Consider the following 132,422-nt stretch of genomic DNA (forward strand, 5'->3'; position numbering starts at 1 on the left):
GAGAGGCGAGCCACCCTACCCTGGCTTTCTCTCTTTTCGTGGTCCCCACTCGCCAACGTCCTAAAATGTCTTAAGTTGCATTAGCCGAGAGGATTTTGCTCATTTTTTCCAAAACATTTCACTTCTGGGCAGTAGCCAACCATGGAAAGTTTTAAGCACGTTTGTGAGAGGGATGGGGCTGGTCGGGGCTGCCTGGGCAGGACCGATGCCCTCAGAAGGGCGGACACATGCCCCCTCCCGCCCCATCCCTGGCCGGGGGGCGAGCAGGAGGCGCGGACCCGGGGACCCGCCGCCGCCCGGCCTCGCTCCAGCCCGGGGCGGCTCGCACTCGAGCGCTCCGGCGTCCTCGGGAGCTCGGGGACGCGCACCCCGCCCCCGCCGGGAGCGCACCTGCCCGGTGAATGGCCAGACTCCGGAACGGCGGTGCTCGCCCCGCGTGGCCTCCGGCGGCCCGAGGGGAGGGGGGCCTCGCCGGCGGCGGCGGCGGCGGCGGCGGCGGCGGCCACACACGTCAGGCGCCCTTCTCCCCGCCCTCCCGGACCCCTTGCGGGACTGCGCACGGGCGCCGAGGCGAACTTGACAGGTGCCCTCGCCAATCCGGAGCAAGGTCGGCAGGCTGAGCCAATGGCAGGGCGCGCAGGGGGCGGGGCGTCCCGCCCCCCCGGGCTGGTGAGCGCGGAATGTCTCCAGCCCTCCCCTGCGCGTCCGTCTCAGTGCGGAGCTCGCGGCGGCCGGAGTAGCGTCGGCGGCGGCGGCGAAGACCGGCAGGCTCGGCGGCGGTGATAGCGGCGACAGCGGCGGCGGCGGCGCGGGGCCACACCCCGCCGTGGACCCTTTCTCTTCTCCGCCCTCCCTCCGAGCCCGTGCCGGGCGGCGCGCGGCCGCCCACGCCCGGAGCATCCTCTACTGACCAGCGGGCGCCGGCGGCATGATGCGGCTGCGAGGCTCGGCGATGCTGCGCGAGCTGCTCCTGCGGCCGCCCGCCGCCGCCGCCGCCGCCCTGGTCGTCGGAGCCGCCCTGCGGCGCGCGCAGCCCCTCGGCACGCTGTGCCGGCGGCCCCGGGGCGGGAGCCGGCCGGCCCCGGGCCTGGTGGCCGCCGCGCGACTCCACCCGTGGTGGGGCGGGGGCGGCCGCGCCAAGGGCCCCGGCGCCGGCGGCCTGTCCAGCTCGCCCTCGGAGATCCTGCAGGAGCTGGGCAAGGGAGGCGCGCCGTCGCCGCCGCCCCAGCAGCAGCAGCAGCAACAGCAGCCGCAGCCCGGGGCGTCGCCGCCCGCAGCCTCGCCAGCCCCGGGCCCCAAGGACAGCCCGGGGGAGACGGACGCGTTCGGCAACAGCGAGGGCAAGGAGATGGTGACCGCGGGCGACAAGTGAGTGGCTGGCGGGGGGGAGCCGGGGGAGCGGGTCCCGGGGCGGGGGGCGGTGGCGGGGCTGGTACGGCAGCCCGGGGTTCGCGGAAGAGAAAGAAAACGATGCCTGGCGGCCTGCGACGGCCGCGCCATGTGATCAGGCCCGCCCGGCCCCGCCCGCGCCCCTCCGCCTGCTCCCACTTCCCCTTCGGCGCCCGCCCGCACGGCCTCCCGCGCGGGTCGCCCCGGGACGACCGGCGAGCGCCCAGCGGGGCTGGCCTGTTGGCAGCAGCCCCGGCCTGCCCCCCACCCCGGCCCGCCTCCCGGGCTCCGCGAGGGGGATGCCGCACGAGCATCCCATCTCCAGCCGGTGACATTGAGGAGTCGGGCGTAGAGGGGAGCCTCTACCCTCCCGACGCACCTTTTTTTTTCCAGGCCGTCTTCCCCCCCCTCCCCGGCCTGCCTCCTCTCTAAGCCTCTGCCACACCATCCCGCTGGATGCCAGATGTGGCCGAGGGCTCTTAATCCTTCTGAGGTGGATCGTTTTGGCGTGCGTCGAGCCATCTGGGCCACCGGAAATAATGCTTCAGAAATGAGATTAGGCGGAATAGGGACATGTGGCCTAGAGGATGAGGCACGCAGCACGGACCACCTGTTCCTACGGGGACCAGCAGTACCTTGTCGGATGTCCTCTGTGAGGTGGACGGCCCTTTTTTTTTTTTTAAAGAAAAAAACAAAACAAAACAAAAAAGCAAAAATGAAGTGTGACCTAAGCATGCAAAAATCTTAAGTAGTTTGGGGGACTTAATTGTGATCGGATGTTGACTCATTGTGTATATAGTGTGGGAATTTAGCCTGAACAAAATTGAGTTTTCTTCAATATGACACCGTCCTGAATGCTTTTCTATACTATAAATAGGTTTAGTTTTCCCCACTAGGTAAAACGTTGACTCAGGCTTTTCCTGTATCCTATTTTTCTGACTTTATACTGACCTGGTGTGCCTTGTTGTTGCATTTTATCCTCTTTCCAGCTCTGCACAGTGGCTTAAGTCAAACTGAAAGTGCGAATTTTATAACCTCAAGCTCAGGCCTGTTTCATGTTTCCTGTAATTCATGTGGGGACCTTCCTACAACATTCCTGGTTATTTTCCCAGAGTGAAAAGTGTTATTTCAAACCAAAACAAACAAACAAAAAAAGCACTTAATGATGAACAAAGTTTGTGGTATTCTGTGATAATGGTTTTGTGCCACACACTAGCTCGATGACCATTATTGAAATGTGTTGTATTAGATAACTCCAATCCCTTTTAGTGTTTTGCTTTTTAAACCTAGACCTTGGTTAGATTACACCTCTAATGTTTTAGAAAGTAGAATGTGTATTATGCATGTTTAATCACATATAGGACTCACCTTACCGTCTGGCTTACCAGGCTTGAGGCACAAAGCACATGTTCACATTTAACAGAATTGCAAAGTGCATTTACTACCGTTTAATAGTTAATTTCACAGGTTGCAGAATAGGAGATGCTTTCTGTTAAAAGTATGTCTGGTTCTGTGACACCCCCACCCCTACCCTCACCCCCCGTGATGGCTCCAGTGCCCTTTTTCAAAAGTCAGATAGGAAAATGAACTTTCATGTTTGGTTTCCCCAAAAGTTTCTGGTTTCACTGCCCTATTAATAATATTAATAAATCATCTCAAAGCTGTAACTTAGGAATGCTATTTTGGCTTATGTACCATTCTGTCCCCCCTCATCTTGCCCAGCAGAAGCAGCCAGTTTAGGGAGGGAATTCCCCAAGGTTTGCTCAGATTCCTGGAGAGTGTTAAGTGCCAATAAGATAACCTTGTTGACTTTAGTTAAGGGACTAGACTAGTGGTGTGTGTGTGTGTGTGTGTGTGTGTGTGTGTGTGTGTGTGTTTGTGTGTTTGCACCAAAATTTAGGTAACTAAACAGGTTCAGAACCAATTCAAAGAGGATGAGAGTCATGAGAGATCCTTTTATCAAGGTTCAAACCACCCTGTCATGAAATTATGTAAAGGCAAGATAGACAGTATTATAAATTGATTGAAGTTTCTATTTTATCTGTTTTCCAAAAGTAAAGTTGTCCTCTCTTGAACACTTCATTTTCCATGTGAGAAGCATTTCTCTCACTCTAGGGGGTCAGCTCCGATTTGACCTTTCTAGATGCTTTTTATCCCTTCTAAGTGCTCAGGCTCCAGAGCACAGGCCTTCCCCAGTCAGCAGTCGGTCTGTGTTGCCAGCACTCTTAGGTCTGCCAGGTTTTATAGTGTTACTAAGAAATAGCCATGTGAAAATTAAGAGTTGATATTTTATACAAGGCTTAGAACAATGTTGGACATGTGTTAAAATTACACAGCTTTATTCACTAAATAAGCATTTCTTCTTTTACTTTAAAAACCTGTTGTAGGTGTTGATATTTGAATTTCAGACTCATGTGACAATTTTTATTTTTAGTTCCCAGAGAAAGTTTGTCTTGACAGAAACATGTCTTACATGAGACGATGTGCAGTTTACATTTTTAAACTTTGTTGGGAAATAAGGTCAGAGCAAACTTAATGCTTAACCACGGCACTCCCATTAGTTCATATTGCTTGTCTTTCCTTGGTTCGGACCTTACATTTTATTAACCTTATCTTAAATTGTAGGTGTTGGAATATAACCAAGTTGTCTACTTACTTTTTTTCCCAAAAGCTAGTAAAACTCTTTGAACCATATCACCTGTAGGCGAAGTTTGTCCACAGACCTTCAGTCTGAGGTTGTTACATGACATTGTTCATTTTAATAGCTTATAGATAAGCATAACGATCTTTGCTCAAGCCGTCTCTGTAGTGGTCTGAATTTTGTTCTCCCCATCCATTCCATCATTAGAAACCAGACAGCTGGTCTTGCTTCTTTCCATTTTAAAGGAGTTGTTAGGTCTGCTTTCCTGGCCACTTCCTTCCTCACTGAAATCTTCATTCCTTTCCCGCTCTACCTTCTCCACAGGACTTCATTCCTTTAGCTTTGATACTGATCTTTGTGTGGATAATACCTTAGTTCTTAAGCCAGCCTCTGCCTTTCCATTTATATTTGACATGACTTGAAATTTAAAATTTGTGTTGCCAAATTCATCATTTCCCCCTAATTGTCTGTTTTGTACACTGAAATTGAATTTAATATCTTAATGTAGGGTATCACTTTCAGAAAACAACATGGACTGGGATGAACATTATCAGTTACAAATGTGTTGTGGCATTAAGAGCTTTGGTTATATTAAATTACCTTTGGTTTGGACATTTTACTAGGAAAAAGGATTAGGTAGATGAAATGCTAGTATGTACTTTTCACCAAACCTAATTTTTATAGGGTAAATTATTAAAAACATTCTGTTAAAGTAGGCATGAGACCATTTGCCATCATTTTGGCAGGTGTTAAGTGTGATGACCCAAAGTGTTAGGAAGGAGGATCTCTTGCAGTGCTGGTGTGAATGTATAAATTTGTTCAGTTTTGGAGAGCAGTTTAGTAGTTGCTAAAAAACTATATGCCCCTTATGCAGTAAAAATGTCTGCGTGTCTCCAGGAAGTCTGGAATTTAAAAAATAGGCTTTTAATTACACAAAAATATTTAAATTTAAAAATAAAGTGCACACAAAAGTAATTTCACCTAGCTTCAAAAGGTATGGTATGGCATATTTTCATAGTTCCTACTTTTAGTAAATAGAATGTGAGGAGCACAAAAATTATTGTCTTTTGTGGAAATTGAATTTCAAAGTAAGATTTAATAATATGTCCCTCAAACAGTACTGAAAATGAAATTTAGTATTTGGTAGATGTAGATAATGTATTTTGGTATTGGATAATAAAAACAGAAATAGGTGGCAGATACTTTCATGATCCTCCTCAATTTCATCTACTTTGAATTTCTAAAGGTTGACATTTACGATTCAGGGATGGAGAGGTGACTCAGTGGTTAAGAGTGCCTTCTGCTCTTCCAGAGGACCAGAGTTCAGAGCCCAGCATCATCATGTCCAGCCCTGTAACTCCAGGAGACCCAACACCCACTCCTGACCTCTGCAGGCACCTGCATATGTGTGAGCACATACACTCACATAGACAAACTCAACTTAAAATAATAGTCTTTTGAAAATATTTACCATTCTCTTAGAGTTAAGGTAGAAAGAATATCTAATTTTTTCTTTTGTGCTTCTTAGTTATCTCTCGTTTGTGATTTCCCTAGGAGTAGACTAAGTCAACGCTTTCTCCTGTCTGTTTGTTGCACCGCAGAGGATTAAGCCTAGATGTTGCACATACTTGCACGTTATACTACTAAACTACCTTTCAACCCTGTAGTTTTAATGGGAAGAGAAGAAAGTGCCAGTAACCCTGTCATACTTTTGAAGCCTAATATTTACATTAAACCATGCATCTAGTAGTCATTGATAAATCTGTATATGATCTGCAAGTAACTGCATAATATTAGTCTAAACAAATTTACATAATTCACGGAACACAGAAATTTGAGTCCTGAAATTTTAGCTTCTTGCTTGCAGCTTTGTTGTGTTGAGAAGTCTTCCGCCCACAGAATTTGGGGAGCTACCAAATAGAATTTCACCTTTTTTAAAAGATTGTTATTTTTCAATGCATTTTGCCTGCATGCATGTGTGTACACCATATGCATGCCTAGTTGCTCTTATAAGTCAGAAGAGGGCTTTGGAACTGGGGTTATGGATTGCTCTAAGCCACCCTGTGGATGCTGGGAATTGAACCTGTGTCCTCTGCAAGAGCAGCAAGTGCTCTTTACCACTGAGCTATCGTCGCTCCAGCCTCAATTTCATCTATTTTTTTTTTTTTTTAATGAGGCAATGATACCTAGCCCAAAAGGGGGAAGGTTATTGTTTTCCTCTGAGAAGTAAATGTTACCTTCAAGAGCAAGTTTGTGAAGATACCTCAGTTTTTAAGACATTTGAAATCAATAATAAAAAAAAAAACTTACTATATTCTTGTAATATTTGAGATGAAAAAACGTTCTTTAAATATCACATCCCTTATAAATAAAGGGCATATTTTATAGTTATGTGGACATTTTCACCTAAGTTACCTACTGTAAGAGAAACGCTTAAAGCTGAGAGAACAAACACACTTTTAAAGTTTGTGATTATTGGTGTCTGTCAGTGTTGTGCACGGTTGCACATAGAGACATTTACTCCCATTGATTGGGTTATGAAATAGTACGTAGGAATAGTGTCTGAACTCGATGTTTTCTAACGACAAAGTTGGAGTGAACGGTCTCGTTTGGGAGGTGCCCATTCTCTGGTATGTGGCATTTAGTATTCTTTACTGATTTCTAAAGAAAAGTATTACTTTGAAAGCATAGAGCTTGTTGTTTTGATATAATGAATACCAATTTGATGATGTCAGGATTTGGGAATGTATTTTCATCTACTCATTTCTGGTACAGTTTTAAAGATTTTAAACTTCTCTTGATAGTTTGACAAACTAGATTTTTTTTTTTTTTTGATAGGAGTTATTAAAGCAATACAGACTTTTTGGAGAATTTTTTTTTAACTTAGGAACTCATAAATTATTATTTTGGTAATCTAGGCTAACAAAATAAACTGAAGTAATAGAAAAATTTATCCCCAATATTTTTAGTATGGTATCTTACATATTGGAGCAAGATGCTTTATTTATAGAAAGGAATGACCCCTTCTGTAGTTTGTTTATTCCTGTGCTAAAATGCAGTTAGCTGTATTGGGTTCCCATGCTCAGCATCAATGGGGTAGTTAAGTAAATTAACCACTTCTTAAAGTTGTAAGGAAATGGAGTGCTAAGGTTGTTAGAATACAAAATTTTCTGTGAACTGTATGATCTTAAGTTTTAAAGAAAGCTTAGGAAGAGTAATAGATGGACAGAACAAAAATGGCGGTATTAGCTGTCGGTGTGGACACGGTTTTCTACCTCTCAACTGTTGCTTCTCAGTGAAAACATCTTAAAAAATGGAAGACCCCTTTCAGTTAAATTTTGATAACCTGTTGCTACTGCTATCCTGATACCTCATTTCTGGTTGTATAAGAATAATAAGTAGGTATTGCACCAAGAAAATTGTGACATTAAGTACCACCCATAGTTTTTACGTTAAGAATGTACTTGTAAAATAAGGATATGTAAATACTGAGTAAAATTATGATTTTATTAGTTTATAACATTATTTTAAGCAATTCATTAACACTTGGAATTGGAAAATGACTTCGAAGATCATTTAATTCTACCTCATTTTGTGTATTTCACAAAATACCCCGGAAGAGTATATTACCTAACCAAGTTCATAGTACTCCCCCCAACTGCTGTTGACAGTTCTGTGAAACACTTTATTGAATTAATTGGTCTTTTTTAGGTTTAGGTTTGAGAGAGACCTTAAAAATTCATCTCTCCACCTGCTGCCCCCTCCTTCTGTTATGTTCTGTAAAGGTTGTTTGTTCCTTCTATTTAAATACTCTGACTACAAGAGTTCACACCTGAAAAGGGCCACTCGTTATATTTTCAGAGCTATTTCATTTTCCCATACTTATAACTGAAGTCTGTTTTTTATTAACTTCTCCCTATAATGTAGTTCTGAATAAGTCAACTATAATGGTACCAAAGTACTATTTGTTTAAAATAATCTCCTTGCTTTGTAAAAGATTGTTTTAACAATTCTTAGTTTGGTTCTGTTGCTGTGAAATACACATTTCTTAGTTCAGGTTTCTAATGTGATAAAACACCATGACCAAAAGCTACTTGGGAGGACAGGATTTGTTTTGCTACTTCCATATCACAGATCATCATCAAGGGACGTCAGGGCAGGAACTGATCAGAGGCCCTGGAGGAGGACTACTATGGATTGCTCCTCATGGTGTGCTCGGACTGCTTCCTTACACCATCCAAGACCACCTGCCTAAGTGGATGGCACCACCTCTGGTGGTCTAGGCCCTCCCAGCCAATCTGATGGGCATTTTCTCAGTTGAGGTCTCTGACTCCCAGTGACTACAGCTTGTGTCAAGTTGGCATGTAACTAGCCAGCATAGCACCTTAACCAAAAGTAAATTGGGCAGGAAATATAAAGGATTTATTTCATTTTACAGATTAAGGCCAGAGCTTAGAGCAGAAACCACAGAGGAAGACTACTGTCTTGCTCGGGTGCCTTTTTGAGAAGGTACAGGTCCACTTGCCCAGGGATGGATAGGTTGGAACCTTCTACTTCAACTAGCAATTAAGAAAATGTCTCATAGACATGACCATAGGCCAATCTGATCTGCTCTTTAGTTGAGGATCCCTCGTCCCAGGTGACTAGATTTGTGTCAAGTTGACAGCTGAAGCTATGATAAGGCAGGAAAAAATAGCCATCTAACATAATAGTGTTTAGCTTTTCAATTTTAATAGTAAAATACATGGTTATGACACCATAAAGGTAATAATTTAGAAAAGAGAAATAAGTATAAGGCAAGAACGCTCTTTGGTGTGTGTTTGGTGCAAGCTATAGTAATTTCTGTGGGGTTTCTTTGTGGGGACAGGGAACAGAGACTTTAGTTGCTCTGTAGCCCTGGCTGGCCTTGAATTTTGAATCCTGGTGTCTCTGGCCTCCTGAGTGCAGGGATTACAGGTACGAGCTGCCATTTCAGTCTTTACAGTTTTATGATCATGTATCGTAGGCATGGTTTACATTTTTTTTCTGTGGATACAAATTAGTTTCTTCTCTTTTAAGCAAGTAAATATTTACTCAGTTTGCTAGCTATGATAATAAAGAACCATTTTAATTTTTTTCACTATGTACCATAAGTGAAAGAAGTGTATATTTAGTGTTATTTACATAGCTTTTAGGCAAAGTAAATACCATTTACTGGTGTGATAAATATGTAGAAAGCTTATTCTGCAGTTTTTAAAGTAATAAACTGCCATTATCTAAAGTTTTATCTGAGAAACCATTTTCTGTAAATAATTGGTATGTTATTATTCACTGATTTTGACAGCTGGTTTAATTTTTATTTAAATATTGGGTCATCAGTATTATTGAACTCTTGTTTAAAGCTATTAGATCAGGATAAAACCTAGAAAACATGCTTGTGCCTTGGAAAAGTAGCAACTATGTCAGAGTAGTGCAGTAGTAAATTTGAATCCCACATTCAGAGAAACACACATTCAAAATTCATTTCTGCTGTTGTGCAACCTTGGGAAGGTTCTTATCCTCTCTGAGTTAGTATCTTTCTCCCTCTGTGGATAGAGATAGTGTTACTCATTTTTGTCAGCAAGTAAATTTGTTTAGTACCAGAAATTATGCAATATTTTTGTAAGACTTGTATTTCTGTCACTAGATCATTAATTAGGATAGATTAAATAAGAGTGTTCATAAAACAGCACAGTATGTAAGTGATTTTCTGTTATTAAAATATTGTAGGTGCTTTTTAAAAAAAAGTTGTGTAAGGTCAAAATTATGAGAGGATATGTCATTAGCACTTTATAAAGGTTAGTTTTTAAAACATGCTAGTATTGATAAATTGATATACTTTTAGAGGTGATAGCCCAGCTAATTAAAGCATTGCCACCCAAGCTGAGAAACCTGAGTAGGATCATTGGAAACCCCATAAAGGAAAGAGAACTGACTCTGCAAAGTTGTTTTCAGACTTCCTTCATGACATGCCTACTTGCACTCAACACACATTAATACAAAAATTTAAAAGCCTTTAAGTTTGGTACAACAGTGTTTTGAAAATAAATATAAATGATATTGATGCCAATATTGATGTTTCTTTTAGCTATTATCTTTTCAAAGAGGGGTGTTTGTGTGTGTATCACTCTATATATATCATACTAGGAGATGAGAAGTAATTTCATTAGGAAATAATGAAATACTAGTAGACCTGTTAAAGTTCAGAACTGTTACATAATCTTTAAATCCAGGAATCATTTAGACATGTAGAAAAGCTCTTTTCAACAACACAGAAACAGTTATAGACAGACATGATCTGTTAGTTTTTTTAAATGAGCAATGTACATAAAATTTACCCATGAAAGTTGCTGTTATACTTATGACTAGTCTAGAATTGATGACATTTAAGAATTAGTATTTTATTTCTTTCTTTTTTTTTTTTTTTGGCTTTCTGAAGTAGAGTTATATATATATTTCTTCCACGTGTGTGTGTATGAATCATGGTAGGTAGGCGATGGATTGGTCTGCCTTAGAGCTGCCATTCTTTTCTGTTCAGAGATGGTCTCAACTGAAACACATACTGGCCTAGAGTTCCCTCTAATCAGGCTGGCTTTGAACTCTGAGAGATCTTCCTATCTGAGCCTCCCAGTGCTGGGCTTGCAGGTGTTAGTTATGCCTTGCTGAGACCTGCAGTTGTCACCATTATAATATTTATGACAGTGATTGATAATTGGAATAATGGAATATGTTTTGAGTTTTGAAACCTTTCCACCCAGAATACATTAAATTAGTGTGTGACAGTTTGTTTACTTAAAGACTGTTCAGTAGATAGGAAAGATTACTTTCCCGTTTAGAAGTTTGGTTACTCTTAACATAGTTTTGTTAAATTAGTTATTAAGTTTTACTATTGCTGATAACACTGTGAAGTTTCATTGTTGGTGGTTTTTTGTTTGTTATTAATGTAAGTGTACACTGCTTTAGAAATAACTACAAGAGATGGAGAGATGACCCAGTGGTTAAAAGCACTTGGTGTTATTCCAGAGGACCCAAGTTGGGTTCCCAGTATGCAAGTCAGGAAGCTCACAACTGATCTAACTCCAGATTCATCATATCTGCTGCCCTCTTCTGGCCTCTGCAGGCACTTGCACACATACATGCACATGGAGAAAAGAAAAAGCACTACAGTTCTATCATTCTGTCAGGAGTTCATGCTTAGAGTCATTCAGAATCAGCACAACCACGGCTTTTATCCAGGAAGTGTAACTGTGTTGATACCCATCGGGTGGATAAAGCAAATGTCCCGTGTATATATGTGGCATTTTATTGAACTGTAAAATACAGCGAAGTCATATTTACAGGGAATTGCATGTCACTGGAAATCATCATAATGAGTGAAATAACCCAGACTTTGGAAGGAGACATACTGCTTGTCTTCTTTCATAAACAGAACCTAGATTTAAAATTATATATGTATGTAATAATAAAAATGACCTGGTATTGAAAACTATTAAATTTTTTTTTCCAGTGTGATTTCTAATGGTACTGACTTGATTCTGGTGAATCAGTGTTTATTACGGCTATAGTATTTATGAATGTATCATCTCAACTATAGTTTGGTACATGGTTATTTAATAATGGACTTGATTTTCATCCATTAGACTATACACACAAGGATTAATTTTGTATTATTTTCTTTCTCCTTAGTAAAGTAAAACAGGGTCTGTTACCTAGCTTGGAAGATTTGCTGTTCTATACCATTGCAGAAGGACAAGAAAAGATACCTGTTCACAAGTTTATTACAGTAAGTTTTTAATATTTTTCTCTCAATGTTCAAAGAAGTAATACTAAGTCAGTTACATACTATTGCTGAAATGTAGTCTTAAAAGTTTATCTGACTTGTAGGTTCTGACAGTGTTTCTCTTGCTTTCAAATTTTTACCATGTTCACTTCAAGGTAATCAATGAAAGAAAAAGAAACAGTGAGAAACGTGTCCAGAAAGTGGACAATAGTGACATAATCACCACATACGTGATCAAGCGTTGCGTAGAAACTTTATTATACAGAAATGAAACTTAGAGTTGGAATAAGCATATACATTACCTACGCTGTATATTTACAAACTCTTATTTTTTTAAAAACAGGCACTCAAATCTACAGGATTGCGAACGTCTGATCCCAGGTTGAAAGAGTGTATGGATATGTTAAGATTAACTCTTCAGACAACGTCAGATGGTGTCATGCTAGACAAAGATCTTTTTAAAAAGTAAACATTTCTGCCAAACCTTTAATGGTGACTTGCTGTGCTGTGTGCTGATTTTGCTTTTAAAACACGATTTTACATTTTAAAGACCAGTGCTGTAGTGTTACTTACTGAGAAAAGGGATCTGCAAATATTATATCTTTGAAAAACAGTTATGGCATATATTAAAGTTCTGTTATATACTGGGTTTAAATCGGTTGTAATGAAAGTTTGCTATCAATGTTGTTTGTGCCCAGGTGTTGTGTCTGGGTGTTCCACTGTGTGCAGTATTGCTGACTTTCTCAGTTGAGTCTGTTAAGTTTATTTCTATGTGGTAATGTAGATGATGAACATAAGGGACTTCAGACAGCTTTGTAGTCCTTATATTTATGTATTTGCATGACCTCATTCTCTTTTTCAAATGTATTAATGAATGGGTTTTGGGTTGTTGTCTTTTTTTTGCAAAACAGTTGAGAACTTAAGACAACTTTGAAGATTAAAACCTTGATTTGATTGAATGAGAACACTTTAACATTGCTGAATTTGCATATCTGTTTCTTAATCTTCTTTACTGTATTTGTATTAGCTTTAATAGAGAACATGTTTATAATTGATCCTAAAGAGTCAAATAATAATTTATTAATAGTTAATGGAAAGCAGCATAAAATTATAAACAACTGTAAGACTGTTTTTGTTTTTGTTTTTTTTTCCTAAGCTACAGACTTAAGTTGAGATGGATCCAAGTAATTTCTACATTTAATTTAAAAGTTTATTTTATGTGTGTGTGTGTGTGTGTGTGTGTGTGTGTGTGTGTGTTTAATTACCTTTCTTTTCGTTGGTGGATTGAATGATTTGTTGTAGATCTCTCCTGGTATCCCAGAGTCCCTGGGAGGGATAAGTTTTTAAGTAAGGTTCTCTGAAGTTTCTGGCATGCTTGTGACACTTGTGCCAATTCTGAATTCTCACCAGAAGGCTCTTGGTTCTCCTTAATGCAGCCAACTTTAATGTGTAGCTGGTAAGCTTACTTTGCAGTTGGTGTTGGGAAGTTGAGTCTGTTGACCTGTTCATTTTGTGAAAGGCCTGAATTCATTTCTAGATTGGTTTGAGCCTTTGGGGTAGGATTTGTCTTAGGAACTAAGTACTTGTGCAAAGTACTCTTTCTTGATTATGGTGCCTTCTGGAAAGTTACTTTAGTTTATCTGTGAGTATAGTTAATTGATGATAGGTTGGATTGTGAATAATTGATATAGGGAACTGGCTTTGGAATTTTTAAGGGAAAACACCAAATTGCACATTTAAACCACCTTTAAAATGTGCTTTATGAACATTGTTTCATTATGAAATTAAAAACAATTTAAATATTCTCTCAGTTATGAACCCAAAGACCCACAATCATAAAATTTTGTTTGTAATTGAATTAATACATAATGATTACCACAACTTTAAACACAAACTCAAGTTTTAAAAAAAGTCTATGATTGTACTATAGGCAATACCCAACCTGACATGAAAACACAGTGGTCTCTAGTGAGTCATTGTCAAAAGATTTTTTATTTTGTTTCTAGAATGAGTAACTCAAAATCTGACTATGAGCATTTTTGGGTCACTTAGAAAGGTGATTTACTCCAGAGACATTCCTTCTATGATCTCAAGTATATGAAGTTACCTACTTGAGGTTGTCAAAAATAAACCATCCCATCTTCATGCTGCTGGAAAGGAATTGTTAAAACATGAAATTCCTTTCTTCTGAGAGAAGTAGTTATAAAGGTAGATAATTGAGGTTTGAGTGAAAGTGTTGATACTTAACCTAAAATATATCTGGCAGAGGCCAGAAGAGGGCATTGTATCTCTTGAAATTGGTGTAATAGAATATGATGGCTATAAGCCATTTTGTGGGTGCTGGGAATTGAATCAGAGTCCTCTGAAAAGTAATCAGTGCTGTTAATAACTGAGTCATCTCTCCAGCCTTCTGATTAGTTTTAAACACTTAAAATGACAGTGTGGAGAAATAGTAGTGGGTTGATAATTTGAATTTGCTTGTTATTTCCATGTTTTATTTGTAATCTCTTTAAAATGAAGTATATTTGGTTTTTTTTTTTCAATTTTCTAGTTTTTTGTTGTTTTGTTTTTCTAGATCTCATTACAGATGGTTGTGAGCCACCATGTGGGTGCTGGGAATTAAACTCAGGACCTCTTGAAGAGCAATCGGTGCTCTTAACCTCTGAGCCATCTCTCCAGCCCATATATTTGGTTTAAAAATAAGTAGTAATTTAATTTTAGAAATTACCTTAAGCTTTTTCATTTGAGAAAGGTATGCTAGTTATATTTCCCTTGCAACTTTGATTATTTTTGGAAGTTGAATTTTAGAAGCTATTTGAGATGTTTAAAAATTAAATGTTTAATCAATGATAATATTTATTGGTGTATTACTCAGCCTCTTAATTTCATTTGCTTACCTGTGAAGGGGGGAACTCTTAAGAAAGTATTGATATTTTTAAGGTTAAACACAATCATTAGTAATGCCCATTGTTTTTCTCTTTCCTCAAAGCATGCTAATTTAGTATTATATCATTTGTCTGTGAGGAATCCAGTTACATAAATATTGTCTCATAATAATGGTCTGACTTCATTATTTTCTGTCTATCTGTCTGTCTTTCCATCTTTCCTTCCTTCCTTTTCCCTCCCTTCCTTTTCTCCTTCCCTCCTTCCTTTCTTTCTTTGTTCCTTGTTTTTGGTGTTTTTTGAGACAGGGTTTCTCTATGTAGCCCTGGCTGTTCTGGAACTCGCTGTGTAGACCAGGCTGGCCTCAAACAAGAGGTCCACCTGCCTCTCCCTCCCAAGCGCTAGGATTAAAAGCATACTCCAACACCACCCAGTAATTTTTTAAAAATCATATTATGGGCCTTGCCTTAAAGTATTTATTATAGTTCGTGTTGTATCTTGTTCATGTGTGTAGCAAGTTGTCTTTGTCAGTTAAATACTCTGTGACTGAGTTACTGATACTGAGAAATCTTAAGACTATCTTCAGCTCAGAGTTTAAAAAGTACTACAGCACTCAAAGTTCTTCAAGGTTACATTAACATGTTTTTTGGCTTAATCCTTTTCAGAAGAAAGCAGAGTATTGCTTAAAATCATCAGAGCGTTTATTGTGTCTTTGAAATGGTTTTTAACAGTGAAACATTTTTTTATTCTGTAATGTGTTACATTTACATGTAGCTTGCTTTTGGTTTTGGTAATATAAAATTTATGATGGTACTTCATAAGAAATTAACTATAAAGGATGCATTACTTTTATAAACATCTCAACATGTTTTTCACTTACACAAATTGTGTGTGACCAAACCAAATTGGTTTTATCTTAACAAAGCTTTCAAAGTGTTATTCATGGAAAATATATGCAATTATTTTAACTTTTTGTGCAATACTACTCAGTAGTTATACAGGAGCTAAGAAAGATATGTTGGAGATTACTTAAAATTGAAAAATATTCATAATCTCATTTGTGGTGGGTTTTTTTGTTTGTTTTTGTTTTTCGAGACAGGGTTTCTCTGTGTAGCTTTGGAGCCTGTCTTGGAACTCACTCTGTAACCAGGCTGGCCTCAAACTCACAGAGATCCACCTGGCTCTGTTGGGATTAAAGGCGTGCACCACCTCCACCCGGCAAAGATGTATTTATTTGTTTTATGTATGAGTGCTCTTTCTGCACATACACCTTTATGCCAGAAGAGGGTGCCAGATCTTATTACAGATGGTTGTGAGTGAACATGTGAGTGCTGGGAATTGAACCCAGGTCCTTTGGAAGAACAGCCAGTGCTCTTAACCGCTGAGCCATCTCTGTAGCCACTCATTTGCGATGTTTTTTTGTTTTTTTTGTTTTTTCGAGACAGGATTTCTCTGTGTAGCTTTGCACTTTTCCTGGAACTCGCTTTGGAGACCAGGCTGGCCTCGAACTCACAGAGATCCACCTGCCTCTGCCTCCCGAGTGCTGGGATTAAAGGCGTGCGCCACCACCGCCCGGCCTCATTTGCGGTGTTTTAAAGACTGATTTTTGTTAACCAGATCTCATGTTGAGTATTTATCAATTCTCGTAGGGTCCAAAACTTGTTCTAGTCTTAAACCCCAAAGAATGCACTGCTGTTTTAGTATCTGACACAGTTCTGGACACATCTAATTTATGTCTATCTGTTCAGGATAAGCTGGACGGAAAGAAAGCAACCCGGGGAGAGTGGGTGTTAAAGTGGACTGTGTAACTCACCTCCTCTACAGTAGTGTTACCGTTCCTGTTAGTGCTGCTAGCAGGTGCTGACAGTGGAAAGATGCTCACTGTGTTTTCCTGTCGCGTTTCTTCACAGGTGTGTTCAAAGCAACATTGTCTTGTTAACACAAGCCTTTAGAAGAAAGTTTGTCATTCCTGACTTTATGTCTTTTACCTCACACATTGATGAGTTATATGAAAGCGCTAAAAAGCAGTCTGGAGGAAAGGTAAGGTTTGGATACACGTATTTTCCAAATATAAACATTTAATATAAAGAGAATAAACCTGGGTGCTTTGTTTACAAATTAAGCAACTCGGTGGTTCATGCCATTAGATTTGGTGCTTTTTAAACTATTTTAAATACTTAACTCTTTTTGTTATTCTGCCTAGACTGAAACCGAGTTTAAAAAAATTAATTTGGAAATTAACTGAAGTGGCTTTACATTTTTTAATTAATAAAAGTTACTTTTGACATTTCTACAGATCTGATATCCATTAATATAAAGTAAAATATTTCTAGTTTTTAAAATTATCCAGAGACATTAAAGCATGGTGGTTCCTACCTATATTCCCAGCATGTAGGAGGTAGAGAAAGGAGGATCAGGAATTCAGAGGAAGCCTCTCTGTCTAAGCAGGTTTGAGCCCAGTCTGTTAGCCTGTGCTGCAGAAGAACCTGTAACACCTTCACCCCAACAAATAAGGCACCTATTAGTCCTTCCAACCAAGTACCCAGAGTAGTAGCTGAGACTACTTTATATAATCTCAGTGGTATAAGGTTGTAAGCTTTTTGTTTTTTGTTTTTTCCTTTAAAAAAAGTCTTTAAGTTCTTGTTTTTAAGTCTCTGCATTTTTAGAAAGAAAGATTGCATTGGAAATTAGAGAGTGGTAGAAAAATCACCTAGTGCCATGCTGGTACTCAGGTTTATGTATTAGTGTTCTTAGTTTTTACAAGTATCATTAAAAGACAGACTGATGCTCCTGAGTACTGTAAACAACTAGTCATCGGTGCGAGAAAACACTGCCTATCTTGTGTCTCTTAATGTCTTTCCACTATTTTGGATAGGTTGCTGATTATATTCCTCAGCTGGCCAAATTCAGTCCTGATTTGTGGGGTGTATCTGTCTGTACAGTAGATGGGCAAAGGTAAGTTTATTTAAAAATCTATGGAGAACAACTTTAACCCTTAAATCACAGTCTTTCCAGAAATACATAAAAACCAGATTTGAGAAGTGCTTGTATTTTAAGCAAGCTGCTGACAAATGAGGATCCTTGCAGAATTATCGGAAAGTGTTATGTTGGGGAGAACTATAAAGAGTGATTTGATTTTAAACATCTAGATTAAGAGAAACCTTTGGAAAAGTGCTAACCTGTGGGAATGTTTTTTCAAGAACTGTTTTTGGCAGGGAAGGGGCTTGAGAGATGATGGCGTGGTGGATAAAGTATTTGGATGCCAGTGGGAAGGCCAGAGTTGGTCTCAGGCACAAAATCTTGGGCAAATGTAGTGGCTTCTTGTAATCCCAACAGTTGGAAGGGAGGCAGAGAGATCCTGGATGCAAACGGGCTAACAAAACCAGGGAATAGGCAGGCTCCATGTCCAGGGGAGACTGCTTTGGAAACACGGAGAGGGTGCAGGGCTTGATGGCGGACTGCCTCACATGTGCACATATGTCCACCTACTCAATGCAAATGTACACACAACTCAAGACAAAAAAATACTTCACTTTGCTAGAAGTCAGACATTAAGCGTCATTGTCAAGTTCTAATTTGGATGTCAGAACAATTATGGCATACATCTCGGTGTTTTTCCCACTAAAAAACTTAGCTTAGAAATATAATCCTTCCTTAAAATTACTTTTTAAAATGAAAATACAACTTAACATAAAAATGTGTACAACTTGTAAGTATTGTTCATACAGCTTTTTTATATGCGTGATAAAATTTTACTCTTTGTTTTTATTTTTTGTTTTCAATTTTGAGTGACAGTTTCTTTATGTAGCTGGGCTGGCCTAGAACCTACTCTGTATCCTAGGCTATCCTCAGGCTTTGAGTCTTCATGCCTCTGCTTCTGATTTGATGATAGGCATGTGCCGCCATGCTTGGCAATGCCCTAAAGTTTAAGACTACAAGTCAGGTAAACGTAGAATATTTAGGTTTTTCTTTTTAAGGTAAAGTTGAAAATTTCTTCATCTGTTTGTGATCTTAGTTATCTAATCTGAAATATCCTTAAGTTATGATAAAAAGCAGAAGTTTTTTTATTATAATTTTACATGTTAATTTTTCTAAGACATAATTTTTAAAGGCCTACCTTACTCTGAATACAGATAGTAGTAAGAAAAACATTACTCATTTAACATCTGATAAAACTTACTTTGTTCTCTCTGTGAGTTTGAGCCTGGTCTACAGAGTGAGATCCAGGACAGGCACCAAAACTACACAGAGAAACCCTGTCTCAAAACCTCCCATTGTTCCCTCTCAAATTTCTAGCCTCTTCTTCCTAAATTGGTGATGTTGCCTATTTTTACATAATACGTAAATAAAATCTGCTTAGATTAAAAAAACAAAACAAAACAAAAAAAACCCAAAAAACAAACTTATTTGTTGACTGCTTTAGGCTTTTGCCGTTTACTTTGCAGTATCCCTCTTAGATGTACTCTTTTTAATGTTCATATTCACGCACACGCACACATCCTTGATAAGCTGCAGGAGTCTGTTCTCTATCGTGTGGGTCCCAGCGATTAAACTCTGGTGTCAGGCCTGGTGGTGAGCACCTTTAATACAGCGTCATCCAGCCAACTCTTAAACATCTTTAATGTTGAAGTCAACATTCATTGTTGAATTAGAAGTAATTATGAATTAGAATTTGTAATGTAAAAAGCAAGTCCAAACATGCAACTTTCTAGTTGATGCTAATTTCTTTTAATCTACTTTAATAGGCATTCTATTGGAGATACCAAAGTTCCCTTTTGTCTTCAGTCCTGTGTAAAACCCCTGAAATACGCCATTGCTGTGAACGATTTGGGAACTGAGTATGTGCATCGCTATGTTGGGAAAGAGCCAAGTGGATTGAGATTTAACAAACTGTTTTTGAATGAAGATGGTAAGGAGTACCTACAAGTTGGTTGGAGAAATAGTTCATTTTTCTGTTTAAATCTCAGTAATTTGAATCTGCTTTTGAAGAAACCTTTTCCTATTTTTAAAAGTTTGCCATAGAGTTTCACGTACTTTTCAAAATGGTTATTTTAGGTTATCTTGCACCATTAGCAAGAAAAGTAGAGAGATAAAGGCAAGGAATACATTCCATGACTGGGCACAGTGCACGCTTGTAATCCTGGCAAATAGAAGATGGGATGAGGTGAACCAGGACCTTAAGGACATTCTCAGCTGCATAACGGATTTGAGGGCAACCTTGGCTAAGTGAGACCCTGTCCATTAATAAATAAGTTACATTATGGTCGCTTATCAGGGATTCTGCTAGCATTTGAAAATACCTAGAATTTACTTCAGAACAGTTCAGTGGGAGCAGCTCTTAGTTCTGGGGTAATCATAATTATTATCAGTGTGTTGCTAATTATTTCAGTTAAAAGCCTGTTTGCAAAGGTGAATCAGCTAGATTCAGTTTCTTTACCAGTTTCATTGCTAGAGTTCTGGCCCTCATTTGTCCATAAAATGTGTGAACCACTCTTAAATAAATGTCCTGTACTATAAAAGGACAAGCAGAAATGAAATAGCAGGCTTTATCTCCCGGAGCAAGTTCCAGTAGAGAGTAGTGTTTCTCTTTCCATAGTCACATAATGTATGTGTGTTCATATATTACTTTCATACTTGAGGAAAGCTCTAGACTGGGCTGGGGCTAAAAATTTGAGGGCATATTGTGTTCCTATACTGTGGTTTTAGTGGTAGATAAATAGATTTGTTTCTCTGTGACTTTGGTCTTTCTACTTCATAACATTTGCTGTTTGGAAGAAATACATCAGATAATTGGGTTGCTTAACAAGTCTTTCCTGGAGTCCCAGCCTTCAGAGAGGAAGGAAGACAAAGTAGACAGTACTTCAGACTCAGGTTTAGATCTGAGCCGCATGTAGTTGGACTTCGTTCCTGTAGGTTGCCGTCTGTGTTGATCCTGCAGGTATGTGAAGATTGCTAATTATTGGATGATTTAAGGTGTAGAATTCAAGGAAGCAAGTGAAGTTGGGAAAAATTGTAAAAGGTGAACTTCAGTATTTTCTTTCTGCCAAATTAAAATACAATGAAATGTCTCACTCATTAGTATTTTATTAGTTTTTCAAATAGAGTCATAACTGCTATCGTCTATGTTTTTCTTTCTATGATTTTTAGAGCAGCTACATTTTTTTCTGTATTTTACCATAATCTTTGTGCTGGTTTTTTTACCATAATTTTATGCTAATGTACATTAGCATATATTGGCAGCTTCATTGAGGATATCATTCTGAAATATTTATTAGGCCTATTGACATCCATTTTTAATGAAAGAATTCATTCTGTTACTTGTGGAAGATTAGACATTTTATAATATACTCAGTACTTTCCTTTGGAAGGCAAGGGGAGTAATCTAAGTCATTCTGGCAGATACACTGATTTGGAGGAAGGTATTCAAAGATCTAAAAGCAGATGTAGGAATTCGAATGTTAGAAATCTTTTTGAGAGGCTGGGGATTAAGAGCTCTGGCTTTTCTTTGAGAGAACAAGGTTTGTTTCCTAGCACCACATGGTAGATTAACAACTAACTATGCAGCTTCGTTCCAGGGGATCTGATGGCCTCCTCTGGCCGCCTCCACCACCAGGCACACACATTGTGCAGAGACATACATGCATCCAGGGGAAACACCCATACATGTAAAATAAAATATCTTAGGAAAATTTGAAAAATCCTCTTGGGGAGTAAAAGGATTGGGGTAAATGAATTTAACATTATTAATAAAATTTTTGACATGTTCATGAATTGTTTTAAAATGATTTTATTGGTGGTATGGTCTACAAAAACAATTGTGATGAGAGGTTAAGATTTTAGTACTAGTTTTCATAAGAACTGAAATATGAAACTTAATAAAAGGTCTTGTCTGCCAGCAATCTTGAAAGGAATGGTAGGAAGACTTCAGTTCCCCACTTGTTCTTAGTTCTTAAGGAGTGCTGTGTTACTGAGTCATGGTTTATACCAGTCCTAACACAACAGTTTGACGATCTTTTTCTCATTTAAAATCACTAGTAGATTGTAGTGAAGCTTTGTAGACAGATGTGTTTGTGCCTCTATTCATTTCAGCATGGTTATAAATATCACTCTTGCTCTGCAAGATGATGATAATAAAGATTAATGTAAATATGATGACTCATAAGCAACAGTGGTGGTTACTCTATCAGCATGTGTAGTAATTTAAAGTGTTTGAAGTGTAAATAGTTTTGTTCTGAGATGGAGTTGGCTGATACTTTCTACCATCCTAAGTGAGGAAACACGTTTATGGAGATGGCAATTTTGGGAAATACCTTTAGGAAAGGTTTCTTTTAAAATAATAAATAATAATAATAAAATAATTTGGTTTATTATTATGGTGTGTTGTGGGGTGAGAAGGTATGTGCATAGCACAATGGACAACTTTGTGGAGTCGAGTCTCCTACTTTTACATTGGCTCCAGTGATTGACTCAGGGCCTCAGGCTTGCCCTGCAGCCATTCCCATCCGCCAAGCCGTCCTGCTGCCCCATCCTTATCTACCCTCTACCTAGTATTCATATAGCCTTCTTGTTGAGTGATCAGCTCAGGAGGCTGCAAAGGATTTGGTTCTTGGAGTGACGTATTTAGCTAATCCTGAAAGATGTAGAAAATAATGCATCTGATACATGGTCATAGAAGACAGAGTTAAGCTTTTCATAATTATTACCTCTGATGGAAAGTTTTAGAAGACAAATTTAGGTTTTACATATTGTTAATGATCTTAGATAAACAAAGCCAAAATATGTTATGTATACCGGATTTGGGAAAGAAGAGTTGAGTTGGTTTACGTAAGGTGACAGAGCTGAACTACTGAGAAAGAATGGAGCTTAGATGACTGGGGAAAACACAGGTGAGCACTGGGAAATTGAGCTGTGTGTAGAATGTATTGAAAACATGTCCTTATGGGATAATCGGGTTTCTTTAATTTTTATACAGTACTATAAATTTTAGTATAATACCTAAAATATGAAGATCCAGATTAAACCAGGTACCTTTCAAAAATGCTTTTTGGTTCTTTAAAATATGTATTAACAAACTTTAATATGCACTCAGTTATGAACCAGATCTTTATGAAGTTCTTATTCAGAGCAGTTTGAAAAGTAAAAAGGTATGAAAGAATTCCATGCATAGTTTATTGCCAAGTGCAAATAGATCTTTGTTAAAATGGGAAATATGTCCATAAATTACAAATGTTTCTCATGTCCATTTTTTGGTGTGCCAAGCTCTGTTGTTAAAGTACTTAAATGGTAGCACAGTTGATATTTATTGCAATGAACGTTGAGGAATTTTAGATTGGTCCTTTCACTTCTGCCTTGCTCACCTCCTAGCAGGAAACAAGCAGGTTTCCTGCTCCTGAGTCTCACTTAGGCTGCTGTTACATTGCAGTGATGCTGGTGTTCTCCACCAGTTTCTGGTTTAGGTGCTTGGCTTTGAACCAAAGGCGTAGAGTACGCAGTAGATTACATGCCAGGAAATAGCTTATTGTTCTTTGAAAAAGTCTTGAATGCAATTTATGTAGCATTTGCTCAATATTTATCATGCCCAGATATTTTTATCAAACACTTTGCGTACATATGAATAGACACACATTGGATGCCTTCTAGTCCTGAGATTTAAACCTGATACTGTAAAACAAGAAACCTGAAGTGACAGATTACAAACTTTGAAGTACATATATACCATAATCTAACAAGTTCTTCTGTGTTCTGCTTTCCCTTTGCTTGAGATTTTTCTTTCAGGTCTATAATATTTGTAAGTATTTTGCTTTCTTGGTTCCCTCTGGACATACATACATACACACACACAGTATAGTCTTCTGAAAAAGCAAGTGATATCATTTTATATATGTTTGGGGAAAGCATATTTCTCTTGGTCAGCATTATTTGGAGAAGGTAAAACCTTAATGGCATTGCAGTGTTCAGATTTTAACAACAGGCTTTTAGCTTTAGAACTAGTCTTTATAAGTAGCTTAGGATGTAATTTTTTTTTATTTTTAATAATAAGCATTGATGGGGTACAACATGTGCTTTGCACCATAAAAAGATGAATTAAACTGCCATGAAATTGCCTCACAGACTTTATTTGTAGTGTGAACTCAAAATGTTTCTTTAGCAATTTTGAAGTATATAATACATTATTATTAACTGTTGTCATATTATTTATCTAGTAGATAATTTTGCTCTCACCTAGTTACAATTTTTTTTCTTAATATTTCCCCATTTCTCTCCTACCCCCACAGCCCTGGTAGAAAACTATTATTTTCTGTTTCTATGAGTTCACATTTTTAGATCTGCATTAAAGAAGGTCATGTAGCATTTGTTTTTCTGTACCTGGTTTTACTATTTGTAATATCCTCTGGGTTTATCTGTGTTACTGTAAATATTTTCTTAATTTTTTAAGTCCGAGTAATAGTCCTTTATTATATATACTATATTTCTTTATCCATTCATCTACATTGTCAGTCTCATATCTGAACTCTGGTGAATAAATGTTACAATGAACACAGAAGAATTATATCTCCAGTATAAAGTTATAATTTCCTTTGCATAAATGTGCTCGGAATGGATTGCTGAATCCAAAATGTGCAATTTTAAAGGATTATTTCTGAATTATTGACTCCATTGAAGGAAATAGACCTTATTGTACACAATCCCTTATCCTCTCTTGATCTTTTTTAAACGAAAAATATCTAAAGCCATGTGCTCTCTCGTTTTTTACTCAGAATCTACTTTCAGAATATGTATGAGATGTCAGTAGAAGGGAAGGGGGAAAGGAAAGAACAGGAGAGGAGGGTGCATGTGAACAGGGTACAGTACGTGCGTGTGAAGACACCAAAATGAAATCTATCACTTTGCTGATTTAAATTTTTTCAGATGATAGAAAAAAGCTGGAAATTTTTATCTTTAATGATACAAATCATAAATCGCACAGTTTATTCATTGAAAGTGTGCAGGTTTGAAGCTGGGCTTAGGAATGTGCATCTCTGTACATGAGAGAGTCAAGAGTTTGAGGACAGTCTGGGTTACTTAACACTGTTTCAAAATAAAAACAGGAACAAAAGTGTGCAATTCAGTAGCTTTTACTATATTTGTAGGGTTTTGAAGTCATCACTCAGTCAAATTGGAACCCTTTGACCACCTCCAAAACAAATGCCATATTCCCTGGCTATTCCCTGTTTCTTTTTAGCTCTGGAGCTAGTAGTCTGCTTCTGTCTATATAGACTCATTTATTTGAGAAACCTAAGATAAATGGAATCACTTAGTATTTGTTCCCTTATGACTAGTTTTTCTCAGCTTGCTATGTTTAAGGTTCTTATAGTTTTGTCCCTTTCTATAACACTTCATCATGAATAATGGCGTTTGTTTATCTACCTTTCCGCTGATGGGACACTGGACTTCGTTCTCTTGGATATATAGCTAAGCAGAAGGGCTGGGTCCCTTGGGAACTCTGTGTTTATTATTTTGAGGAACCGCTTAACTGCTTTTTCTGTGCTCACAGGTGTAGCTAGAGGCTTGTCTTACAGAATGTAACTTGCTAAATTCAAGGAAACCATTAGTGTCGTACAGTGTAAAGTGTGTGCTGGGGTTGTCAGCCTCGATAAGCTTATTTTTGAGGAAATGAGTCATTACCACGGAAGTAGAGATTTGTTTTGGTAGTTTGAGGCAGGAGCTCATATAACCCAGACTAACCTTGAACTCCTGATTCGGAGTGCTGGGAATCGGAAAATGCACTGCCATACCTTGCTAGAAATATGTTTTCAAGTGGATATTTTTAATGCACTCAAGAGTTTCATGTTCATAATTTGCTGTGCAGTGAATGCTAATGTAATAACTTAAGCTTTTAAAAATTGATTTAAGAATTAGAAAAAGGTAGGATTATGGATTAACTTAAAAGTTAAATTTTATTTTAAAAAAGAGGCTGAAAAGATGAGCTAGTGATTAAGAGCACATTCTGCTCTTACAGAGGACCCAGGTTCAGTTTCCAGCACCCACATGGCAGCTCATAACAGTCTGAAACTCTTGTTCCAGGGGATCTGACAGGCTCCTGGCCTCTTCAGTCACCAAGCATACATGGGGTGTACATATACACATGCAGGCAAACACACACACAATAAAAATATTTCAAAAACTGTATAGGGCCGGGCGGTGGCGGCGCACGCCTTTAATCCCAGCACTCGGGAGGCAGAGGCAGGAGGATCTCGGTGAGTTCGAGGCCAGCCTGGTCTACAAAGTGAGTTCCAGGAAAGGCACAAAGCTACATAGAGAAACCCTGTCTCGAAAAACAAAACAAAACCAAAAAAACTGTATAGGAAATGTATCCTTTACTGCCAGGAAGTGTTGAAGGTACAGAGAATATATGTAAACTGAGTGTAATCTTACTTAGGCATATCACTAGTGTTTGTATTGTGTTCTTCAGTAGATACACACACACATATATACACATACATTTGCATAAGTACAAGAACTTTTTTAAAAAGTAAAATTGGGATCACATCAGATGGGCCTTTTCAAGATTATTTTTACTATAATATCATTTAAGTACTTAGTAGATGTTAGCTACATGTATACATTTTGTGAGCTTTAATCATAGTAACGGAGATATATTAAACCATAACTCTGAATGGAGGAAGATTGAGAGTGAGATGGCAGTGTTACAACCTTTCGATGTGCTTTTAACATCGCTTCTTACAGACTTGGGTGAATTCTTTTTTTAACTGTATGATTATCACAGTCCTCAGTGTGAATAGCTGGTTTGATACGTACCTTACTCCAAACAATTCTCCCTGCAGGAAAGTACATATGCATCCAAAGAAGTGGTTCCAAGTATCTGGAACAATGCTCTTGCTTTTATGTTTTTCAGATAAACCACATAATCCTATGGTAAATGCTGGAGCAATTGTTGTGACTTCACTAATAAAGGTAAAATGTTGACATTTCCTTTTAACCTAGTAAATTTTTTAATACCTAAGGATAAATCTGTTTTTTGGATTATTTATGTAGGACTACGATACATTCATTTCCTCTTGGAATTAAGAAAATAGTCTTGTTATATTGGGTTAGAATTTTTATTTATTCCCCCCCCAATGATGTCATTTCAAGGACAAAATGAAAAATATATGACTCACCATAAATCCCAACCATTAGTTAACTTCTGGATGTAGAGCTTTGGCACAAACTTAAGAACTTTGCAGATCAGTAGGAGTTGAGGTGTTTCTTTTTAAGGTTAATATTTTTTTCTCTTTGCTTCTAGAAAGAACAAGCTTTTTTCTAGAAAGAAGAATTTTTATGTAATATTTTTATTAGTAAATATAGGAACAAATGTTCTAATTTGTGTTTAAGACAAAATGTATTTATTATATTAAAAACAGTAAATTGTTTTTATCCTCATAAGCCGCTATCACAATTCTCATTTAAATTTGTTTCATTTGTTTTACTTATATCATGTCATAAGTTAAAAAAGTAAGGCTTCTTCCAATTATTACATTACTTACATTTCTGTGTTGGCATTGTATGTTGACTAATTTATGTTAGTGTTTGTATTGCCTTAATAATTGGAAGCTGATGTTTTGAAATAAGTATTTCAAAATGGTTCTGTTGTGTGATAGACTTTTATATCACGCAATTTCAGATCCCCCCCCCTTTCATTTTAAATTTCTACTTGTGTTAATTATTAAAATGAATTTTGTGCTTGGGACACATATATATTCCTCAGTAAATTTGTGCCTGTCTATTTCAGGTTAGAATAAAATATAACTCATGGACTTGTACATGGATAACTATAGAGGGGTACTCTGGATACAGACAGAATGCTGAAGGGTAAATTACAGGCTTAGCCCAGTTCACAAAACTCATGTAATGCTATAGTAGAAGTCCTACATTAACTGTCAATGAGTTTTAAAGCAGAAAACTGCTATCTTAAAAATACATGCTTATTTTAGGGCAATGATTTATAAACATTGACCCACTAAATTTTATAGCTAAATATCTGTTAATGTAGCTAGTTTTAGTAAGTTTATACTATCTAGTTATCCCAAGGTGAAAAATTATTGTAGAAAGGAGCAGTGCAGCTATATACAAGCACAGCTTTGTGTTTAGGTATCCATAAGTATGAAATATACATAGATAAAGGGGCCTTTATCACCACATCACTCATTAACGATTCAGGGTTGCACAAGCAACGAATTAGAGCTAAGGAAAGTTAATCTACGATCTCTGTTAATGCTTAAGCTTTTAAAACACTAGGGTAGCTCTAAACCATTTTTGTCCAGATTCCATGACTTTACATATATTTTAGTGGGTTCACTGACCTCCTTGAAGATGGTTCATGTGTTCAGTCTTAAAAACTACTGCAGTGGAGGGGCTGTCGGAGTTCAAGGTTCCTCAGTTTTACATAGTGACTTCGAGGTAGACTGGGGGATTGAGATGAGACCTTGCTATAGGAAGTAAGACCCTGTCACAAAGTGGGGGTGCTCGCATTGGAGAAAATGAACACGGCACACCAATAGGCGTCTCCAGAGGGCGTATGTAACTGGTTTACAAAACGCCGCCTTAACTGCATGCAGTTAAAAATCCTTTCGTGTGATGATTGCGAACTCGGTCAAGTACACTGACATGCTGCATGTGGGATTGCATGTCTGGTCATACCACACCATCATTTCACTAGTTTCACTTACCATGGTGAGTCATATGTCATAAACCACATTGATCCACATTAGTGTGAGCCGTTAGGAACAGTAAAGAAACACACAGACAACATAAATGCAGTTCAGGGTCCAAGAGTAAAGAAAAGTCATCTTGTATTTATGAATTTGATCAGTTTTAAATTTGTAAAATTTAAATTTACCAGCACAGTTGGCAGTTCATATTTAAACTCATTGTCTTAGAGTCTTTGTTTTCAGACTATGTTTCACAAGTATTTTTTTAACTGATCATAATGTAAATCTTAAAAGGTAGAAGCTTGATACAGCTGTAAAACTGCCCTGAAAAGGAAGACATTCCTTAGGTTAAAGAAAGAATTTAGTTTCGTTAGGTATTGGTATGCAGTCTCTATATGATTATGTATTTATAAATTGGTAATGTTTTGAAGTTGAGTTAATAAAACCTAGCCAAACAGCCCAGTCGTCTTATTTATAGGAAATGGACGCTGGATGGGTTGTATCATCAGTAGAATCTGGTATTCATTATTTGTTAGAATTTACTGTGCCATATTTAATGTGGGCATTGCCGTTTCATTTAATGACATCTTTGACATAGCAGTTATGAAAGCAGAAATACTGTGTTATTTTAACTTGTACAAAAACTGCATCTAGTGTTTAAATGGGTATAGGAGTCATCATTTAGACACTAGTTGGTACCTGCTCTCTGAATGCAAACAGGCTCCTTTCCAGGAGCTTGAGCTCAAGTGTCTGAAGCAGGTCTCATCCCATGGCTGCCAGATGCAACCATGCTTTTAGCTCTTTACTTGACCTTAGGACTGTTTTGTTTTTCCATTCAAAGTTCAGGCTTTGTTATGGTGCCATTGCAACAAATCTCATGTTAGACCCCTCCAAAAAAAAGTAGAGTCTTTAGTAAGACTCTTTATTTCATAATTTTGTAGTATTGATATTTTTTCCTTGTAGGATTGGTGGTGATCCTCAGGAAATGGGGGAAGAGGCAGAGCAAATGTTCAAAAGGATTAGCAGATTGTGGAAAAAGGAGGATTTGGACAGAAGGAACCTGTTGCATTAATTCTTAACCACTAAGCTTATAGGAAAACTCCAATATTTAAAATTTTAAACAAAGCTATATAGGTAAATACCTTTTTAAAAACAAATGTAATTTTACACTTAAAATGCACATAATTAAAAAGACATAAGGGTTACTCTTACTCGCTTTTCTCCTCTAGTAGCTACTAACTTTAAGGGAATACTTGGTTACAGTCTGTTTTAATCTCATGATGATAATGTGTGAATGTGTGGTTGAAAGGAAAGAATATGAGGGATAGTTATGTTTAGATGAAAAGACAATATTTCACATGTTTTTATTTTTCAGTTATAAAAACGACCTAGTTTTACCTTAAAAGTTAAAGTCTGATGCCTTGAGTATTGGGGTAGAAACTGAGGGCAACAAATTACAAAATGATTGTCACTATTGCATTTTCATTTTAGAAATACGATAAACTATGTGGTTTTCTATATTTATGTCTATTCTAGTGATCATTTCTAAGTTTTATTACTTGAAAAAGTTTGCTTGTGTGTGGGGGTCCCCCCTCCCCCGTTTTAGGAAGCAGTCATATTTTTTAATTAAAACATTGAAGATTTTAAAGTGTTGCTCTGTAAAAACTCAAGACAAGTTTAATTCATCGATACGGTATTTTCCATTTTTCACATTAGCCATAATCTGGCAGATTTCTTAGTACAGCCCACATCTCAGATGGTCTGTCACTTTTAGTAGTAATGCACGATGCCCTGGGCTTGGTACCTTTGGAACACAGGAGTTTAGTGGTTTATTTACTTGAGTTTACATTAGTAGACACGTTTGAGAAGTTTTTTTTCTTTTTCTTTTTTTTTTTTAATGAAAGGCAGATTTTTTTTTCCAACTGAGTTAATTGTTCTGTTCCTTTATTTTTAGAGATAATCTGTAAAAATACTAGATCAGCAGGGCACAGTGGCACATGTCTTTATCCCAGTGCTCTGAAGCAGAGGCAGGTGGATCTCTGTAAGTTTGATGTCAGTTGTGTGTGTATCATAAGTTCTAGACCAGCCAGAAGTAATAGTAGGGCCCTGTCTCCAAAAAGCCCTAGAAGAATGTAATTTTTTCATTTTTAATACTAATTGGTAGTTTAGTAATGTTTAGTTTCAGAAGATTCTTCTGTGGCAAGATGAAACCAAGACTTTTATAAAATCATTTCCATCGCCTCTCTTTGCTTCTTTCTTTCTTCTGTGGTCTTTAATATTTAATTGGCTTGCATGTCCACTCTTTATGACTATGTTTCATAATAATTGATTAGCTATTGGCTATTTAATGAAACATTTTTTAGTGTTGCCAAGTATATTTGTTGTTGCAGAGTTATATGAATTCATTAACAAATATGTTGTAAAATCAGATAAAAAATACTCCCAACATAGTTACATTAATTCTTTGAATTTAGTTTTTGTGATGCTGGGTATCAAAAATAGGGTGTGGGTCTAGGTGAACTTTGTACCATGAGCTGCCTCCCGAGCACTTACATTGATGGTTTTAATAGACAGAGGTAGGGCTGGAGAGATGGCTCAGCGGTTAAGAGCACTGACTGTTCTTCTAGAGGACCTGAGTTCAGTTCCCAGCAACCACATGATGACTCACAACCATCTGTAATGGGATCTGATGCCCTCATCTGGCCTGCAGTCATACATGCAGGCAGAACACTGTCTACATAATAAATAAATAAATCTTAAAAAAAAAAAATAGACCGAGGTAAAGCTCCGTCACCTTTGTTAAATTCTCACCTACACTTTCCTTAAAGAGATACAAATTCTATAGTTTAATAGACACTTTTATACAAGATATATTTTTATAATTTCTAGCAGTAGTCTTTTTACTCTTCTCAAACAGACCACATGGTTTGCTTTTAAAAATCATTTAGTGAATAGATTAGAATTTTAAAATATATTTTTCCCAGTTTTAATTTCTTAGAAATTCTTCCAGTTATATTTACTACAAATCTCTGTGAATGTGTCCGGGATGAAAACAACACAGTATGTTACAGTGCTTGTACTGTGAGCTATTCATTCTGGAACACATGGATCCCTGGTACATGAAGGGTTAAGGACAAGGAGCATTGGTAGTTTAAGAACGTTACTTTCCATGTATGCTTCCAATGTGCCCTTCTGAAAATAGTTTGATTTTGGCTTAGGAAGTTCCCATTTTCCAGAAGAAAGGCCATCTCATGTGGTCCAAATTTTATTACAGTTCACTGCTCTGTGGTAAAAGTCTTGGTTGCTGATGAGACAACGCTTTAAAGTCCTAAAGCTGGTGGTATTGAGCCTGTAAATTAAAGTAAAGCCTTATAAGAATTGTTGCTGCCAATAACAGTACCCTAGGGTGTTTCCCTTTGTTTAGTTTAACAAAATTGAAATGAGCTTAAGCGGGCTGAGCTTAAGTACGATTTTGATTACAAGTGATAAGGTCCAGGTATGAAAGGACTAAATAATATTATTGTAACAAAACCTTGTTCCATGTCAGTCTGCTCATTGATTATGAGAAAGGTTTTTTAATGTCTGTATAAACTGTAGTGTGAGAATTCTTACCATGTTCTGTCAGTAGAAACTATCAATTTGCATATGAACTAAAAATCAGTTATGATTTTGAAGACCAAAGAAAATGCTCTAAAAGATAATAATACAAGTTGATGTGCAAGATGATTAGCAAATCGACATCTTCTTTCAAACATTTTACTGTGAAATTCAGTCGTGAACAGACAGAATAGAATGATCAGCCCCATTTACCCACTCCCTGGTTCTGTTATTACAATGTCTGTTCCTTCACCCATCTTAACTTACTATGCCATAGCAAATTGATTTCTTTTTTTTTTTTCAGTTTTTCTTTTTTTTGGGCAGAGCACATTTACTCTGTTTTGTATGTGTAAATATGTTTTTCTCCTAAGAGTTTTGCACAAAAGGTTTTTACTTAACATTTTAATATTACAATTAGGTCCCATCTATCCGATCTTTTCATCTGTTACATGAAAGAAAAATCTTTCTGTTACATTTCCAAGAGATATGGGGGCAACTAAAGATTTAAATTAAACACCATTTCCAGGGTAGATATAAGAACAAACATTAATCAAATGCCTTTACATTTAAAGGGGAAGGTGATACTCTTTAGTCCATGTGATTATTCAGTATTTTATTTTTCCTACTTACATAAATCTATGTAGGGCATTTCAGATGCCTATTAAAATATTATTTAATAATAGAATCTGAATGCAATAAATAATACAATAAAAACAGGGTTTTTTTCTTCTTCTTTTTTTTTTGGATTTTCAAGACAGGGTTTCTCTGTGTGTATTTCTGACTGTCCTGGAACTCCCTCTGTAGCCCAGACTGGCCTCGAACTCACAGAGATCTACCTGCCTCTGCCTCCTAAGTGTTGGAATTAAAGGCATGCTAGGTTGTTTCTTTTTAAAAGCAAAATTCAATTTTTGTAAGCCATAAAATAGGCCACGTATGTGACCATGTCACATAGAGCAGAAATTTTTTTATATTAAACTTTATAATTCAATGAAAAAAAACTTGTATTAATTTCACAGGGAACAGCTTAGGTCAGAGAATGAAAGTTCATGTAACTTGTTTATTTTATACTGATTAGTTGTGTAACCAGTGATTATCCATGTGACAACACAGTTGTGCTTTTTTTTTTTTTGTGCTTTTTCTAAGGTTAAAAGGTTTTCGTGGCTTAAATGTTGTTACATATTTTACAGCATTAGGATCTATGGAATATTTTGACAACTGCAACAGTTCAATGAAGTTGGTAATTTCTTCTTTTAATTATTTTTCATTGAACAGCTTTGGAGTTACATGTCTACATTTTTAATTCTGGTATATTATAAGAAAGCTTTAAAAATGTCAGGATGCTTTAGAGAAAATATATAACCCCTTTTGTAACATAGAGGTTATAATCTAGCTGTCATTAAGTTGTTTTGACATTATTTAAGTTTTGTTAATGTCTAATTTTGATGACATACTCTGGTGTTTCTTCCCGCTGCTGATTATGTATGTGTGGTTTTAGTTTATAAATAGCTTGATTTGTTGGGTTTCATATATTTATCAGTCATAACTTGAGTTCGCGTAGGGAGAATGGACCTGCTTTTATTCAGTAGATGACACTCTGGAACAATCTCCCTGTAACAACATTCCAAATTATAATGCTTTGGAACTTGGAGGGTAGATTCTTAACAAAATTGCTTTTTAAAATGGTTGTCAAATTATTTTATTTGAATCCTGTTTTAGAAATTAGAGATGTATTGTTTCTATTGGGTGCATATCACCAATTAATACGTTTGATTTCAGATCTACAGCTTACTGCTTTGTAAACTTCGTCGAGGTAAAATTGAAACCATTTGGCTACTTGAACTGATCTACATTACACAGGCGTTTTCCTAATAACATTTGTGGTAGATAACATGTCATGACTGGAAGTAATGAAACAATACATCTTCCACACTCTGAATTGGCATAATGTTAACTATAATTGAAGTTAATTTTTTAGAACTATGAAGTAATTTTTTAGCTCAAATAGTGTTACAAGTGAGAGTTACTGAGAGAGGGTAGAGCTCTCTTCATGATAGTGTAATGTAGCCAGCACTTGCATATGTTAGACTTAGGATTAGAAAAGATCAGTCAGTTTTGCAACAACTCAGTTTTCTAACTCAATACGGGTTTAAAGACTTTGCTTTTTAAAAATACATTGTTCTTAATTGAAAATCATTCTTTATATATTATTTATTAATTAAGTTTTAAGGGCAAACTTTTAAAAGTTTTGAAACTGTGGAATTAACATTTTAGCAAACCATGTGCTGTTAGGAAAGATAAGGGGCTCCGGGGTAATTTGTATTCTGTAACTCTGAGATTAGTAAATACATTCTTAAATATATATTCCCTTTGTAATTCTTTATTTTTTTCAACATATGGGTGTTGACATGTACAAAAGTTTAAATATTAAGTTACTTTAGAAGGATTTCCTAGATGTAAAAGTACTGTGCAGTGCATTGAATACAGTGGTAGCAATTTGAAGTTTGTATTGTATTAGCTTTGTACTTAACCTCAGTCCTGTCTGTGTTAACATATTTACCTTTCATTTCTTTACAGCAAGGAGTAAATAATGCTGAGAAGTTTGACTATGTAAGTACAACACAGAGTCATGCTTTCATACTACATTCCTCAAGCATTTAATTTTGGTTACTGATACTCTTAATTTGGTTTGTAGGTGATGCAATTTTTGAATAAGATGGCTGGTAATGAATATGTTGGATTCAGTAATGCAACGTGAGTCTAATTTGTTACTTGGGCTTTTCTAGTTGGTCAAACTTCTTTTAATTCACCTGGTAATCAGACTATAGAATTTTGTTTTCAATACTGTTTTACTTCTTACATATAAACATATTCAAGCACACACATGCATGTACATAGGTATGTGCACACAGTCTTCTTAGGACCCTAGAATTTGCTTCAGTGAATAGTTCATTACTTAGAATTTGGTCATCAAAGGGAAATTAGTCGGGTCTGAATTACCTGAAAGAAACATTTAAAAGAAGCAAAAACCCACAGCCACAACTTAGGCAGACCCTGGAGAACCCTGTGAAAGAGGGGAGGATCATGGGAGGTGGATGGGGTTAAGGGTACCATAAGAAAACCACAGAATCAACTAACCTGGGCTCCTAGGGTCTTATAGAGAGAGACTGAACCGCCAACCAAGAGAGCTTGCATGGAACTGACCTAGGTCACACCTGTTACAGTTGTGTATCTTGGTCTTCTTGTGGGTCTCCTAACAGTGGGAGCAGGAGCTGTTTCTGACTCTGTTATCTGCTCTTGAGACCCTTCCCTCCTTCTTGGTTGCCTCTTCCAGACTCAATAGGAGAGGAAGTGCCTAGTCTTACTGCAACTTGATATACCGTGGCTGGCTGATCCTTTTGTGAAGAGAAAGGAGGGAAAGTGTATGTGTGGCGGGGGGTCCTTAGGGAAGGGACTGGGGTTCCAGGCAGCATGCACCGCCATACATGGGTTTTCAGTTGGTTCTGGAAATCTGATCTCCAATCTCTGTGCTTAGATGGCAGCACTTTACCAAATGAGCCATCTCCGTAGCCTGTTCTTCTTTAGATAGATAGATAGATAGATAGATAGATAGATAGATAGATAGATAGATAGATAGATAGATATAGATAGCCTGTTCTTTAGATAGGTAGATGATAGATAGATAGATAGATAGATAGATAGATAGATAGATAGATAGATAGCCTGTTCTTCTTTAGATAGGTAGATGATAGATAGATAGATAGATAGATAGATAGATAGATAGATAGATAGCCTGTTCTTCTTTAGATAGGTAGATGATAGATAGATAGATAGATAGATAGATAGATAGATAGATAGATAGCCTGTTCTTCTTTAGATAGGTAGATGATAGATAGATAGATAGATAGATAGATAGATAGATAGATAGATAGCCTGTTCTTCTTTAGATAGGTAGATGATAGATGGATAGATAGATAGATAGATAGATAGATAGATAGATAGCCTGTTCTTCTTTAGATAGGTAGATGATAGATAGATAGATAGATAGATAGCCTGTTCTTCTTTAGATAGGTAGATGATAGATAGATAGATAGATATAGATAGATAGATAGATAGATAGATAGGTAGGTAGGTAGATAGATAGTCTGTTCTTCTTTAGATAGATAAATACATAGATAAATAGATAGATACATAGAAGTGTGTGTGTGTATACATTTTTAAAGATGTGTATGTCTGTCTGTGTTAAGGTGCTTATGGTAGCCAGAAGATCCCCTAGAACTGGAGATAAGGCCCTGTGAGGCACCTAAGGAAGCCAAGCTCTGGTCCCTGTAAGAGTAGCAAATGCTCTTAATCACTGTGCTGTCTCTCCAGCCCCCTGTTACCTACGTAATCACATTACTACTAATAAATTCAAGAACAGAACATGAATGATTATCTTCAGCTCTCATTCCAGTAGTCTACTGTATCTCAACCCTTTTTCTTTCCCTTTTCCCAACTGGTATCAGTTATACTTTCAAAATACGATCTGATAAGGAAACTTGGTTAAATGCCTTCCAGCTTGTGTTTTATGTGCATTTTTGATATTTAATACCCCTAAAAACGTGGTTGTAGATGTAACCAACAGTCTTATTAAATAAGAAACACAGAGCCAATTCAGAGAAGAAAGCCAAGAGGTCAGAGCTAAGAGCCTCACCCTTCCTGATTCAGGGATTCTCTTCAGCCAAGAGAGCTCTCCGAAAGGGACCTACTTCCTGTGTATATGTCTTTATATACTCTAGCTGTTCTGTCTTCTCATTGGTTGTAAACCCAAACATGTGACTGCCTCGTCACTGCCTGTATGTACCGCCCTCCAGGTCCTTAAAGGCGTGCGCCACCGCCGCCACGCACTTGCTATGGCTCTAATAGCTCTGACCCCCAGGCAACTTTATTTATTAACATACAATTAAAATCACATTTCAGTACAAGTAAAATACCACCACACGTGGTCCTTGGGGTTGGAGAGATGAGATGGTTCATGGGTAAGATCTATGGCTACTCTTCCAGGGGACCTGGGTTCAATTCCCAACACCCACATGGCAGCTGACAACCATCTGCAACTAGTTCCAGGGGACCTGATGACTGACCTCCGTGGAGACCAAGCACACAGCGGTGCACAGACATATGCAGGCAGACACACACCATTATGGAATATCTGACAGCCAGGCTGCGGTGCGCCTTTAATCCCAGCTCTTAGGAGGCAGAGTAAGGCGATCTCTTGAGTTCAAGAGCAGCCTGGTCTACAAAGCAACGTCCAGAACTGCCAGGGCTACACAGAGAAACCTTATCTCCAGTCTTCCCCCCCCCCCCCCCCCCCCCCAAACACACACACAGCTGTCCTGGGTTCTCGGAGTTGGATGGTCCTCCAGTCTTCTCCATGGACCATTTCCCAGAGGCATCAGGTGTCTGCCATTTTTCCTGCTTCTGTAGTTGTTCTGCCCTGCGGGGTTGGCCACTGTTGATCTGATGTGTCACTGCCCCACACTTCCCATCGGGTCCCTCAGCGTAGTCTGCTTTCGTGATTCTGTAGGACAGTTTGACAAGCTTTCCGTTGATTTTAGTTCCTTTGTTCAGAGTAAGTGGAGTTTAGAAAGGGTCTGAGTGCATGTCCTTTCAACCAGTAAGGAAAGACTTACGCCCTGTTCTGTTGAGATAAAGAGACAAAATCAGCAGTCCTGACCAAGTGTCAGGTCCCCAAGATGCTGTGCTTTGCTACACCATTCAAGAACAATCATAAAGTTCAGTAATTTTTTTTCTTTCAGGTTTCAGTCTGAACGAGAAAGTGGAGACCGAAATTTTGCAATAGGATATTACTTAAAAGAAAAGAAGGTTTTTAAATTTTTGTTTCTATTCAAAGTTATTTTTGTTTACTGAAGTGATATCTAAGAACTCAATAGCCTTTAATTATTTAAAGTGAAAAGTTTTTACAAAGCACTCAAGTGTTAACAAATTACTAATGTTAATATTAAATTGATTTTATGTATCTGGTAGTATTAGAATGTTTGACGATGTTAGTGTAAGTTCTGGTTGAAGTTAGTTGCATTTTTTTGAAGTTCAGTGTCTGACTAGTGTTGATAAACTTTTTTTTCCTTTGAAGAACTTTAAGAGACTGGTTCAATATGATGATAAATTACAAATTACTTAATCTTTGTCTCTTAAAATAGAATTTAGGAATTTATATGATATAACTTTTCTTTATTTTACATTTTCAGTGTTTATGGACTACACACTGTTTTGATATGCAGTGAAACATTTTATACATCTCAAACTTAACACTGATGTGTTTTATGTGCTTTTTGGTTGTTTGCCTGAGTTTTCATTGCTTTTTTTTTTAATTTGGATTTTGCTTGTTTTCAGTGTTTTCCAGAAGGCACAGACATGGTTGGGATACTAGATTTTTATTTCCAGGTAATTTTTGCTCATGATTGTATAATGTATCTTCATAAATAGATGTATCACATTTTACAAAATTCTTATGTCTTGGATACTCTCTAGGCCATGAGAAAATAAATTTCCATTGGCTTTGAAAAGATGTCATGAAAGGCTCCTAAAAATCCACACATCAGAATGGAACAAGGAAAACAATGTAGAAATACATTTAGATAAAAATGGCAGTTCTCGAAACTGGTTTTTCCTACTCTGTTTTCTTAGTTTTTTTATTTTGCCTACAAATAACTTTGGTTTTCAGAGAGCTTCTATCAGCATTTTAAAACGTCATTCTTTGGTACTGTCTGGCTGTCTTCCCTCACTGTATCTTTGATCCTGATTTAATTGGTGCTGAGAATTGTTCAGCACATGCCTTCAGTGTTACATAGTATGTGTGTTCCTCTAAGCTAAGAGATCTTCATATTTGTGTTACGTTGAGGAGCATCCCACACACATCATTTCCTGTGGTGCAGATACCAGTTTGGTACAGCTTTCTTTGAAACCCGTCCCTTCCTCATGTATTTTACCTAATCAAGTTGTAATAGGAGTATGCATAGACCACATTTTTAAATTTCTGCTTTACTTTGTGTTTGTCTTGGCTTATGAAGGCGCTTTGATTTTAACCTTCTAGTATCCTTACAAGGTGATTATGGGAGGTTGGTAATGATGTTTGATGGAAGTACAGGTCCTAGATACCATTTACTCAGTGTGAAAGCTGTATTGGGAATCCGGTCTATCCATATAAAATTCAATTCAATAATGACCTGTTTGGTTCTGAGCCCTGTTTCGTTCCCCAGCAAGTACAGCACTGAACAGCACAAAATGTGTAGAACTCCTTGGAACCGTCTCTGGAAATCAGTATCAGTTTTACTCTAGCCAATAAAACACTTACTTAGTTTTGGCTATTGTAGTTTAAATAACACTACTTAAATACATTGTGAAATTTCGATTCTTTAGTACAGGAATCAAGACAGCCATAGAAGTGCTCTCTCTATGGAGAAGTGAATTTAAGTGAGCATCAAGCTATCAGGAAATGGTTCTTAAGTTGGTATTTGTCCAGTTAGGAGATGATTACTTTATGACAGGCAAAATTTGATTAATTCTAAGTATGAACTAGGAAATGATTAAAGGAATTTAAATTTTGTTTTTCTAAGCATTTCCCTATAGGCAATGATAATGGGAATCTCCTTCCTCTCTGTTTTGAGATGGGGTCTGGCTAGCCTGGAACTCACAGTGTAGACAAGGCTAGCCTCCAACTAACAGCTCAGTGCTGGGATTAAAGGTGTCTACAAACATACCTGGCTAAGTCTTCTTTTAGAAAGCATTTTCCTACTCTGCTCTGTGGGCCAGTGTAGCAACTGATGTAGTTAGAGAAGCCAGTCTTCTCTCCTTCCATCCTGTTTTGGTTGCTGGTAATTAAAAGTAAAATGTAGAGGAATATTACTTTAGGTTAATGGATAAATTTGGGTTTGTGAAATAAAGTGTTAATGCTGTTGATGTTATGTTTCAGTGCTGGAGTCAAACTCAGGGCTTTGTTAATAGGGAAGGCGAGTGTTCTGCTGCTGAGTACACCCTTGGCTTTCATTTCTGTTATTTTGATGGCATTTACATTCAAAAATTTCATTTTATCTAGGCTCTGTCTTTTTGTTTGTTGTGGTATATCTAGTGTCCACAGTAAACAGCAAATGACAACTGGTAGGGGCTTTAAACTCTAGCATTGTATAGGTTCATGGAGCACTCAGGCTGTCTTAAATATTTTTCTGTTTGTCCTTGGTTTGTTGCTCTGTAAATTGGAATGCTAAGTTCTATTATAGGTAAAATGTTTTATCATCATCAACCCCCCCCCAGGCATGCATTTAGTGATCATTTTTCATGCTGATGAAGGTTGCTTTATCTTAAAAGATATTATGGCTTATTTCTCACTATTACAATAATGTATGATGGATAGAAAACATTAATATTTAAACAAATTTGAATACTGTATAGAGCAGTAAAAAAAACTTAGTGTTTAGGGTATTTGGCTCTTTTTCACCTAATTTCAGTCACCAAAATATTATAAATTTGGACAACTGTGAATAAATCTTAAAATGACTAGCGCTTGGTCAGTTGAAATCTTAGAAATGTCATCAAGTTCAGAGTGAAATCATCCCTTTCCAAGCCATATTTCAGATGTGTAGGTGATATAAGATAAAATAGGTTGTGATAGAAGGCAGGTGAGACAAAACACCACGAGCCTAGATTTTCATAATTCAGTTTTGTTCTTTGTTTTAGCTGTGCTCCATTGAAGTGACGTGCGAGTCCGCCAGTGTGATGGCTGCGACACTGGCTAATGGAGGCTTCTGCCCAATCACGGGCGAGAGAGTCCTCAGTCCTGAGGCAGTGCGGAATACACTGAGTTTGATGCATTCCTGTGGCATGTATGACTTCTCAGGGCAGTTTGCGTTCCATGTAAGTAATGCTGATTAATTTTCTCTTGCAAGGAACTAGTCTAGACTGGTACTTTTAAATATGCAGTTTGAACTTTGCTTCTGAAGCTGTTTTATTTTTGGAGAGACACTTGTTTTCAAGGTTAATTGGTTACAAATGAGTAAGGAGTACAGTTACATAGTATGCGAGATGTCCTTTAAGAATTCAGTCACTCTTCATGTATAAAAGGTAACCACTCTTGTTCTGAAGGCATTTCATGATACAAGGTTAGTCGCTGTGGTTTTCATTGCTGATGCTTGGCATTATGGTAGATTGTACCTCAAGAAGTCCTTAAACTCAGAAAATGCACACACGAGGCCTGAGTCTTTGATTAGAAGTAAAGTATATACTAATAAAACTTGAAAAAAAAATTTTTTTTCTGAGACCAGTTTCTCTGTGTTTAAAAATGTTCTTTAAGCTTTGTGTATTTGGCACTTGTGAAATATGAAGGTATTTGATCTTATTATGTTAATACATCATAATGCCCTTCCAAAAATTGTTTTTGTAACTTCTATTTATTTATTTATTTAAAGAAATTTGTCTTCATATATTTGTGTGTGTGTTGTGGTTCCAAGGATTGAACTCAGGCCATCGTACGTAGTGACTAGCTCCTTCACCATACTGAGCCATTCTGCAGACCCTGCAGTTTTCATATGTAGTACAATAGAGAAATTGATTTCATATTATTCATCATTCACCTTTGTTAATTATGAATACATGACCAATCTTGTTTCATGTGTGTGCATACTTTTTTTAATCTTGTTATACTCCAGTATGTAATTGTAAATACATAACACAGCATTGTAGTACCACAAAAACTTAACTATTGCATATAAAACTGTTAATGTTATCATTTAACATTACCACTAAATTTAATAGAAAAATACTTAATCATTGAAATTACTTGTAAAGTACTATAAATTGTGGTTATGTAGTTCTACATTTTGTTTGACTTGGAAAGTAAATAAGGCTCATAATAGTTTTGGGGTTTTTTTTTTCTTTTCACGATCTCTTTTTAACTTGTTGTTTTTACCTGAAAACATTGAGTCATTTATTTCTATATATTTTCTCAGAACTCTGTACTTGTTCTGTATTCCCTTGTATTTCTTATAAATCCCCAGGTCTGATCTCATGGTTTCGTTTGCTTGTTTTGTTTAGTTTCTGCATGATTGCTGCAGTGGTACATTTCTGTCAAGCACTTGATACCTGAATCTTAGTAATCTACTAATGACTGTTTCTCTGGCAATGCTAGTTTTTATTATAATTATTCCACCATTATACAGTGATAACCATCTTGCATGTTTTTTGAAGGAGATTAATTTGTATTAACATTTCTCTATTCCTTGGTTATTTCTCTGACTATACTTCAGAAAATCTTAAGAAAATGTAATTCCTCAGTTTTTATTTATGAAATATTTTTTAGAAAAGACTTATGTTTAGAATCAGTGTGTGTTTTTAGGATTACAGCTCTGTAAAATAACATTCATAGCTCCAGAGTTCATTCAAGTGCATTAAGTTACAAAATGTCTTTGAATTTTTTTCCTGTGTTCTATCTACTGTATTCCAATCACTTTTGAACCTCATTTTCTGTATTATGAATATATTGATACATATCTATACAGTAGTTTTAATGGAGAACTTACCTTACCCTGTGGAGGTCTGAGGAAAACCTGGGGGTCAGTCCTTTTCTCCTCCACGTAGACCTCAGGGATTGAACTCAGGTTGTCAAGGTTGGCCTTACATGCGCCCTAATTGTGAAACTGTTCTCAAATGTAATGTTTTTATTTATTAAAATAGTTATATGAATGCCCCTTTTATTAAATTATTTTCAGGTTGGTCTACCTGCCAAATCCGGAGTTGCTGGGGGTATTCTTTTAGTTGTCCCCAACGTCATGGGCATGATGTGCTGGTCTCCTCCTCTTGACAAGATGGGCAACAGTGTTAAGGGAATTCACTTCTGTCACGTAAGCAAATTTTCTTAGTTAAAAAGGGTTGGGGGAGGGGATACAAGCTGCTGTCCAGTGTCCAGGAATTTCCTCTTTGACCTATTTTGTGCAGGGTTTTTATCCCCTTGGTACTTTTCCTGTCTGTGAACTAGTTCACTAGATTGTGTTGGAGGTGGTTGAACAGAAGCTTCAAATTGCCTCTAAAAACAGGTCCCATTTAATTTTCTTTCAGAAAAATTCTCTTTATTTTATGTTTACTTTATTAAAAATTGAATGTGTATAGGTGTTTTGCCTACATGTATATGTTCTGTAATTGGTATCCTTGGAGGCTAGAAGAAGGTGTCGTATCCCTGCAACTGAAGTTACAGATAGTTGTAAGCTGCCATGTGGGAGCTGGGAATCAAACCTGGGTTCTCTGGAAGAGCAGCCAGTACTCTTAACTGCTGAGTGTTTTAATTTCCCAGATTATAAATAATTTACTTTCAGTTTTTAAGAGCTCAGCAATAGAGAATTAAAATTCAAATCTCTTTTAATAATTGAGTTATCAAAGCAATTTATACTGCAAATAAAAACAAAGACAAGTTTTAAAAATTATGTGCTTTTTGTTTTTAGTTTAGTAGTTTGTTACCAACTAATTCTTGCTAATGTTTCAGCTTTGTGTTTATTTTCATTTATTACTTCCCAGAGCACCTGTTGAGTGCTGCACATTTGTGGGCTTCCCAATTAAAATTCAGATTACTGTTCAAACTTAAATATTTTACAAATCTAGAGAATGGTATTGTATTTTGGACAAGTGATTTTTAAGAGAAATTTTATGGTATTTTTATAGTTTATGGTATTTTACATAAGTTGCCCTTCATGTGACCTATTAAAAATGGCAGTTTGAGTGACTGAGCCTTACTGTTGAGTTCTTACCCTGGGGTCCTTCCTCTTCCTGACTGTTGGGCTGTTTGATTAGCTGGCGGTGTGGTTGCTAGGAGACACTAGTGAGGCTGCATAGTAATGTTTATGTGAATGAACATAACCCGTGAAAAGCTGATTTCTTAAGTGGACTCTGTGTCACTCTTTACAGGATCTCGTTTCTCTGTGCAACTTCCATAACTATGATAATCTGAGACACTTTGCAAAAAAGCTTGATCCTCGGAGAGAAGGTGGTGATCAGAGGGTAAGCCAGTCCTTTCTGGATTCTTCTCCATGTCTTTCTCTAAGACGGGGAAGTAGCCTCGCCTGCCTAGATCACACTTCAGTTTGTTAGCAGTCTCATGTATGCCAATTTCAAATAAATAAGATGTTGACATTTTTATTTTCAGGCACTAGTACATAGGTATATTAAAATCATTTTTTGATATTTAAACTGGAAATGGTTAACTTAGCAGCAGTGCCGACTTCTGCTGCTTTATGTAATTGTTTTATAATTGATTGCATTAAAATAAGATAGTGGAAGATTTTATGTACTGTAAATCTAATTTTTAAAGCCTTGTTTTTACTCTTAATATTTGTCAGTTAGTGTTTAGAATTAAGTATTCTCATTGTCTACTTTGTGAATGGATAGGTAAACGGAAAGGTACATTTAAACTTCCTAAGAAAAAGGCCACGGAAGACAAAACACTTTTTCCAGAACACGTTTCCTGACACAGTGTTGATAGAAGCAGTGGGAGAGCACTAGTACTCCTGCTGAGCACGCTGAAGGTCTTGTTTGTTACAGTTTGTGGCCGCATGCATAAGCATTTCTTTTTTAGAGCTACTGTTACGATCAGGACTGAATTTTCTTTTTCATTGGACCAAAGGACTTGATGTTGAATTTTAATAACATTCCTTTGTATTCTACATGAAGAATAAAATTACTTAGTACATTAGAAAAGTGCTTAAAAGTAGTAATTTTAATACATACTGAGTGCATTTTTGTAAGTGCCAGCTTAAATGTGTTAGTTCCGGTCAGAGTAACCTTTGATTAATACCTGAGAACTTTGGAAAGCTGACAGTGTAAAACTTTCCTACCAATCAACATGAGTAACATGTAACAAGATGTCAGATGGTGGTGGGTGAATATATTGATGGCTCTTAATAACTTTCATTGAAAAATACCATTTTATAGCTTGGACCTTTCATCACTCAAGTGCACTAATAAATTGTGTATGTTGCTTGAACAACTAGCATTCCTTTGGACCATTGGACTATGAGAGTCTCCAGCAAGAACTTGCTTTAAAAGACACAGTGTGGAAAAAAGTGTCACCAGAGTCGAGTGAGGACACCTCTACAACTGTAGTGTATAGAATGGAGAGTCTGGGGGAGAGGAGCTAGAGGCGGGCTCTAGCTGCAAATGTTTCTTCTTTTAACCTTGGAAACAGCTTTAGGCCTTTTTTTCCCTCCAAACTAAGTATTTATTCAAGTTTTTCATTTGCTATCAACCTTGGGTACTGGAGCCATAAAAACTTTAAAAAAAAATTTTTTTTTTTTGCTTGTAATCTTTGTATAAAGAAATAAAAAGATTTGTTAATTTTTAGAAGAGCATTTACAGATAAAGCAAATTTGCTTTATTTTTTAGAACTACAAAAATGCAATTTCTTTAATTACATTAAAATTTAACTATATAGTCAGATAACCGCGTTGTCCTTAGTTCTATAACCTGCATATTAAATTGAAAGTATTATTGGATTTCTTTTCCAGTTCTACGTCCTGTCCTATGCCTGATAGGATATTGGTAGTGACAATAAAGAGCACTTCCATGCTAAGTAAAAAACTAATAAGGCAGAGTAATCCAAATGATTTCATTTAAAAGAGCCGTAGATTATGAAATTAGCTTTGGTTTACACATGTGCCAGTTAAGAGTGGTAGTTTGGCTCTAAGTACTTCAATTTAGTTAAAATTTGTAAGAGACGTTAAAATATATCTGGGTTTTTGTTTTGTTTTGCAACTCCTCTGTTCTGTCAGATCACGATGTAATCAGAGTGTTTCACACTCACTGAACCAGTGCAGCCAAAGAATTGCAGATGTGTGAGAATGACGTGTTCTCTTGTTCAAAAGCTATAATGGTTAGTTGCTCAGAAAAAGAGACAGTGAATATCTTCAAAATGGATTGTATTTTCATATTATTCATGTAATTTTTTGTTGTATTTAAGTATGAATTGTAAATTTTGGGTTTTTTTTAGCTCTCAGTAATATTATGTTTCATAAGTGCTAATGATAAATTTTGTGATAAATTATGACATCTCATAAATTTTGTTCTTTTTGAACTTTCATTAGAATACTTATGAAATGAATTTAGTCTGAAGGTATTAAGTATGCAACTAAAATATTTGTTAAATTGAATGCTTCTGTGTGTTTTAAAAATGCAATATTGAGAATCAAAACTTGTTTTCACGAGAACCATAGGTTCCATTTAATCCGATTGAGAGCAATTATACATATTATTTTTAAAATCTTGGCAAAGTGATGCTAAAGTTCTGTAGGATTTATTTACATTTCTTCCTTCATCCATGTATCTTGTTTTTCTCACAAGTTCAAGTTTATTTTTCAAACTCATTTTTAAACTTGCAAATTTTAGGCAAGTGGTTGAGAATAAAAGCCTTATAGCTTTTTAGAATTATGGCGTATGTACAGTGGGGCAGACTCTGTCAATGTAAATACAGTGCAGGAAAAAATACTTCACTGACAGACAGTAACAAGGTATAGAAAAATCCTGATGCTCTGTTTTGAGGTTGGAAGCTATGATATTAAGAAAAGTTTCTTCCCAGAAGTGCTACCTAAAAACCTTGGACTAACTTAAGTATTAAATTTTGTATTTAAATAATTACATGGTGAGTTTTAGAAAAGGCTTTTCTGTTGCTCTGGTGTTCAGATGCATTTCCTAACTGGATGCTTCATAAGTCTTCACCACTGCTCCTCCTATGGACATTGAGCATTTCTTTTAGTTATACCCAGGGCCACTTGTGATTCAGGTCATTGAACACCTTAATTGGAAGAAAAGATTTTAGTTTTTTTCCTCCGTTCTTTATACTTAAAATTTGCTGTTTTAGTCAAAGTTGGCTCTACTTTATAAAATAACTACTTGAAGGAATTTTCATATGGTGTGCATATTTGTGTAAATTGCAAAATTAGTTTGTGGCATTTCCTATATATAATTCTGGTAATGCTCGAATGCGCACTTAAATATGAAGTGGATCAAGCAATCAGAAGTGTCTGTAGGAAGATGTTAGTGTAAGAAGAAGTAAGGTATTGTGAGTATGAGTGCAGACTTTGACGGAAAAGGAAAGGAACGCTTTGCCAGTTTGCAGTGTAGCTCAACCCTCAGTATTCTCAATCTCTTTTCAAATAAAGTTCTTTGAGAAGTACCCAATATTGTTGGGTTTAATTTTTCCAGCCATTATTGATTCTTGATATTCAAGCATTTACATGATAGCGTATTTTTTCTTTTCTTTTTCCTGTTTTTTTTTTGCCATCATTAACATTTCATTTGAAATGCATATTCTTCCTAAAATATTTTGTTTTTAGCATAAATGTTGTGCATTTTATCTTAGTGTTTGGATGAAAACATTTGTGTTGTTGAGCTTTCTTCATTTGCTTTGTATATTTAATGTACCTTTATTTTCCAGTATGCCTACTTTTTGTATTGTACAATAAATTTATTTTAAGCTGATTTTATTGTTTTTTTTTTTATATATATAAACACTGGTGACATTTAAAATAACAAAAAAAATTTGGGGTTTTAACTTAGAAAAAATCTTTTGTGAAGATATTGACTGTTCTGAAGATTGCCTAGAAAGGAAACTAAAAATACCAGAAAGTCATTTGAGTCTTTATTTTTAATGAAGTAGTGTAGGGAGGAATTTTCCCATTGGTTGTACTTGAATTATTTAAATAAAGACTTCACACACACACACACACACACACACACTCACTTTTAAAAAGACAAAAACACTTCATTCTATTTGCAGGCTGCTTCTGCTTCTGATGAAGAATGCAACTAATTTAATTTGTTGTTTAAATAATAGGGGGAAAACCATTGCCAAACCAATAAAGTGTATCATAGTGTCTGCTTAGAAGAAAGTTGTCGTCCTCAGTAGAATAGAATAGAATTTGTAGAGTGGGCTAACTGTGATACAGAAGTCTGCCTTTAGGAGCTTTTGTTTATATTCACAATTTGCTTCAAAGTATCATCCAAATCACGTATACTGTGTGCATTCATTGTTGGTACATGTTGGCTAGATCTGCTGTTCACATTTTAGAAAGATTCCCTGAAAATATTTTAAAATTTTTGAAAAGGAAAGTACTTTTGTTTGCATTAATTAGCATTAATATGTGGTGTTTTAAACTAACTTTCAGTACTAGTTAACAACTTTCGGTATGGTACATGTGATATGAGTAATAGTTTATGTTTATTTAAGCTAAAGATACATTTTTTTTTAACCCATTGAAAGCAAGGTGGAAGGAGAATCTGGACAGTGTAGTAGTTCGTAGGAACACATGCATGAGTAGAAAGAACTGCTGACATAGACTGAGTGTGTGCATCTCCTAGGTTCACCTATTTAAATTACCAACTCTGAAAATGACCAGCTGTTCTTTCTGTAGTCTTTTAGATATGATTTATTGAGTCACTGTATTCTTACTCCAGGATTTGCCATAGAGAACTCAAATTAACAAAATCTGTTACTGTTCATAGTGACTAAAGATTTGTGGTTTGTCTTGTTCCTGTTCCTAGTCTTTCCCAGTGCTGTCAGCCAAGGGAGTAAGTAGCCATGTTGGGGAAGTCCAGGGCCAGGAAAGCAGGAGTGTTTGAGTGCCTGTGGGTTCGTTGACTTGAAGCACTTTCCAGCATTTATTATAAAGAAGGATTATTCAGTTTAAAGTAAGCAATGCTACTACCAGCTTGAACAGTTCACTTTATAGATTGGTTTTATTTAGTTCACTGTAAATATTAGGAGCATTTGCTTTATGAATATTAAATAATAATAAATCTTTTTAAAAAAGATTTATGATTAGTTTACTTACATGTGACTCCCCCCCCTTTAATTCTCCCCCACTTTCTGTTAATCTTACATGTGCATTGTGCAATGAGGCCAAAGCCCCCTGAAGACACAGTGTAAAAGCTGATTACCAAACCTCATGAAGTCTAGAGTTTAGTTTAGGTTGACTTAGAACAGATGGACTTCAGTTAGTCCATTCTCTGACATGTCAGGTCTCTGATAAGGGTGTGGCACGAATCTTAGAAGGTCTTAATAAAATTAAACCAAGGGCCAGGTATTAGGGTGAATGCTGGAACATCGGAGAAACAGAACAAGCCACAGCTTCCTCACCTTGCCAGTTCCTCAGCTGATCCTGTTTCCTCAGACTGGAAGCCTCTGAGTCCTCATCCAAATGGATCTCAGCTGAAATGCTGTTAAAAGCCTAAGCACTTAACCAACCTAGTTCCTGGTTTTCACACCTTGTATACCTTTCTGCTTCTGCCATTACTTCCTGGGATTAAAGGCTCTAGTTACCATGCCTGGCTGTTTCCAGCGTGGCCTTGAACTCACAGAGATCCAGATAGATCTCTGCCTCTGGAATGCTAGGATTAAAGGCGTGTGTTACACCATTTTCTGGCCTCTGTATCTAGTGGCTGTTCTGTTCTCTGACCCCAGATAAGTTTATTAGGGTGCACAACATTTTGAGGAACACAGTATCACCACGTAAGTGCAATTATGTATGAACATATATTTAAAAATATTCATGTTTCATTTAAAATGGCAGTACAGTTTCAAAGATTATTTTTTATATTTCTTAGAAATGGAAGAAATTTAAATGTATTATGGAAGGTTCTTTTTTTCTCTCCAGATTCAATAGTTTACTACTGTGAATACTGTAAAATGTCGCACTTGAAGAAATATCAGAAACTACTATTGAATGTAAAATAGAGCTGACAAAATTTGATGTTTCTTAGATTTCTTAATAGGAAAATGCTTTTAGAACAAAAATGATTGATCGTAGATATTTGAAGTAATTGTATTGCTGCATTTTAAGTATTGATCTTTTCTGAAATGCTTTCAATTCCAATACCACAGGTGATTAAAATTACATATTTTGAAAGACTTAGCCTTTGAAAGGAAAAATTTTTACCTGAAATAATCTTAGCTTTTATATCACATTTCTGGTGATTTTTGTTTGTATAATGAAACTTCTCTGCCCTGCAATAATACTTTATACTCTGGAGTTATATAATAATTATATTTGTATTCTATAAACAGCTAATGGGGTTTCTTTCTTTGTGTTTAAAAAAAAGAAAAGAAAATCAGTTGAGTCTGAGTCTTTGACATCCTATGACTTACTCCGATCTTGTGTGCTGTTTGACCTGTTTAGAATCACTAGATGGTCTTGAATGTAATTGTGAAGGCTCCCACCCAGCTTTTCTCCCAGCACCCTGCTTGCCCTGTTTACAGTTGTTTGTGATGGTGGTCTGTTGGATAGTGGCATATTTTGTTTGCACAGACTTATTAAGGAGGAACATAATTAGCAATGATTCGACTGCATGTTACTAGGCAGGTTGTTTGTATCATCGACATTTATTAAAACTGCTTAATTGCAGGGTGCCGATGGAGCACACCTTTAATCCCAGCACTTGGGAGGCAGAGGGAGGTGGATCTCTGAGTTCAAGGCTAGCCTGGTCTGCAGAGCTAGCAAGTTCCAGGAGAACTAGGGCTGTTACACAGAGAAACCCTGTCTCAAAAACCCAAAATAAATAAATAAAAATAAAACTGCTTAATTGTATTCTTTGTTAAGTAATAGTGCAGTTAATAAAAACCAGTCAGGTTAGGAATGAATGTTATAATTATACCCTAGTTCTAAAAATAAAAATATTACCCTGAAACCTAAAAAAAAAGTAAGTGTAACAGAAATGTGACTCTAAAAATAAATGTTGTACCACTGGTTTAGAAATAAATTTCTTTGGAGTTAAGTATGAATAAGATTGTAAAATGCACAAAAATTATTGAAATTCAATGTAGTGTTGGCTGAAGCAACCAGTTGTGTTTCTTTGGGTTTTGGCATTCCCCGGGAACATAGAAAATAACAAGCTACTGCTCATTTTATTTGTGTCTGAATGGCTGCAACCAAATTCCTGATGTGTTTGTCTCTAGTGCATATTTCAGTTTTTCACTTGGTGGTTTCAGGAATTTTAATTTTTTTATCGAGGAAAAATGTTATGCATTTGTTTTCTAAAGATTTTATTGACTTGTAAAATGTGAGACTTAGTTAACCATCCAAAAAGTGTTGTTCTTGTGGATGTATAGCCCGGGGTCAAGTGTGTGCTCATCCTAGGTTTAGTCCTAGCACCAAGAAGTTTGTGGGGGGGAGGGTGTGTGTGTGTGTGTGTGTGTGTGTGTGTGTGTGTGTGTGTGTGTGTGTGTGTGTGTGTGTGCAGGGATACTGGTTTTGTTTCTAAGTCTTAACTGAAACTTGCCTAGTTCACTCTTCTCCCTACAAATGTACAGATACACGAACCTCAGCTTTGAAGATTAAGCTTTACTCCTAAATCCTGCTTGCCTACATACCAAAATTAGGAAGCTGGAATATTAATATCAATATTCATGTATAAATAATCGTGGTGGAACTATTCCATTGTGAAATTAAAATCTCAATCTGTAGTTTGCAGTTAAGTCTTCAGTGTTCTGTATGTACCTGTTCACAGATCATTACTGTGCGGTGTGTACGGGACAGCATACAATCTAAGTCTTAAGCTTTCTTTCTTAAGTGAGATTAGTAATGTGTAAAAAACCATGGCATACGTTAGTTAATTGAATTCTATGGCCAGCCTGCTGTTCTTTCTTCTTATTACTCAAATTAAAAATACTGACTGAAAAGTCCAACATGGATTACTTCTAAGTATTCCTGTTTATTTTTAGTCTTTTCATATCATACTTTGCTTCTGGCAGAATATGAAATGTTTCTTAAATTTTATCATGGTTATCCCTGAAGGGGTTTTCATTGTTAAATTACCATGTTGCTCATATGCTTTCTTTCTACTTCTCTCCATTTTCTTTTTAATCTTTTAAGAAAACATACATGAAATATAAAGCCCAAACTTCTTTTATTCAGCATAGTATAATTTAGTCTTTATTATTTTACATATTCAGTATATGCATCTTGGGTTCATGTCTGTGCACATAAATTACAGTTTAAATAAAAATGAATTAAATTGTTTGAGATGACTGTTGGAACTGAGGTCACCTGGTGTGTGTTTGGGGGCCCAGAGTAGAGGACTTTTTTCTGTAATATTTGCTTTGCAAAGTTTTGCCAGCCACCACTGTTACAGATGGGCTAAGCATTTGGATCTTCTCCAGAATGCTTGCAATTGCTAGGTAGTTTTAGTGTTTGCGTGGGCTGTCCAGGATGATCCACCACAGGCATGTTTTGTTTTCTTTAAAAATACCTTAATATTTCATTCTGCTCCACAACCACTATTTTAATATTTTTTGAAACGTGTTTACTAGTTCTGTGACTGAAGTTTTCTTATCCCAGTCAGAGTAAGGCTGGTTTCATGAAGAGATACCATATTTTATTTCTCATTTCTAAAATTTTTTCATTTTTACTTTTAAAATATTAGGGGCTGGATATATATACACATGAATGCAGGAGCCTGATGTTTTAAGATTTCCCCTGGAGCAGAGTCACAGGCAGTTGGGAGCCATCTGATGTAGGTGCTGCGAACTCCCTTAACCTGAGCTCACTCCAGCCTCACGTGTAGTCTAATTAAAGTTTGAAATGACCACGTGTACCTAAATTTGGTACAATTTAAAATGGGGAGAAATGCCTTATCCATGTCTGTGTGCAGTGCTCAAGACCTCCATCACAAGAGCCGTAGTTGTACAGATAGGAGCTAATTTTCCTGGAATTAGTCCTCGAAAGGTTTGGGCCTGAACACGTGTAGCCCAGGTTTATTCAGGCAGTCTATTTTGCTAGCTTAAATGATCACGTTTTCTGTACATTGTGTCTTTGTTTTTTTTTTTTTTATGTTGACAATTAAATTAACTCTAGCATTAAGGCATATGTGAAACACTAGCAGAGACTGTGTTTACATTCACTTCTAGGATCATTGTGATAGCTAACATATGTTGTGCTTACTGTGGGGTCACCCACCAGTGAATGGCATGTGCTGAGAACTATTCTTACCCTCATGGAAACCTTGAGGCAGGTACATAACATGAGGTATTTTATTATCTGTAGATTCTTAAACTGCCTAGGTTCACACCGCTCTAGGAGTGTAGCATCAGGAAAGCAGCTCATTCTTGACCACTAACCATGCTTTGTCCTCTTGTGGTTCATAAATCACCATGAACATGAGAATATTCCCTGAGAATCAAAGGGCTGATACTTTCAGAACGCCTTTGTAGACCAAGAATTTAAAGAAACTTTATGGTTTTCTGTAAGTTAATTTTACTACAGCTTAATCATGTAAGAGGCACTTACAAGCCATGTTTCCAGGATTCTGTGATTTTTATTTATTTATATATATATATATAATGCATTCACTCAAAAAAAAAAAAAAACAAAACATGCAAACTCCAAAGATCCTCTTACCTAAGTGTGATGGGAAGCTTTGGAAAGTTTTCGACATCATGAGACATGACCTGGAACTATCAGGTGTCTGTTCCAAAGCAGAACACTCCTATTCAAAATGGATGATGAAGCCCCAGGCTGCTACTTAAATCATTCTTTAGGCTGTAGATGTGCATGTTTCCCATTGCTTGGATACGTGTTTGTGTTCACTACAGCAAGTGTTAACACTAAAAGTTGTTTATTTCTGAACAAAGTATTTTAGAAAGTTTTTAAAATTCGTCTGCCTCTGAACTGTCTTCTCAGTCTAATGTAATTTATTTAAAATTTTCACCAACTCTGATCTCTTAGGGCTCAAAGTAGAATTCGCGTCTGTTCTGGATATGATTCCGAGAGTAAGCTTAGCTTCTGCACTGAATCAAAACTACGATGAATCAGTGACAGGTGAAATTTCCCTCTTCACCAACATCCATTCTAGTTGTCCTTGTGCAATTGCTTGATTTGACTGTACAGGGTGGGGTGGGTGGTTAGGAGCAAGATCACACCGGAATGCACTGTCCTGGAGTCTGATGGAGTACTACATTTAGGGGATATCCTGGGAGAATTGGCCCTGGTTGCCATTTGTCAAGTTCCTGTCAGTGTGCCCGCTATAACTTGCTCTGTTTCTGGTGTTGCCTTTGTGGTAGATAAATGTAGTTCCAGAGTGGTTAAGTAGTTAGGTCCTCTTAGGAATTTTTTTCCTGCTTGTGTGATTATAAGAAATGTGGTTTTCTGGGTCTCCATTTCAGGGTTCTCAGTCTGTATTTTACATAGCTTCCAAAAGGTTTTAGTCCTTGCTCAGTAACAGGAATCTTACTTGTTTTGTGTTTCCTCCTCTTCACTTCTGGTAGTGCAAATACATGCATGCATATATACATATAATATACATACATATAATACATATACATAATCTATATGTATTTTCCCCTGCTGATGTCCAAAATTATGTCCCCTATATATAATGAACATGCATAGCCTTTTAAAGCTTTTCTATGAAGAACTAAAGGGAAAAGGTTATTATCACTCAGCATTTTACTATTTTTTATTTATTTTCACTTTTTTTGTTTTTTTTTTATTTTTATTTATTTATTATGTATACAGTATTGTGCCTGCATGGGTCCCTGCAAGCCAGAAGAGGGCACCAGATCTCATTATAGGTGGTTGTGAGCCACCATGTGGTTGCTGGGAATTGAACTCAGGTACTCTGGAAGACCTAAGTCAGTGTTCTTAACCGCTGAGCCATCTCTCCAGCCCTATTTTCACTTTTTTATAGCACATGTTTAGTTAAATCTTTTTGGCTATTTGAATTTGATGGAATAGTTTCAGTCTGTATAAATTAACCTTGGCATTATTGTGTTACCTACCCATTTACTGACTTCATCCAGCCAGTATATTTTTTTATTTTAAAAAACATTTAGTTTTTTGTGTGTATGAATATTTTGTTGCATCTCTGTGTGCACCACATGTGTGCCTGTTGTTAGCAGAGGTCAGAAGAGGGCATTGGATTCCTCAAACTGAAATATGGACAGTTGTAAGCCACCGTGTCCTCTGCAAGAACAAGAAGTGCTTTGAGCCAGCTCTCCAGTCCCCAGGATTTATTTTCTCACCTGTCTTATATATGGTTGATTGAGCATGGAAAACAAAAACATGTCTTTGTGTGTCTGGTTTATTTTACATAACATGATCTACAGTTCCACCCATTTTTCCACAAATGGTGTGATTTATGACTGCATAAATACTCTGTATATTCCATATTTTTCTTATCTGTTTATCAGTAGGAACCTAGGTAGGTTTCCTATTTTTCCTCTTGTAAACAGTGCTGCAGTAAAGAATGTAAAATTTTACTTTGCACTCCAGATCTTCTACCACAGATATTTCTCAGGATAGTTTGGGAAACATTTATGCAGGGTCTTACAGGCCACCTTAAGGACCTAAGGATAGTGTTCTTGAGATACATGTGAGAATAAGCTTAGCATCCAGTGAGTGAGAAGAGTGTGACTTCAAGGTCATTGCCATGTCTAGGATGAGCAATGGGAATACAGCTGATGCCCTTCCTAAGAACACCACAGAAGCACATCTTGGGAGAGGGGAAGAAATAAGCTCAACTCGTACTCTTAAAGAGTTAAGTCTGACTGAAAGTGGCCAGGGTTGTTTTCTACAATAACAAGTGTAAAAGCCACTCTAGGACTCGCACTCAGCAATCTTAGATCTTGTGCCTGTCACCTTATACTCACAAGCTGGCTGCTCTGCCTGAGCTGCATTGGCAAAGTGGGGCGAGAAAAGAGGCACCTCAATCAGGAAGAAGCTTTCTCAGAAACCCACCTGGTGCTCTTCACTCCAGTGATGGGACTGGATCTAAGGAAGTAATTCTACTTGAGCACATTGCTACCCCTAACAGACGGTGTTACTGCACCTGGTGCATATGGATACAGACTTGATAGTGAGCAGTGTTTGAGCCGTGGGGTGTATACTCTGAAGGTGCAGCTGTAACCATTAGAACATTTAGGACAGGGCAGTAGGAGAGGTCTAATGTTGCTGCTTAAGGAGACCTCAGGTGGAGCCCTAAGAGACTCCTAAGTAGGATGGGGCAGAAGGGACCGTCACTAGGGAAAAGTAGCCAGTAGAGAAAACACAAGGGCTGTCAGGAGTCTAGAAGAGTCATGTCTGGCAGTTGGGAATATTGAACTCTATAATAGAGAGTTAAGATAAAGGCTTTGTGCTTGTGTGTCTTCCCCAACCCCCTCATGGTGTTAAGATGTCATTTCACTTAAAAAATGATGGAGTAGATGCTGTGGACATTCTTTATTGTTGCTGAGTAACCTAGCTCTGCCTCTTGCTCTCAAAGAACTGTGGCTTTACCTTTGAAATGTAAAGGTCCTAGAACTCTTCACTGCTGGTAAAAAATGACCCTAGCAAGAATTAGAGAGGTCTGGATGAGGGAAAGCAACTCCGTTAAAACAAGACAGGGAAAGGCAGAGGCAGATTTGTAGACATGGTTGGGTTTGGAAGCTCTGTTAGCTCTCTTCCTGGAGAGCATGGGGAGGGTGCTTTCTGTTGAAAATAAATCATGAGCTTAGAAGTAAACTGCAAGGTTTCAGGTGTAGAAGAGGAAGAACCAGGAGACTTGGCAATGTCCTTCAAATACTGCTGGGGTGGTAGCCATGGAAGTCTGCCATGTTTACTATCTTGGGAGTGGACCTTGAATTTGGATTTAAGCAGATAGCAACCGCAAAAGATTGGGAAACAAAGGGTTTTACAGTGGTTTTTAGCAGGCTTCAGAACCACTTCAGATTCCACACAGAAGACATGCTTGACATGCTTTAGATTGTCACCCTGCCCCCTTCTAGAGTGGGGTTCTACTTAATGACTTTGCACTGATGCATTACATACTCGGAAGTGGACCACTTATAAAGTAAGTCCTGTGCCGTGCATGACCTCCTTACTTTCAGAGTAAAAATATTCTTAGAAGAATACAGATGCTAAGCCAAACATGGGGCAGTTACATAATCACAGTACTCAGAAGGAAAAAAACATTGTAAATGCTAAAATAAGAATAGTTGCTAAGCAATGATAAAGTCTTATGAAAGATGTTGGAAAATGTGTATGCACACATTAATCAGACTTCAAACTTTATTTTTGAAGATAGTAAAAATCCTTTATGCAGGAGCTTTCTATATATGTTAGAAGTACTTGTAATGTAAATAATGGTCAGATTAGAGTGGCTATGAAAATGCCCTGCAAAAACACTATGGAAACACACTGTCAAATCTCTGTATACGACCCATAAAGTACACATTGGCCTTTTCCCAGAATTGTGAAATGGTATGGTTCACTACAGACGAGTGAGAATTAGGGTTTCCCCCTAGTGTCAAGGCAGTTGGTGTGTTGGGATGGCAGTATCCAGAAGACGCATGACCACTTGTCGGTGTCGTGGCGTTCTAAGGGGTGGCCATGCAATGCTGAATTAAAGCCACAACTGACCGTAGCATTGCCATGACTGTTTCTCAGAAGAAATAGGGCCTGCCCCCTTTTCAGGACCTTGTTTGTGTTTATTTTCATAGTTTACCCAAGTCTTTGTAGCCGTCCTTGGGTTTCAAGGGCCCTGATGGTTTGGTTTTGTTTTTTCCTGAGGTAACATGTAAGTATTTGGTAACCGGTTCTCTTTTTTTACCTTGGCTCTTGGGGTTTTGTTTGTTTGTTTTTTGTCTCTCCAGAGGTTTGATGGGCTCGTTTTTTCTGGTTATAATACAAAGTGTAAGCGGATGTAGCACTTTGGCCGTCCCACACGTGTGGTGCCTTGTCCTCTGTAACACCTGTATTGCCCAGCTTGATGAAGCCTTACAGTCGCGTGTGGAGAAGTCCCAGAGAGTGAGTGAAAACTTGTCACAGCAGTGCAGGTTCTCTTTGGTCCACATGGAAAGTGCAGTTTTACCGTTTGGAGGAGTAGGCTGCCTTTGCTCTTAACAATGTCTGCTTTTCTGTTTTGCTGCCCCTTTGCTAAAAGTGTGGTACCCCAAAGCACACAAAGTTAGCCTGCTGGCTGCTTACATAACCCAGCATAAGGAGAATGCTTCTGAGTGCACTGCATCTCCAGGCCAGTCATTGGCATTAGCAGGGTCATACGATCCACCAAGATAAGAAGCTGTTTGTTGCCAGTGTTTCTTACTCTCATTAACCCAAAACTCAGATTTCACTTTTTAGAGAATTAAATACGGAGAACAAAGATACACTCACATCTTTGCATTTGCTATCAAACTGAATTCTTCCCTTGTTTTCACATCATTGAAAAAATTTTGATTGACACTGTAATAAAAATTAGGATCTCTGACTTCCTATCAAAGCATGTTTTCATCTTGGCATGAAAATTTTTGCTTGGAGATCTCTTGGCCTGATAGAGGTCCCTGGCGTCAGGCAGACTCCTGGGCCATGTGCCTCTCTGATACCCAGCCCAGCCTGTCACCTACTACTTAAAGCCTTTGATTCAGCCAAGGAGAGGAAGTGCTTTTTTTTTTTTTAATGACATAATCTTAATTTTGTTTGTTTGTTTAATGGGAAGTCTTTTTTTAGCAAAACTTCTTAGATTACACATTATTGAGAAATTTTAACTAGTTTGCTTAACAGTTTGTTTCTGAGTTAAATGAACAGTAGAATGCAGTTTGGAGCTGCCATTTTTAGCCTTGTATTTTAAAAGTGAAGTTTCTATAGAGTGGGAATTCGTCTCAGCATAAAGATGACTATTTGACTTCTCCATTGAAATTTCCATAGGAGAACTTCCTGTGTTTGTGGCAGGGAAAACGGAACTATGACCATGAAATGGCTGCATCACATCCTCTAAAGGATTGTGTCTAATCCCCTGATCTGACCGAGCAGGTCAGTCTGCATTAGCTCTGTCTGTATATAGCACATGAATAGCTTTGTCCCAGTCAGTCACGGGACAGCTTAGGAGCAGGTAGCCTCCCGCTCAGCCCACCTAACGGTCCGAGCGCTGTAAAGCCCTTCTCTGCCTCCTTGCCAATAGTCAGGTGGTTCAGGAGGAGGAGCTGTGTCTGCTCATGAACACTGCACGGGTTGATTTCCACACTGGTTGGCACAGCATTTGGTTTCCATGGATTGGCAACTTAAAACTGTTCCTTTAGCTACACTGTAACAGATGTGTGTTTTCATCTGAATGGAAGAAAGGTTTGGATGACAGAAGCCCAGGAACTTACTTTCATTTAATGCTCTGAGCCTTTGACTCAGCCAAGGAGAGGAGGTGCTTTGTGATTTATTTTTATAATGACAGAATTTCAACTTCTTGTTGATTTGTTTTATCTGGTAGCCATTTTTAAGGAAGACATCTTGATTACATGTTACTGAGAAAGTTCTGAGTGAGACTTTTAAAACAAAATAGGACCTGCAGTTGTGGTTTATTTAACAGGTGAAGTATCCATTCCATGCAACCGATACTGCAGGGAGCAGAAATGGAGAGCATGTTTTGGTCAGACAGGACAGCCTTTCAGTCACCTACTTAAGCTTTTCATTAGAACATTCTAACAGAGCTGGGTAAGAGTTATGTGGAGACAAACCAAGGAAGGAAAATCAAGGAACTGCAGTTTCCAGCTGGTGACAGAGCTGGAAACTGCAGCTGGGGTAAGAGTAAAACCAGTGGCCAGTCTTCCCCAACTCTCTCAGCTTCCTCCCTTCCAGTGTTTAGCAAAGGTCCTTCAGGAATTAGAACTAAGTTGTTCAGTTCCCTTCTCATCTTTGGCCAAGAATATAAGGTCTCTCAAGGACTCGTATCTTGGTCAAGTGCAGAATTGAGAATGCAGATGCCTAAGTTCTGGACCTGAACCCTGATTGCGTCATGTCACCTCAAGCCAAGGCTCTTAGTCTCAGTAGCATTTAATAGATAAAACATAGCCACCTGCATATTTTAATCTGGCCTGTCAGGGATTTAAAATAACGGTAAATGTTGAATTTCTCTTAATTTACCCACTACATAAACTCAACATATACATAATTCTACAACACAATTGAACTACTAAAATTCAAAAGAAGTTGAAGATGGTGGGATGTTAGGGTTTCTGTCATATTTTAGAATAGTAAACTTAATACACACACACACACACACATTCACACAGCTGTTGCAGAAAAGGTGAGGTGTGGGCACGCCAGGTATGCAGAGTCGGGTGAACTCGAGTGAACACACACACACACACACACAGCTGTTGCAGAAAAGGTGAGGTGTGGGCACGCCAGGTATGCAGAGTCGGTGAACTCAATTGACCTGTAACATTTTTGCTCCATTGTTGCCATGACTTTGTACAAATAAACCAAGATAAATGTGTCTGGTTCTGGCAAGTTCTGACAAAGATTTGATAAGGAAAATAGTACCGGGAAATGTGCGAGACAAGGGCACTTAGCACTTAATTTGTGAACCTTTTGACTACATGTCCCAAAGGAGGTTTGCACTGTGGGGAGGTATAGGTTAGAGCTCTCCATTCACAGAGGCTCCTGTCCCTGCCGGGTTTGGTCTGTGATCAATGTTACTGAGGAATCAGTCTTGTTAACCCGCTGTTTTCTGGACCTCTAGTGTCAGAGGAAGGGTAGGGAAGAGCCTCTGTAACCCTGAGCATGCCCGTGCTGTCAGGGTTGGCCTGGCCGTGGATTAGAACTGTGCGGTGCCCCTTCAGCAGGACTTCCAGTTTAACTGAACAGAGCAGGGAAAGACTACCCCTGAGAAAATGTGAGACTCCTCTTGTCTCGAAGCTGTTCGATTCATTTTCTTCCTTGATGCTCTACCCAAAGCTCATATGATTTATATATAAACTGATTTTAGGTGGTATAGGATGTAGATGGCACATCTCTGTAATCCCAGGAGCCCACTGGCTAAATGGGAGGATAGGAGTTCAAAGCCAGCCAGGGCTTCAAATAGGGACTCTAAAACAGGAAATGTGTCTGAAATCAAGAGGCATTTGTGATACTGTTAAGTGGTACCCAGGCATGTGATACCTTCTAGTGCCTTCTGTCTTGGAGAGAGAGACTTTGTGATCAAGCTTTTTCTACTGATTTGGACCAAATTTGGGCCTTTGTTTTAATGAGAATAATAAACTTCCATGGTTAGTTACCCATTAGTTTTGTTAAGGCAAGCTCCTGTTTATCACAAAGTCGCTGTGTGTACTCACTGCTTTCTTACTTAATTTCATGTAGCTTGAGTTTTCCTGCCTGGCCTACAGTCAGGATAAATCTATCTCACCTGCCAGTCCCACAGCCACTCAGACCCGACCAAGTAAACACAGAGACTTATATTGGTTACAAACTGTGTGGCCGTGGCAGGCTTCTTGCTAACTGTTCTTATAGCTTAAATTAATCCATTTCTATAAATCTATACCTTGCCACGTGGCTCGTGGCTTACCAGCATCTTCACATGCTGTTTGTCATCCTGGCGGCTGGCAGTGTCTCTCTGACTCAGCCTTCCACTTCCCAGCTTTATTCTCCTCCTTGTCCCGCCTACACTTCCTGCCTAGCCAATGGCCAATCAGTGTTTTATTTATTGACTAATTAGCAACACATTTGCCATACAGAACATCCCACAGCACTTCCCCCCCCCCCTTTTTTTTTTCAAAAAGGAAGGTTTTAACCTTAACAAAGTAAAATTACATATAATTTGGGAATTTGGGCGTAGCTTCTCTTACTACTTCCTGCTGGAGGGGGGCGCTGTATCTTATGGGGAAACAAAGAAAATTTTAGGATTATGGAATAGTCCATGAGGCTGTATCGTCTGAGCCAGTTGCCTTGAAAACATTCTGGATGTTGGATCATCTGGGCCATGGTGTCATTGGAGACCTTTCAGGGGGTCTTGGCTGGTCAAACCTGATGTATCTTAATCTTGAACAAATCCATAGCCTCTGGCTTTCTGTGGAAACAAAAGCAGAGACTCTTTTCCAAAGCAACACATCCTTACATCCAAATTTTGAAGTCAAGGTATCTTTAAAATATACATACTGGTTTAACTCAACATCTTTTATGATCAAATGTTTTTCTGCAGTTAAAAATCCCAAAAACAACACAATCCAGATTTTCTGTGTAATATCCATTTTTACGTGGCTTATTTTTTATACTACCTTTACTGTCTCTTTAAAGACTTTATTTTTTAAAACTATGTATTTGTTTCTATAACTCTATATATCACCTCTTTTGTCTCTTTCAAGCCTACGTATCTTTTACACACATTGTAAACTATTACATCTGAATCTGTCTTATTGTGAATCTATTGCCTTAAACTGCAGCAGCTGTGGCTGCTGGCTCTGCCCACCTCAGCTTCCCAGCATGGCGGTGTTACCTTTTCCACCAGCTCTGGGAGCTATCATGGGTCTATGCTTTTATCCAAGCAGCTTGTAGCCCAGAAACCTTTTTTTTTTTTTTGTTTTGTACTAGAAAAGGCTAAATCCACCATGCAGCTTAATGTGCCACTTGCAGAGGATTCATTCCCGCCATACTGCAGGTTGAGCATGCACACTAGGAACCCACAAGTAGCTCAAACCGGCAGTTGCCACTCATTAGAGAGAGACAGTTAGGAAGCTGTTTTTTTTTTTTTGTTTTTTTGTTTTTTTGGTTTTTTCGAGACAGGGTTTCTCTGTGTAGCTTTGCGCCTTTCCTGGAACTCACTTGGTAGTCCAGGCTGGCCTCGAACTCACAGAGATCCGCCTGGCTCTGCCTCCCGAGTGCTGGGATTAAAGGCATGCGCCACCACCGCCCGGCAGGAAGGTGTTTTTAGCTCCGTTTTAGAATCTTTTTTCTCAGTTTTTAGGTGGAAACTCTTGCCACCACGTTGGACGCCATTTGTAGCTTGAGTTTTCCTGCCTGGCCTACAGTCAGGATAAATCTCTCTCACCTGCCAGTCCCACAGCCACTCAGACCCGACCAAGTAAACACAGAGACTTATATTGGTTACAAACTGTGTGGCCGTGGCAGGCTTCTTGCTAACTGTTCTTATAGCTTAAATTAATCCATTTCTATAAATCTATACCTTGCCACGTGGCTCGTGGCTTACCGGCATCTTCACATGCTGTTTGTCATCGTGGCAGCTGGTAGTGTCTCTCTGACTCAGCCTTCCACTTCCCAGCTTTATTCTCCTCCTTGTCCCGCCTACACTTCCTGCCTAGCCAATGGCCAATCAGTGTTTTATTTATTGACTAATTAGCAACACATTTGCCATACAGAACATCCCACAGCAATTTCAATTTGTGTTTATCTCTAAACTGAAGCATGCTTTAGGATTAAGTGTTAATAAACCTTAAATAGACTAATTATATTGTCAGATAAGGAGAACTATCTTCAAAGATGCTTTGGTCTAAATTCGGGGTTTTAAAAAGCAAGATCTGGCAAAACACCTTCCTCAAGTGTGCAAAGGCCCCAGCACTCAAGCAGGCCCAACCCAGAACAAAAGCATGTCGTTGTGTGTACAGTAGCTAAAACACATGAGGATTTTTACTGCTTAGGAAAAGGTAACAGTTTAGGACTGTGGGTAATATAATATTGATGTGTACACCAGAATCTGGTGGTTTCTTCTGTAATGGGGGAGGTAAGAGACAACGTAAATATACCATAAGGTCATGTGTGATGGGGCTGTAAGGAGGCAAATGTAGGAGATAACTTCCAGTCACACACTGGATAGTGTTTACAGAGGGACACCAATGACATCTCATTGAGAAATAGGTAGAGGGACGATACTTTGACGGACCGTGCACTGTGGCTGAGGAGCAGACTTTGTATTCGGGTTGTGCAGAGATGCACCTACTGAGGGGTCCTGGTACATGCTGTGGCAGGCAGGTAGGAGGCTGAATGGCTTCGCTATGGAGAACAGAGAAACCCAAGACGAGCAGATGCAGAAACAGGCTGAGTGAGAGACGGCTCTCTTACTTCAAAATTGAGAGGGAAAAGCAGATTAGCAAGACTGGAGAACCTTGAATCCTGGGCTAAAGCTTCCCAGCTCCAGGCAGTGGTCACACAGGGTGTTAGATGCTTTGGGAGAATAGTCATTCAATCGGTATTAATGGCCACTTAGGAAACAGGATGAACTCAGGTCACAGGCAAGAAAACGAGATTTCTGCTCACATGGAGCTTATGTTCAGTGGGACAAAGATGAGGGCAGATAATAATAGTTCCCTTGTCTGGAAAAATCAAAGTTAGGGGTAAGGAGAAAAGAAAAGGTAGGGTAAGTCTGCAGTAGTTGACCTGGGTAAAATGGGGGGTCTCCTTACTGTGGGGAAGTGTTCCTGGGAGAGGTGGAGGCTTTGAGTGCAAAATGAGCAAGCACTTCCTGGTGGGATAAAGCAGTCAGGTAGGCTAGGGAATGGCCTGCAGTGCACCAGCCAAGGAATAGAGCATTTGAGTTCTGTGTGTCATGGTAGAGGGAGTTCTGTAGGTAGGATGGAGGTAACGGGAATGTCCTGCCATTTTAGATTCCTGCGGCAGCAGTTAGGCAGGAATAGGTAGGCTGTCGCAGTCCTCCACATGAGGAAAGGCTGTGGCCTAGGCAGGCCTAGAGCAGCAGTGATGGGTGATGAGGAGTGGTGGGTTTATAAATGTTTTAAAGGATTTGTTGGATAAGCTAGGTGGGGGCTGTAAGCACAGAAGTGAGGATTGTGTGATAGACTTTCCTGAATCAGTACTTCGGCTCGCAGTGCCCCCTCCCTTTCAGCAGGTGCACTGTGCGTAGGACACTTTGGTGCTGGTGCTGGGTACCCTAGTGGCTTCAGCCAACCATCCCTGTGGAGGACCCAGCAAGCAAATGCATCAGCTCTTGGTGACTTCTGGGGTTTAGAATGAACAAGTACTGAAGTGTGTCATCACAGACTGGGAGAGCCTGGAGGAGAGGAAGGCAGCACAAGCCAAGCTCCACTTTGGACACAAGGATGAGGTGTCTGTTGACTACCCTGGAGGTACTGGCCAGTCAGTGGGTGGACAGAGGACTCGGGCCTGTCTCCAATTTTGAATGTGAAATGTCAGCTGGGTAGTCGGGTGGAGTCAACAGTTAGAAATTAGGAATAATCTATAATAAATAAATAATAGAGTTAGGACCTTTGATCTTAAAGGTCTAGTTTGGGAAGTCATTCTGACTAGAAGAATGTGAACCCACCTGAGGGACGCTGTGCTAAAAACAAGGACAGTGACGGCCTTCGGAGTACGCCGAGCCATGGAGAGTGGACAGAGCAATCAAGAGGAAGGTGTTCGGGGTGCTGCAGTGTCTTGGGTTTGGCTCGGGAAAGCAGGGGAGCTTGGAGAGTACTGGTAACAGAATGTGGAGGTAGTTCTCAGGGAAGTGAAAACACGTATTCAGAAAATACTTCCTAAAAGGCGAAAACTAGAGGGTCAGATTGAATGGAGGGCTTTTTGTGTCTGTTATGGCAGACAAGGGGACCAGTGAAGGAAGGAAATGAGATGCTAGAAGCAAAGGCCCTGGCAGCAGGGTAGAAGACTGCCCACATGAACGGGTGAAGAAATAACCCAGTGGTGACAGCACTGCCCTGTGAGGTGGGGACTGAAGGAAGAGGAGCTGGCGTTTGAAGAGTGTGAGGAGCCGTGAAAAGGAGTTTCGTGTGGTCAGCGAAGTTGTAATCAGCATCAGCTATTTTAGGGTCATCAGTGGGGTTCTTGAACCCTGACCTTTGCCTGCAGACGGTATAAAAGAAACTAATGAGGAAAAAGAAACTGAGCAGAGGCAGACGTGGGGACCAGCCTCCTGTGGGGACCAGCCTCCTGTGGCCCGACAGCACAGGGAAGCTGGGGTTGAAACTGGTCCTGGGCTGGAGTGATGGCTCCTCCCTGAAGAGCACTGCTTGGCCCTGTGGAAGACCCGTGGTTCGCAGCACCTGTGGGTGACTCAACATGGTTTCGAACTCGTTCCAGTGAGTCGCATGCCCTCTTCTGGACATGTCAGGCACTGCATTCATGAGTGGTGACGCCTACCTAACTCAGCAGAGCCATCGAAGTTAGCAAGAGACTAAGGGGACTTGTTTTTAGAAATCCAACAACTGCACCTGGAGGAGTGGTGTTTACATATGCTTTCAGAATCTTCATGGCGGAGTCCCTTCCCCCACTGGCTCTGGAGCAGCAGTGACATTGGAGACTGGCGGGAACAGTGACTGGTGGCAGATGGGAGCTTGTGGGCTGAAGGAATAGGCATGGAGGACTTCTGAGGTGACAGAAGCAAGCAGCAGTCTTAGGGATGTGTCACTGGTAGCTGGACAGGCTCCATGCTCCAGCACTCCACAGAGTCCCGTGTGCCCACGAGCCTCCAACAAGGGAACTTAATAGCCAACCATGGGGCCTTTATTTTCATGGAGAATTTTTTTGGGTTGGGTTCTAGGACATGCTTTAAATGCAAGTCAGAGAAGCCTAACAATGTTCAGCAGTCAGCTTTAAAGTTCACAGGCTGTGGAAGGGAGCCATCGAGTGGAGGCAGCGTCAGGCTTCATATCCGGAAGGAAGCAGTTCCAGGGTTGTGACTTTGTTCCTGGAGAGCTGGGCTACATTATGTCTCACACCACTGTGTCTACCACCAAATCCCATTCAGTGAAGTCATCAGGATGAGTGCTGATGCTACAGGGTGTGACTGGCAGTGTATGATTAGTAGTGTCTGGTTCTTAATAAACAGGGATAGGTAGTCTGGATGAAAGCAGGGCAAAACTGCAGGTCATAGAGTTAGTAGCCTTCTCCGTTGAGCTGTAAAACCAAGCAGAAACTGTCAAAAGTAGATGCACCCTGCCTTGGAGCACTCTTAGCAGGGACTTACCCTTTAGGCGGTGTCTTATGTTCTGAGCATGCCCTGGTTTACATCAGTCATCTGGGCAATAACCGTGACTCTCCAGTGAAGACTAGCTTTGTTCTTAAGTTTACCGGGACACACACTAACTTCTGTCTCAGATTCGCAAAGAAGTCGGTAACTAGTGGGGACAGTAATGCTGCCAGGGATGAGACAGCTACGTAGCCTGAGCTGCTTGTGGTATGTGATACGCCTTTTACCCATCTACAGACTAATTCACAGTAGTGAGACATGCCAGGTGAGGCTTTTAAAGAATTCTCAGTCCAGCTTCCAACCTTGTCAGTATTCTAGTCTTCTCCGCATGTATCTTATTACTTAGTTCTCTACCAGTCCTGGTGAAAGAAAAGTCTGCGTGTGTTCTTTAGATGTGTACCCAAGATTCAAAGCACGTGGAACTATGTAGCAGCGGCAGTGTTTGCCTCCTCCTGCAAATGTCTGTCTTTTCTTTGTTCACAGGTAAAGTCGGTAATAAACCTTCTGTTTGCGGCATATACTGGAGATGTGTCTGCCCTCCGGAGGTATGCTGCCTGGGTGGATGTGCTATGGCTTTGGGTGTTTGAAGGTGCATCTCTCTGCTCAAGCACCTGTCTTAAGATTGAGGTCCCACTCACTGCTAGTAAAAGTCACCAGACAAGTTATAAACTACCCCACTTCCGGTTAGACTGCCCCCCCCCCCCCCCCCCCCCCCCCGCCAGTGTCCTGGACCTGCTTCTCATCTTTCTATAAAAGCCCAGATCTCTGTGGTAACTAGTCCACTAACTGGCTAGTGGTTCACTATAACGGATCTCTGGTGAGGTAGGAGGCAGGGTGTTTGGTGTTGTGCATGTTACCAGGATGAGAAAGGCCATGAACCACTGAATACCGAGTGAGTTCCCTTTCAGGGTTGCAGTTGGCCTCTAAAATGGACATGGCTACGTTGATTTCCATGCTGTTTTAAAGTTTGATTAGTACATGTAACTCCAGGCAATGTAGGTTAAAGAATGAGAGTCCTACTGAAAACGTAGCTTTACTATAGGCATTTTTGCCTCTTTTTAAAAAAATTTATTTATTATGTATGCAGAGGGCACCAGATCGAATTATAGATGTTTGTGAGCCACCATGTGGTTGCTGGGAATTGAACTCAGGACCTCTGGAAGAGCAGCCAGTGCTCTTAACCTCTGACCCATCTCTCCAGCCTGCATTTTTGCCTCTTTAATACTATTGGAGTTCAAATAATAATGTAATGAAGCTTAGTTCTGGGGGAGACGGCTAAGGTTTACCTTCAAAGCAGCAAAGCCAAGGAGGAGAGATCACATGGAATTTACCCAACTTTGTACGGGGTGAAGCTGGTAGAGCATGGAACCCCAACGAGAGGCCTAGACTGAGCTGATGAAGTAAATGTTACCACTGGATTAAATTGACCTTATAGTGAATAGCTGTTTATGGATTTTCAGATTTGCTTTGTCAGCCATGGACATGGAACAGAGGGACTATGACTCCAGAACAGCACTCCATGTAGCTGCTGCAGAGGGTAATACATGAACCACTTATTTACAGTTTTTACAGATTTAGAGTCTACTCAAGTCTAAAATCTTCTTTTGTGTGTTGGGGAATATAGGTCATGTTGAAGTTGTTAAGTTTTTGCTGGAAGCCTGCAAAGTAAACCCTTTCCCCAAGGACAGGTGAGTATTACATTACCTTCCAACATAATTGATAACACAATTTGAATACCCAGAATTATGGTATTGAGCGATGGTTACATGTGAATCCACCAAGGGGCTTTTACATTTGTGGTGACACAAAACCTTGATTTCTGTGTGACATCAAACTCTGTATCTAAGAGTAATATCTTATTCGGAAATTTCAGGTTGGACTATAAGCCCAAGTGAAGAAGACACTTCTTTGTATTTGAAAAGATAAAACGGGAATTCTGTTCTCCCAAGACTGACTACACAGGGTAGACAACCCAGGAGCACGGGAAAGTGTGTAAAAACAGTTCGTCTTGAGTGTGTTGGGACTGATTGGTGCTCCTGGACTTGGTGGTTAGTTTTAGAAGGCTTTGTGGGAGCTGAGTTTTCAGTGGTCCATTGGAGGAAAGGACATTTGAAGGCACTGGACGGGGAGGGCATTCTGCCTGCAGTGGAAAGGACTACCTGGAACCCTCCGCTCCTCTGAGCTCCTCCTGGCCTACATGGCCACTTCCCAGCCTGGGGCCGAAGGCAGTGCTGAGCATGCACCACTGCGCCCACTCCCGGGGCGTCCCCTCCAAGTGGAACGGATGAGCCCTCGGGCTTAGAATGCAAGAGGACCGACCACACTTGGTGCTGTTTGACCAGTAAAGCTCGGAGTGAAGCCTGAGAGTGGCACAAAGTTTGGAGCAGGTTGACTACCACCCAGGGGCGGTCAGATTGCTAAGCCTCTGTTTTAGGGGACTAAATCTTCTCGGTTCAACTCACAAAAAGTGAGAAGTCACAGCGTTGGTACCTGAGCTCTGCTAGCAGTTTTGCGAGGTGGTGGTGTGTTGGCTATCTCTCCATTCCAATGGTTATTAAAAAGAGTGACTGAAGGAAGTTATGTTGGCAGTCCTCCCATCTTCCCAGTGTAGTGCTCGCCATAGTTCTCTCCAGAGTAAGAGACTGAAAAGTGTCGCCCCGTGTTTATAACTCAACTCAAACACTACTTAATACATGCTGGAAATATTTACTGTGTGAATTCTTCCACTCCAAATTTGCCTCTAAGAATGTGGAAATACAGCTAGCTGTCCATCTTATAGGCAAAGGTAGCTAAATAACTTGGTAACTGTGTATCCAGAAATGAAGCCTAGACCCAGGAGTATTTTCCCCTATCAGATAGAGTCAGTATCACCTAATCTGTAAAATAGCAAGAGTGAAACAGTGTACTTGTTACCAGTGGACTTTTCATTATGAAATGAAAGCTGTGAAGATGACTTGGCAGGTCTCCCCCCAAAATTAACACAAATATTTGGTCACATTAGAGCCAATGACCTAATGAAAGCCATACAGAAGGGTTCAGCTGTATTTTGAGAAACATAAAGAGACATGTAAAATGTTACTTACCTGCTTTTAAACATTAAGAACAGGCCACTAGGAACATTTAAAATGCTGAATTAAGCACTTTTTGTTGTTGTTTTATGTTGTGACCTGTTAAGAAGGTGAAAGGTTCAGGATAGATAACAGAATGATGGAAAGAAGCAAAAGCAGGGAGATGGGAGAGGAACCGGAGCCAGCAGACGGAGCTGAGCGAGTGGGCTCGTGAGCTGTAAAGGAGCCAGGAGCCAAGGAACATGCCTGGTGTTTGCTGGGCGTGGACTTTTGCAGACCGCTCAAATGACTCATTGCTGTGGCAACTCTTTGCTTGTCCTTGAACCTCCCATCTCCCCCTCACAGTTCTGGTCAGGCAGTGGGCCATGGAGTCTGCAGCTTCTTACCCTTGCCGGGTACGATAAAAGGGTCACTTTCTCTGGGCAGATGCTGCTTATCTAACATGTATTTAATGTCATGAGGTTATTAGAAACCTGGAAGACTTGTAGAGTTTAGTGGGACTTGAATTCACAGGAACATAAATTTTCTGTGAAAGGTTAGGATGATGCATGTTACTACCTGATTTTTAAATATCTGCAACACTAGACTTGGCTCCCAAAGGCCCTCGTTTAGCACTTGGCTGTGGAGACAGGATCTTTTCATAGAACTCATGCTGTTGTCCTCATTATCAGATGCTCCTCAGACCCATTTCTGAACTCTTAAGTCCTTTTGTGTGTCTCTGCTGTTCTCACTGGAAATACTCCTAATGTGGCTGACCTTGAATAGCCATGGACCCTGGACCTAGAGCCTGGGGATGCTGGGCGACCATCTTAGTTCAGTAGTTACGGGTAATGACGCTGTCTGTGCTGTGCTGCAGGTGGAATAACACTCCCATGGATGAAGCGCTGCACTTTGGACACCATGATGTTTTTAAAATCCTCCAGGAATACCAAGTCCAGTATACACCTCAAGGGGATTCTGACAACGGAAAGGAGAATCAAACTGTCCACAAGAACCTTGATGGGTTGTTATAATGGTCTGAAACCCCAAGACTTCAACTACTTACCTATTTAATTGTGGAACATGATTATGAAGAACATGTATATTTCTATCTGGTAGTGATGTGTATTTTACATTGTCATTTCAGTGTTACTGGAGTTTTCTTCATTGTGCGCACAGGACAAATCTGATTTCTTTGGGAAAAAAATAGAAATAAAACAACCTCCCTTCATAATGTGAGCACTAGTTACCTCGTGCGTTGTACAATTTGATGTAAAAGAATAGTTACCAATGCTAGCTGACCTGTGTGCTCTTCATGATTTGTGTGCTTTGTAAATTTTCAGTCCTGGGTGGTGATATGCTCATACGCATTTATGAGTCTCTCCACAGGAGGTCGATGCTGTCATTAGACAAAAACAGTGTGATTTTCAAGACTTCCAATATAGGTTTAGTTCGAGTGTTTGAGCAACTGTATGCACTTCCATGGTTGAGTGTTTAAAATGTCTCCTCACTTCACAGTGTGGCTCCTTAAATATTGAAATAGTTACTAACTGTTCATAGGACTTGCCAATTCTGATTAGATTTTTATCAGGGAATCTGTTAAGATATGTTTGGTGACCAAAAACTTATGTGTGAATATAGTTCTAGTACTTTAAAACCTTTCCTCTCTCTGTAGCCCTCAGGCCAGCCTCTCTGTGGTGTTTCCTTAGCTGGGAAGTGAGTGCTGGCAGGCTCTGCAGTTTTCACGGTTTCTCAGCCAGTCATCATGCCTCACATTCCAGCATCAGAGAAGAGCTTGGCCATTTATAGAAGATGAACCAAAATTAAGATGTCTAAATTAGCTGTCAGTCTCAAGAATGAAGACAGAGCTACTGCAGATTCCTAAGTTCTTTTTCAGCTTCTACAATAAAGAAAAGTTCAGAGATGCTTTCAGTTACCAAAGTTACAACGATACATTTAGGAACAGCTACCGACAACATTTACTTTTAAACCCACCCCCCCCACCCCCCGTCAAAAGTCTGCGTTAGCTAGCACTCCTTTCTGGAGGGCCCCGGGCTTCCTCTGTTCCTAACCGTCCATGGACTGGATCATTCATTATAAATTTAGACTCATCATTTCTTTGTTTTGGAAAAGTAATTTATGATTAACTTAGGAAACAGGTAAAAGGGACCTGAGAAAAGAACACAATTTTCTAGGAATTGTACCTCCAAGAGATGAGGGGTATGTTGGTGAGGACTTCTGAAAATAAGCACATGTGTGCATACACATACACACACAAATGCACTTCTTGGAAACTGCTTGTGGAATAAGCAAAATTCTCAGCTGCACAAATACCAGTGGCTACCACATTACTACAGTCTCTCCTTTGACTCTCACTATCGACACAGGTTACATCCGAGTTTTATGCCGCCTGACGGCACATTACTCACTCCAGTAGCCTTCGGCTGCTTCAATCCTGTTTTCAGCCATCCCCTCCCGCTCTCTGGCAAGCACCTCCCTTGATGAGACTGTGGCTAGTGTCCCTCCACTGAGCCAGGCCCCACCACCACGTTTCTAAGTTCAGAGACTCGGGGAGGATGGTGGGTAGGCATCCAGCCCTGCCACCGTGTTCCTGCTTCCACAGGCCTCAAGACAGGTGGTACCTGGAACGTTCCACATAGGGGCATCAACTCCAGAGTTAAGGAGTGAACACGTTTTAATTGGAATCAACTGAGATAACACTGTTCCAAAAGCAGCTGGCATTGTGTGGTTCAACACGTGACTTAAATATTGCCAGTGACTTCGAGGCTTCTCTGAATACTATTCTGTATATTGTTTGAAGACAAAAGTTGTCACCTTCTCTAAGATCAGTGCTGTTTTGTAAAGTCTTTGTGGCTTGGTTCCTTACGCTCTTTTTCCCCCATGCTGTTATGACTGTATGCCAGGTCTTGCTCTGGCTGTTTGCTATTGGCTGATGATAATGAGAACACTTTGTTTCAATGCTTGAATGAGCTGTTACTGCTCCCATCAGTAAACTCCAAAGATCTCTTTTGTTTTGGCTTTACAATCTTGTGTAATTTTTCGGTATCATGGAAACATGACATGGTCATGTTGGTTTGAAGCTCTGTTTACGCTGTTTCTGCCCTCTCTGTTGTAGCACCCATGTCTGCTGAGACACTACACCCCACCGCTGCCCACACTGCGCTTTAGCTGTACAGCTGGATTCGCTGTCGATCCTGCTGTCTGTCAGGGACTAGATGAATTTAGGTCCCTCCTGGGGAGTCCAAAGCTATGAATGTATTTACTTCCAACATTTCCCAAAATGAAATCTTAAAACTATACATTGTAAGTATTCTGAAATTGGAAAATATTTATTTTAAATGAGATCAGGTAGTGTTGCTTTTTACAGCATAATAAATACATGTATTGAAAACAAGCTGTGAGAAATGAATTTTCTTAAAATAACTAAGCTTTTCCCTGCACTGCTTAGTTATGAGTGTGTAGCCGTTTTACATCCAGCCTGCTATGAGCCAGGCAGCACACAGAACCACGTGGGATGTTTGGACCACAGGACCAAGATGAGCATTGTGAGGACTCGGCTGTGGTGTTCATGGTGGGCAGGCCAGGTCAGATCTCCAGAAGCTCCACTGTGTTCATACAGTTAGTGTGCTCACGATACCCTGCTGATCATGCCATTGCAAGTATCCTTGGATAAGAGCATGATTCCATGGAGCCTTGAAATCTACCTGGAGAGCTGATCCAGTACTGCCACACCAGGATCTGAGTTGGACTAGCAGGGGCTCCCCTGAGTTCTTCACATGTGGGAGTGGCTTTCGGGTCCAATGCCAGAACGCCTTGGTCCTCTTGGGTTTAAAGTTAGCGTCTGGTTTTCTGACCATAGAGAAGGTATGTGAACACCACACCAATCCCACTTTCATTTTATCCAAATTCTGTGCCAGAAACCACACTGCTTGGTTATAGGAGCTGTGGTGTTGGGCCATCTCTGTCACTGATAATTTAGAACTCGAAATGACACGTGGAATTCTCTGATCTAACCCACTCTTTTATTGATGAAGCTGGGACCCAAGAGTGGCCCATGATATGGAACTCTTAATCCAATATTCCTTCCCTGAACCCTAACACGCAGTTACAGGTAAGGTACATATCTTCACTTACATTAGCTAACAGTTACTAGTTAAAGTCTCTCGGGTGAGTTTTGGGGCCAAGCATGACAGTGTTAAGTCTTGCAACCTCAGTCAACTCCTACTGCACATATGTTTATCTGCAGATGGAAGCTTGGTAGCAGTGCAGAGCCCACAGATAACCCCAAGAGTGAAAAGTTGTATTTGTTAATATAATGAGCATTCTATTTTTATGGCACTTTGTTAGGAGTTTAGGTTAATTTTGTTAATCCCTATAGTAACATGAGTAAGTTCATAAATCATGGATGTTCAAGGAAGCAACCCATGGACCTACTAGGTTGCTCTCACATTTTTTATAAATGGGAAATTATCTAGGTATGAAAGGCTAGAGGCTGTATGTGTTTGGGGGTAGAAGGATCTAGACTTAGTAACAGTTAAGCAGTTGTTTTAAGGGAGGTGGCAGACGCTAACACCACGGGCTGGAAGGCGCTATAAGGTCTGCTCAGAGGGCTCAGTTCTATTTCTGGAGCTTGACCTGCCTGGGCCTTATGGGGCCAGCTGTGCCTCTTGCTGCCTTTTCCCGTGATCAGCAGATCTGCTATGAAGCTAGACAGTCACAACACCAAAACACCATGACTTCATTTATGTGCACGGCATGGGAAAGGCCTCAATTGAGCGTCACAACATTATAAAATACAAAACTCATCTGTCTGTGATGATAGATATGTGACAGCTCTACCGTTTGGGTAGCTTTACTTTGTGTACACAGTATAATTTTAATAAATTATAATTTTTTTCTACAATAAATCACATTGTCCCTTTAAAGTTAGAGTATACAATACACAGCCAGAGTTGGTTTCCCAGAACTTGAGAGCTGAATCTCACTGATTATCACTGAGCAGTCAAGGCTTTCAAACAATACTGAGTAGCCTCAGCTTCCTGCAATTGGTTTAAATGTTATTTCTTGGAAACTATATACATTTTCCTCTAACATTTATATTATCTGTAGCTTTCACCAGTTTAAAAAAATTAGATTATGTGTATAAATGTTTTGCCTTTATGTACACAACATGAATGCCTGGTGCCCGTGGAGGTCAGAAGAAAGTATCAGATCCCCTGGAACTGGAGTTACAAATGCCCGTGAGCCACCACATAGGTGCTGGGAACTGTACCCAGTTCTACTGCAAGAGCAACGAGTGTCCTAATCCACGAGTCATTGGCTATTTGCGCTTCACAAAGTCTCTATTAAACGTGAATGGATAGAGTGATTACTGAGCATATGGCCCAGTATCTGAGAACATCTTACGTTTATGACAGCAGGTCATTTGTTTTACTAGTATCCTCCAAGATTCTGGAGTAATGCCTGGTCCAAGGCAGATACTCAACATACTTGATGAAGAAATGAATCAATCTTAAACACAGATGCCTTCAGGTAAATCATACCCTCAAGATGAGGAGTAGCCTTCCAGCTCCAAAAGTAAAACAATTTTCAACTTTCCAGCTTAGTCTGGCATCTTCCCTAGGGCAGTCGGGTGTCATGGGTCTGCTCTGTTTGCTGACACATGCCTTCACATGCCACGTTAGTTTTCAGGCAGCCAACAGATTCCATTTATGTAATGCCACCTCAGAAAGTGCCTAAATAAAATCAGTTTATCCCAAGTGGGACATATATGCTCCATTCTTAGAAAGTACCACCCTAGACATACTCAAACACAAACACCTTCAAGCTGGGACGTGTTTGGTGACATCTTAAAACATCAATGACTCAAGAATGTAAATGCATTGTCTTCCACTCACTTAGATTCCTCTCATGTCCCTGCCCCCTCTTTTTTTCAGGAGTTATGATCTCATGTAGCCTAGCCTGGCCTTGAACTTGCTATGTAGTCAAGAATGACTTTAAACTCCTGATCCTTGTGCTTCTGCCTCAGAAGTGGCCTCACCACAGTGCCTGCCCTAACGTGCCATAGTTACTATGACGACCAGGACAGTGAGCAAGGGCAACACTTAGAAAACACTGTTATTAATCTGATTTTAAAATAGGCCTGACACATAAATGAGATACATATTAAACCAACTCACAATACTAGACATTTTAAATACCTTTATATTAAATACTAATAGGAGACTAGCATCATTTTAACATTTCTTAAAGTCTCGTTCAACAGAATGAAACCATTAACAACTGATAGACAACGACGTAGGCAACAGTTATACCTCAGCAATTTAGAAACAGTATCTTTTAAATGTTTTGTTTCTTGATCATTGTAAGAGTCTGTGAGAGCCCAGCTAATCCCACTCGGTGAGCAGAAAGAGGGAGGCCTCTGTTTCCGTCCCAGGAAAGGGCTGTGCATATGCTTCATGCAGCACACACTTGCACTGGGGTCTGAAGTGGACTTATCTCCAGCTGAGTGAAGCAAAAGATTACGGGACAACACAGCCGTGGTGACGGTGGAGGACAGCTACAGCTCTGGGGGGAGACAGCGTCTGTGACAGGCTGCCCAGGAGAACCCCGCCAACCAACGCAACACCTGAGCCACTGGACTGGGCTGGTACCGCTAAAGAAAGTGAAAAACCGGCACATGCCATAAAACATGGTCCCTCAGAAAGGTGTCTGACAAAACAGGACAGACCATGGAACCATATGTGAATGTAATGTCGGAAAAACACATTTATCGGTGAAAAATAGTTTTCAGTGCCTTTCTATGGGATGTGTTTTTAAATTATTGGATACTCATATTTGGCTAATGATTCAAGTCAGTTACTACTTTTTCCAACTTTACAGCTAATTAAGACAACCAGCTAAAAACAATAAAGACAGCCCATTTAAGAATATGAATTAAACTGATAGGTTTATCTCTATCTGTAATTTCAACTTAAAAAAATAATTTGCCTTAAGAAAGCTGGCTCCCTTAGTGGATGTGCAAAGACAGTTTTATTCAACCGATGACCGGAGTGACAGCAGAAACCACTTAGCTTGGTGGAGTATATATTAGGCAGAAGCTACTTGTGAATTTGGAAAATGTTCTTTCTTCTATGGGTGTTTAGTTTCATTTAGCCATAACCAACAACAAAGCTAATTCCCTGAAGAGAATCGTGTCTTTAGTTTTACATGGCCAACACAGAAGACATAAGAACACAACTGTTTCCTCCCACTCAGATGAAGGATGTCCACTATAGTTTGATATATCACTGCGTGTAAAGTTGGCTTTGGACTGTGCCATAGGTAAACTTCCAGCCATAAAGCAGAGTGGACATGCCAGTATCTTCAGGACAGAAATATCCTGTATCAAGAAGGTTCCCCATAACCATGTATCTGTCCAGTGATGTGTAGCAGTTGAGCACTGACTATGCAGCCTTTACTAGATGTTATTATATTCCTCACCTTTCCCAAAACACTCGCATTCTAGTCCTGATGCCTTGGGCGGATCTCTGGTCTTTGGTTCACAAAATCTACTTTTCCTAAGTGGCTTTCCGTTTCACCTTCAATAAGATGCACGAAGTCCTTCAGAGTAACAGCTTTCTAATTAGAGAAATATCCACTTGCTATCCGCAGGGTGCAACAGACGCGTTGTTCTTCCTTGCATTTCCCTAGAAATACAGCATGTGAAGGAAGAGTAGCAGGAGGTAATCACAGATGGGAAGGAAAACGTCTCCAAAGAGAGAAATTCGTGTTTATACTGCGCTCATCTGCAAAAAGACAAAATGCAGTTAGGTTCATTACACGGGTCCCGTGACATGCGATTCATGTATGTGACACCACTGCCCTTGGAGCAGGAGGATGCTCCCTACAGCACATGACCACCGTGGAACCAGAAGGGCCAGCATGTCCCAGCCTCCCTGGACTATCAGGGCTGCTTACATCACCTAAACGGGTGGGTTATTGCTCTCTGGCCTGCTGGATTAGTTTTGTGACTTAACCCAGACAGACTCTATAAAGCTTTCTGCTGTTAGGCGGGCCTGAGGACAGGATAATGGTAAACCGGCTCATTCAAAGTGAATGTGAGGAAACGCTGAGCCCAGTGCCAGAGAGAGAGGGGGGGGGGATCAGAGGAAGTGATGACTGGGTATGCAAAATAAACAAAGCCTGCATTCCGGATGTGGGCCAGAGAAGTACCTCAGCTCCCCACCCTCGCCTGCCCAGCTGCCCTGGATGCAGGGGCTGTGTCAGTAAACGGTCCGTCGGAGAACACTGGCTCGCACTGACTGACTTCCATGCTGGTACAGTTCCAGATGTCTCCAGGACGGCTCTGTCCCGACTGCTCCTGAGACATTGCTGACACCGCCATTGGAGGGCACGTGTGTGCGTGTGCTCCTGGCACCATCTGTTCTAGAGCAGACGCTGGGGTGCTGCTGAGCATCCCTCAGTGGACAGGGTGGCCCCACACCAAGACTCTCCAGCCTTGGATGCCAGAAGCACTAACCACACAGAGCGCTAGGCCAGCAGAGCCTCTTGGGAGTTTTAGGAAAGCAATTTCAGATTGAAAGGTTGAAGGGCTTGCTCTTAGGCCGCAGTCTGGCTGAGGGCACAAATCTGAAGTTAAAATGGTGTACTGTAGGAGCAGGGGGAGGGAGGGGCGGGGATGGAGGCCTGGATCCAAATCCTGTCACCATGTGATTGGCTTATTAACCTCAAGTTCTTCGTGTGCTAAGTTGGCTAATAGCGCCTAACACAGGTTTGTTCAAAGAAAGCATTTGTGAAACGTCCAGCCCAGCAGAAGAAAATGGTGTGGGTGTGAGCTCTGGACAAAGGCCTCTAGGAAAGTGAACTGGTTCTACCCCAGCTTCGAGAGGCAAGTCTGCTGTGTGGACATGTTAGACTACATAAATACCATACCATAGAACACCCTGGTATACTGGCCCTCACGGACAATCACCTCAGGCGCCTGAGCGCCAAGGCTGGCCTGGTTAGCAACTCTCACTGCCTCTTTAGTCCATGGCTGCCACCTCCACACTTGGTGGAAATAAGCCAGCTCAGAGTCGAATTCACCTCAGAGCACACACCTAATTCCATTTGTTTTGTGACCAAGTCTGTGTAGCCCAAGATGGCCTCCAGCGCGAGATCCCCCCATCAGCCTCACAGCTGCTGGGATTCCAGGCAGAGCCCTCTCACTTAGCCCTCACGCTCTTACTCCGAGTTAAGGCAGGACAGAAGTCATGAAGAGGCCTGAGGACGGAGCTCACTGTGCTGAAGTCACGCTGCTTCAACAGGCCAAGCTCATCCTCGCCTTGTCTAACTGGAGCAGGCCTCCGCTCGAGTCTCAGCGATCACTGGGGGCTCACCTGGAGACTACTCCGATAAATGGATATTTATCACACACTCATTTATTGTATCTACATATCCTATGTATCTATTCCATAAATCACACAAATAAAATTGTTAGGACAGGATGGCTACAGGGGGCATCCAAAGACTACAAACCCATTTCCTGGAATTTGTTTGAGGGTGGAAAAGGCTCCCGCAGCATCCCCGCTCCAGCACATTGGAAGCAGTGCTTCCTGCACAAACGGAGGAACTAGCAGCTTAGTTTTCGTGGGTCACAGGAACAACGGTGATGATAGCTGGAAGCCTGTATGCCAAATTGCAGTCACAGGCTTCCTACCCAGCTCTGCCTTGCCTTCGCCTCAATAGAGGCAAAGAGCTCCCGTCTGGCACACAGTGGCAGTGGTGATGTGACACAATTTTCTGAGCAACAAAGGACGCGTAAAAGCTCACCCCAGTTTTGGACCCTTGGATCTATTTTACATTTTCTGAGTCAAGCTTTACCATTGCTCCATTTTCAACTGAGGTTTACAAAACACTCTTCACAGTCATGTCAGGACGCTACTTTATGCAGACCGAAGGCTCACTCCGCCAAGAAACAGCGGTATTTTGTGATCACGCACTAGCTGAGCATTTCTCTACAATCAGGAAGATCTAAGACAGTGTTTTCTAAGCTTTTTAGTCTACTTCATGAGGTGTTTGAAGTCAAAGTCACACATGAGGAACAAGCATCGCTGAGGCGACACTCAGGCATCCCCTGCGCACGTCGACGTCTGTGTGAGAAGCTTGACGCCCACGTTCCTCATCCTCTCTCTCCTGTCCCCTTCTCTGAATCTCTCATCACTGAACACATTTTTGCTAGGCACAAAGTACACAGTGATGAAGAGAGGCCTGCCAGGGCTAAGAGAATTACTTTTGAAAGCATTAGGCAAGCTTTGGAGATGAACTGGCCTAACCCCATGTGAAAAGGGGGCTTAAAATTAAACAGCATCAGCAAGACCGCCGGTTACCCAAACAAAACATGTGGGATGATGGATCTCGGCCGAAAGGCAAGTGGTCCTATTGGATCTGCTGAAAAACATTCTCCCCAAAGAAGGGTCTCTCTTTTGCAAACACCATGTTTCTATTTAGGTCGTGAAACCCATTAACTCTCCCTCCCTGAACCATTCATTTATCACGCCCGTCCTTCACAGCCCCAGAAGCTGGCAGGATGAGTTAGATCTGAGCTACAAAGCATGCCAACAGGCATCCGCCCCTTCCTAAGGATAACGCCTTTACAGAAGCCCCGAGTAGACACATCTGCCTCTGAACACCGTGGCCCCTAAGTGTGTGAACTGTCCACACAGCTAGAACTTTCTAATTCATAGAGGAAGGAAATGTGAGCACCTGGAATACTAGGGATAAAACCCTGCTGATCATGCAGCTACCTTAAATACAGGCTTATCTATTTAAAAAAAAAAAAAAAAAAAAAAAAAAAGGCCCTTTCCTTGGCTCTGCCCAAGGCTGCTCCTCACAGACAGACTTCAGATCTGCTGCAGTACGCCTGTTCAGGCTTCCTCAGGGTAGGAATCGCCTGGCACGGTACTCACCATACTGTCAAAATCAGGGCCCACTATCCGGGACATCTCGTCAAACTCTTCTGGAGACATGGGAAGCAGGTTGTCTGTGGTCTGAAGTCTAGAAGGATGGCTAGAAGAGAGAGAGAGAGAGAGAGAGAGAGAGAGGCAGTGTTAACACCCGGTTACGCAGGCAGCAGAGACACTACCTTTTATCTGTGATTGAGTGACCACTTTACATTCTCATTTCAGAAAAGCGTGTCTCAGAGAGTGAAGACCATGGGAGGTTTATGTCCCAGCCCGGCCCCGGGGAATACGCTAGACGTGAGTGAGCAATTGTCAGACTGAAGCCTACACCATTGCTGCCTGGGTGAAGCCTCGGTGTGAGCGTGTGTAGTGTCATCCGGAGATGGCAGGCTCGCGAGGCTTACCCTGGACAGAAAAGCACCGGAGGAATGTCTGGGGAATCCCTCGTCCCTACCTTGAGGGTTGTATGCGGATAAGGCTGCTCCACAGAGTGTTTTTACATGAAGGCTACATCCATTCACCCCAAGACAGTGCCGCAAGCCAAAAAACTGATAATGACTTTTCCAAAACTTTCTACCTTTTGTGGAATGAAACAACAAAATAAAAGCAGGTGGAGAAGATGGATCTCAGGTACGACCTCGGCCTTTTCTTGATCGAAAAGAACTACTTTCCCACTCATCCATTTTTGTTTCTTTTATTCATACTTTTTCAAAGTATCAGTTTGGGGAGAAAGTATATTCCTTACATACAGCTTTGTTTTATTTTTATTTTGTTTATTGTTGTTCTGTTTGGGGGTTTTTTGTTGTTGCTGTTGCTTATCTTAAGGCTGTAAAATGCTGGTAAGCAGTCACACTGGGACTAGTTAGGATCTTTCCACAAAGTCCGACTGTGGTGGTAACATCAACTACAACAGAAAAGCAAGCTACGGGCCAGAGCAATCAGTGGGCCCCAGCCAGGAGCAAGGCTGGCCTGAGGAGGTTCGGAATATGTCAGTCTTCTGTGCTCACTTACACTTCAGACACAGAAATCAACTCAGTCTTGATGTATCCAGTTCGCTTGGGGTCATCGAGCTCCATCGGTTCGGGGGCTGGAAGCAAGCACATCACATATACTTCACATCAGCGGAAATCACGTGGCACACAACAGTTGCTCTGTCATTCTGTCTGACTGGACAGCCTAGTGCCCTGAAACTTTATGGGGTCCTGACCTTCCTGCCTAAGTCATCTGAAAATCCTAGTGGGAATGGAGAACCAACCAGGAGAAAGCCAGGGGTCTAGCCGCTCTCCTCTTCCTCAGGCTGTGAATCTACAAGAAGGTGAAGGAAGCCCAGACATGCAAAGGTCTTGCTGGTCTCCTGATGGAATACGCACAGCTGTGGGGTAGGTTAAAGGCATCTTTGCTCCAGAGTCAAGGGACTGTTAGTTAGACTTCAGATTTCAAACAGCTATTAGCTGGGCGGGTTTAATTTGAATTTTTCCAAATGTAATCCCATGACCTGAGAGGCAGACTTGTAGTCAAGGATTCCTGTCCACCACAGTCCCAACAACAGGCTCTAATAAGTACCTGAGCCCACCTGTGCTGCAGGCCGCAGGAATATATCATAAGAACTCAGCTGGTTATGGCAAAGTCACTACCTGGAGGGATCAGGGAATTCCTCCAGAGGAAGCCAAATTCCAAGGAGCTTTTGGTGTTACTTGGCTTGTTATATATCAGCTGTATTCTGTTATGAAAATCATGTGTGCCTTCATAGTTTTCCCAATTGACTTTTCCACATACAAGTCTCCTGACTTAAATTCCACAAGGAGACACCGCCCAGGTGGGCCCCAACTTTCAAGGACTAACAGTGATAGCAGCCCACATACAAGTCTCCTGACTTAAGGTAAATTCCACAAGGGGACACCGCCTAGGTGAGGTGGATGTTAAGTAATAGCTTTACACAATTTAGCTCGGACCCTCCTTTTATATACTGGGACTTCCAGGACACAGGACGGAGAAGAGAAAAGAGAATGGAAGAACTAGACGGGTAAGAACTTGAGAGGAACAAACTGAGATGGGGAAGAACTAGATTGAAGGGCTAGAAGAGAGGACTAGAGGAACGAGATGGAAGATGAGGATGAGCCAGATGGGGAACAGCAAGATGGGGAAGAACAAGATGAGAGAGGAGCTGATATGGGAAAGAACTAGATGGATGAGAACCTAGAAGGGACAGAACTAGATGAAGGAATTAAGATAGAACCTGGAGGGGACAGCAGATAAATGTAAGGAGAAATTGGGCTAGAAAGGAGCTAAATATGAGAGCAGAGTATATGCTTGTAACTGACTCAGAATAATAAAGTAGATGGACTAAAGAATTTCATGTACATAGATTCATTTCTTTTCATCAAAGATTAATTATCAGCTGGTTGTAGATTCTTCCCGGACCCTGGGGGAGGGGGACTATCGAGCGGCTGGACCCCCTTAGTCCCCGATACACCTGGATGGACCACTCACTTATCCTGGACCTTGGCTTCCTCCACTTTAGCCCAAGCAGGCTACAAGAAATTAGCTAGCTTTGGTTCCTCTCCTTTATCCTTCCGTGTGGAAAAAGCGATAACAAATATACAAAACCAGAAACGGGCCTTTCCAATATCCTTAAGGATGTATTTATTTCTTACTATCCACATCAGGCCAAACGATACATTTCCCTAACTTTACTGAGTTTACGCTATTTTAAAAAGCCTGCTCCATCAATTCAAAAGTGACGGGTTGGTAACACTAACAACATGGGGTGGCATTTTGTCACCATGGTCCACCTACAGGATGGTGAGCACCAATGTCATTTACTGAACTCGTCTGGGAGCAACTGAACACCCGGAAGGAGCTCGCTGCGCTCTCCCTCACGGGCCCGGCAGCTTGCTTCACACTCACCTTCCTTCGGCCTGGAGTAATACTTCCCGAAGGCATGGTCTTTGTCAATATTGGGGTACAGATACTTCAGGGGGTTCTCTGGAATATTCTCAGCGGCCATCACTTTGTAATTGCGAATAATATCCGGGAAAGTTACAGCTGAAAGTTCTTTCTTCGTGTAGGGTTCAACCGCGTGGAAGTCGGGTTCTGAAAGGAGGAAATAAATCAGTGAGGCTCAGGGAGCACCGAGCACCTCAGAGAGGACGACAGCCCTGCGGACGGCGAGAACCAGGCACAGCCTGCAAAGTCTGTACACCCAGGACCTCCACAGACTGACAATCCTCCTTCAAGGAGGAAAAGCAAGCGCTGCCGTCACTGTTAGTTAGCTTGTTGCCCTCTGGTCAGGGTCTAATTCTAGCCCAAAGCTTGCATCCTTAACCAAGCAATGCCTGTCCGCAGATAACTAATCGCTGTCCAGGTCACTGGGCTCAGGCTGCAGATCATGTTAGTAAAGATCGGCTCCCTCCCTACTTTTCCTTTCATATCGAACCCCCCCCCCCCTTTTTTGGTTTTTTTCGAGACAGGGTTTCTCTGGGGAGCTTTGTGCCTGTCCTGGAACTCACTCTGTAGCCCAGGCTGGCCTCAAACTCACAGAGATCCTCCTGCCTCTGCCTCCTCCCGAGTGCTGGGATTAAAGGTGTGCGCCACCACCGCCCGGCTGAAAAACCCAGTTTTATTCAAACAAAACCAAGAGGCTGCAAGCTGCTTCTCCGCCCTGTCCCCCAGGGCATAAGCTGTGCCTTGGTCCTCTGCGTTTCTGAGGATCCTGTAGCCAATGCTGCCCTGCGTAAGCTTTCCCCAGCTGCTAAGCGTTTTCGTCTTTGATCAGTCTCCTAGCCCCATCTCTCAGTGGGCTTGGGAAATGAACTACAAGGAAAAAGTGAAACTGGGCAGACCCCGGAGTCCACTGCCCGCACTAAGCCTGATTCCAGACCTCCTGCCTTTTTTCATCAGGAAAAAAACAGTAGAATCAGAAGACTATCCCTTCTTTCTGACTCTAAAGTCCTAGGGTAATCCAGCTCCCTTTCCGTAAGTTGCAAGCCATAAGCAACTATCATTTTGTTACTCTTCTTTTTCCCATCGGTTCTGTTCTGTTCTATCACAGGAAACCTGTTGTATAACCCCAAGGTTCTGGAGTGTTCTAGTCATTTAGCAATCTAAGATACGGCAGGCAGAGACGAAGGTGGGCGGAGCTGCACCTCATCCCAGCAGCCCCTATAACAGTGCGTGGAGAAACCTGCGTCTCACAAAGCCCGTCCTCACCCAGGCAAGGTATCCTGGAGCGAGTTGAGCCTGAAACCTTACACGATGGGAAATGTGATCCCTTCCAACAACTGGGTGCAGACTGTATTGACTCTTAGCCTTGATCTGCAGGTAACAAGCCTGAGGGAAAGGAAAACCTGGGCTTTGAAGTGCGTCATTCCCACAACAGGATCTGGGAGGCCTGTCTGTCACCAGTGCTCTAGGTGGTTTAAGACTCTCGTGGAGAGCTCAGGCATGTAACTGTAGGGTATGCAATTTCAGTCCCAAAGCTACTCAAAAGGCCCCATCTGCAGTGACGGACTCAGGCATGCATGCATGGCGGGCCTAAACGCGCGGACACACTTCACTCACCGCCTCCATTCTGGGACCGCTCCACCCATGTGAATGTGATGGCCCCTTCCCGGGAGCTCTCACTGAACCTCAGCAGGAACGTCCCTGGCTGCTGGTCCTTGAGTAGGGCCCGCTCTCGCTCCTTGCTGATAAAGCCCATGATGCACCTAGACATTAAAGAGGTCAAGGGAACATTCTGTATTTCACTCACAAATTTAATTTTCATTTCGACTTACAATCTGAGAAACGGCTGCCACTTGAAAACAACATATTATAAAAATGTATACTTTCAAAATGTTTGACTGGGACGTAAGCCTCAGCCAGCCTTACACACGGATTTGCTCAAGCAAGCATCGAGATGAACGGGCACTGGTGCGAAGCTCCGAGAGTGACGGGCCTTCTACTGTGACTCTCTGATTTTAAACACTGTGAATGTCTGCATATGCACCTCACACCTGAGATGCAGCCTCAGATGATACATTTTCATACGCCAGCACCTTTTGTCAACTGAAAACTATTGTTGAGCTATCAGCTGATCCTGGGAACAAATGAGCTAAACATCTTTTCTTTTATTATTGTTGTTATTATTATTATTTTAAGACAGCGTCTCACTGTGTAGCCTTGGCTGGCCTAGAACTTGCTAGGATCACAGAGATCACCCTGCCTCTGCCTTCAGAGTGCTGAGGTTAAAGGTATGCACCACCCCACCTGGTGGGTTTTGCTTCTTTATTAGGGCACTACAGTAAATACTGACAATTCTTGTAGGAATGAATGAATACATTAGTGGCCCTTGGAGGCTTTTGTTTTAATTTAGCTTTTAAAAAACATATACATACATCCTAAGACATATCTTATAAGGGTCCCCTGTGACACAGCCCGGACACCATGTAGATGTGCATGTCCGTGAGGAAGACAGAAATCCTTCCATCTGATGAAGCCCAGCCCAGACCTTGTCCACGTCTGTCCGACGCTCAGTGGTCCTTACCCGTCATTCCACAGACACAGCAGGTGCTTCTTAATGAGCTCTAGTATGGTGTCGATCCAAGGCCAGAAGGAAAAGTTTTTATCGTTGATATTTTCCTGCAAGTGCAGAAACACACATTTGGTTAACCAAAGCAGTGGCTTGCCCTGCCCCTTCCAAAGAGGCCCAGCCCAGGCATGAGTGGCAGGCATCCCTGAGTGGGGGATGCCTGGGTCCCTCGCCTCTGACTGACTTACAGGTACTCTTCTTTTCCCTAGAGTCCTCTCCCAACTGAAGCACCCCAGCGGAGCTGGAAAACAAGAGCTGCCCTCACACAAGTAGAGGCCAGCTTGAGCTGCTCAGCTCCAGCTGGTGGCCCCTGTGTCAACATCCTGTGCCAGTGCCCTCGGCCTGAGCAATTCTGCACAAGCCACTGCACACATTTCACATGGCCTTAGGCAAAACCCTGCTGGCTAAGAGGCGCTGTGAGGGGCTGGAGACTGTTATCGCCCAGGCAGGTGCTTCCTGCCGGGCTTGGCTTGGAGACGACCTCCTGAACTGAAGGAAAGTAAACAGCTTGCTCTAGGGGTGTGAGGGGGAGCAGATAAACATGCCAGAATAAGCAAACAGTGAACTACCAAAGGAGAAATAGGAAAGCCTCCCCAGAGTGGAAAGAACACAGGATCACAGCTGTAAAGCCCATGCAGCACCCACCTTACAGAACCTTGTCCATGGAATAAGACCTTCAGGGCCAGGGTTAGGACCTAAGGAGGGAAAAAATAGTCTTTATCCTGGACTGTAATTGACCTGACGCTCTAGTTAGAGCAACAGTTTTGGAGACAGGACTTACTGCAAAGGGTGACTATGTCATGGTTGACTCTCTGGTATGTTAACTGGAAATGGATCAGCAGTTACACAGACTGAGTGGATACCTTAAAGTCGTCTAAAACCTATAAATGGTCATTTTATTTTGTAAGACGGGGGCCTCCCTATGTAGCCCAGCCCAGCCTCACACTCATCACCCCCTCCCTGGCCCCTGCCTCCACCAGCGCTGATGACAGACACGCACCACCGTGCCTGTCGGCTGCCCGGATTCTAACGGCATGAAGCAATGGTGGGGATTATTGGGCATCTGATTATGAAAGTATGCCGAGAAAGCTGAAGCATTAGAAAGCTCTGCCATCTGCTGCCTCTTATCTCCCCTTCTCGGAGAGAGGACCAATCTCTAAATCTTGCTCCATGACCCTGCCTTCCAAGCTGATCTCACTCTGGCACGATCTGTCCGCCACCCCACCCCCCAAACTCACAAGTCTTTCTGGAGAAGCCCTCTGTCCCACCTCCATCCAACATCATTTCCTGTTGCTCCCATAACTGCCTACATGAAGTCTCCCCTACCAAAAGCCCTGTAGATTAACTGAAGAGTTTGAAGTAAAACCGAGATCACCCCTCAGTGATCAGCTGAACTGGTACTCGATTCTATCTACACGCTTGCTTTAGACTTTGGTTCTTTCCCTCCACCTTCTCACAAACTGGACGGTGACTCAGACTGATGCAAACTATAATCATGATGAGCCGTAGAAATTAAACCAGCACACGGTCTGAGCTTTGTTAAGTCCATTGCCTTCATTTAAGAAAATCACAGATAAGCAACAAGCAGGAAAAAAAAAATCCTTGCATCCCATCAAATGCAGATACAGAACGAGATCTTAGACCTCTGTTAATGTGCACATTTGAGAGAAGGTACTGCTGAGGGCCATCCAGTTGAGAAGGGCCACTTCCGCTGCGTCTACACCACCCTGCTACACAGACAGCAAATCCGGACGACAGTGTTGATGGACTTTTAAAGACATGGTTCAGATACTCCCGTTCACTGGAAGATCTGTCAGCGATGATTGAGTCTTTTCTTCATCAGCCACTGCGAGAGAATTAGCTACCACGGTCCAGACTCTGCCTGATCAACAATACTGGCCCTGCCTCCTGCGACATGGGCCCACCCTGACACAAGAGTCTGGGGCTTTTAAGCCTAGAACTTGATTCTGCGTCAGGGACCTTCCTCGTTTACTCCCTAAGGACAAGTCCAATCTCATCTGTCCATCAATAACTTATTTCGGGCTCATGTAACATATTTTCATAATCTAAAAGCTTCCCCTTAAGATCCCATCTCAGAAATCGTTAAGGGAGAGGCAGGATTCACTTTTCCTTTTCCAGGACTTAATTTTGTTTTCAAAGCATTAATCTCACTCGGCTGTAATTAAAAAGCCACCCGATTTTTAACATTCTCCCACCTTTAAGAAACAGAGAATAAAGAAAGATGGGAAGAGAGAGCTGACAGGAGCTGCGGATCCGCCTACCCAGAAGTTTCTCTCCCAGCATGCTCAGCTGGTCTGCGTTGAGACCTCGCTTGGTGACCGAGGAAAACTGCCAGCTCAGCACCTCTGAGAGCTGGGACCAGCGTGCACACGGCGGGTTCAGGAAGAAGGAGAGATTCTAGAAAGAAACACCCAGAGGCTGGGGTTACCAAGGAGCCACTGGCCACAGGCAGCACAGCTGCAGCCTGCCCCAGAGCTCAGTGCTAGCTTCTGTGACGCACAGGCTGTCACGGCTGGGGATGAGAAGTCCCAGAATTAGAATGTCAGCATCTATTTACTCACTAACATTTACTTATTGCTCCCAAATCAATACTTGAGGCAACTTTGTGGTCACAGATTGGTGTTCCCAAGTGAGACGGAACAAAACAACATTCTGGCTTTTTATGGCCGCTCACAATTGTTTTGGCCTCTCTGGTTTTTGAATTTTTGTGACTTTTGTTGGTGGCTTCATTGTTTAAAATCGTGCCAAGCATTGTGATGATGTAGTATGATGTGCCTACGCACAAGGAAGCCAGGCGTCCATTACGGAGAGAATGCATGTGTTAGATATGCTTCAGGGAGGCATGGCTTACAGAGTCGGTGGTAACAAGTCGTCAAACACATCAGATAAGGTGCCTTTAAAAAGAAAGACACGCCGGGCGGTGGTGGCGCACGCCTTTAATCCCAGCACTCGGGAGGCAGAGCCAGGCGGATCTCTGTGAGTTCGAGGCCAGCCTGGTCTCCAAAGCGAGTTCCAGGAAAGGCGCAAAGCTACACAGAGAAACCCTGTCTCGAAAAAAACCAAAAAAAAAAAAAAAAGAAAGACACTTAAGTTATGTATCAACGGGCTGACAGAAATGCCGTGACTAGAGGCCGACAGCAGCTGAACTCTGTATTTCCCCTGGAAGCAATGATTCTGTATTTAACAAGAGTTCCTGGCTACTTTAGAGCACACACGTATTTCACCTAATGAGAATCAATCAAGTAGCCAACCGGCAGTCCATTCATGCTCCGAGAAAAACGGCACGTTCACTTATCGAGAGCATACATCTTAAAACTAACACCACCACCAAGAGACTCACTCCACAACCAGAGAGAGAAAATCATGGACTGCCTGAGTTCATCCACAGGGCAGGGAAATCACCAGTCTGCCCACGTCTGACTACTCCCCAGTCACTGAAGATCCTCAGTGGTGCCGCAGGGTCACAGAGCAGGGGGAAGCTCCCGTCTTGGGTAACCACCGTACTAACGCGAATGTGTTTTCCATACCCTGGGTTCCGTCACCAGCATGTTGTACCACAGGATGGACGCCCAACCGCTGGGGAGCTGGCTGACGTTGGAGATCACCACGACAGGCAGAGAGGTGGTCTGAAAGCGAATGAAGACCTTGAGACCACTGGAATCACACAGTTCTGACGCTCAACGGTGGCTCTCTTCATCAGAACGTTCCTTTTACAAAACTTTAAAGCTAATTCAAGTTTCAAGCTTCCTAAATCATTAATGTCAACCTAGTGTTTGCTGGAAAAGATCACCTTGGGGACAAGAGAGTTGGCTCAGCAGTGAAGGACCCAGGTTTGGTCCCCACCCCCACATGGTGGCTCACAACTGTCTGTAACTGGGGTCCCAGGGGATCTGATTCCCTCTTCTGGCCTCTGCAGGCACCAGACATACATGTGGTATACAGACATACATGCAGATAAAACATCCACACACATAAATTTTTAAAATAATAAAAAAATCTAAGGGGAGTGTCCATTTTTTTTTTAGCAATTAGGTAAGTTAACTCTGAAATAAAAACTGAAACACAGAACTTCATAGAAGTAAAATTAAAGTGCATTCTCCCTTGGGAAGCTGTAACTCTTACCTCAAGGTCAATTACCAAGCCTGGCTGGCACAGCTGGGTTTCAAAGCTAAGAGAGTGAAGTTCTTCAGTGACAATGAGAGGTCCCTTGGGGAAGGAAAAGAAAGCAGCTTGATCACTGATCCTGCCACTCTCAAAACCCACACAGCTCGAAGAGATCCTAAAGTCCACTGCAGTCCAGAAGACTTCGGAGCGCAATAATCTACCCCGATTTTATTGTTCCAAGCTCTTTGGTGTTCCCTCAGAGGTGTGTGTAATTATGGCAAATCTATTTAGAGAAAGAGACACCAATGGGAAAACGGCAACTCCAAGTGGTTTATCCTCTTGACCGCCAGCCGTCTGCCTGGCGGTGTGGGGGTGAAGGCAGAAGAACGCATGTCTCCACGGGACAGTCTCTACTGAAAGGACCACCTACCCCACGGAAGCTTGGCGGTCATAAGTGCATTGGTTTGGTAGAAAGGGATCCTTTTCACAGGGCAGTGGTGGTGCATGCCTTTAATGCCAGCACTCAGGAGGCAGAGGCAGGTGGATCTCTGTGAGTTCGAGGCCAGCCTGGTCTACAGAGAGAGATCCAGGACAGCCAGGGCTACACAGAGAAACCCTGTCTCGAAAAAAAAAAAAAAGAAGAAAGAAAGAAAGAAAGAAAGAAAGAGAAAAAGAAAGAGAAAAGAAAGGGATCGTTTCCAATGTGCCTTCATCCACATCTCTTCTGTAAGCGTCACACCGTGGTGTTGGAATTAGAGGTAGCTGCTAGACCTAGGAGGCCACAAAGACAGCTAAGGAGCAAATCTCACTGGAAGGGTCTATGCTGCACAGACCAGCATTTGTCTCATTGCTCCAGTGACCTCTACTGGTCACGACATGGAATGACAGCAAATGGTGTCTGCACCGAGGACAACTTCAAACCAGACCAAAGGCAGACACTGTGCCCTCTATCCACCTCTCATTCCACTTTTCTCCTCTCCTCCCCTCCCCTCCCCTCCCCTTCCTTTTTTTTCTTTCTTTCGAGACAGGATTTCTCTGTGTAACAACCGAATGTCCTGGAACTCACTCTGTAGACCAGGCTGGCCTTGAACTCACAGAGATCTGCCTGTCCCTGCCTCCTGAGTGCTGGGATTAAGGGCGCACGCTACCACTGCCCAACCATCTTTCATTTTTCAGTCACCACAAACGTGACTTCTAAGGCTCAGGCTGTAAAAAGGGATTTATGACAAGGCAAGGCTACTGTGTAGGAGACTCAGTGGCCGGGACCCTCTGCAACACTAGGTCTTCAGTATCAGCCACTGTGCTGGCTAATTTTATGTCAACCCGACACAAGCTGTAGCCATCTGAGAGGAGGGATCCTCAGCTGAGAAACTGCCTCTATAAGATCTGGTTGTAAGGCATTTTCTTAATTAATGACTGGGGGGGGGGGGACAGCCCATGGTGGGTGGTCCTGGGATCTACAAGAAAGCAGGCTGAGCAAGCCAGTAAGCAGCACCCCTCCATGGCCTCTGCATCAGCTCCTACTTCCAGGTTCCTGCCCTGTTTGAGTTCCTGGCCTGGCTTCCCTCAGTGGTGAGCAGTGATGTGGAAGTGTAAGCAGAATAAGCCCTTTCCTCCCCAACTTGCTCTTTGTTCACGGTGTTTCGTCATAGTTAGTACACATAACTAAGACAGTCATGCTGAGTCTCCCACTCCAGCTTTTCGTGTATTCTTAGTTAAATCATGCTGACTTCTGGGTCTCCGTTTCCTCACCCAGATAGGAACAATAACAAAGCCCACCATGCCCCAGCCAGCTGGCTGTCTTTGTGGGTCCAATGAGACTGTGGGTTAAACTGCCTTCCGTCCAAAACGTACAAAGGCAGAGCATTTTCACCATCCCCAGACACCCTAAATGCTCTTCCCTGTCAGGTCTGAGGACCTCTGTGATGTGTCCTCTCCACACACATCAGTCTGGTTAGGACCCACTCACAGCCTGGAGATGCTTACCTCATTGGTTCTGTTCCCAGCATTTTTCTGTTCTTTCAGTTGCTATAAAAGAAGAAACCGAATGGCAAGTTAATCGTCACAGTCATATCCTTATTCGCAAATCAGTCCCTAGTCAGAACTAGAAAGACGTGACAATCTCCGCAGAACAAGAGGGAAGCGACTCCTCCAGCAGCCTGGTGGGATGTGGGCATGTTGAGGGAGATGAGGGCCAGAGCCAAGGCCCTGCTGTGTGCAATGGTACATCAAGCATCACGGCCCCAGGCTCACGAAGCAGCTTCCTGTCTGCCTCAGCGGGCTGGGCTCGGCACTCCAGGCCGACTTAGTCTCCCAGTTCACACTTCGATCCTGGAGGTTTAAAGGGCTGTTCTGGACACTCTCCGACACCCAAGCTGGACGGAGGAGCTTGCCTCACATGTCGCTCCCTAGCTAAGAGGTCTGTGGCTCGCTCACAAGTTGGTACCCGGTGAACAAGGCGCATTAACCTCCCTTCAGGCTCAGCCCAGCACTGGGTTCAGGGAGGCAGAAGGAAACACTGCCTTTCTACACGGTAATCGGGCTGCCACACACTTGGAAGGCGGGAGAGGTGGAGACGGAGCATGGGAACGGTTTCCTTGGGAACACTGCAGGAACCATATAGAATCAATGTGTGTGCCAGTTTATGAAGAGCTTTATAAGATCAGTACAGCCCCAAGAGTGTTTCTGGAGAAAGCCTGTCAAAAAACACATCCAGGAGGAACAGGATCTGGAGAAGGACCAGGATGCCATGGCAGGGGAAGTCTAGGGGCCACTACACCGTGAGAGTTCCAAGGGACCGGAGGCAGCTTTAAAACAACAAAGCGCTCTCTGCCTACCAGGTGTCGGAACTCCGCGGCCAAGCTCCCGTTGGTGGATTCTTCCATGTTCATCACTTTCGTGTGCGTGCCCAGAATGTTGAACTTCCGGAATCTGTACAGTGCAAGACATAAATCCTTAAAACGCTTCGAACTACGAGACCGACAAGACAGCAGAGCGCGAGGAAGACGTCTCACCTACCCTTTCACTGTGTTCTTCTCGTTCACGTCTCTGTGAAAAAACAAAACCATGCGAATTTGAAGTAAGTTTTCGTAGATACACATGGTGACACAGATGTATGTATAAACAAAAGAAAGAAGGTAATGCACGGGCCGCAGGCGGTCCGTAGCTACTTCCTGGCCCACTTCCCGCTTAGTTTACTCAGGAAGTATGTCTTCTTCCTCTACCGCAGGAAAGGAAAGGAAAAGGAGGAAACGAGACGAAAGGAAGCCAAAACAAACCTACGAGCAGGGTGCACACAGACGACAGACAGGAAGACCACGGGGTCCAGGCCAGCCTGTGCTGGAGAGCACAACCGGTCCCACAAGAATGCGAAATACACACAAAGTAACAACGTAATCAATATTCTACACCTGCGGTCCACCTGTCCTTTGGTTCATTCATTTCCTCCCCACTCACATCGGTGAGGCCAAGGGACACCGAATGACCGAATGATTGCAGGCAAGAAAGCCGTCTGCCCTGCATCTCTCTTTCATACAGCCTGCTACCAACCCTAGACCGCAGTGCACTGAGGGGTGAACTGTTCACGGGTGTGAAGAACTCGGTAAACTACCATGCTTCATGTGCACCCTCTGTACAGGCACTAGCCAGCCACAGTCAGCAATGCTCTGCTGCCTCAGAGACATAGAGTCTGTACCTTATTCTCTACTGTTTTGAGCGATCCCGAGAAAATACCAAGAAACTCAACCACCTGGGGAGTCGGACAGTTTAAGTTTGAAGCCTGAGGTTAAATGTTTCCCCTTTTTCTCTCTGCATGCTGGCGACTAAGCCCATGGCGAGGCAGTCTCCTAAAACCCGAAGTCAAAACCGTGGAAGATTTCCATACAAACATAAACCCAGTCATTCTTGTCACGCTGCGCTTTGCTACAGAGACCATGTACTGAAGGCTCGGTCCCCAGTGATGCTGAGTGCTGGGTCCTGAGGAGAGGGGGTCACCAGGCCCCAGAAGACCAGTGTTTCCATTGTAGGACAGGTCTGTAGGGACAAGTGGCTTTCTCAGCTTGCTCTTGCTTCTTCTAGGTGATTGTCGCGGGCAATTCTGCCATGTGATGCCATGCACAGGCCCCTGGCAGTTCCCTGACACCAGATCTGGGGTCTCCTAGCCTCCAGAAACATGAGATAACTAAACCTCATTTCTTTAAATGTACCCAGTTCAAGTATTGTGTCACAGCAACACAAAAATGAGCTAAGACAGTCATGTTCCCATCAAACAGCATACAGCAGAGATACATGTATGTGCAGCTCACTCACAAAAGTTTACCCTTCCTTCTATCTCAACTAGAAGGTCAGTGTTGTTAGGAATAAAAATTTCCACAAAAGGAACCTATTTCCTCCCCTGTGTAGAAAACGCTTGGTGATACAAAGCTGCCGTGGGAGTCTCAGAAGAAAAAGCAGAACTGGAATAAACAGGAGAGACAAGGGACACACAAGGAAGAGGAACCGAGTGTGTGATGAGCTTCGGGAAGTGCCCCAGCGTCTCGGGCCTGGACTAGCTCCTAGCAACGCAAGGGAAGGCAGTGGAACTGTGCACAATCCAAGCGAACCTCCACGGGTCTTGCCTGCTTGCCATCATGTAGAAAGGCCAGGTCCGTGAAGATGAACCCAGTAATCCACTGAGACCCAGATAGGAAGGAGGCCCATACCAAGACAGCCAGTCCCACTCACTAAGACCCCAGACAGCTAAGGAGGCCGTGCCGGGACAGCCAGTCCCACTCACTAAGACCCCAGACAGCTAAGGAGGCCGTGCTGGGACAGCCAGTCCCACTCACTAAGACCCCAGACAGCTAAGGAGGCCGTGCTGGGACAGCCAGTCCCACTTGCTGAGACCCTAGACAGGTAAGGAGTAAGGAGGCCATGCCGGGACAGCCAGTCCCAATCAAGCTAAACCAAAGGACTACGTACAACTCACAGAATGAGCAATAATAAGCTTTGAGGTTTCAAGCCACTGAATTCTGGGGACGCTCTGCTACACAGCAAAAACTAACCGACACACAGAAAAACAAAGGATGACCACAGGGAAGGCACAGACAGAGAGGGCAATGAAGAATGCTCTTAACGGGTGGGAAGAAACAGAAAGCCGAGGAGGCGGATCTGAATCATCACACATCATTCTGAAACGAGCTAAACCAGCACATAACACAATGTAACAAAAGCAGCAGGTGTCTGGGGTGGGGAGAATGTTCCTTAACCGTAAGTGGTGAGGCTAGGTCAGTGCTAATGCAGATGTAGCCTGAGGGCAAACAGGATGAGGCTCCTTCATCTGGACTGCCATAAAAGATCCTGTCAATGACTGGGCTCCCACCACTGCCCAGAGGAGACACAAGGGAACGCCACCTCACCCCACCCCCGACGTCTCTCACACCACTCCAGAAACAGCCTCCCCAGAAACAGCCTCCCGACTGGCTGCCCACCACAGCCTGGATCTTTGGGTGTGTGCGGGACTAAGGGCCTCTTCTCTGGGGCTGGCCTAGCAGGTGTGAAGTGCCAAGTCCTACTGCTTTAGACCTGATGACGGCCATCTCCTCGCCTCTGTTCTTTATTCTAGTCTAGAAAGCTCTCGGCCCTCAGGAAAGAAGCTGGTGATGTCACTCTGCTAGGGTGGCCTGTGACGGCCCTGGGGTAGCTCACAGGAGCCTCTCCTCACGGGCCAGTCTCAGGATCTGCAGTCCAGCCCTGGGTCCTGGGAAGAATGTCCAGTCTGTTCATTTGATGAGGAAGTTAACAAAACCAGCATTTTAAATAGTATCTTAGATGAGATGAAAGAAATCTTACTTATCAAATGAGACTTTCACTTTCAAATTATAATTCAGCTCTTGCAATTTCACCAACAGTCTGGAAAGAAAAATAACAGTCATTACCTTAAAAAAAAAAAAAAAAAAAAACTACTGACTAAAATTATTATTATGCAAATTCCCCAGCTGTAAACAAGTATGTAACCCACTCTCCTCACTTCTGGATTTGGGCGATTACAATGAACTGACATGTTTGTACAGCCATCTGGCTTTTCTCCTTATGTGCAGCTGTAGAATCAATTCCTAGCTGACGAGGCCAGGACAAAACTCTAACATTAAACTCTAAGGGAACGCAGCACCGACTACATTCTAACCAAAAGTTAGTGAAATCCATGCTTTCATAGAGAACCCTGCCAACACAGTTCCAACCAAAATCCCCACTTCTGACCAGTACTGTATGGACAAAAACTGAATATCACTCTTCACAAAACTTGTATTTAATTTCCTGTGCTATTGGAACAAAATATAAAGCTCCACCGAGACATCAAATTACAACTACTACCCATAGTCAGAAAAATGCCGGGTAGCACCTCAACACTGGTGGTGTAGAAAGAGACCAGGATGACACGTGCCCCTGCTCTGGTGGCTAGAGACTCTGGGGGGGAACTTGCAGCCTCTGATCAGGAGCAGGTGACAGGAAATTTCCTCTTTCCTATCAGTTGTGAGTTCTAGGTTTCGCTGGTGCTTATGTGTGCTGCTGTAACACTGCCTGCCGGCGTCTGTGCACCCACAGCAGAGCCCTGTAGGAGACAAGTCCAGCTCTGTGGGGGTCTAAACAAACCAGCTCTGTGGGGTCTAGACAAGTCCAGCTCTGTGGGGTCTAGACAAGTCCAGCTCTGTGGGGGTCTAAACAAACCAGCTCTGTGGGGTCTAGACAAGTCCAGCTCTGTGGGGGTCTAAACAAACCAGCTCTGTGGGGGTCTAAACAAACCAGCTCTGTGGGGTCCAGACGAACCCAGCTGTGCGGGGTCTAGACAAGCCCAGCTGTGCGGGGTCTAGATGAGCCCAGCTCTGTGGGGTCTACTGCTCATCCCAGAGCAATACTTGTTGAATGCAGCCAACCCCTAGAATATGCCGAAGCAGATACAGAGCATCTCTACAACTGCAGCAAGGAGAAAAGCAGGCCTACATACAAATATAATCCTAGTTTTAACAACTGAAACGCTGCATGCCATGTATTTATGCACATGTGTCTACATGTGAAACATGCACACGTGTTTTTATATTTACGGACAGAATTATGGGGGGATAGACATGGGTTGTTTACCACAGTTGTCCACAGATATTTAGATCCCAGACCACTGGTACAGCCTGGTGAAAGATAGGAATTCACTCACAGAAAAATGCGGATGCCATAATCTACTATTTCAGTGTCTACGCGGGATTCACAAAGCTCCACTACGAGCCTATGCTCATCGGGAGGCAGGCTGCTGGGAACTTACTTTCTCTCATACACATTTCTGAAATTCTAAGTTCCTCTTACTCTGAAAATGCACTATTTTACAATTAGAAAAAAACAGGCACATGTGTATATTTGCAACTCCACTAGTTACTGTTCTATTTTGAGCTAATCCTTGGCTATTCAAAGGAAGAATTCGTATTAAAATGCCTACTAGAAAACTGTTTTCTCTAGAGCACTCTACAGAGCCATTTTATAGAAGGAAATTAAAGGGCTGGATGTGGTGGTGCACACCTGTTATCCCACCACTTGGAAAGCTGAGGCGGGAGTATTGTAAGTCTGAAGGAAGTCAGGGTAAAAAAAAAGGGGGGGGGGCCGGGCGGTGGTGGCGCACGCCTTTAATCCCAGCACTCGGGAGGCAGAGCCAGGCGGATCTCTGTGAGTTCGAGGCCAGCCTGGGCTACCAAGTGAGTTCCAGGAAAAGGCGCAAAGCTACACAGAGAAACCCTGTCTCGAAAAACCAAAAAAAAAAAAAAAAAAGGGGGGGGGATATTAAAGGTACAAACTCCAGGACAGGCAGCGTATGGAACTATGTTTTCATTACCTCAACTTCACAGTGAACTGCACCCCAGTCTTCAAAACCAGCGGCCTCTGGGGATGAGTTGGCATACATGGCTGTCGTTCCACCACGAATGAGCTGTCAACGTCCAGGAAAGCATAGATAAATCAGCATTTCCATCAAAGTTGAAGCGGTAAAAAATAAATGAATGATTTTTTTTCCCAAAGAGGAGGTAGGTGGGAAAACTGAAGGACTGAAAACATTGGAGAGAGCCTACAAACTGGGTAAGAAAAGTAAAGTCTGCCCTAAGTGTGCAGTGGCCTCCAGGTCACTGCGGGAAGGGGCCCTGAAGGTGTAGCCTGAGGGAACCATGTGGCTAGCAGGTAATGAGGGACCAGCCCAGAAGCCTGCTGTGGGTCTCAGAGCCTAGGGGGAAAGGCTGTGAAGGGCTGGGTTGGGAGGCTGAGTCAGGAGAGCAGAAGACTGGATATGAGAGCCTGACAGACGATGAGGCCGCAGTACAGGGAAAAGGGGAGAGGCATTCTGAGGTCAGACTTGCGGAGGCAGACACAGACTGGCTGAGGAGCAGAAGGAAAGAAAATCACTACACTTTCCCTAGGAAGCCAAAGGAAGGTAGAGGCATCGATTGGCAGGATCCAGCCTTCAGGCAGAATCGAGTGCCAGTAAGAAGCTGCACAGCCCATCGCAGCCTTCCCAGCTGAACGGCACGGGTGTTCTCCTGGACAAAGCCACTCCTCCCGGGCTCACCTCTGGATGAGCTGCTGGAAGAGGACGAAGGTGCGGTCCGACAACACCTGCTTGTTTTTCGTAATGGGGTCCTGTTCGTAGTTGAACTTCTGCTCCAACTCCTCCAGCTTTTTAAGCTGTTGGCGAACCTGCTGCAGACTCTCTGCGACAATGGTGAACCTGGGAGGGGACACGTGAGTCTCCGTGAGCCAGTCCCAAAGCAGCCCGGCTTAGGGGGAGTCACGGAATTGACGTGTGGTGTTGGACCGGGAGATGGGGACCCGTGGTAGCATCAGGCTCACTCACTTGTAGAGATAAAAAAAAAATAGCACTGAAGAATTACAACACGGTCAAAGGCCTCTCTCTCTCTGCGCAGTTCTGAAAGCCACTGTCCTGGACGTTTGTGTCAACCTGACACAAGCTAGTGTTTTTCTGGGAAAAGGAACCTCAATGGAGAAAGAGCCTCCGTCAGACTGCCCTCGGCAAGCCTGGAGGTATTTCCTCAATTAGTGACTGATGTGAGAGGGTCCAGCCCACTGCGGGTAGTGCCAACCCTGGGCTGGTCATCCTGGGGTGATAAGAAGCAGGCTGAGCGAGCCAAAGGGGGCAATCCAGTGACAGCACCCCTCTCTGGCCTCTTCTTCAGCTCCTGCCTTCAGGTTCCTGCTTCGGGTTCCTGCCCTGACTCCCCCCCCTCCCCCCCCCTCCGCCCCGTGAAGGAGTGTGACCTGAGGGTTGTAAGCTGAAATAAACCCTTTCAAAGCAGGTCTACCAGGGCAGGGCTCCAGGTGACCTCTGACTTCAGAGTATCTAGGATTTCCAAAGGGCAGCACACGGAGGACTGACAGGAGACCAGCAAAGCCGATGCCTTCGGGTGGCAATGCTTGAAGGAAGGGCTGACACCACAAGGCGTCCTAGAGACACTGTGAGGGGCCGGGGTTGGGGCAGCCGAGAAGAGGAAGGGGAGGAACGACAGGAGAGGCGGCTCAGGTCACCCCACAAACCTGCCCAAGGAGGAAGCCAGTGACCGCTGCTGGAGGTGTCACAGCTTCTGAGGCAGGCACGTGGGAGCGCTGCGCTACGCTACTCAGAGAGCCAGGGCAGAACATCTTTGAAAACACACCTTCTCCTGGCTGAAAACACCTACTTCTCCTGGTGGCTTTACAGCTCGGAGCATTACCAGGGGCTCCTCGGCAGGACATGAGAAGGTAAGAGGGTGTCTGGGGGAATCTGCCCAGTGTCTCCCGGAAGATCCCTTCAAATGGCGACTCACAGAGAAAATGGCAATCTACATACTGAGAGTCAGTGCCACTGAAAGGGGTCTGTCACCTGTGGCAACCACCACGGTCTCCAGACAGCCCAGGGCTGACCAGCTGAGGGCCCAGGGAGGCAGTACCCTCAAGGTGCAAGGTCAAACAGGGTTGGGGAACTCTTTCTACCAGTGAGCCATTTAGGACATACAGACAATTTACAGAATAAAGACAAATGGCTGCATGTTAATTTTAACTTAAAAAAAAAAATAGTTCAGTCTCAAGAAAATAACCCCACTAGACATCTGGACCTGGATGCCTGGTGGTCATCTTTAGACCTCCGGCCCTGGGTGCCTGGTGTCCATCTTTAGACCTCCGGCCCTGGGTGCCTGGTGGCCATCTTTAGACCTCCGGCCCTGGATGCCATCTCAGCCCACCACCCCCCTTGCTTTCATCCCAGGATCCCTCTGTTCCACCCTCAGCAGTTCTCAAAGGCCTCCCTGGACCTCCCTGGACCACAGTAACAGACTGCAGTAAAGTGGCTGATGGACTTCTGTTTTATTCTGTCCTCCAGCCTGCTGCCAGGTGACCCTTCTAAACAAAGATGCAGAGAAAAGGCAGAGCCTGGGTAAGAGAGAACCCTGCTTCGCTTCAAGTGCCAGCTGAGCGAAGTCGGTTCAAGAAAGAGGCTGAGCTCTTCCTCGGTCAGCAGTGGCGCCTCTTGCTGCTGTACCCCGCCTGCGTCCCCTCTCCGGCCATCCAGCAGGCCATTTTGCATGCCCTCACGTCTGTTCCTCCATCACATGAACCTCTTGCTGGAACAAATGCCTCCCCATTTCCCTAAAGTAGCCCTTCACTCTCAGCCAGTGCAAAGCTCTCGAGGGGAAAGCCCCACACATCAGTCTTCTTTGGGTGTCCAGGTCCCAGAACAGTGTTCACCGGCCAGCCAACATTTCACAGGTTATTTAGTGGATGGATGATTAAATGGATGGCTGGCCCATAAGAAGCTATTGCTTCACTTAAGCCTGGAAAATCCCTTAAGATGTTTTGCTTTTAATAAGTATTGGGCTTCAAGTTGGTAAATGGGGTAGGTAACAACTATGTCATTTGGATCCTGGTAGTCAGATGAGGCATGTCCAAACCAAGCAGATGTGGATGAACATGTGGCCGCAGCCTTTCCCAAATGTTCTAGGGCCAGAGGCTGAACGCTGTCAGAGTCTCCAATGCAGGGCTGACAGGGTCCATTTCACTCCCAGCCTAAGGGTGCTCTTCCTCAGTGTCTGTGGCCCGTGCACCAGTGGCAACACCCCACTCCAGGAAAATCTTACCAGCTCTGCAGCTGATCGAGGCAAGCATTGGGCGGCCCCCCGATACAGGCGCTCTGCTGCCTTCGTTTCCACTCCACGAGCTCATCGTTAATCAGGATGTTCTGAGTGAGCTCGATGGCGTTCAACAACTCTCTGATCTTGTGAATTATCTCCTAAAGGAAGAACCGAGGTGAAATAAACTCGTGTGTAACTACTGAACTTCGAAAGACTTTTTTTAAAGCAAAGCACAGATCTCTTCATTCTCGGCTGGAGCTCTATGCAGAGTGGCTATAGATCTCACTTTTCCAGGCCGTGGGCTGGCCCGGCAGATAGAGGTACTTGCCGAGCCCAAGCTTGGTTCCCCGGACTCGCGTGGTGGGAGGAGAGGAGTGACTACCCCCAAACTGAACAAAGCGTGACTAAAGACTGAAATTCCTTCTCTTCTGAACGGGGAAGCAGCCTCTACCTTCCTCTTGTTGTCCAGCATTAGAAACATCTTGTGGAGCAGCAGCTGTTCCTGTTTCTGGTCATTCTTCGCCACACCATTGGCTTCACTTTCTGTGGACGAAGGAGAGAAGTATACATGTGTGCTGTGTGGATGGTTGATTGATACATTAAACACTGACTGGCCAGGAGCCAGGCAGGAAGTATAGGCGGGACGAGCAGAGAGGAGAATTGAGGGAACAGGAAGGCAGAGAAGGGGAGACACCAGCCTGCCATCCAGGGAACATCATGTAAAGGCAGCAGGTAAAGGCACAGAACACGTGGTGACATATAGATGAACAGAAATGGGCTGAGTATAAGAGTAAAAGCTAGACAATGGTAGGCCTGAGCTAATGGCTGAGCAGTTTAAATAATATAAGCATCTGTGTGCTGTGGGATGGTCTGTATGGCAAATGTGTTGCTGATTAGTCAATAAATACATCACTGATTGGCCATTGGCTAGGCAGGAAGTGTAGGCGGGACAAGGAGGAGAATAAAGCTGGGAAGTGGAAGGCTGAGTCAGAGAGACACTGCCAGCCGCCACGATGACAAACAGCATGTGAAGATGCCAGTAAGCCACGAGCCATGTGTCAAGGTACAGATTTATGGAAATGGATTAATTTAAGATATAAGAACAGTTAGCAAGAAGCCTGCCACGGTCATACAGTTTGTAAGCAATATAAGTCTCTGTGTTTACTTGGTTGGGTTTGAGTGGCTGTGGGACTGGCAGGTGAAAGACATTTGTCCTGACTGTGGGCCAGGCAGGAAAACTCTAGCTACAAATGGCGTCCAACGTGGTGGCAAGAGTTTCCACTTAAAAACTGAGAAAAAAGATTCTAAAACGGAGATAAAAACAGCTTCCTAATTGTCTCTCTCAAATGAGCGGCAGCTGCTGGTTTGAGCTACTGGTGGGTTCCTAGCATGCGTGCTCGACCTGCAGTATGGTGGGAATGAGGCCTCTGCAAGTGGCCCATTAAGCTGCATGGTGGATTTAGCCTTTGCTGGTACAAAACAAAAAGAGAGGTTTCTGGACTACACGCTGCTTGGATAAAAGCATGGACCCACGATGGCTCCCAGAGCTCGTGGTAAACCACCACCATGTTGGGAAGCTGAGGTGGGCAGAGCCAGCAGCCACAGCTGCTGCAGTTTAAGGCAATAGATTCACAATAAGACAGATTCAGATGTAATAGTTTACAATGAGTGTAAAATATACGTAAGCTTGAAAGAGACAAAAAAGGTGATATATAAAGTTATATAAACAAATACATAGTTTTAAAAAATAAAGTCTTTAAAGAGACAGTAAAATTAATATAAAAAATAAGCCACGTAAAGATGAGTATTACACAGAGAATCTGGATTGTGTTGTCTTTGGGATTTTTAACTGCAGAAAAACATTTGATTGTAAAAGCTGTTGAGTTATGCCAAAATGTGTATTTTAAAGGTACCTTGACTTCAAAATTTGGATATAAGAATATGTTGCTTTGGAAAAGAGTCTCTTTTGTTCCCACAGAAAGCCAGAGGCTATGGATTTGTTCCAGATTAAGATACATCAGGTTTGACCAGCCAAGACCCCCTGAAAGGTCTCTGATGACACCATGGCCCAGATGATCCAACATCCAGAATGGTTTGAAGGCAACTGGCTCAGATGATACACCCTCATAGACTATTCCATAATCCTAAAATTTTCTTTGTTTCCCCATAATATACAGCACCCCCCCCAGCAGGAAGTAGTAAGAGAAGCTACGACCAAATTCCCAAATTATATGTAATTTTACTTTGTTAAGGTTAAAACCTTCTTTTTTGAAAAAAAAGGGGAAGTGCTGTGGGATGTTCTGTATGGCAAATGTGTTGCTAATTAGTCAATAAATAAAACACTGATTGGCCATTGGCTAGGCAGGAAGTGTAGGAGGGACAAGGAGGAGAATAAAGCTGGGAAGTGGAAGGCTGAGTCAGAGAGACACTGCCAGCCGCCACGATGACAAACAGTATGTGAAGATGCCGGTAAGCCACGAACCACGTGGCAAGGTATAAATTTATGGAAATGGATTAATTTAAGATATAAGAACAGTTAGCAAGAAGCCTGCCACGGCCATACAGTTTGTAAGCAATATAAGTCTCTGTGTTTACTTGGTCGGGTTTGAGTGGCTGTGGGGCTGGCAGATGAGAGACATTTATCCTGACTGTGGGCCAGGCAGGAAAACTCTAGCTACATCTGTGTGTTTATTTTATAAGTGGGCTACGGGACTGCCGGGGTTGGCAGGACTCGGAGAGAAAAACTCTAACTACACATGTGCAAGAAGATCAATCCAACTGAAGCCAAGGTTCACACAAACTTAGGTGAAACGTGATAAAAATGAAAAGTCTGGCTCTTGTTTGATGCTCACTGTAAACTTGACAGAATCTAGAGTCACCTGGGGACAGGCTCCCGGTGTGCCTGTGAGGGGTTATTGATTACGGGGACTGAAAACCCACCTTGACTGTGGGCAGACCAGTCCCTGGGCAGGGATCGTGGACTGTACCACGGAGAGAGGGGACTTAACTATAGCTTGCATTTGTCTCTCTCTGTTTCCTGCTTGTTGATGCGAGGCTTCGGGCTGACTGTCTCCCCACTGTGACCAGTTGTACTTGAACTGTAAGCTAAAATGAAACCCTTCTCCCTTATGCTGCTTTCGTTAAGAGTATTTTCTCACAGCAACAGGGAAAGATACTAAGACAGTATTCACTGAAAAGACGAGAAAAAATATCCCAAGTACAGAAACAGGTGCATCCACACTTAAACCAAGAACCAGTTCTCAGCAAACGACGTAAACTGGAAGATTACAAATTTCCACGTCAAACTGGAAATCTGCTACTTATGTCATGGTCTGAATTTTGCTTGAATGATTATAACCAAGTGCAAAGCGTCACGTAAGTGTACACAAAGCACGACTACGGCCTGGAGGGAGGAGCAGACAAGCCAGAAGGCAGCAGCCGGGGCTCCTTTTCCCCATATGTCTTCTCCCAGCTAGACTAATAACCTCTCCCTATTGACCAACCGACTACCAGGGCCCTGTGTTCTCTAGACTGGTCCTCTGGGTCATTTTAGTTTCTATTATCATTTTACAAAAAAGTGGCAACAATGAAACAGGGGATGTTGCTGTTGCATTTGAGAAACGCTTCACCACGGCAGTGTCCATGGGTGTCAGGACACAGAGACTCCATCTGTGTACCAGTCTATCTTTGTCAAGAAATATTTCGTCCTCTTCCCCCGAAAACATCTGACAATGGCCGAGGACAATTTTGACTGTCACCACTGGGGGGTTGGTGGGTGGTACTATGCACATCTGGTGGCTGAATCACAGGCATGGAGACAGTGCTGCAAATGAAAACATCTGGCCCAAATGGTCAGCAGAACCAAGCACTTGAAACAGACTGACCTGGGTCATCAAAGAAGCCCAAAGCAGTCGACCAGTCAGAAACACCTGGCAAACGTTCACTACTGTAGACAGGGAAAAATACAGCCAACAGACACTGTTCTTACCTCTGTTCTGTGAGGTTTTACACTTAAAGTCGTATTCATCTTGTAAATCTTCTAGGGTCTTGATTTCGTGCTCTATGCTCTGCAAATAAAGACATAAATAAGTTTTCTAACACCCTGAAAGATGAGCCAGCCTTACAGAACTCTAATCTTTTACACAAAAATATTTCAATAATAAGAATGTAACAACATTTTTCAGAGGGTGGAACAAGCCTGTGGCTTCCAGCTGAACATAACGCAAGTAGAGGTGAGCCCTGGTGCATCCCTTATTGACAGAACCATCAGATGAGAAAAGAAACGAACACCAGGAAAGTGGCTTTATCATGGGGACTTTATCTGTGTCTGGGATGATAGATAACCAAATGCCTGCAAAGTTGGTTACTGCGCATTATAACATGGTCTCCCAGCCCTCTGCTGCACTGAACTGTACACATTATAACATGGTCTCCCAGCCCTCTGGTGCATTGAACTGTACACATTGTAACACAGCATCCTGGTCCTCTGATATAATGAACTGTACATATTATAACATGATATCCTGCCCTCTGGTACATTGACAGTACATATTATAATGCGGCATCCTGCCTGTGATGGAAAGCAAATGGTCCCCAAAGGGAGTGGCACGATCAGAAGGTGTGGTCTTGTTGGAGGAAGTGTGTCACTGTGGAGGAGGACTTTGAGGTCTTACATATGCTCAAGCCACGCCCAGTGAGACAGTCCATTTCCTGTTGCTGGCAAGATGTAGAACTCTCAGCTCCTTCTCCAGCACCATGTCTGCCTGCATGCCACCATGTCCAGCCATGACAATACTGGAAAATCATCTAAACCTTTGAACTGTAAGCCACCTAATTGAATGTTTTTCTTTATAAAAGCTGCCATAGTCATGGTGTCTCTTCACAGCAATAGAAACCCTGACTAAGCCACTGCCATCTGGTACACTGACCTGTACATTTTCCTTGAGACAGGGTCCCTCACTGATCCTGGAGCTAGGCTCACAGCCAACAAGCCTCAGCGGTATCAATAACACCACAGAACATCTGGGTTACAGATGTAATTGGACACCCCCAGCTTTTTAAATGGGATCTAGGGATCTGAACCCAGATCCTCATGCTTATTCAGCAAGTGCTCTACCCACTGAACCACCTCCCCAGCCCTTGCTTATCACATTTGAGTCTCAATGATTTTATAATCTCACTGTGAAGCATTCCGTAGGGGAAAAGAACAAGCTTGTGGAAAACCTTGCCCTTTAGAAGTAAGAAAGGTGAGCAGGTGTGCCTGTGTGACTGGAGCAGTCCTGGTGTGATTAGGGTGAGCAGGTGTGACTGGGTGACTGGAGCAGTCCTGGTGTGATTAGGGTGAGCAGGTGTGACTGGGTGACTGGAGCAGTCCTGGTGTGATTAGGGTGAGCAGGTGTGACTGGGTAACTGGGGCAGTCCTGGTGTGATTAGGGTGAGCAGGTGTGACTGGGTAACTGGGGCAGTCCTGGTGTAATTAGGGTGAGCAGGTGTGATTGGGTGACGGGGCAGTCCTGGTGTAATTAGGGTAAGCAGGTGTGACTGGGTGACTGGGGCAGTCCTGGTGTGATTAGGGTAAGCAGGTGTGACTGGGTGACTGGGGCAGTCCTGGTGTAATTAGGGTAAGCAGGTGTGACTGGGTGACTGGGGCAGTCCTGGTGTAATTAGGGTGAGCAGGTGTGATTGGGTGACTGGGGCAGTCCTGGTGTGATTAGGGTGAGCAGGTGTGACTGGGTGACTGGGGCAGTCCTGGTGTGATTAGGGTGAGCAGGTGTGATTGGGTGACTGGGGCAGTCCTGGTGTGATTAGGGTGAGCAGGTGTGACTGGGTGACTGGGGCAGTCCTGGTGTGATTAGGGTGAGCAGGTGTGACTGGGTGACTGGGGCAGTCCTGGTGTAATTAGGGTGAGCAGGTGTGATTGGGTGACTGGGGCAGTCCTGGTGTGATTAGGGTGAGCAGGTGTGATTGGGTGACTGGGGCAGTCCTGGTGTGATTAGGGTGAGCAGGTGTGATTGGGTGACTGGGGCAGTCCTGGTGTAATTAGGGTGAGCAGGTGTGACTGGGTGACTGGGGCAGTCCTGGTGTGATTAGGGTGAGCAGGTGTGATTGGGTGACTGGGGCAGTCCTGGTGTAATTAGGGTAAGCAGGTGTGACTGGGTGACGGGGCAGTCCTGGTGTAATTAGGGTGAGCAGGTGTGACTGTGTGACTGGGGCAGTCCTGGTGTGATTAGGGTGAGCAGGTGTGACTGTGTGACTGGGGCAGTCCTGGTGTAATTAGGGTGAGCAGGTGTGATTGGGTGACGGGGCAGTCCTGGTGTGATTAGGGTAAGCAGGTGTGACTGGGTGACTGGGGCAGTCCTGGTATGATTAGGGTGAGCAGGTGTGACTGTGTGACTGGGGCAGTCCTGGTGTAATTAGGGTGAGCAGGTGTGATTGGGTGACGGGGCAGTCCTGGTGTGATTAGGGTAAGCAGGTGTGACTGTGTGACTGGGGCAGTCCTGGTGTAATTAGGGTGAGCAGGTGTGACTGGGTGACTGGGGCAGTCCTGGTGTGATTAGGGTAAGCAGGTGTGACTGGGTGACTGGGGCAGTCCTGGTATGATTAGGGTGAGCAGGTGTGACTGTGTGACTGGGGCAGTCCTGGTGTGATTAGGGTGAGCAGGTGTGACTGTGTGACTGGGGCAGTCCTGGTGTAATTAGGGTGAGCAGGTGTGATTGGGTGACGGGGCAGTCCTGGTGTGATTAGGGTGAGCAGGTGTGACTGGGTGACTGGGGCAGTCCTGGTGTGATTAGGGTGAGCAGGTGTGATTGGGTGACGGAGCAGTCCTGGTGTGATTAGGGTGAGCAGGTGTGACTGTGTGACTGGGGCAGTCCTGGTGTGATTAGGGTAAGCAGGTGTGACTGGGTGACTGGGGCAGTCCTGGTATGATTAGGGTGAGCAGGTGTGACTGTGTGACTGGGGCAGTCCTGGTGTGATTAGGGTGAGCAGGTGTGACTGTGTGACTGGGGCAGTCCTGGTGTAATTAGGGTGAGCAGGTGTGATTGGGTGACGGGGCAGTCCTGGTGTGATTAGGGTGAGCAGGTGTGACTGGGTGACTGGGGCAGTCCTGGTGTGATTAGGGTGAGCAGGTGTGATTGGGTGACGGAGCAGTCCTGGTGTGATTAGGGTGAGCAGGTGTGATTGGGTGACTGGGGCAGTCCTGGTGTGATTAGGGTGAGCAGGTGTGATTGGGTGACTGGGGCAGTCCTGGTGTGATTAGGGTGAGCAGGTGTGACTGGGTGACTGGGGCAGTCCTGGTGTAATTAGGGTGAGCAGGTGTGATTGGGTGACTGGGGCAGTCCTGGTGTGATTAGGGTGAGCAGGTGTGATTGGGTGACTGGGGCAGTCCTGGTGTAATTAGGGTGAGCAGGTGTGATTGGGTGACTGGGGCAGTCCTGGTGTAATTAGGGTGAGCAGGTGTGATTGGGTGACTGGGGCAGTCCTGGTGTGATTAGGGTGAGCAGGTGTGATTGGGTGACTGGGGCAGTCCTGGTGTAATTAGGGTGAGCAGGTGTGATTGGGTGACGGGGCAGTCCTGGTGTGATTAGGGTGAGCAGGTGTGATTGGGTGACTGGGGCAGTCCTGGTGTGATTAGGGTAAGCAGGTGTGACTGGGTGACTGGGGCAGTCCTGGTGTGATTAGGGTGAGCAGGCATGCCTGTGTGACTGGGGCAGTCCTGGTGTGATTAGGGTGAGCAGGTGTGCCCGTGGGACAGCGGCAGTCCTGGTGTGATTAACAGGGTCCTCTTGTTCTGACACAGTTCAACTTGAACAAGAAATTGTATGTTCACCCTACAAATAAGCCTCATTGTTTTGAGATCTAGTCACATATCTACATATTCTTCCTCTGGATGCCCCTGGCTATTTCCACATTAGGGTCATGTACTTCTACTTTAGTGGAGCATTTCCCTAACAGACCGCAGAATAAAGCTGCTGCAAAAATCTGGGATCAGAAGGATGCTGTCTGAAGCCCGAGTCCAGGCCTGGGGCACTTCTGAACCTCTCAGCTGGGAGGGCTTTTCCATAAATAACCATCACGTGGAGCTGGGAAGACAGGAGGGTCCCTCAGTCATTCGCTTCCATCAACTGTCTTGGGGCCTCATCTAAAAACTGCTGTAGACCTCTTATTCTAATCAAGTGTGTTGAGATGTATTTGAATGAAATGGTTTTTGTTCATCTTGAGTCCTAGAGTAAAACAGTGCTCTAGAAGATGGATCACGTTTATCTAGAGCCCCATGGAACTCCAGGGACACCCTGTGAGAAATGTGGATGCAAAAGGCTGACAGGGGCAACAATGAAGGCAAAGTCAACCTTGACTGCATGAGCCACAAAGAAGAAAAAGAAGTTGGGGTTTAGAAGCCAAAGCAGAGGCCGTGAGACACAGAGCTGACCATGTCTACTTCTGTTTAGAGCTTTAGAATGATTTTTTCTTTCAACTTAGATTAGTTACTATATTAGGTTTACACTGGGAGAAACCTAAACGTTTTCCCTTTCGAAGTGATAGAAAAATGCAGATATTCACTCAGTACTCACCATGACTTGGTCCTTCACGCTTCTGACTTTACCGCCCAGCTCCTTCTGTTTATCTAACATGACAGCGTTCTGAATATTCCCCTCCTGTGCCTTAAGGAGAAACGCAGTGTTAATGGCCATAATTTTCCCCAATATATTTACTCACTTGGTCACATTCCAAAGCCAGTTCTGTACTTTGTGGCCTGCCTACCTCTAAGACATTGCGAATCTTACTACAGACTCCCCATATGTGAATCCAAAACAAAATAAAACAAAACAATCCTCATTTCCCAAGCCCTGGAAAATGCGGGCAAACTAATAAAGCTGCAGAAATGTAGGCATATTCACATCAAGGGTTTGTACAAGTTTCCATTAATTCGTGTAACTTAACAGAGCATGTAAGCATTACTTCAGGTTTGTCAAATGCTGCACACAGGTTATATACACTATACCCATATAGAAGGAGAGGTCACTGGTGGATCCCGACTTCCTGGTCCCCTCCCCAACTGTCAAAGGCTAGTTGGGTGACCGGGGTGTGGACAGAATGTTAAGAATGGGATACCCTCCCTTACAGCGGCCTTAGTGCTGTATGCTGCTTAGTGGAAAAGCCTGGCAACGGAGGTGGAGCCCAAGACCCTCCCGCCTCAGTCCACTCACTTGACTCTGGTATTTCCCTCCTGCCTCCACTCCTCCTCCCTACCCCCATCTCCTGCTAAGGAACTGCTTCTTTGGGACCACACTGGCACTCACTGAATGCCAATATCATCCAGACCACTCTAAAGCATTTAACGACCCAGGAACACTGCAACCACAGAAGCACCAAAGGCAGCAGGTGAAACATCTACAGTCTCCTAGAAAAATACGTGTGATGTAACTTTTTTTTCTAAAAATTCTATTGAAAAACAAGGGAGGGGGTGAGGTAGTCTGGGGAGAAGCTCAGTGGGTAAAAGCCCTTGCTGGGAACGCAGGAGGACCTGAGCTCAGATACCCATCACTGTGTAAAACCCAGGCACGTCAGAGCATTCCTGCAACCCCAGGGCAAAGGCAGGCAAGGCCGGCCTGAGAAGTCATGGCTGGCCAGCCGAGCCCAAGGAGAGCGTCCTGCTCAGTAGGAGATGCTGCCTCAAAACTAAGGAGGAGAGTGACGAGGCAAACAGGAAAGCTCTCATGTCCTCTTCGGGCCTCAGCGTGCTCATGCATAGGCACACACACATGCACACACACACAGGCGCACGCGCACACACACACAGAAGCACATAGACACACACAGGCACACACACATGCATGCACACACAGGCGCACACACAGACAGAAGCACACAGACACACACAGGCACATACACAGACACACACACAGACACACACAGACACACGCACACAGGCACAGGCACACAGGCACACGCACACACACACACAGGCACACACACACACAGACACACACACACAGGCGACAACACTTTCTGTGTCAACGCATCTATATAATTCTATGTTCTTGAAATGCTCTGAACGGACTCATCATTTTGCACGTTTGACATGTTTAACTTGTTGGAGCCACACTCATGTATAAAGACATTTCATCCACATGGCCTTGATTCCACTCTCCCCCAAAACTGCATTATTTTCACACACATACCAGACCTGTCATCCTACTCATGCGTACTTAATAAAGAAGAGAACGTGGTGACCTCTGCAAGCGGGGACCGGTCAGACGAAAGCGCTGCGGCAAGGGCGCCCGCTGTGCCTTTCACCTTCCCCAGCCTCATCCCACCCCACCCCCAAAACTAAGACTCTCCTTCACACCCAAAGAGGCCTTGGCAACGTGCTCGACCCTCAGGTGTCGTGTGGGAGGCTCAAAATGAACCTCTCCCCAAGTCACATGCCTTTTTAACAGGAGCTCAAAAAGTGGGCAAGCCTTCGAGTCCCCGCGACTAGCCAGAGGGAGGGGCTGGTGTGGCAGAACCGAGACTGCCCCTGCCGCTTGCAATGCCCACTGGGCTGGAGGTCAGACGTGAAGAGTGGCACACCGATGTGCCAAGGTGGGTAGTCTGTCCTGCAAGCTAGTGTATCTGACATGCAGGGAGACTCACTGCATGCTGCCGCTAGGATGAGAATCCCACTTAAATAAGAACTTCCTCTGCAGGCTTCTTATGCGCATGCCAGCTGGGAGGCAGGCATCTCTGCGGGGAGTCAAGGCAGCCGGATTTCACTCTAATGCTGACGCACTTTAGGGTAGGTACCGAATGAACCATCCAGCTTCAGTTTAGGATACGTAATATCTACGTACGCAGCCCATCAAGGTGTTTTCACTGTCGTAGGGGAATAGTAACTGAATGCCCCAGGAAAGACCAGGCTCTCCAGGAATGTGACAGACAAGTGGTCATCAGGAAAGCGGGGAGAAAGGCCGTGGCCAGCATTAGGTTCTCTTTCCCCACGGTGGCACAGCGCACTGCCTTATCTGTTGGTGAAGTGCACGAGGCACAGATTTTTACCGTGTCCTCTGCATCCCCCTTCCAGGGCTGGAACGGTTTGGCCAGAACTCATACGACGATGGTTTCCCAGCCACCTGCCTGCCTTGTCCTCAAGTACCACTACAATTCTCAGGGAAGGAATGAAAAACTCAACTACGAGCACAAAAACCTCGCTGAACCCAGTTGCTGGGAAAGTCCCCACGATGACTAGCAAGGCCATGTCCCCAAACACAGCGGTATAATAACTCTGATTCACCCACTGTTGGGTGTCTGAACATTTAACACGTGTCTTCATCCTGTTCAAAATGAAGCTTTTATTTTCCTACTGATTTTTTTTCTTCTCTTCCCAAATCCGCTGCACACACCCTGTTCCTGCCCTCCTCTGACTTCGCCCTCGGTAGACAGCATTCTCCAAGTGACTCAAGTCACAACTGCAGAGTGGTCATCCGCTGTCCCCCACACACCCTGAACTGGTGTGCTTTTCCCCCCTCCATGAACTGAGTGTACCTTCCACGGCCACCCCTCGGCAAGGCTACCAGAACCCCACGCTTCCGCCTGCTTCCACTCCTGAAGACACAGGCCCCGCCCGGCCATGTCACAGCGCGGCATGGCATCCTCACCCCTCCCTGCAAGTGCCTCGCTTCTGTGCCCTCACTCTCACTAGGAATCAACTCATCTAGACAGCGACGCTTCTTAAAGCGCAGTTCTAGAAACCCCTGGATCTGATTGTTTCTGCTTCCTGAAGTTATAAAGCCAGAGGTGTGCTATCCGTGACTTAAGAGAGGCCCTGGTAACAATATCTGTGAAATACGCAACACGCTTCTATTCTAACCGTCAGCGCCCGCTCAGAATAAAGTACCTGATTAAATCTTTGAGCATTTTCCAAAATCTTTCTCTCTTCCTTCAGACAGTTATAGATGATCATGGACATCTGTACGGGATCTTCCTGGAAGTTATCCTAGACACAGGTGGTTAGAATAAAAATAAATTTCAGATTAACTGTAGGTGAGCATGGAATGGAATACGAGGATGACAGAAAATCTGGCAACCGTGAAAGGCTTCTGAACGTGCAGAACTACAGGTAAATTATAAGTCAGACACACTGGAATCTGGCACTGCGTCCTGTGTGGCATCGTTTAATTCCACTGACGCCTTGCTTCTGAGCACAGGAGCATGGTGCTGTGCACGGCACCTGCCTCCACACAGCACCTGCCTCCACACAGCACAACGCCACAGGGTCTAACAGCCTGGCTCAGACTGCAGAGGACCGCGTGTGATTAACTGCAGAGTTTGAGTCTACATACAAAGTTTGCTGCTCTTTTGGTAACATAATGGCTTACTTATGGAAAACAGAGCCTTCGGTACTTTCCTACTGACATTCCAAGCCTGAATAAAATGAATAGATCTTTGACTTTTACCATATTAGACAAAGACTCCATTAACACGTAGGTAAATTTAATTTCATCTTTAATAAATTACAAATATATCAAATAATTGTTTTAAAATAAATTTATTTTTATTTATTAATCAATAAGTGCCTGATATGTGTAACTATTTTATCTACTGATAGGCATGAAGTCGTGGAAAAATTTCTTGAGTACAAAGAGGTCATGAGTACAAAGTCTGTAAAATCTGGCTTAATACAAATTTTTCTATTCCTCAAGAAGCTTACTTCCTGTCTACTAAATCTGACTTAAGGGATTTTATTTTTGCTGTTGTTGTTTTGGTTTGGTTTTTGTTTTTTTGAGACAGGGTCTCTATGTAGTCGTAACTGTCCTGGAACACAGAGATCTGCGTGCCTTTGCCTCCTGAGTGCTGGGATTAAAGGTATGTGCCATCATACCCAGTGACATATTTTTATAAAAACAAAATACTCCTTTCATAAATTAGGGCAACATTTACTTTAACTTACCAAATTTGAGCAATTTGATTCAAAAACAAAATATTTTCACATGTGGATCTTGAGGGTTTGGGGCGGTATTAGGTATAAAATCCAGGGCTTCAGGCAGACTGAGTCTGCACTCTGACCACTGAGCCATACCTACACCTCTTCGGTAATGCTCTGGTATCCATCCATACGGAATTTTGAAGTCAATTATCTTGTCTTAGGATATGGAGACAATGCAAATGATCTAAGAACTACTCATGATAGTCTTCAACTAATTCCTCAACACAGGAACTGAAGTACAACTATACTTTTAACTAGAAAAAATTATTCATCTCATTTTTTGTTCCCACTGTCAAAGCCACTTTGCAAAGTTCTGTCAATCAAGTTCTTACAACAAGTCACCACCAAGCAGCCCGAGTAAGAGCCAAAGTTTATAAACTTAATATGATTTTCCTTCTCACTGGCATCAACTCACAGATATGTTCAAAAAGAAAACAGAACAAAAGGCGGCCAATTGCCCAGGGTGAAATGTTTGGTGTGCCACAGGAGACCTTTCACCTCCATTAAAACAAGGAAGTTCTACTCTACAGAATAAATGTGGCAGCCAGGCTAAGGGTGTACTGGGAGTACCTCTAAAGACCCAATGGTGGACAGGTCTGCCAGAAGCAAGGCAAAGTGGGTCTAGTCCCAGTCACTCACCCACTTACGACTGAGCCTCTCGGGTGAGTGACTTGGACTAGACCCGCTTTGCCTTGCCTCGTCCTGGAATATCTTCACTGGGACCCACAAGGGCTTCAAGTGTTGGTCACTAAAATTTCTTGGAGCTTAATGTGTGACCATAGCTCACTGCTCTGAAAATGAAGTCCCCTTTTCTTTGGTCTAAATATTAACAACAATTTTTAGCTAAACGGAGTTTTTACAGCATCACACTTAAATCTGTAGACTCTTGTTTATAAAACAAATAGAAACTGTATTTATTTATGCTTTATAAACAGCAGCCACAGAAAGAGTTTCTTTATTCCTGTAACTTCTCTAAACGCCAGTGAGTGTGTCCTGAGTAGCACCTGCCGAGGGGAAATGAAGCAAGCAGGGAGACACTTCCGGCAAAGCCCGTTCGTACCTGAAGATTGCGCTTGCTTTTCCTGATGTTATGCTGCAACAAAAAATTGTTCTCCAGAGAAAAGCGGCTGTACTGATCGTCCAGCTGAGAGAGGAGGTCATGGAAGCGGATGGTGGCAAAGGAGTCATCATTGGCCGCGTGCTCCCTAGGAGACCGGAATTTACAATGCGTTCTAGACGTTACTCAACACACACAAAAGAAATGCTGCTCTCCTTACTGAGATTATCAGAAGATAACGCGTTTCTTAGCTTTATTTTTTTCTTTTCAAGTTGACATTGTTTTTTTTTTATTAGCAATTGCATAGTATTTCTATCACATACAAGTGACATGAAAAATTATAGAAAGCTGCAGAGATTGTACAGAAAAACTATTCATGGTGTTTACCTCCAGAAAGAAAAAAAAATCAGCAGGAGCCTGGACTTTCTATGTCAAATATTTTCATAATGTTTAAAACTTTTGCCATTAGCGAACATATGTTTTAGAATAGAAAGTACCCCGGGCGGTGGTGGGGCACGCCTTTAACCCCAGCACTCGGGAGGCAGAGGCAGGCGGATCTCCGTGAGTTTGAGGCCAGCCTGGGCTACAGAGCGAGTTCCAGGAAAGGTGCAAAGCTACACAGAGAAACCCTGTCTCGAAAAAACCAAAAACAAATAAATAAATAATAATAGAATAGACTACAAAGAACTTAATGACTGATGAATTTGGTTTCATGGCCACGGGGGACTCGTTCCCTGACCAGTGAGTTCTGCTTACCAGTCTTGCTTCTCCAGCCACTGGGCCAGGTACTGTCTGATTTCCATGGGAAAGCTGTCGTCGTACAGCTGGTGAACCTGCTCCAGGAACTTGGAGTCCAGCTGCTGAAGTTCGTACCACTGAGACATCCTCTGCAGAAAGCACACACGTGTGAACAGCCAGCTCCAGGCAAAGCCTCTGTACCAGCGGTTCTCACTCCTCCCAACGCTGCGACCCTTTCACACAGCTCCCTTCATATAACCTCATTTGTGGTGACCCCCAACCGCAAAACTCTTTTTGTTGCTACTTCAGAACTGTAATTTGCTATTGTTGTGAACTGTAAATATTTCCTGGAGATAGAGGTTTGTCAAAGGGGTCGGACCCACGTGCTGAGAATCACTTCCCTGTCCTGTTGGTCTCTGTAAAACATGACCCGAATGGTATCTATACCCAATATTTGTTTTTTTATTGAATTTCTGAATCACTTTTTTCTTTTGCAGAAAACATCTCCCCAGGTCTTTATTCAAAGGTCAGGGCAGGCCACTCCAGCCATCTCATTTCAGTGGTACCCACCCCTCCCCGGGAAAACACTACCCCTTTCCCTTGGCATATTTTTCTTCAGAGCATTTATCACCCAGACTCATCACATGCTTTCTTTTGAACTTCATTATCTTTTTTTGTCTGAAGGAAAGGAGAGGGAACAAGGTGTGGCACAAACTGGGTATCCAATAAATATTTTAAAATGAATTTCTACTTTTCTATCAAACAAGTAGAAAACATTATTAGAACTAAGGTATCACAAGCACTTCCTAAAAGTGTTTCTACAAATTACATTTTAAAGCTGTTATTTAATTTTATGATTACATTTTATTTATCGTATGTGTTGTGTACGTGTGTACACATGTGCCACATCACGTGAGTGGAGGTCAGAGGTCAGCCTGTAGGAGTCGGTTCTCTCCTTCCACCGTGTAGGTCCTCTGGCTTGACAGCAAGAGCTCTAACCACTGAACCACCTCTCTGGCTCAAGTTGATATTTTATATTTATGATTCATACGGTAAAGTATTTTTGTTAAGCAAATTTTAAAAGAAATAAATTTTCTTTTTGTTCCTACAGCAAACAACAAATCTGGCACACAAAAAAAAGTCTTACATCTCAATAAGGAGCTTTTTTTGTGTATGTGCTGACAGGCACATGGAGAGAGAGGTCAAGGTTAATATCAGGATTCCAGCCTCAATCCTTTCTCCACTTTGCTTTTTGAGACAGGAACCGTACCCATTTTGGTTAGACTAGCTCCCCAGCAAGCCGTGTGCGCCCAGCACTGAAGTCACACTTGCGTGTCTTTACACCTGTCTTTTTTTTTTTTTTTAATTGGTGATCCAAACTTGGATCCTCGTACATGCACAGCAGGAACCATGTGCCGTGGAGCCATCTCCACAGATAGAAACAACAGCCTCGACGGGGTGACCACACCTGAAATCACAACACTTGGGAAAGCTGAGCGAAGAAGGCCGTGCGTTCAAGGTCAGCCTGAGCGGCACCAAGAGCGCAAGCCTAGGCTACGAGGTGACACAGTGAGTCACTGTGTCAGGAGAGGGGAACTATTCAAACAGCACTGCTAAATGCCATTTGAAGGAATAAAGTCGCACTTACCTCTTCGGATAACTATGAAGTCAGTTTTTACATTGTAATCCTAAAGGTTAAAAATTATGGCAATCCCTAATTTAAGGAAGTCTTAAGAACAAGTTTTGCATGACCGTCACATAACAAGACACACACCAGTGAACACGGGCATCACCACATTCAGAGTGGCAAAGTCAGTCTAGTCCTGCCAGACCTCCGGGGAAAGGTCTGTATTTTCAGGTGAGGTATGGAGGTGTGTAGATATACACCTGTTTTCAAACACTCATGTGCAGGGATGAAGTCATGTCTGCTCCAAATGTCCCTCCAATGGACAGCAAAGAAATGTCTGGATGACAAAGTTAGCTACCATTTCAAATACCATTAAAAAGGGCTCCAGTGTTGTACCCAGAGTCCCCCAAAGACCACTAAGAGACCGAATCCGATGCAAAAGCAAGGAGTCTTTTTACTATTACGAGTTAACTCAGGACTCTCCATCTGTCTGATGCAGCAGCAGAGCAGGAGAGACCCTGAGTAGCAATGGGGCAGGGTTTTTTAAAGCAAAGGGAGCTTGGGGTCTACAGACTTCATAGGAACAGACTCAGTACTGGTTTATGTGAGTAGCAATCATGTTAGTAACATTTAATTGGCTAGGATCAGTTGGGGGTTAAAGTTATCCATTTGGGGGCAGACCTAGACAAGTCCCAGGCTTTGTCCTTCAGCTGCCATGGAGGCTGGCTGGCCTAGCAAGTACTGACTGTCCGGGCTGACTCAGTGGCCCAGGCTCTGTCCTTGACTCATGCACGTAACTCTAAGTTGGTGAGGGGTCCCAGACAGTAAACAACTGGCTGAACCTTGAGCAGTCAGAGTACGTGCAGAAAGGGAGCTACTGCAAGGACAATGTCTTTTGTTCATGGCCCTCCCAGAAACTGCTTACTCAAGTCTCAGGAAACTGAAATTGAGGCCTGATCTCTGAGAGAAGACTGAGCAGCCTGTTATGGCGTCTGCCTGGTCCTTTCATCCAGCCCACCATTGTGGTATGTCTGTGTAGCAATCTGATTTTTTTACACCTGGTTTATTTACCTATGTTGATGTCCAAAGCAGTACCCGCCCCGCCCCATTAGGGATGTGCCCAAAGCAAATGTGATGTACTGTCAGATACTTAGTTACTCCTCTGTGCAGGTACTTGTTAGGACTGTGCCTGTGTTAAAGCACATATAGACTGGATACAAACCCGTGCATCAACAGAGTCATCTTACAAACCCAGAATCAAGTTCATATTCTCATTAAACCTGGGACTGGCAAGACCCTCAATCACCTGGCTCAAACCGAGTTTGGGGGTGCCTCCAACAAACATCCTACCCTCCCCATCTAGCCTGGGTCACGGACTGGACCACGCTGCTGCCAACAATCAAAGTTCTATATAAATGGCCCTTCTTCCTAAAGCTGTCCGTCACGCCCACATCTAGCTTCCTTGGGTAAGAACCTTGTGGCACTTTGCTCTGCTATTACAGCATCAGCTCCAATCTCCCCTGTGAAGCCTACCACAGCGTTGCAAGCATCAGAGCCTCGGAGACGATTCACTGTGCTATTAGCATCCTCTGGACCCTGAACAGTGCCCGGTATATGGCGTCAATCCTAAGTGTTACTGAGCACGGAGCAGTGTGTTCAACTGAAACCTTGTATGTTTCAGTAGGCGCTGGAAAGCAAAAAGGCAAACCCCATGATGATCCTACCCTCACTGAGCAGTCGGGGCTCAAGTCATTTCTTCCAGATAAAAACAACTTTCACCCACCTCTTTGCTAGTGCCCGGGAGTTTTTTGTTTGTTTTTTTTATTAAATAATCATGATACCATTAGTGCTTCTGCAGTAACTAAATACCACTTCTAGGTTCCAGAAACCCGGTTAAGGGCTGCTACAGACGGAGGTTCCAAATGCATTCCTTCCCACGAACGCGTACTGGACCGTCAAGAACACTTACGGGGCTGTCTCCGGGTGCAGGCTGGGGAACTCAACACTTGGGTGCCTGCTGCACGCACCGGGTGGCGGCAGCTCTGGGGACGGGACAGTGCGGGTTCAACTGTGAAAAAGAAGAAACTGTTAACGGCGGCGGTGGAAAGCAGCCAGGAGGTGGGGCGAGCGAGGGTTAAGTGGGAAGCGGCCGCGTCTTCCGGGGAGAGGTTTCTATTGCACAAGGCCGTTTCTATGACCCCAGCACCGCGAATGGCCCGGGTCCGGGCGCCCCGCTCCCGCCCGCACCCGGCGCCCACTCACTGCAGGCAGGTGCCCAGGCCTGGGCAGATCTCCCCGCGCCGCTCAGCTGCGTCCCAAGGGGGTCTGTGGGGCGCGGTCCCCGCGGTCGCCCGGGCGCCTGGACAGACTCAGGGCTGGAAAAAACGAAAGCACCGGGCTGGAGAAAAGGCCGCGGGCGCCCCGCCTCCTTCCGCACCGGCCAATCAGCGGCGGGGTTCAGCCGGCTGTTCCGCGGGCCAGCCGCTCCCCCCCACCGTGCAGCCTGGCCGCCGCTCCGCCTTCCTGTCCCCCGTCTCCCCGCCCCGTGTGCGAGCGCGGTGCAAACCGCAGACCCGAGGTCCTGTTTACAAGTTTGGAGAACCGCGAGAGGGAGAGGCTCTGTGCTTGCCCAGGCTCGGCCTCGGAGACCCGGCGTTAACCAGCCGCATCGCTGAGAACGCAGAACTGGGGACGAGCTTGGGACGACTGAAGGCAGAGGAGAACGGAGGTGGGGTCCCCGGGGCCCACATGGAGGTTCCAGGAGAGCTGGTGTCCTCTTCTGACATCTCCAGGCACCAAGCACTCCAGCGGTGCGCATACATACATACATGCATGCAAGCGAAACACATGAAATAAAATGAGTAAATCCACTCAAGAAGTTTAAGAAAGAAACAAAGCTTGAATACAGCTGACACCTCCGTTATGGAAACTTCTTCCGCCTTGGTCATCATGATGACAGGACCTCTCTGCCCCTTCCTGCCTCTCTGGACTTCCAGGGCCCCCATCTCCATTTCCAAACCACTGAAGGCTAATGTCAGGACCTGCTCTACCCTTCTCCCCCTGTACCTTGGACGGCCTCCCCTGTCGCTTCCGTGTCCTGGATCACTCCTAAATGTACATATATATACCAACCTTTGGCTTTCCTCTAAGCTCCACAGTTCCCCTGTCCTTGGATACCTGTTGACTCTGTAAACCAATTGTACTGAAAACAAAAGCCACCAGCTTTCTCCTCATACCCTTCTTAGCCTGGAAGTGATGTGTGGCAAGTCACAGAAGCCATGTGCCTTCTTCCTGGTCTCCACCGCTGGGGCCTTAAACCTCGCTGGGTCTCGTTCTTCCTCCTTCCTAACTTTCCTTTCCTCCCCTCTGTCTGCTCCACCACCCCTCTCCTCCTGTCTGGGTCACTCCAGCAGCTTTCCCGTGACTGCCTCGCTTCCGCTCTTCACGCCCACGGAATTCGTTCTTCAGGTAGTCGTTTTAGTGATGTGCATCGAATTGCAGAGCTGATCGTGTCATTCCAACCTGGAAAATTCATGACAGCTTTTCTTGCTTGCTCTTATACAATTCGAATTTCTCAGTATCTTCTATGAAGCCACCTTGTTCCCCTATCACTTTCTCTAAACAGGCATTTTTTATTCTTTGAATAAACTCTTTCCCCAAACTCAAGAGTCCTCTCGCCGGTCATGCTCTCTTTGGAAAGTCCCCGAGCCAATATGTGTGCTCTCCAAATTCTTTGATGGGTAACGCATCTTAAAAACCTCGGATCACTCGGGAGGCAGAGGCAGGTGGATCTCTGTGAGTTCGAGGCCAGCCTGGTCTACAGCGCGAGATCCAGGAAAGGCGCAAAGCTACACAGAGAAACCCTGTCTCGAAAAACCAAAAAAAAAAAAAAAAAAAAAACCTCGGATCAGGCGGGCGGTGGTGGCGCACGCCTTTAATCCCAGCACTCGGGAGGCAGAGCCAGGCGGATCTCTGTGAGTTCGAGGCCAGCCTGGACTACCAAGTGAGTTCCAGGAAAGGCGCAAAGCTACACAGAGAAACCCTGTCTCGAAAAACCAAAAAAAAAAAAAAAACAAAAAAAAAAACCTCGAATCAAACATCACTTCTCTACGTGGGTATGACCGAGGCCCGACTAGACCTTCTCGGAATGTACACCTGTAGAATCAGGTGGTTCCTTCAAATAGATGGAAGTTGAATCAAGCCTTGAGTAGCACAGCAACTTCGGGCAGCAGAAGGATCTGAGTAGTTTCCCAGGGATGCGCATAGGTGTGTGCACATTACAGCCAGTATTCTTTCCCCGTCTGTCCAGTCTATTTTCTTGTCGCACATTCACCCTCCCGAAGTCAGCGCAGAGCTGACTCCACAAACGGCCCTGCCTTTCTTCCTGTCTGGTCTCACCTTAACTAATTACCCAATTAAATTTGTCTATATTTTGCCCTCAGAGTTTTCATTTTAATTCTTTCTTGTGTTTTTTGAAGTGTCCACGTCCTATTATGTCTAAGAACTACAGTTTCTGGAGGGAAGTCACTCTCTTATATTGTAGGTACTACCATGTAAGATATCAGCTGCTAAACTGGACAGGGGAAAGTCTGAGGCCTCAACCCTACTCAAAGAACTACGGCCAGCTAATGAAAGCTGGGAGAAGGAGTGGTCCTCCTCAGGGAAGAGGTTTGCCCAAAAAGTCAGCCCTGAAAACTCACATACAAGTAAAATTATGCAGATTGAACAGATTGTACTTAGGTTATATACATGCCAATAACACTTGGTGAGAAGAGGTCATGACTTACAGGAGAGCGGGGAGGGGTGTAAGGGAGGGCTTGGAGGGAGAAAGAGAGATATGTTGCAATTATATTAGATTCGCAAATGTTTAGAAATGAAACACACAAGGAAACAAAGAAAACATTCCAAAAACAAAACAGAAACCTACAAGAAAGAAACTTCCAAATACTTGATTCAACTCAGGAAGCTGAATCTTTGTAACAACAATATGAAATACGCAAAAGACATAAAACTTAAAAAAAAAAAAAACCCAACAACAATTGATGCCGTATCTGGTAAATTATAATTTTCAAATCTTTTTTTCTCTTCCTAACGTGTCATGGGTTCACTGAGAGTAGAGCATTCATTCCTCTCTGGGCCTTGACTCAGGCTTGTGACTTCTGCCAGCAAAAGGAATGGTGGTGTCTTGCTGTACTTACCACGCTCTTTGGCGTCAGTTTGCTATTCTTTCCTCATTCTCTTTCCAGGACATGGTGTCCCCAGGTGCAGCTACTCCTACAGCCTGATCCGGGGAAAAGGCCAGTGCAACCCTGTAGAGCCTGCCACTGGAGAACTGTTCAATGTCGGCTATCCTGTGTATCTAAGATTCCCCACCCTCTGAGACAGCTACTTTACAGATGACAAAATAATCATCCTAACTAATCTCAGCAGGTTAGAGCGCTGCTGGCCATTTTACCAATAGGGAAAATTTAAAACAATAAATACAAAGACTTGCATGGGGTTTGAAAGCAAAGGCCAGGGTATGACAAGACTCCCTTTAATCACTGGAAATCAACCAGAAGCATCAGATAACAAGAAATTATGCTTTAGCATGCCTGAGCTGGAAGGAAGTCTGTGGTGGTAAGAAACCTGGGACCCAAACTGTACAACAAATAAGGAAGGCACTGGAATAACTCGTGATTCGTGATGTTGTGGGGAAAGACCCCGAGAAAGCATTCTGAATCTCTCATTTCGAGAACATTTATTTTTCCCTGGGAAAAAACAACAACCAAGATCATTCCTTATTCACCCCTTCTTATATTCTCCAGTCACCCACTTACATGAATTGGTAAACCTATCTTCTTGCACAAAACATTTATAGCATTATTTAAGTCATTAAATAAATATTTACAGTAACTAGAAATAGAAACATGCAGATAGAAACACAACAGGCAAGGCGAATGGATAGATACTATCATTTACACAGTCCTTCTTCCAGTGCGGGACTTTCAGCGGCCACCATGCTGACCTTTTCTCTGTTTCCTGCACCTCTCTGAAATACAACGACAGTGTGCTTACTTCCTTAACAGATGAGGGAACATTTTCTTCAGCCTTCGAATCGGGGCTGACCTGTGACTTCCCTTGAACAATATTAGGCAACAGATACAACACTGTGTCAGCTGGAGGCTAGCATTACATAGTGTCAGAGCCCTGCTATGTCCGAACAAGTCAGGCTAGCCTGAGGGATGGAGTGACCCCACAGTGGCCCCAGTGCTGTTCTTCAGGGTGAGCCCTTAGATTTGTGAGAAAACTCCGGCAAGATCAGATGGCCTGACCCAGGTGAGCAGAACATAGGCTAGTCTTTAGCCAGCAGTGGTAAATGGTTGTTTTGCCATGTTACGTTGGGGGACAAGTTGCATTTGATGTGCATATGTTATATACCATATCACTGATACAGATTGTGGGGAGCAGAGTGTCTAAGAACTGAATTCTAAACAAAAACTCTCAAGTGGAACAGGCCTATTTCCCTTTCCCATGGCACCCCCCTGGAGCATCTCTTCAAGGAATGCCTTATCCTGGGTGTGCTGAAGACAATCTCATCAAAAAACTTAGGTTTGGAATATTTCTTCACAGCCTTGATCTGTTTCAAAACGGCAGCTAAATACCCAACAAATAAATTTATAGTAAAATTTCCCTTGCCTCTCAACCGACATATTCTAACTTAGCTATACCTCCTTGCCAGTGGTATTGCCATAATCCAAATGGCTATCCATTGGAATTCCTGCCTGCCAATGCTTTCTCACTTCTCCTTGCCACCTGCAAGTCTTGCTCCCATGCACTCCCAAGAATGTCACTTCACTGGATAGACGCCCTTTTTGTGTATCTGGAATGTGGTTGAACACAATGGAAACAGATTGTTTTTAAAGTTAATTAATTGGGTCTAGATTTTGTATAGTCCCTTATCTTAGTGTGTGTTTCCTTCTCAGCTAATAGCAACTCTGTAAGGAGCCCCTGTACCTTGCAGCTTGTTGAAATACAAGGTACATGCCACATTGCAAACTTGCTGTTTGCACATGATACGTTTTTTCCCAAAACACTTTCTGGAGACTGGCCACCATGCATGAACTGCCAAACCAAATTCTTTCAATTAACGACAAGTAGTACATCATGCAAAATTTTACTAAACATTAAAATGCTAAGGATGGAGAGATGGCTTAGCGGTTAGGAGTATATTCTGCTTTTAGAGCGAGCTGGGGTTGAGTGCCCGACACCCACATTGGGCAACTCAAAACCATCTGTAACCCCAGTTTCAGTCCCAAGGGATGGCATATCCTCTGGCCTCTGAGGGCACCTGCATGCATGTGATGCACATAAACTCATGCAGGAACACGCATATTCACATCAAAACAATAAATATAATTTGTGAAGACTTTTACAAATATTCTTGGACTTAACAGGAAATCTACCATTAGGAAATAACCAGCTATGCCTGAAAGGTTTGTGCTGGAGGGCACTGTTACCAAAGCTCCATTTGTATCCGTGGAAAGTCGTCCAGCTGACAAATCAAAGCACAATTCATGTGACAGAATATCAAAGTTATGCTGACCAAGACTATTTAGTGACATTGGAAAACATCCAATTAACAGCTAACAAAAAAAAAAATTAAAAAAAAAAGTAGTCTGTATTGTAAGAATCCTGCAAGTATAAATGAACAAAACCCAGGGAAGCTAGTCTCAAATGCTAACGTTAAGGTGGTGGGTCGCGTTCACCTTTTTTTTTTTTTTTTTTTGGTTTTTCGAGACAGGGTTTCTCTGTGTAGCTTTGCGCCTTTCCTGGAACTCACTTGGTAGCCCAGGCTGGCCTCGAACTCACAGAGATCCGCCTGGCTCTGCCTCCCGAGTGCTGGGATTAAAGGCGTGCGCCACCACCGCCCGGCCCACGAATGCCCAGGAGCCGCAGCCTGGCCGGGCTTTAGGACCCCGCGGGCGGCCTGGACGGTGCTCGCCGCTAGGGGCGCTGCGCCGTGCGGTGTGCGAGCCGCCGCCTGGGGGGTGAAGGCGGCTGCTGGGAAGAGCCGCACCACGTGCTTTCGGGGAAACCAGCCGGCACCGAGAAGCCGCTGCCCTGCGAGGAAACCGAAAAGCGAAAGCACCTGCCGGCGGGCAGTGCGCAGGCGCGGGCCCGGGGGTTTCCCACCGCCTGCCCGCCCCGCCCCCTCCGCCGCGCCCCGCCCCCGTCACGCCCCCTCTGCCGCGCCACGCCCCTTCCGCGCCGCGCACCGTGCATCTGCAGGACCGCAGAAGGCTCTCCCGCGCGGGAGGAGAGCTGAGGTTGCGCGGGCCGCTGCGGACTTGACGGGAGCGGAGGGTCCTCGTTCTCCTCGTCCTTCCTTCCCGTGACTCTCCCTCCCCTGCCTGCACACGGGCTCCCCCAGGTCCTGAGCCAGAGATGGGGTGTGAGCCTCTCCTTGGCTAGAGGCGCGAAGCGGGGGCAGGCGCATCCTTTCCTGGAGTTTTCGTGACCCCTGCCACCCAGGGTGATCACAGACGTGTGGAAGAACCAGAAGGGAGGAGAATCGCTTAGTCACTGGAAAATGATTCTGACTTTGGCTGACAAAGGAAAAGGCCCTGAGCCCTGCCTGCTGTTTTTATGACTTATCTGAACCTGGGAGGCAGAGGGATTGAGTCCTGTAGCTTTCGGTGACATTGGCAGCAGTCTAGGTACAGTGTGAAGGACCTGCCTAGGTGGCACGCACAGCCAGGTCTCTGCAGAGAGCACCCACATACCCCACTTCTACACCCCAACATACAGCTGATACATAAATCCCACAAGGAAAAAACCACGTTTATTTCCCACTGTTGCAACTCTGGACCAGCAGGACAATATGCAGAGCCCAAGGCAAAATGAAAATGTGGGGCAAGTGCAAAATCTACTAAGGATTTTTGAGGCAAGGCACGCAGCCACTCAATTACAGAGTCTAAATACCCTGCCCCCGCAGAAGCCATTCCACACGGACGAACACGGGGTGGGGGTGTTCATTTCAAAAGAGTCCTTGTTAGATGTTCGTTTGAACACAAACTTAGATATAAGGAAGGAATTTTATACCACCACTCCCGTGTTTACGTCTCTTGGCTTTCTACAGCATTGGCAATAGAATCCAAAGCCTTTTGCTTTCTCCACAGAGGGCCCTACATAATTTGGTCCATCTGCCTGTTTCTTCATTTTATCTCTCTCTGTCGGTACTTCGGGCTCCTCTCCCTTCACCCTTGGCTTCCTGGGTTCGTGAAATACCCCAAGTTTTTAATCTACTGGTCCTTGGGATGCTGGCTAACGGGACAAGTTCATGGGCTGCCATCCTGCCATATTGGGTCACCTCCTTAGACAGGCCTTCACTGGTCACTTCTTCCAATAACGTTTTATAACCCTCATAACACTAAATCTGCCCCTCTGTATTATTGTCTGTTTTCATTTGTCCTCACCAGAGCATAGCCATTTCAGGAGAGACTTTTACAGCTTTGCTCAACTCACATGTCATGAAAGAAACCTACAGCCTCAATGTGTCTGTGTGTAATTGAAAGGACCAAGCAGATGCCATTACAGGCTGCTCAGTCCTCTCTCAGAGATCAGGCCTCAATTTCAGTTTCCTGAGACTTGAGTAAGCAGTTTCTGGGAGGGCCATGAACAAAAGACATAGATAGTCCTTGCAGTAGCTCCCTTTCTGCACGTACTCTGACTGCTCAAGGTTCAGCCAGTTGTTTACTGTCTGGGGCCCCTCACCAACTTAGAGCTACGTGCATGAGTCAAGGACAGAGCCTGGGCCACTGAGTCAACCCGGACAGTCAGTACGTGATAGGCCAGCCAGCCTCCACAGCAGCTCAAGGACAGAGCCTGGGACTTGTCCAGACCCGCCCAAAAATGGTAACTGTAACCCCCAACTAACCCTAGCCAATTAAAAGTTACTAACATGATTGCCACTCACATAAACCAATCCTGAGTCTGTTCCTATGAAGTCTGTAGACCCCAGGCTCCCTTTGCTTTAAAAATACCGCCTCATTGCTACTCAGGGTCTCTCCAAGTCCCGAGTTAACTTGCAATAAAAAGACTTTGCTTTTGCGTCAGATTTGTTCTCTTGGTCTTTGGGGGACTCTGGATACAATGTAATGATCACCTTCTCCCCTATAAATACGTAGAGTGACACTGTATGCTCACTCTGGGAGAACTGAGCAAATTGACACAGAAATTGTTGTGACTCAGGTGGGAAATCCTGCATGAGAAAGGCAATACTTGATACAGAGCAGTTCTCAGGATTATTTCTAATGCATTTCTATCATTAACACTGGGGGTAGGGATCACAGGCTAATTCAGCTATTCAGACCTTACAAAGACCCTTAGGCCTACTGGGCTGTGCATATATACTCTGAAAAACTTCCCTACAGAATGTAAATGTGAAGGCCAGTCCTTTGTGCCGCCCCCACACTCCCTGCCGGTTTACCCTGTCTGGATGGTTTCTCTATTTCTTTGCATCTGTAGAATAGCTGTTTAAGGCAATGACTGTCAGTCCTGACAGAATGTTGTGTGGGCCTTGCACAAGTGGCAATGGACCTGGGTTTAATGAAGGCAGGGTTAGGGGATATTTCAGGGACACGGGGTTCACCTGCGAATGGACAGACATGGGGGGCTGCTAGGTACACATGGGAGATATCTAAATCAAAGCAAAGCTGGGAATTAATAACACATGATTCTAGATCGTTTACCAGGGCTTAGAAGCTGAGCTGGCAGCCAACACTGAGAGGAAGTCTGTTCTATGCCGTATCAAAAACAGGTGTCCTGTGGTTAGACAGGATGTGTATAGGAGATGTTCTGTGAGTCTAGAGCTGTAGGTATCCTAGAGAGAATTCTAACTTGGTCTTGCAGGCCAACCAAGAAGCAAAGAGAAGGGATGAGCCATTGTTCTTCTTGTGTTCAAGCACTGGTATTAACTGTCTATTAAGATTAGATTGTGCTGGACTCTAGGGATAGTCCTGCTAACGGAGCTGTCCTTGTCCCATGCATGCAGAGGACACATGAGATGTGCATTTCCTCGGGGACTTAGGAAGCTGTAGAAAAGGCGTGAGCTGAGCCTTCCTCCCACATGCTGACACACGAGCATATTTGGCAGGGAGGCTATTCGGAGCCTGAAGCATGTGTGAACATTATCCAGGGGAGAGGGTTGGCAGAACAAGATTGGAGAATTGAAACAGCAGAGGGAGGTGAGGTAGTCGGAGCCTCACAGACTTTGGAAAGATCTGTTGAGAATCATTGTCCTTATTCAAAGTTTTAATGTTAAATATATTTTTATATTATGGACCTTTTTGGCAGTCTGACAAAACCTATGAACATGTCAAAGCATAATATCTTTAGTTAAAATTCATGAGATTAAAAAGGAAACCAGTTACAATGAAATATGTATCTAGTGAACTTGGTGATACATAGAACCAGACTGAGATCGTCTTTGTGACATAATGCAAGGCTTCTTCATGAGTGGCCTTAACTGGGATCTAGCAGAGGGTGTGAGGAATGCAATTCCTAAACTGTGCTTAGTATATACAATATTCCGAGGTGACTAGGACTGTGACATGAGATATAGATGGTATGGGTTATGATTTGCTGCCTTTAACTCAAAATTGATGGAAATTTCAACTCAGCTAGAAGTTAGTGGAAATAAAGCTATCAGTTCAAATTCATGAGCTGTTCAAATTCATGAGCCCCTGAATTCTATCCCTCTACTCCAGTAAAATGTGGAGTGTTAGGAGTCATCCAAAGATTTGAAGCAGGAGTGGAAGGATTCCATTTTTATTTTATTATTGTATGATGTTTGGATGTGTGAGTCCAGTCCCATGTGTGCACAGAGACCATGTGGAGGTCAAAGATGAACTTGCAGGAGTAACTTTTCTCTTCCCACCTTGTTTTCGAGGATTCTCTTGTTTCTGGCAGGCTGCTCACTCCAGGCTGGCTGACCTCTGAGTTCTCCATCTCTGTAGAGGTCACAGAATCAGGCTGCCGCGTCACATTTCTTATGTGTTTTCTTGGGACCAAGCTCAGATTGTTGGGCTTCTGTGGTGAGTGGGTTTTGTAGCTTTATCACAATGTGGTTTATTTTGTAGCTTTATCGCAGAGTCCTCTTCATAAGGATCCAGATAGGTATGGTCTACGCTTTACAGTGATTTCATAATCCTATGGATTTGTTAGAATTCATACTGACACAATAAAAGGAGTCCATTTAATTGTATATTAATTATACTGAGAAGCCAAATTTTAAAAGTGCAATCAGTTGAATCACTAAATGTTCAAGTTCAACTTTTAAAAGTATCTGCCCTTTGTCAGAAATTGGAGCAAGTGTGAACAGTACCCGATCTGCTAAGTCTGAACTGTGTCATTATTTACTCAACAGTACAGAAAAGTCCTATGCTTGACCCAAAATTTTATCCCCTCTACTTCAGGGAGTGCACGGGCCTCCTGAACCACGTGAGGTGAAGAAAAATTGGTTGCACACGCATGTGGGGGCCAGAGGACAGTCTTGAATGTCGTTCCCCAGGAGCTGCCTTCCTTTCCCTCGAGAGATGGTCTCCTGCTGGCTTGGTGTTAACCTACGAGGTGGGGTTGTCTGACCAGTGAGCCTCAGGGACGCTGCCTTCTCAGCTCTGTGGTTACAGACAGATGAGTGTTTGTGTGTGCGTGCGTGTGCGTGTGCGTGTGCGTGTGTGCGTGTGTGTGTGTGTGTTTTATGTGGATTTTCAGCTTTAAACTCCAGTTCTGGTGCTAGCAAGAAAAACAGTTTACTGACCGAACTATCTCCTTAGTTGAAGTGATACTAAAAATGATTTGGAAAATGTGTATCTGTGATTGGTCTGGGACGAGTGAGAGGAGAAAGGAAAGATTTTGAAATCAAATCTGTATCTTATTTCATTAAAAGCATCTATTTGCCATCAGCTTGTTATGGACTGAAGGTTTGCGTCTCCCAAGTTCATGTGCTGAAATCAAGGTTTAGATCGGAAACACTCCCACTGATTTATACTTTGAATGCTTGGTTCTGGGCACTGTTTTGAAGGCTATGAATCTTTTAGAAGGTGGGGCCTAGCTGAGGAAGTAGGTTACCCCGCTTTGGAGGTTAAAGCTACTCTTAGTTCTGGCCTGCCTTTTCTTCCGTCTGTCTGCCACACTGAGAACAGCCTTGCCCTTGTGTCCTCTGGAGCTGCTCCTCCATGTGTCCCCCGCCGTGATGGACTGACATCGAGAGCCAGCTAATGTCCCCTCCCTGCTTCTGTCGGGGATTTGGTCACAGTGGCTCTAACCTGTGGCTCTCCCCAAGATGAGCTCTCAGGAACGGGACTGTCACCCTCACATGAGCTCCCAGGGTGCTCTGCACTGTATGATGACACAAGAAGATGAAACGTTGTCTTTCTGCAGCCCAGAAGAGGGAGAACCCGCCCCTGCTGGCGGCACCCGATCTTAGACTTCCAACTTTGGGAACGGTGAGAAGAAATAGGTTCCCGTTGCTGGAGCCATACCGTCATGGTACTTTTATAGCAGTCTAAACTAAACCACAATTAAACAAAAAAACCCGTGGCTGTAGGGTTTGGTGGAAATACGCTCCAAATTCCATCCTGTTGCATTTCCAGCTCATGGCCCAGTTTAAATTAGACTAAACAGGAATCTCCTCTGGCCAAATCCTGTCACCCAAAAACATGATTTCTGGAGTACAAGCCTCACTTGAGGAAATATTTTGCAACTGTGGAGTCAAGAACTTGGTATGGGGGGCTAGTTGTATACTGTGTTCACAAAGGAGCCAAGTTAGATTCCCAGAACCCACACCTGGCGGCTTACAACTGCCCGTAACTGCAGCTTCAGGGAGATCCAACACCCCTGGAGTCTGAGGGTGCTTACACTTATATGCACATGCCTGCCCTAGGTTAAAAATAATATAAACTAAGCTTAGAAAGAGAAATTATTTTGATTTTTCTGGATGCAAATAAAAATAACCACTTAATGAACTCACAAGGCAACTACCTCTTCTAGTAAAGAGAGCAAACCCCGCCTTACATGCACTTTCTAGTCCAGCACCAACAGCACACGATGGCTGTGAACGCATAGGGAACCTTGGCATTCTATCACCAAGCTCTATTTTGAAAACTTTTTACAATGTCTGCTAGGTAGGTATGAATTTGTGGCACTTCTCAAAAATTCCAGGGAATGAGAAGCTTCTAAAACCCTGTTGACATCTCAGTCCAATGCAGCATTTCCTGGTAGGAAATTACAAGCTTACTGTACTGCCCACATTTATAGTATTTCCTTCAATTTGACTGTCAGTTTCAGGCGACTTCAGGAAGTTGATTTCCAGAAGGCAGTAGGAACTGAGAATGTCCTGAAGTTGGCCTCGTCCTCATCACATACCCAAGACACCATCAAGAGCAAACGGGTAAAGGACTAGGCTTGGGACAGGTGGCGGGCTGCTCCATAGAGACAGCCGGCAGCTTA

The 132,422-nt window shown here is 42.9% G+C and overlaps 2 protein-coding genes across 4 annotated transcripts; one reads left to right on the top strand and one right to left on the bottom strand.

Moving 5' to 3' along the window:
- Positions 1-813: 813 nt before the first annotated feature.
- Positions 814-73,174, top strand: Gls (glutaminase). Of its 3 annotated transcripts, XM_052749426.1 has the most exons (18): positions 814-1,368; positions 11,735-11,831; positions 12,172-12,293; positions 16,622-16,751; positions 17,587-17,666; positions 19,457-19,620; positions 26,608-26,666; positions 34,574-34,606; positions 34,692-34,750; positions 37,795-37,861; positions 38,390-38,440; positions 40,730-40,906; positions 42,757-42,888; positions 43,943-44,035; positions 67,196-67,257; positions 68,173-68,249; positions 68,337-68,400; positions 70,637-73,174. In XM_052749426.1, the coding sequence occupies exons 1-18, from the start codon at positions 929-931 to the stop codon at positions 70,791-70,793; spliced, it is 2,064 nt and encodes a 687-aa protein (XP_052605386.1). In that variant the 5' UTR covers positions 814-928; the 3' UTR covers positions 70,794-73,174. The 3 variants fall into 3 exon arrangements, with proteins under 3 accessions (XP_052605386.1, XP_052605387.1, XP_052605388.1); XM_052749428.1 differs by lacking the exons at positions 814-1,368; positions 12,172-12,293; XM_052749427.1 differs by lacking the exons at positions 67,196-67,257; positions 68,173-68,249; positions 68,337-68,400; positions 70,637-73,174 and adding an exon at positions 45,025-47,506.
- A 3,619-nt stretch (positions 73,175-76,793) lies between these two features.
- Positions 76,794-120,321, bottom strand: Stat1 (signal transducer and activator of transcription 1). Its single transcript, XM_052749425.1, has 25 exons — positions 120,192-120,321; positions 119,899-119,997; positions 116,321-116,451; positions 115,568-115,712; positions 113,419-113,517; positions 110,114-110,203; positions 105,532-105,610; positions 101,995-102,086; positions 101,550-101,701; positions 98,993-99,151; positions 98,270-98,362; positions 96,247-96,306; positions 93,436-93,465; positions 93,255-93,348; positions 92,404-92,445; positions 90,436-90,519; positions 89,841-89,939; positions 88,575-88,710; positions 86,938-86,987; positions 86,248-86,342; positions 85,284-85,429; positions 83,631-83,816; positions 81,735-81,810; positions 80,730-80,829; positions 76,794-77,567 (listed from the first exon to the last, which is right to left on the bottom strand). Exons 3-25 carry the CDS (start codon positions 116,446-116,448, stop codon positions 77,553-77,555), a joined length of 2,250 nt encoding a protein of 749 aa, XP_052605385.1. The 5' UTR covers positions 116,449-116,451; positions 119,899-119,997; positions 120,192-120,321; the 3' UTR covers positions 76,794-77,552.
- Positions 120,322-132,422: the final 12,101 nt, after the last annotated feature.

Source organism: Peromyscus californicus, unplaced genomic scaffold (genome assembly GCF_007827085.1).
Source record: "Peromyscus californicus insignis strain IS unplaced genomic scaffold, ASM782708v3 Scaffold_21__1_contigs__length_65335640, whole genome shotgun sequence".
NCBI classification, from domain to species: Eukaryota; Metazoa; Chordata; class Mammalia; order Rodentia; family Cricetidae; genus Peromyscus; species Peromyscus californicus.

What these genes read in the sequence shown, in the direction of transcription:
- Gls (XM_052749426.1), top strand. Translation starts at nt 929, where the DNA reads ATGATGCGGCTGCGAGGCTCGGCGATGCTGCGCGAGCTGCTCCTGCGG. An exon ending in TTGTGACTTCACTAATAAAG is followed by an intron (nt 26,667 to 34,573) that starts GTAAAATGTTGA and finishes ATTTCTTTACAG; the next exon opens with CAAGGAGTAAATAATGCTGA. An exon ending in ATGCTGAGAAGTTTGACTAT is followed by an intron (nt 34,607 to 34,691) that starts GTAAGTACAACA and finishes TTTGGTTTGTAG; the next exon opens with GTGATGCAATTTTTGAATAA.
- Stat1 (XM_052749425.1), bottom strand. Translation starts at nt 116,448, where the DNA reads ATGTCTCAGTGGTACGAACTTCAGCAGCTGGACTCCAAGTTCCTGGAG. An exon ending in CCGCGGAGTTCCGACACCTG is followed by an intron (nt 92,446 to 93,254) that starts GTAGGCAGAGAG and finishes CTTCTTTTATAG; the next exon opens with CAACTGAAAGAACAGAAAAA. An exon ending in GCGGTCCCAGAATGGAGGCG is followed by an intron (nt 83,817 to 85,283) that starts GTGAGTGAAGTG and finishes TCCTCCTTTCAG; the next exon opens with AACCCGACTTCCACGCGGTT.